Genomic DNA, 102,044 nt, shown 5'->3' with positions numbered 1-102,044 from the left:
ACGAACAGACAGAACAACTGGAGTCCAGGGGTTCTGAGGTCCCTAAATTCCTGTCCTGAAAGAAGGCCTTGAAAATCCAGTTCTCTGAACTTCACAGCTTCAGTACCTCAAAGATCCAGAGTCCTAACCTTGAGATGAAGAGGTCAGTTCAGGTACTTCATAGGGCTTGAGTAAAAATAAATACACAAAAATGTAGCAGGGACAGAATCCCAATTCAGTAACCAAACTTAGAAAGCTAAATAAATCAAAGAATTAAAGTGATTAATTCTAGTCATTAGTAATTAAAATTATTGGGGTGGAGTCAAGATGTTAGAGATTAGACAGAACATTGCCTGAACATTCCACAGCTTTCCCCAGAGTCAAACTAGGTCAACCCTCTGAATGGATTTTGGGATGATAGATCTCACAAGCATTCAGAGCATAATAATTTTCCAGCTTAAGATATCTTGGAAGGACTTCAGGAAAGTTCACTCTCAAGTGTGGGGAGAGACTCAGCACAGTGCAGGTGTGGCATGGGAAGGGTAGGTACAGTGGGGTATCTAGCAGGAAGCTCTTAGACAAAATTTAGCAATGTTGGTTACTTTGTCCTGGTTCAGAAGACTAAATCAGCAGATCAACTAACTGTGAGATATCCAACACAATCACAGAAGGCAAATTTTGAGCCTCTGAATCCCAGAATAATGGGCAGGACTTGGCCAGGCCACTCATCCAGGGGAAAATGAGAAAGGGGTCTGCTAACAAAAACAGCATAGATGCAAGCAACCAAGCACACAGTGCCCCCAAATAACCATATCTATATTTGATAGATAGATATAGATATACATACACACATATAGCCTACAAGGTTCGGTGGTCTCAGGAAGCAAAAGGAGGAGGTTACTCCTAGTTAGTGGAGAAGTCTGTAGCACCAGCATCAAGAGAGTCAATGAGAAACCCTTGTCATCTTGCAGAGGAAGCTTGGAACAATCTCCCCTGTACTCTAAGAGCAGACCTCAACCTTTACAAATAAGCAAAAAAAAAAAAAAAAAAAAAAGGCAAAAAAGAGCTTTGATGACAGAGAAATTACTATGAAGACAGAAAAGATCAGAACACACACCTAGAAAAGTACAAAAAAGGCAAAATGTCTTCAGGTAAAGCCTTAAATGGGATATGAACTGGTTTCCAGTTAAGGGTTCCTTAGAAGAGTTCCCAGAAGAGCTAAGATCTTAAAAGAAAGGTAGAAAAAAATAGGGGAAAATAAATTAAAGTGTTGCAGGAGAGTTATGAAAGTTTGGGAGGGAAAGCCAAAAAGCCAACAGATTGGAAAAGGAAGCACAGAAATTAACACTCCTTAAAAAATAAATTTGGTTAAATGGGGGAAAATATACTGAAGAAAACAACTTAAATAGAATTGATCAAATGGGGGGGAAAATCCATTAAACAAAACAAATTCTTTAAAAGTATAATTGGCCAAAGGCAAAGAAAGTAAAAAAACTAACTGAAGAAAATAATTCACTAAAAATTAGAATTGGACAAAGGAAATAAATAACAATGAGAAATCAAGAATCAGTCAAACAAAATTTTAAAAAATGAAAAATAGAAGAAAATGTAAAATATCTCTTTGGAAAAACAATTGATCTGGAAAACAGATCTAAAAATTATTGGACTACCTGAAAGCTACAATGAAAAAAAATGGCCTAACCAACATCTTTCAAGAAATCATCAAAGAAAATCACTTTGATATCCTAGAGCCAGAGGGTAAAATACTCATCGAAAGAATCTCCCGAATAACCTTCTAAAAGAGACCCCAACATGAAATCTCCAAGGAATATTATAGCAAAATTCCAGAATCATCAGATGAAGGAGAAAGTATTACTGCAAGCAGTCAGAAAGAAACAATTTAAATATCAAGGAACCACAATCAGGATTACCCAAGATTTAGCAGCTTCCACATTAAAGGAGCAGAAGACCTGGATTATACCTAGAAAGCAAAGGAGCTTGGACTACAACCAAGAATCAACTACCCAGCAAAATTAAGCATTATCTTTCCAGGGAAAAGATGGACATTCAATGCAATAGGGGATTTTCAATAATTTCTAATGAAAAGACCAGAGCTGAATAGAAAATCTGATCTCCAACTACAAAACTTAAGAGAAGCATAAAAAGATAAATGGAAGGAAAAAAATATTTTTAAAGGTTAAACTGTTTACATCCCTATATGGGAAGAAGATATATGTAATTCTTGAGAACTGTATCTTTGTCAGAGCAGTTGGAAGGGGTATACTTAGAGGATGTAGTTGTAATTTGACTTTAATGTGATGATATAAAAAAGAAATTGGAGTAGAAAAGGGATTGTACTGGGAGAAGAGGAAAGAAGAGGTAAAATGAGGTAAATTATGCCACATGAAGAAGCACAAAAGACCTATTAGAGTTGAGGGAAAGAAGGGAAGAAGATAAGCATTGAAAATTAAAATTATTGCCAGTATTAAAAATTTATATCTGAATATTCTATAAATGAAAATTCCCACATCTATTGGAAGCCAGAGAAAAAAATCAAAGACAGAATCTACTGATAATATAAAAAAGACACAATAGGAAATGTTCCAGGGAAAAAATCAAAGCCAAAATTTAGAGCTCCTACATCAAAGAAAAAATACTGCAAATATTCAGTTCAGCGACCATAGTTAGCATCACAAACACCCCAGCTTAATTTCTTTGAAGCTTATTAAAGAATTTAAATTAAAAAACAGAGTCTGAAGCAAACTGGTTATACTCTGAGACTTCTAAAAAGAGAGAAGATAAGATAAAAGTAATAACTACTATAGAAAGGAGAAAGAAGATAGAACTTGATAGTTCTCATGATTGGGGTGAGTAAAGAAAAGAATATACAAACATCAAATGAGTATCAGGGAGTAGGCATTATATAAACCTTCCTTTATCTAAACTGAAAAAAAAAAAGTGAAGTGAATATACACAATTTGGTGTACATCAATCTTAATAGGGAGGCAAATGGGGATGAAAAAAGGAGTTAAGAGGGAGGATGATACCAGGAATGGAATAGAAGCAAAATGGAATACAAGAAAAACAAACGTCTTAATCCTGGAAAGAGTGTTCAAAGAAAAAAAAAACATAAAAGAATTAGAATATCATAAGGAGTAGCATGAGATTCCTATCATTTAGGGAATCCCAAACAAATGGTGGTATATGAATGCAAAATAATATTATTTCACTATAAGAAATTATGAAAGAGGAGGAAGATTCTGGGAAGATGGCAGAGTAAATTGGTAAATTTCAAGCTTTCCCTACTTCCCCCACAAATAGAACAAATTTGCCCTTCAGGGCAAATACAGATTCGTGAAAAATCAAGAAGATCTTTGATAAACGGGGGACCTCCTGATATAGGAGAAGATCTGAAGAAAGACCCAGGGCTAGGATTAACCCATTTGAAGAACAAATATCTCTGGGGTAGTTCTACCTTAATATCTAGTGGAGAGCCCTGGAACTAGCTGGGTGTGGCTGGAGTCTCAGCAGGAACCAGAGGCACTTCACCTCAGGGACTGCTTATGAAAAATGGGTCTGGGTCTGAAAAGACTCAGGGAACCTCGGCTGATTAGGAACACCAGACTCAGCTTTGCTGCAGGATTCACCCTGTTCCATGAGAAGGAACTAGCAGCACGCCTGTGAGTGCAAAGGCAGTGAAGTAAGGACTGCTGTCTGTAAGCACTTGCTGGAGGCGGCAGCTATTGGTTTGGAGTTCCTGGTCAGAAGGGAAAGCTGAAGTGAAGCTAGAAACACTATCTCCCACACCCCAGGATTAAAGGTACTTACAAATACCTCTTATTTTTTTAAAAATCAGTGGGCAAAGAAGAAAGAGCCCTACCAGAGAAACAAACTATGGGAATAGGGAAGTTCATCTTCAGAGAAGGATACTAAAATTTAAAAAAAACAAAAAAACAAAAAAAAACAAAAACCTTCTACCCCAAAGAATAACATGAAATGGCTCCCTGCCCAGAGAGAATTTATAGAAGAACTCAAAAAAGAATTTAAAAATCACTTGAGAGACTTTGAGAGACATTATTAAACTAAATAAATAAAAGCCATCCAAGAAAAACAAGAAAATTATGAAAAAAAAAAAGTTAACCAACTACAAAGGAGATACAAAGTGTCAAAGATGAAAATAACTCTGAAAACTAGAATTGGGCAAGGGGAAGCCAATGAAGCTATGAGAGACCATGAAATAACAAAACAGATTATAAAGAATGAAAAAAATAGAACAGTATGTGAAACATCTTATAAGAAAAACAACATATCTGGAGAATAGATCAAGAGGAGAAAATATAAGAATAATTGGACTGCCTCAAAGTTGTTTCCCCAAAAAAAAGGACCTTGACACAATAATGCAAAACATAATCCAAGAAAATTGTTCTCTAGTGATAGAACATGAGGGGAAAGTAGAAAGAGAAAAAATTCACTGATCACCACCTCAACAAGATCTTTTGTGGGAAATACATAGGAACATTATTGCCAAGTTTTGAAGCCCTTAGATAAAATAGAACATTTTTTAAATAACAAGAAAAAAAACAATTCAAATATGCTGAAGTTTCAATTAGAATTGTTCAGAACTTATCAGCAGTCACAATAAAAAACTGCAGGTTCTGGAATCATATCTACCAACAATCAAAACAACTAGGCCTATAGCCAAATATATCATATCCAGCAAAATTATCTATAATATTGAATTAGAAAAAATGTACATTCAACAAACATGCATATTTTTAGGACTTTTTATCAATCAAACTAAACTTAATAGAAAATTTAACATATAAGAGTTTCAATATCAAAGATCAATTTCAAGGAACTCAACACAGATAAATTATGCTTTTTAACATGGAAAATTTATAGCATATGTTTAAGACTAACATCAACAATACAACAACTCAAAAGAAAGACTGGGGCAGAGTTAAAGTCAAAATAGTAATTATGTCATATAAATGAGGTGCAGAGAAAGAATAGATACAGAGACATTAAAGGAGGAAGGAAAGCTTGTAGTTCTGAAAACCTACTCACATGGGGAATGGGTTAAATAGGCCACACGAAGTATATACTCATATATACTATGAAGGATATAGTATATATATCCTCCAAAATCTATAGATATAAGGGAAAAGGAATGAAGAGACAGAGAAGCAAAATGTGAGGGAAGAAGACAAAGGAGGGATCCATGGGTGGGAAGCAAGTTAGGAACAGAATTAAAGCAAAGGGTCAGCAGGGATAGGAAAGATATGTGTGTGTTTTATGTATGGGAGTATGTGGATGTGTGTATGTGAATGTCTATGTCTACATATGTATATATAAATATATCCTTTCTCAACTATAGTCTGCTTGGGGAGTGAGGAGGGAGAGATGAAAGAAGGAAAAAGGAATAAAGTAAAAAGGGTGAGCAGCAGAGAACAAAAGAATAAACTATAAGGAAGTAAAGAAAAGATGGACATGCGTGAATACTATTTCTTCTACTGATATATACTATATATATATATATATATATATATATATATATATATATATATATATATATATTCTTGAACTAGCATTTGTTATATATTTTGAATCCTCCTTGATGTTCTGCTGGGCACATGACAATGTTCTCTTTTGTTTCATTTTATTTTGTATGCCTTTTCTGTTTTTTTTTTCTTCTCATCTGTTTCTTTAAATAAAATAAATTTGGAAAAAATAAACAAATAAAATTATGAAAAAAGATACAAGAGAACTGTGAACTGATGCAGAGTAAAGTGAACACAATCCTGAGAACAATTTATAGAAAAATGGTACAAAAATTGGAAATAATTAAAAACTCATCAATGCAATGACCATCATATCTTCAGAGGACATAAAACATACTACCCACCTCGCAGGAGGGATTATAGATACAAACATACAGAATGGCAGCTATGTTTTGCTTCACTAGGTTATTTAATTTTTTTAAGTTTTCTCTTAATAGTATATTATTTTTCCAATTACATGCTAGAATGGATTTCAACATTCAGTTTTGTAAGATTTTGAGCTTCAAATTTTTGTTTCTCCCTCCCTTACCTCACTTCCTCCCCATACTAACAAGCAATCTGATAGATTATGCTTATATATTACAAGGTTTTATTCTGTTTTTAATTGAGGGCTGGAGAAGGAAAGAAAGGTTAGCAATAAGGATGACTAAAAAGGAAGATCATTGAAACATTTCCAAAAATAGAAGATACAAAAAATAAGCAGAATAGTTTTAAAAGGTATGAAATTTGAAAAAAAAAAAAAAAAAGGTATGAAATGTGTTCTCTCTGGGTGTGTGTGAGTGTATGTATTTAAATAAGTAATATGAAATGGAGATTCATAGTTTCATTTATAATCTCCTTTTTCCATTTTGCTGTTTATATGGAAATGCTTATATATATATTTGGTGTTCAGAATTTTTTTTAAATTAATTTTAAAGAGAATGGGATCGGGGTCATAAGAATGGAATAAGGCAAATATCCTAATTTTTATATAAAGAGCATAAAGTAGGACCTACTCAATCTAGTATGCCTTGACTTCAATTTCAGGCAAATTTTATGTAATATGTAAATATTACATAAATGAATATGTAAATGATGGTTAATAATCAGCTAGAAAGGTGGTGATCTCTAAAAACCAGTATTATTTAATCTAGAACAAACCATACTAAATACACTAACCTTATTTTCTCTTTGATAGACTTACTAGACTGCAGGTTCAGGTGAAAACTATAGATAATAACTTACCAAATTTTTATTTTGAAAAAGTATCATCTGATATTCTATGAACAAAATGGAAAGCTGTGTTTGCTAGATCAGTGATGTCCAACTTTTTTCGCCTTTACCTAGAAGATGTGTTCCTCCCAGTCTGTGGTAGATCACTATCATCCTACTTCCTAACCATGGATGTCCTTCCCCACAGCTCTGTTTTGAGGCTTTTAATTTTCTATCTTTCAGTGATTTCATCTGCTCCTATGAATTCAATTATTGCCTGTGCAAATGAATTCCAGATGTATGTATCTAGGTCTAATTTCCCTTCTGAGCTCAAGTCTTAAATAACCAGCTATCTATTAAACAACTTTATCTGAATGATGCCTATGAAAATAGGGATCACAAATTCAACATGTCCAAAGAGGAATTCATTGTCCTGCTCCCAAACCCATCAATTCTTGAAAATTCTCAATTTCTGTTGAGAGTACCACCAGCCATTTAAATAGATTAGTTTAGATAGAAAATTGGCCCTGGAGTCAGAAGGACCTGAGTTCAAATCCAGCCTCAGACACCTATTAGCCTATATGACCCTGAGCAACTCACTTAACCCCAATTGTCTTCAAAAAAAATTTTTTTAAGCTTTTTTATTTTCTTGACCTTTTGTTTTTCCATATGAACTTTGTTGTTATTTTTTCTACATCATTAAAATTTCCCTTGGCAGATAGATTCCTAAATATTTTATACTGTCAGTAGTTACCTTAAATGGAATTTCTCTTTGTAACTCTAACTGTTGGATTTTGTTAGTGATATATAAGAATGCTGATGACTTATGTGGGTTTATTTTGTATCCTGCAACTTTGCTAAAGGTGTGGATTATTTCTAATAGCTTTTTAGTAGAATCTCTGGAGTTCTCTAAGTATACCATTATCTCATCAGCAAAGAGTGATAATTTGGTTTCCTCATTACCTACTCTAATTCCTTTAATTTCTTTCTCAGCTCTTATTGCCAAAGCTAGCATTTCTAATATAATATTGAATAGTAATTGTGATAGAGGACAACCTTGTTTCATTCCTGATCTCATTGGGAATGGTTCCAGTTTATACATATGATACTTACTGATGGTTTTAAATAGATGCTACTGATTATTTTAAGGAAAAGACCACTTATTCCTATACTCTCAAGTGTTTTTAATAGGAATGGATATTGGATTTTATCAAATCCTTTTTCTGCATCTATTGAGATGATCATATGGTTTTTGTTAATTTGGTTACTAATATGGTCAATTATACTGATAGTTTTCCTAATATTGAACCAACCCTGCATGCCTGGTATAAATCCTACTTGATCATGGTGTGTTATCCTAGGAATGATTTTCTGTAGTCTTTTTGCTAATATCTTGTTTGAGATTTTAGCATCAATATTCAGTAGGGAGATTAGTCTATAATTTTCTTGCTCTGTTTTCAATCTACCTGGTTTAGGTATCAGTACCATATCTGTGTCATAAAAGGAATTTGGTAGGACTCCTTCATTCCCTATTTTTTCAAATAGTTTATATAGCACTGGGGCTAATTGTTCTTTAAATGTTTGATAGAATTCACATGTAAATTCATCTGGTCCTGGGGATTTTTTCTTAGGGAGTTGATTAATAGCTTGTTCTATTTCTTTTTCTGAGATGGGACTATTTAAGCAATTTACTTCCTCCTCTGTTAATCTGGGAAGCCTATATTTTTGGAGGTAGTCATCCATTTCACTTAAGTTATCAAATTTATTGGCATAAATTTGGGCAAAGTAACTCCTTATTATTGCTCTAATTTCCTCTTCATTGGTGGAAAGTTCCCCCTTTTCATTTTTAAGACTAACAATTTGATTTTCCTCTTTCCTTTTTCTAATCAGATTTACCAAAGGTTTATCTATTTTATTGGTTTTTTCATAAAACCAACTCTTAGTTTTATTTATTAATTCAATAGGTTTTTTTTTTTGGTTACTTTCGATATTATTAATTTCTCCTTTTAATTTTAGAATTTCAAGTTTAGTATTTGATGGGGGGTTTTAATTTGGTCTTTTTCTAGCTTTTTAAGTTGCAAGCCCAATTCATTGATCTTCTCTTTCTCTATTCAAGTAAGCCTCTAAAGATATAAAATTTCCCCTTATTACTGCTTTGGCTGCATTCCACAAATTTTGGTATGATGTCTCATCATTGTCATTATCTTGAATGAAATTATTGATTGTGTCTATAATGTGCTGTTCCACCCAACCATTCTTTAAGATGAGATTTAGTTTCCAATTACTTTTTGGTCTATTTACCCCTAACTTTTTGTTGAATGTAGTTTTTATTACATTGTGATCTGAAAAGAAAGCATTTACTATTTCTGCCTTCTTGCATTTAATTTTGAGGTCTTTATGTTCTAATATATGGTCAATTTTTGTGTAAGTTCCATGAACTGCTGAGAAGAAAGTATACTCCTTTCTGTCACCATTCAGTTTTCTTCAAAGATCTATCATATCTAATTTTTCTAATATTCTATTTACCTCTTTAATTTCTTTCTTATTTGTTTTGTGGTTTGATTTATCTAATTCTGAGAGTGCAAGATTGAGATCTCCCACTATTACATTTTGCTGTCTATTTCTTCTTGCAACTCTCTTAACTTCTCCTTTAGGAAGTTAGATGCTATACCACTTGGTGCATATATATTTAGTATTGATATTGCTTCATTGTCTATAGTACCCTTTAGCAAGATATAATTTCCTTCTTTTTCTCTTTTAATTAGATCAATTTTTGCTTTTGCTTGATCTGAAATAAGGATGACTACCCCTGCTTTTTTTACTTCACCTGAAGCATAATATATTCTGCTCCAGCCTTTTACCTTTACTCAGTATGTATCTTCCTGCTTTAAATGTGTTTCCTGTAAACAACATATTGTAGGGTTCTGACTTTTGATGCAGTCTGCTATCCATCTCCGCTTTATGGGAGAATTCATATCATTCACATTTATAGTTAAAATTACTAATTCTGTATTTCCTGCCATCATAATATCCCCAGATCATGCTTTTCTTTTTCTTGCCTCCCCTTGTCCCCTTCCCTAGTATTAAACTTATGGGCCCCACTTGCATCCCGCAGCTCTCCCTCTTTAGGATCTCTCCCTCCTCCCTTTGAATCCCTTCCCCTTTCTTATACCCTTCCCTTATTACTCTTTTTCCTTTTCCCTTTTCCTCTCCCACTTTTTAATGAGGTGAGAAAAGATTCTCTATAAAATAAATATGTCAATTATTTTCTCTTTGAGCCAACTCTGATGAGAGTAAGATTCACACAATGTTCCTCCCCCTCTCTAAGTTCCCCTCAGATATGATAGGTTTCCTTTGCCTCATTGTGGGATATAGTTTCCCTCTTTCTATCTTCCCTTTTCCCTTTTTTTTTTGACAGTAAGATCAAATTATACATGTGGTTTTTAATGTATATCCACAACAGAAATACAGTTCTCAAGAATTCCTTTTACCTTTTTCTGCTTCTCTTGAGTCCTATGGTTGAAGATCAAAATTTTTGTTTAGATGTGGTTTTTTTCCTTAGAAACAAATGGAATTCCTCTGTTTCATTAAATATCTATCTTCTTCCATGAAAGAAAATGCTCAGCTTAGCTGGGTAGTTTATTCTTGGCTGCATTCCAAGTGCTTTTGCCTTTTGGAATATCAGATTCCCAGCCCTTCAATCCTTTAATGTTGAAGCAGCCAGATCTTGAGTGACCCTTATTGTGGCACCTCAGTATTTGAATTGTTTTTTCCTGGCTGCTTGTAATATTTTTTCTTTAGTTTTATAGTTCTGAAATTTGGCCACAATATTCCTTGGAGTTTTTATTTTAGGGTCTTTTTCAGAAGGTGTTCGATGAATCCTTTCAATGCCTATTTTACTTGCTGATTCTATTACTTTTGGGCAGTTCTCTTTGATGATTTCCTGTAAAATAGTATTCTAGGCTCTTTTTCTCATGATAATTTTTGGGAAGTCCAATGATCCTCAGGTTATCTCTCCTAGATCTATTTTCCAGGTCTGTTGTTTTTCCAGGTAAATATTTGATGTTTTTTTTCTAATCTTTCATTTTTTTGGTTTTGCTTGACTGATTCTTGATGTCTCAATGAATCAGTCATTTCTATTTGTTCAGTTCTGATTTTTAGTGAGTTATTTTCTTCATTAGCTTTTTTTAACTTCTTTTTGTATATGTCCAATTGAGTTTTTAAATAAGTTGTTTTGCTCTATGGAATTTCTTTCCATTTCACTAATTTTTTTTAGTGAGTTATTTTCTTTTGCCAATTCACAAATCCTACTTTCTTGGGAGTTCTTTACCTTTTCCAATTCATAAATTCTGTTTCCCTGCATTTCTTAGGAGTTTTTTTATCTTTTCCAATTCACATTTCAGGAAGTTGTTGCTCTCTTGCATAGCTTCTCTTTCCTTTCCCCAATTTTCTTCTAGTTCTCGTTTAAGGTTTTTAATAGTCTCTTCTAGGAGAGCCTTTTGTGTTGGGGACCAACAACTGTCTGGATTTTGTCTGCTATTAGTCTCCTTGGAGTTGAAAACCTGCTCTCTTTCTGTATAGAAGCTATCAATAACCTTTTTGATTTTTTTACTCATTTTGTTAAAGCCTATAGGGTCTGCCTTCAGGGCCAGAAGGTTACCAGTTTCCTCTGCAGAGCAAGAGTAGGTGTATGGATGGGTAGCTGTCCTTGTAACTGGCTACAAAGAGCAGCGAGGTACAGGAATGCTCTGGGAAAGAGTTCCCCCCTGGAAGTAACTCAGGCCCTGCAAAGAACCCCACTGTGTGAGTTAAGGACTGCCTTGGGGCTAGAATCTGGGCAGTGAAAGTGTCACTACCCCAGGCCAAAGAGTAACATAGGTATTAGTGGCTGACCAGTGAATAGTCCCGCACAAACCGGAAGTGTCCCTGCCCAGAGAAGCACAGTCAGCTGTGGAAGTTCTATTGCCCCAAGCCGAGTCCTCAGCTGTGCAGATTAGAGGCTGCCCCAGCTGTGCATCCCTGCAGTGCAGATTTGTAACTGCCCCCACAAAAGCCCCGTACTGTAGAATGTGGCTGCAGGGCTGTGTTACAGTCTACGCTGAGTCACTTCCAGTTTTGGGTGATTATAGCCAGATCTTGTTAGGTTCTAGCGTTTTTTTAGAGAGTACCCTCTGTCTTTGACTTTAATTTCTCTACCGGTTTACTGCTTTATAATTAAGGCAGAGCAGTTAGTCTATGACAGAGTTGTCTCGAGCCACAGAGGTCAGTCACCCCCACCCCTGGTCTGCTCCAGATGCAAGTCTCTCCTTGCCTGCACTGGTCTGTTCCTGGCTCCTCAGGACAAACCTTTCCTGGTGATCTTCCAGATTATCTTCAGCTGGTAAGTTGTTGTGCTTCTAAAACTAGTGGGTTTTATCAATCAAGCACTATTTTTGAGGCTGAATTTAATAGTTGGTCGTGAAGGCATAAGAGGAAATTAGAACGTCACATGTGCCTTCTCTGCCACCTTCAAGCTTTTTTATTTTCAAAACATATGCACAGATAATTTTTCAACATTGACTCTTGTATAGCCAAAAAAAATTTTTTAAAGAAGCCTCAAATTCATACTTAATTCTTGACCCATCCTTTTCCTTTCCACCATATCTAATTACTTCTTAAGTCTAAGTCAATTCTATATGTACAACATCTCTTATACTCTTTCAATGGCAGAGAGAATATCTACCAGAATATCCTACCAGACGCTTAATTGGCACAGAGGTTAAAAATTTTGATCACTGATATTACGTAGTGGGAACTTGAGTGAAAAAAGCAAAAAGGATATATAGTTTGGATCTATTGCTTGACTGAACTACCAATGAAGGACCACTGAAGAAGGAAAGCTGTTCTCAGTAGTGTCCTCACTTAATATCTTTATTGAATGTTTTTCATACTAAGTATATTGTTTACCTGTTTAATGACCTATTAGGTGTCTTATTTCATTTTAATATCAGATCTAAAATTGATATAGCACAGTCATTGTCAGGAATGATGTGAATTCTGACCAAGTCCATCCTGTTTCCATTGTCAGGAAAGATATGAATCCTAACCATTGTCAACTTTATCATACACAAAGGGGAAGCCAAATTTCTGGAACTGTCTTGTCAGTATGCCTAAGGCATACTCAATTCACTAAATCAGATAAGGAATCTTTCTTCCCTGAGCACACACTAGGCACATTCTCACTGTACAAATAACCTCATTTTCCTGTATTAGCATACTCTATTTCTGCCTATCCCATCATACAGTTGTATGAGTTTGTTCTTCACAAGAATCCTTGTATTTTTTTTTCTTTAAAATATAATAATGGTTCTTTCTGTGAGCAGGTTTCTTGGGGAGGTTTTCTGGAGGCAGCCTTACTTTCAGTTAAAAGTAATAATTACCCAAATACAGCTAGGTGTTAAAAGTTCAGATCTTTTATTGCTTCCTCCAAAATAGCCCAGTTAGTTTTTCTTATAGGTGTCTCTCTCTCCTTGGTTCTAAGAGCTCTTACAGCTTTGTCCTTTGCTTCTGCCTCTGCTTTCTTCAGCCTCTAGCCAGCACAAAGGTGAATCTGTCTTGCCTCTGATAGAGGGCTTCTGGCTCTCAGTCTCCCAGAGTGCTCCTCTCCAACCCCTGAGAATGTTCTGAAGTAAAACTCTTCATATATGATCTCCCAAAGGTTGACTCCTCCTTCTGGAGGCAGGGATTAAGGGAGGTGTGAATTCGGATATCTCATACTAAATCCTGAAATCTCCCAAATGTGTGAACTCCAATGAGTAAAGGTGTGAACACAACCATTGTTTCTCAGTTACACTTAGTACCTTGTTTCTTTTGGCCCATAACATCTCCTTATTGGATCAGATCAATGATAGTGAACCATGCTAAATTTAGATAATTATTGTCTGTATCAACTCTAATGACTTAACAGTTTGTAAAGGTTCCAACAAATCCTCCCTAACTCTCTAGATCCCACCCTTACTTCCCCTCTCCTTCTTTCCTTTGACTTTTAACAGCCTCCTACATTCATAGTACAATATTTCATCATTTTGATAAGCCAGTGAGCTTCTCATAACAATAAAGGGCCCTTGTAAGTAAGATAACATCTTTTTTTTTTTTTTTGAGTTTTTCATATTCTGAACCTCTCTCCCAGAATCTGGTACTTCATCATAAAATACCAAAGAACTGGCCTGAATCAGGACAACTTTCCATTTTCTATATTCCCATATCCTAGTTCAAACACTTTTTATTTGGAACATTTCAATTAGTTTATCTAATGGGTGTGAGGAATTAGCTCAGAGTTGTTTTAATTTGCATTTCTGCCAGTCTTCTAATTAGTGTCCAAACTCTCCCTCTACAAACCACACATCTAGTTATATCACTTCCTCAAGAACCACTGCTCTAGAAGTTTCAATAACTTCCTACCATACTATTCTAACCAACTTGCTGTCTCCATGTAGGATGTTCTATCTCCCATCTTGAAATCATATCCTTTAGCCTTAGAATTCCTAGGTCTCCAACAGTCAATTACTATAGTAATTTGGTGTTTGATAAACCCAAAGACTCCAGTTTCTCCAGAAATCATTACCTGGAAAAAAATTGTTGGGAAAATTGGAAAATAGTAACAACACAAACTAGGCACTGACCAACATCTAACATCTCATGATTTAAACATAAAGAGTAATACTATAAGCAAATTGGGAAAGCAAGAGATGTCTACCTGTCAAATCTGTAGAAAAGGGAGGAATTTATGGACAAAGGAAAACTAGAGAACATTATGCAATGTGAAATGGTTAATTTTGGTAACATAAAATTAAAATATTTATTTATTTTTAATACACATTACTTTATGAATCATGTTGGGAGAGAAAAATCAGAATAAAAGGGAAAAACCACGAGAGAAATTTAAAAAACAGAAAAAGAAAGATGAAAAGACAGCATGTGTTGATTTATATATTCAGTCTCCTTAGATCTTTTTCTGGGTGCAGATGGCAGTTTCTGCCCAAAGTCTATTAGGATTGCTTTGAATCACTGAACTGCTGAGAAGAACCAAATCTTTCATAATTGATCATCACGTATCCTTGCTGTTATTGTATACAATGAATTCCTGGATCTGCTTGTTTCGCTTAGCATCAGCTCGTGTAAATCTTTCCACGTCTTTCTATAATCAGCTTGTTCATCATTTTTATAGAACAATAATATTTCATTACCTTCATGTACCACAGCTTGTTCAGCCATTCCCCAATTTATGGCAATTCTTTTCCAATTCTTTGCTACCACAAAAAGAATTTTTACATTTTTTCACATATAGATCCTTTTATTTCCTTTATGATTTCTTTGGGATACAGACTGGCACTGCTGGGTCACAGAGTATGCACAGTTTTATAGCCCTTTGGGTATAGTTCCAGATGTTTATACAGAATGGTTGAACCATTTCACAACTCCACCAACAATGCATTAGTGTTCCAGTTTTCCTATATCCCTTCCAACATTTGTCATTATCTTAGCCAAATTGAGAGATGTGAGGTAGTATCTCAAAGATGTTTTAATTTTTATTTCTCTAATCAATAATGATTTAGAGTATTTTTTCATATATATAAAATGGCTTTAATTTCATCATCTGAAAATGTCTTCATATTCTTGGATCATTTATCAATTGGGGAATGACTTGTATTTTTATAAATTTGACACAGTTCTTTATCTATTTTAGAAATAAAACTATTTATAAGACTGTCTTATAAAATAATTATCAGAAATACTGACCATAAAGATTTTTTCCTAGCTTTGTACTTCCCTTTTAAACTTGTTTCTGTTGGTTTTGTTTGCACAAAAACTTTTTAATTTAATGTAATCAAAGTTGTCCATTTTGCCTTTTATTATGTTTTTCTTTGGTCACAAATTCCTCCCTTATCCAAAGATCTGATAGTTAACTTTCCCTTGTTCTTCTAATTTGTTTATAGAATCATGTTTATGCCCAAGTCATGTATCTATTTTGACCTTATTTTGGTATGGGATATGAGATGTAGGCTATGCCGATGTTTTGACATATTATTTTCCAGTTTTCCCAGCAATTTTTGTCAAATAGTAAGTTCTTATTCCAGAAGCTGGTGTTTGGGAATTCATCAAATAGTAGATTACTATAGGCTTTGATCATTGTGTCGTGTGTATCTAATCTATTCCACTGATACATCACTCTATTTCTTAGCCAGTACCAAATAGTTTTGATGAATGCAGACTTATAATATAGGTTTAAGTTTGGTACTGCTAAGCTACCATACTTTGTATTTTTTTTTCATTAATTCCCTTGATATTCTTGACCTTTTGCTTTTCCAGGTGAATTTTATTATTATTATTTTTTTTAGTTCTATAAAATAATGTTTTGACAGTTTGATTGGCATGGCACTGAACAAGTAGAATTGTAATTTTTATTATATTAACTCAGTCTATCCATGAACAATTGATATTTTTCCAATTGTTTACATCTGATTTTATTTGTGTAAGAAATGTTTTGTTCATATAGTTCTTGGGTTTGTCTTGGCAGGTAGACCTCCCAAATATTTTATTTTGTCTATAGTAATTTTAAATGGAATTTCTCTTTTTATATCTTTTTATATCTTTCTCAGTAATATATAGAAATGCTGATGATTTGTGTGGGTTTATTTTATATTATGCAACTTTGCTAAAGCTGTGAATTGTTTCCAATAGGTTTTTGGGTGGTTTTCTAGAATTCTCTAAGTATATCATCTTACCATCTGCAGAGAGTGATAGTTTTATTTCCTCACTGCCTCTTCTATTTCCTTTAATTTCTTTTTCTTTACTTATTGCTAAAGCCAACATTTCTTTTTTTTTTTTTTCTGCTGAGGCAATTGGGGTTAAGTGAACTTGCCCAGGGCCACACAGCTAGAAAGTGTTAAGAGACTAAATTTGAACTCAGATCCTCCTGACTTCAGGGCTTATGCTCTATCCACTGCATCAACTAGCTGCCTGCAACATTTCTAATATAATGTTGAATAATAGTGATGATAATGAGCATCCTTATTTCACCATTGATCTTATTGGGAATGTGTCCAGCTTCTCTCCATTACAAATAAAGGTTGCTGTAGGTTTAGATAGATACTGCTTATTTATTTAAGAAAAGCTCCCTTTTTCCCTATGTTCTCTAGTGTTTTTTAATAGGAATGGGTGCTGTATTTTGTCAAAAGTTTTTTCTGCATCTATTAAGATTATCATATGATTTCTGTTGGTTTAGTTATTGATATGGTCAATTCTGATAAGTTTTCTTGATATGGAACCAGTCCTGCATTCCTGATATAAATCCTACTTGGTCATTGTATATAATCCTGCTGATAAATTGCTGTAATCTCTTTGCTAATATTTTATTTAAATTTTTTGCTTCAACATTTATTAGGGAGATTAGTCTGTAATTCTCTTTCTCTGTTTTGGCCCTTCCTAGTTTAGCTATCTGTGCCATATTTGTGTTATAGAAAGAATTTGGCAGTATTCCTTCTTTATTTTTACGTAGTACTGGAATTAATTGTTCTTTAAATGTTTGATAGAATTCACTTGTGAATACATCTGACCCTGAAGGTTTTTTTTTTAAGGAGTTCATTAATGACTTGTTTAATTTCTTTTTCTAAAATGGGACTATCTAAATATTTTATTTCCTCTTCTGTTAACCTGAGCAATTTATATTTTGTAAATAATCATCCATTTTGGTTAGATTGTCAGACTTGCTGCTATAGAGTTAGGCAAAATAGGAATAAGCATCTTTCAATTTCATGGCTACAGTCACCATCTGCTATGACCTGTGAGCCTAAGACTAAAAAATTTGAAATTGCTTCCATTTCTATTTCCTCTGTTTGCCAAGAAATAATGGGACCAGTTGCTATGCTCTCTAGTCTATTTTTCTGGTGTGTTTTTTTTTTTTTTTTTAATGTTAAGCTTCAAGCCAGCTTTTATACTTTCCTCTTTCACTATCATCAAGAGGCTTCTTTTTCTTTTGGTGGGGGAGGGGAGCAATTGGTTAATTGGAATTTGGTGACTTGCCCAGGGTCAATTACATATATCTGAGAATTAGGTTGTGTTCTTAAATGCAAACAGAGACAGCCAGATCCAGATTTTAACAATTCTCATTTTTGAGTGATATTTCATTTCTTTTCCCCACAGTCAAATTTTGATTTGGTTAAGTACAAGCAGCCCAAGCTGTGTGAACTTTATCAGTTAGTAGGCTAAGAAACTGGTTGAGCAGTGAAGATGGGGACCTTTGAGGAGGTCAGCCTATGTCTATAGAATATGCTCTAATTTTTTTTTAGAGGCTTGAGAGTGGTGCCATATGATGGCTGAATTATATATTACTTTCTACATGGCTGATTAACTAAAAGCTTGCTTTAATGCAAAGAAATAAGCCTTGTGTGGACAGCTTTTAACACAGCAACACCCATCAAATATTACTGAATGTGATATAACCAAATATAAATGTAACCCATGCCACTTGTCACATATATTTAAATACCTGTTATTATCTGGTTTCATTGGGTTGTTTTCAGGGAACTCTTGTTTCCTTCCACAATTTCTTGCTATTTTCCAGGATAATACTGTTCATAATTCAGAGTTGTAACTGAAGCAACTAGGTGGCAAATTGGACCCAGGGAAAGGAAGAACTGATTTCATATCTGTGATAAGCTACGTGATCTAGATTCTAGACAAGGGAGAAGAGAAGGAAATAAGCAATTTATATGGTTACTAACTACTATGGCCTAATGCAGGAGTCTTCAAACTACGGCCTGCGGGCCAGATGCAGCAGCTGAGGACATTTATCCCCCTCACCCAGTGCTATGAAGTTTCTTTATTTAAAGGCCCACAAAACAAAGTTTTTGTTTTTACTATAGTCCAGCCCTCCAACAGTCTGAGGGACTGTTATTATCTGGCCCCCTATTTTAATAACTGGCCCCCTATTTTAAAAGTTTGAGGACCCCTGGCCTAATAATTAACACTAAGAAAACAGATACCCCAAAAGCTAGCACCACATCATCCATATGTGTAGCCATCAATTACAAAAAATGGTGAAGTTTTGAATACTGTGGACAAATTCACTTCACTTGGTAGTATACTCTCCAGGATGTCCACATTGACAATAAGGTGGACACATGCATTGCCAAAACTAGCTCTGGGAGCTCCAAAGCAAAGCATGGGAGAGAAGAGACATTAGACTGCCTCTGCAGTCTACAGAACCACTGTGCTGACCTCATTGTTGTATGCTAGTGAAACCTGGACAATATACCAGTACCATGTCAGGAAACTGAATCACTTCCATTTGAATTGTCTTAGGAAGATTCTAAAGATTATCTGGCAAGATAAGACACCAAATACTGAAGTTCTCTCTAGAATTAAACTGCCAAGCATTCCAATTCTACTGCAGAGAGCATAATTCCACTGGGCTGGCCACATTGATGGAAAGCCAAATGTACATTTGCCAAAAAGATTATTTTGTGCAGATTCATCCAAGGCAAGTGCTCCTTAAGTAATAATAAAAGGTAATACAAGGACACTTTCAAGGTCTTTTTTAAGAACTTTAGAATTCACCAAACACCAAGATAAGATCGAAATGGGTTCATGATCTAGACATAAAGAATGAGATTATAAATAAATTAGAAGAACATAGGATAGTTATCTCTCAGATCTATGGAGGAGGAAGGAATTTGTGACCAAAGAAGATCATTACTGATCACAAAATAGAATATTTTGGTTATATCAAGTTTAAAAGTTTTTGTACAAACAAAACTAATGCAGACAAGAGAAGCAATAAACTGGGAAAACATTTTTACAATCAAAGATTCTGATCAAAGGCCTCATTTCCAAAATATATAGAGAACTGACTCAAATTCATAAGAAATCAAGTCATTCTTCAATTGAGAAATGGTCAAAGGATATGAACAATTTTCAGATGAAGAAATTGTATGAAAAGGTGCTCCAAATCATTATTGATCACAGAAATACAAATTAAGACAACTCTGAGATACCACTACACACCTCTTAGATTGGCTAAGATGATAGGAAAAGATAATGACGAATGTTGGAGGGATGTGGGACAACTGGAACACTGATAAATTGTTGGTGGATTTGTGAACAAATCCAACCATTCTGGAGAGCAATTTGGAACTATCCTCAAAAACTGTCATACCCTTTGATCTAGCAGTGTTACTGCGGGGCTTATATCCCAAAGAGATTTAAAGGGAAAGGGACACACATGTGCCAAAATGTTTGTGGCAGCCCTTTTTTAGTGGCTAGAAACTGGATGCTCATCAATTAGAGAATGACTGAATAAATAGTGGTATATGAATGTTATGGAATATTATTGTTCTGTAAGAAATGACCAGCAAGAAGATTTCAGAAAGGCCTGGAGAGACTTACATGAACTGATGCTAAGTGAAATGAGCAGAACCAAGAGATCATTATACACTTCAACAATACTATATGATGATCAATTCTGATGGATGTGGTTCTCTTTAACAATGAGATGATTCAAAACAGTTCCAATTGTTCAGTAATGAAGAGAATCAGCTACACTCAGAGAGAGAACTGTGGGGAATGAGTGTGGACCACAACATAGCATTTCCACTCTTTCTGTTATTGTTTGCTTGCATTTTTATTTTCCTTCTCAAGTTTTTTTACTTTCTTTCTAGATCCAATTTTTCTTTTTTTTTTTAATAAGTTTTTATTGGTAGAACCCATGCCAGGGTAATTTTTACAACATTATCCCTTGCACTCACTTCTGTTCCGATTTTTCCCCTCCCTCCCTCTACCCCCTCCCCCAGATGGCAAGCAGTCCTTTACATGTTGAATATGTTACAATATATCCTAGATACAATATATGTGTGCAGAACCGAACAGTTTTCTTGTTGCACAGGGAGAATTGGATTCAGAAGATATAAATAACCCGGGAAGAAAAACAAAAATGCAAGCAGTTTATATTCATTTCCCAGTGTTCTTTCTTTGGGTGTAGCTGCTTCTGCCCATCTTTGATCAATTGAAACTGAATTAGCTCTCTTTCTTGAAGAGATCCACTTCCATCAGAATACATCCTCAAACAGTATCATTATTGAGATATATAATGATCTCCTGGTTCTGCTCCTGGAATTGCATCAGTTCGTGTAAGTCTCCAGTCCTCTCTGTATTCATCCTGCTGATCATTCCTTACAGAACAATAATATTCCATAACGTTCATATACCACAATTTACTCAACCATTCTCCAATTGATGTTCATCCATTCATTTTCCAGCTTCTAGACACTACAAACAGGGCTGCCACAAACATTTTGGCACATACAGGTCCTTTTCCCTTCTTTAGTATCTCTTTGGGGTATAAGCCCAGTAGAAACACTGCTGGATCAAAGGGTATGCACAGTTTGATAACTTTTTGAGCATAGTTCCAAATTGCTCTCCAGAATGGCTGGATGAGTTCACAATTCCACAACAATGTATCAGTGTCCCTGTTTTCCTACATCCCCTCCAACATTCCACATTATCTTTCCCTGTCACTCTAGCCAATCCGACAGGTGTGTAGTGGTATCTCAGAGTTGTCTTAATAGATCCAATTTTTCTTGTGCAGCAAGATAACTGCATAAATATGTATACATATATTGTATTTAACATATACTTTAACATATTTAACATGTATTGGACTACCTGCCATCTAGGGGAGGGGGCGAGGGGAAGAAGGGGAAAAGTTGGAACAGACGGTTTTGCAAGGGTCAGTGTTGAAAAATTACCCATGCAATATGTTTTGTAAATAAAAAGCCATAATAATAATAATTAATAAAATTTAAAAGAAACAGAAGCCATAAAAAAAAACTTTAGAATTGATTGTATAACATAAGAGACATTGGCACAAGACCACCCAGCATGGCATGCCCTCATCAGAGAAGGTACTGTGCTCTATGAACAAAGAATAATTGAATTTAGCTCAGAAGAAACACGAGATACACAAAAGTTGGAGCATCCATCCCAAATGTTCAAATGGACTCTTTGTGTCCAACCTGTGGTAGAGTATTCTGAGCTTGTATTGGTCTGATTGGCCACAGTCAGACACACTGTAACTCGACTTTAACCAATCAACATTTCAGGGCAGTTAGGTGGTACAGTGGATAGAGTGCTGGGCAGACTCATATTCTAGAATTCAAATTTGACTTCAGATATTTACTAGCTATGTGACTCTAGGAAAGTCACTTCCCTGCCTCCGTTCTGTAAAATCTATAAAATAAGTTGGAGAAAGAAATGGCACATCACTCCAAGAAAACCCCAAATGAGGTCATGAAGAATGGAACCACTGAACAACAACAATATATCAGGCACTGGGCTAATCAGCACTTTACAAATACCTCATTTTATTCTTACAACCATTCTGGGAAGTAGGCATTATTATCTCCATTTTACAGTTGAGGAAATTAAGGCAAACAGTGATTAAGTGACTTGCCCAGGGTCACACAGCTAGTGTCTAAAACCAAATAATAAGTCTCATCTTCCTAACGCTAGACCCTGATATACTGTGCCACCAAACTTCCCAAGGACAAGTCTCTTAACCTGTATGTTGTATTCTTTCTGAAGAAAATAATTGCACCAACCTCCCAGGGTTTTGAGGATAAAATAAGATATCTGTAAAGACCTTAAAGCACTGGTTATTATTACTTTCTATTGACATCCTTTATAAGGTTTTGCAAATGAATTTATATTTAAAATTAGTGTTCCTTTTGGTTGCCATATATTTCTGCTTGGCAAATGAAATTAAAGCTTCCCACTACACCATGAATTCACTCCCTTCTCACCTCTGCCTCTTAGATTCATCTCTATACAATTCAGCAGTGAAATCTGGAAGACCTGATTTCAGATATCATTTCTAAAACTATTGGAATTGATTGATTTAGAAGGGTAATTCCTAGTTCCAAATAATGTGTCTGGGGTTTAGCACCAAATGATGACTTTGTAGACTCCAAAAGCTGGGATTCATTTATGTGAAGAATTCACAATTACCTTTCTCTTTGGCAAAAAGGTAGATTTATTTAGAAGATGTTACAGAAAAATTAAGAGACAATAGACACCAGGAGTGGTAAATATAAAATAGAGTTGGGAGAGCATATAGTTAGCAAGGAAAGGGGTTTTAACAATTAATGATGGAAAGGACAAGCTTCCTAATGGAAATCACAATTAAACAGGAAAAAGGGAACATCCCATGAGGTAGGAGTATGTCCTTAACTGAAAGGATAAATCTATAAAGGTCTTCAGCATTCTCCCAAAATTAGTTAGCTAGAAGGAGAAAGAATAAAGGTATGGTAGCAGATGAGAAGAGAGTTACCACATGGCATGGGGGAGGGGAGAAAGGGAGGGGAAAGCCACTATGAGGCAGTGTATTGGCAGACTGATCCAAAAGGGTTCAGCAAAGATAGTGTGAGCCATAGACATATTTATAAGGGAAATTTAACCTCAGGAGTTTGATATAACTGATTTCTGATGACCTTCATAGAGAGTGGGATAACTCATGCCCATCAGTGCTCCTCGCTGTCTGCCTCAGGGAGCAATTCCATCAATATTTCCATCTTTTTCTGCCAATCACTCCTAGTTACTCAGGACTTCATCTTTCCACATCTGCAAAAGGAGAATAATTATAGTACTTACCCTATAGATGGGGCTATTTCGAAATTCAAATAAATTATATATGTAAAAATGCTATTTAAGTGTTAATGAATCCCTAGTTTCCTTCTATCTTTCCATTCTGGACAAATGGATATACTCTGCCTTTTCCCCAACCTTTTCTCACCTGACATTGCTCCCCCAACTTCTTCCTCAATTACCAAGCTGTCTTGGGAAAATGGAGAGAAATACGTTCACTGGGGCAAAGAAGTCCTGATTAATGAATTGAAATTCATCTATTATATCTAGCTGTTCCCAAACCATATTTCATATTGACATTGGCTCTCAAGTTTCCATTTTAAAACACATTATTTGTTATATGGGGGGAAAGGAGGGATATAGGTAATGTAACCATTTAGGTAATGAAGAAACAATAAAATTTATTTCTAAAAAAAAAGAAATCTAGAAACCCCCTCATTTTCCAAATTGAGGTTCAGTATACTAAAGTGACTTATCCAAGATTCCACACGAATCAAGAGAGCCAAGGTTTAAACTCAAATTCTTTAAATTCAAATTCATGGGGTTTTTTTATGTGTTGTTTAATTTTACTGAACTATTCTTTTTTTGTTTAAAAAAAGTCTCTCTGGGAGGGATATGATATATAGTTGATGTAAAAACAAAATATGTCAATAAAATTTTATTTGAAAAAAAATAAGGTAGTATAGCCTCACTTCTGCTGACTTTGGGCAAGTCACTTCATTTCCTTGGGCTTTCAGTTTTGGGATCAGTCTAGTTCAACTTCAGTCCTAGGTGATTAGTCCACCCTAAAATACTACGTTATGCTTGGGCAACCTGCACTCCCTAATTGTTTATAAATTTACAAAATTTCCAAAGGCACGGAGAAGAATAAGCAAATCAATGCTACAGAGGATTCTGGGAAGGGTGCCCAATAAGCAGTGTGACTCACTAGATTAAAATTCCTTTCTTTGGCCGCTCCAGATTTCTTACCCCGTTAGAAAATAAGCTCCTTGAGGGCAGTGACCGCGTCTTTTGCATTTGTAGCTTTTATACTTTACTGTACCAGGCCCCAGAAAATAGGCATATAATCAAATATTTTTGCTATTGTTCAGTCGTGTCTGCATCTTTGCAACTCCAATTGGGGGTTTTTCTGACAAAGATACTAGAGTGGTTTACCATCTTCCTTCTCCAGTAAATCTACTTTGGCAGCCTTCAGAAGTTAGCTGACTTGCCCAGGATCACACGGCTAGTATGTCTAAGGCTGGATTAGAACTCTGGTCTTCTTGACTCCAGACTCAGGGGTCTATCTACTGAGCCACGAGATGCCTCTTACATTTAACCCTTTTTTATCCACACAAGTCTTCAAGACTCAGCTTAGACACCAACTCCCCAAAATAATATTTCCTGATTGTCTCAATATAAGTTCTGTCCTTTTTAAATAGCTTGAGTTATCAGTATAGATGCGCCCGGGTGTATCGCCACCCTGTCCCGTATCTATGTTAATTGCAGTGCCCTAATGGTCTAGGTGAGAACGAAACAACATTTGCTTGAAGGATGTATCTGCTCCCACGTAGCCCACTGGGGGCAAATTTTATGAATTCGGTTCCCTTTTGTGTTTGTTCAGTTCCTAGCACACTGCCTCGCACAAGGACTTTTGACACTTTTTTTTTTTTTTTTACTGCAGTTGAACACCACTCTCCCAACTCCATGGGACTGGATCCCGAGATGGCTGCTTTCTCCGGAGAGCGCAGGCATCAGAAGATGCGAAACCCCACTTTCCAGTACAAGCTCTCAACTACCCAGAACGCGAATCGAGCACGCATGCGAAGATCAATTCCAGAGGGCGGGGAGGCGACCGGAGAGAGCCGAAGAGAAGTGCAGGCGTAAGAGAGCCAAGGGGAGGGAGGAGGAAGGATGGACGTATTTCCGCTCCGGCGGACAATTACTGGCCAAAGGGGAGAAGACTAGTACTCCTGGCCCCTTTAACTGAGTGGGGAATAGAAGGAAAAAAGTGCGGAGGAAAGGGTAGTATCTTACCCCTTTAATTTTACACAACACACACGCTTTTTTCCCTCTAGCTACCTCCCGGAGCAGCTGCCGCCGGGCTGGGGGGGGAAGGGAGGAGGGGAGCAAAGCTGCGCGCTCTGGGTCCAGACAGCCCAGCGCGACCCTCCCTAGCTCGCCCACGCGGAGCCGGAGTCGCGCTGCAAACCGCGCGCACGGGCGCGCACGTTCCTGCGCCTGCGCGTCAGTCAGACCTGCCAGTGCGTGGTGGCTGCCGCCGGCCCCCAAGGGGGGGTGGGAGAATTAAAGAAAAAAAACTGCGCGTGGAACAGATCTAGGTGAGAGGCGCGCGTGCCGATGAGGTCAAGGGATTCAGGGGGACTAGTTCCGCGGAGCAATTGGGCCCCGAGGCTTGGGGGACAAGGGTGTGAGGTGTTAGGTTGGGAGGGGGCGTGTGCGGCGCGTACGGGAGGGGGGAAACCAGGAACGGCGCGTGTAAACGTGCCTGGGGGGGCGGGGAAAGACGCGAGCGCGCCCCAGACTAGGGAACCCTGAACCCCAGCCTCTCCCCACACACCCACACCACGCGGGCACATTTACGCCCCTCCCCTTGCTCTGGCCCCCTACTTCGTGGGCGGGATGGTTTGGGAAGAAAGTATGGGACCCCGCCCCTCGTGGGTTCTTGCCTTCCCTCCCCTCTCCCTGCGATGGGAAGTAGTAAAAACTATGTGTACGGGATGGAGAGGGTCCTGGAGACTGAAAGACTTTGCCCTGGGGGAGAGATGGAGGAGGGGAAAGGAAATGGCTGGGGCTGGGGGAAGAGATGAAGGACTGTCATCCAAATTCATCCTCCACCAAACACAGGGAATTCTCCCAGCACATCCAGTACCATGGCATCTGGAGTAGAAGTCTTGCGATTCCAGCTCCCAGGGCACGAGGCTGCCACCCTTCGAAACATGAACCAACTCCGGGCAGAAGAGCGCTTTTGCGATGTCACCATCGTGGCCGACAGCCTCAAGTTCCGTGGCCACAAGGTAATCTTGGCGGCCTGCTCCCCATTTCTTCGTGACCAGTTTCTTCTCAATCCCAGTTCAGAGCTACAGGTCTCGCTAATGCACAGTGCCAGAATAGTGGCAGACCTCCTCCTCTCCTGCTATACTGGGGCTCTGGAGTTTGCCGTCCGTGACATTGTCAACTATCTGACTGCTGCCTCCTATCTGCAAATGGAGCATGTAGTAGAAAAATGTAGAAATGCCCTGAGCCAATTCATTGAACCCAAGATTGGCCTAAAAGAGGATGGAGTAAGTGGAGGGATTGGATTGACTGGGCTCAGCTCCACCAAGTCACTCCTTCCACCCGCTCGAACCCCAAAGCCAGCTCCCAAACCTCCACCGCCACCTCCTCCACCGTCTCTTCTCCGACCAGTGAAGCTAGAATTCCCCCTAGATGAGGACCTTGAGCTAAAAGCAGAGGAAGAGGAAGAAGATGAAGAAGAGGATGTGTCAGATATCTGTATTGTCAAGGTGGAATCAGCATTGGAAGTGGCACAGAGGCTTAAACCCCCGGGAGGCATTGGAGGGAGCCTTGGTCTTGGAGGGAGCCTTGGTCTTGGGGGGAACCTTAGCCTTGGAGGGGGTCTTGGTCTTGGAGGGAGTAGTGGACTTCTTATCAATGAAGTTGGAGAAACAATTGATGCCCCTGATGAAAGCACAGCCCCCCAGGGGGTGGTGAAGGCCTGCTACAGCCTCACAGAAGACACAGAAGGGGAAGGTCTGTTGCTGTTTCCTGGAGGTCAAGTAGGGGAGGGCATTACTCTTGGACTGGGAGATGAAGCCCTAGCAGCAGCCACTATGTCCCGGAGCAGTGGAGTTAGTGGGAGTTATGGGGGCATGAGGAGCCCCATACCAGGGGCCTCCCCAGTGGGAAACCCACTGAAGAACATCAAGTGTACCAAATGCCCAGAAGTGTTTCAAGGTGTGGAAAAACTTGTGTTCCACATGAGAGCCCAGCACTTCATCTTTATGTGCCCTCGATGTGGGAAGCAGTTCAACCATAGCAGCAACCTCAACCGTCACATGAATGTCCACCGAGGTGTCAAATCACACTCCTGTGGTATTTGTGGCAAATGCTTCACTCAGAAGTCTACCCTACACGACCATCTCAATCTTCATTCTGGGGCTAGGCCCTACCGTTGTTCTTACTGTGATGTGCGATTTGCCCATAAACCCGCCATTCGACGCCACCTTAAGGAGCAGCATGGAAAGACCACAGCAGAGAATGTCCTTGATGCTAGTGTGTCAGAGCTCAATGCTCTACTTCACTAGCTGAAGGAGGGACAACTAGGGAAGGGTATCAGGTGAAGTCAGGAGATTGCTGATAAAAAGGGGTGGTGAAAGAGCCTCTCTCCCTAAGGGGTGGAAGTATGAAGGAGGAAAAGGGCTTTTCTGTTTCCAGGAGAAACCTGGGGTTGAAGGCTGAGACATTACAAAAAAAACAACTACTTAGGTCTTCCTAAGGGAATAAGAAGAGGTTAGACATTGCTAGGGGGATTAACAAACCTTTCCTTGGGATGATGAGGAAAGAAAAGATTCCTGTATTCTATAATAAAAGGGCCCAGGAAAGAGGGAAGACTCTTTTCTGGAAGAAGTAAATTACCAGCTTGAGGATATTGTTCATAATGTAAGTAGTAAAAGAGGGAATATAGAAGATGGTTTTATTATAGACTAAGAAAGCTATAGAGAAGACAATTCAGTTGGGGTAGGGCGGGTGGGAATTGGGAGGGAATCTTACCAAAGCTACACCTGTCCTGGGTGGGAATAGAGCAGGGGAAACCTCTTAAATTCTTGGGAGAGCAACTGTTAAGACAATTCAGTTGGGGTAAAACGGGTGGGAATTGGGAGGGAATCTTACCAAAGCTACACCTTTCCTTGGTTGAGAATAGAGCAGGGGAAACCTCTTAAATTCTTGGGAGAGCAACTGTTATGAGGAGAAGGTTATCAAATCCCAAGGAGAAAGGGTAGAGGTGGGGGTTTTTTGTTTGTTTTTTGCATACTGGGGAGGGGGATGGAAAAGGGACAGGATGGGCTTTTGTTTCAAGAGGCAAAAAGTGACAAATGTGTCAAAAAATGAAAAGGGAAGATGAATAGAAGAAAGGAGGAAAATGAAGTTAGTAAGGATTGGGTAGAGGATGTGGGGGAAAGAGGAATATACCTAGTAAAGGGCTCTTGGGTTGGGAAGAGGGAGGGAGGGAAGCAAAAGGGGAGGGAAAAGGAGGGTGTGATAGAGATGGGTATTATTTTTTAAGGAAACATTTTTCAAGAGTTTTCTGGAATCTGAGGTCTGTTTCTGCTTTTATTTCCCACAAAATAAAAAAAAGGGTTTTTTCTTTATATTTTGTTATCAATGAGTCTGAGCCTTTCCTTTCCTTCCTTAGTATTTTCAGCCAACACTTCATCTCTGAGAGTACATTGGCCCTCCAGCTTCTGTTTCATACACATACACACAATTTAGCATAGAGTTAAGTAAAAGAAGTAGAGGTAGAATAGAAAAATTGGGAAGAGAAATTAGGGTAATGCAAGAAAAACATGAAAAACAACAACTTGGTAAAGGAGACACAGAAAAATAACTGAAAAAAATAATCCCTTGAAGAACAGACTAGATCAAAAGGTAAAGGAGGCCACAAGAATCCAATGAAAAGAATGCCTTGAAAAGTTGAATTCTCCAAACTGGGAGGAGTTAGGGGGAGGGGCTAGAAGGAGCTCCAAAAGTTCACTAAAGAAAGCAATTCTTTAGAAATAGATTTAGGGAGGACACAAAATGGTGGGGAGGGGAGTATCGACTTGCCTGAGCTTTCCCCAAAATTCTTGTGAGCATCTTTAAATAATGTCAAAAAATAGGTCATGGAGAGGGGGAATCCACACAAAGACAGGGTGAAATAATTTTCCAGCAAAGACAATTGTGCCTCTACAGTGTTCTGGTCTCCCTCTCACCATGAGAACAAAGACCATGTAAACTTGTGTCAACAAATTATAAGTACTTTTCATATCTGGGGTTTTTGTCACTAGCTCTGGCAAATCATATCTGAGTCTGGTGCTAGATTAGGGATGATCTTGAATAGGGGAAAAAAATTTTTTTCCACTAAAGCTCAAACTGTTTTTCCTTCAATTATGAAATTTCAAAATTTTTCTGAGAAAGGATCCATAAGCCTAACCCGACTGCCAAAGAAGGATTGTCCATAACACCCCCCAAAAAAGATTGATAACACCTCAGACTAAAATGGTCTCTGATAACTACTTTGAGTTTGTGGATTGGAAGAAAACTTTATAGAGGCCGTTCTCAGCCAGTACAAACTACATCTCCCAGGAGGCCTTGGAGAAGGCCCCAGCTGCCTAATCCCAACCCACAGGACCCGGAGCCGTAGAGTCCTCCGGGTTCGAGAGCTGCAGTGCAGACGAATGGACGGGGCCATCCGAGCTGAGAAATCGGCGTCTGCGTTTCTTCTGGTCGTGATGTCATTAGCGAAGTTGTGATTCTATTAAGTTCTTGGAGGGACCAGTGGCCGCCTGGGCGTGATTGAAGTGGTCTTTAAGTTCTAGTAATCACAATAAGAGACGGGAGTAAAAGCCCTAGTTAAAGGGGAGGAGCGTCTGGGAGCACTCCTATCCCCATCTCCAGGGGCAAAGGCTTCTCTCCTGCTCCAGCCAGGACCGAAACCAGAAGCAAGGCACTGTCCTGTCCCTTCCCGGGACGCCCGGATTTGAGGAACCGCGGCTTCGGGGTTATCGGGCAATAAATTCACACCTGAGCGGCTGCCCCTGCCCTTAATCCGGGCCGGAGCGCCCGCGGTTGCCCCTCCCCATGGTGAAGGCCAGGGAAGCCTGCTCGAAGTGGTCTCCGAGGCGTTCTCGCCAATCCCTGCTCCGGGAGCCTGCGCACCACTCTGGGATCCTAACCCGGGAAAATGGCAGTAGAATAGGCCATGGCTCCTTTAAGGGTTCTCTTTCTCCTCCCTCCTTCCACTACTCCCCCATCCCCCCCGACCCACGTGACCCGAGCGGCCGCGCGCCTCCTGGGCCCCCCGCGCGAGCGGCTATGGCGGCGGCGGCGGGAGCTGCAGCAGCAGCGGCGGCGGCCGCCGAGGTGCGGAAGGGGAGGGGGGGGAGGCGGGTGCATGCCCGCCCGCGCGCGCGCCCGGGGGAAGCGCGCACTCGTGCAATGCTCCGGGGGTGCAACGGGGCCGGGGGGCCCGAGCCGGGCTTGCAAGAAGCCAAGGGGCCAGCGCCGGGGGCCGGGGAGGGGACCAGGGGATGGGAGGCGGGGGAAGCGAACACAGAGGTGCGCGTGCAGCCGCTGGCCACCCCCGAATGGGCGGCTGGGGCCGGAGTTCCAGGGGCGCGCGCACGGGGTGCGCGGGGCAGGCCGCCAAGCTGGGGGGGAATCAGCATTGGGGGGGGTGTCGCACGGGGCCCCCGCGGCTCCGGGGACAAAGGGGGAGCGTCTCGTGCACCCGGGAGGAGGAGGCGGGGCCGGGGCTCATTGGCCACGCCCCCTCCCCTCCTTTCTGCTCCCGGGATGCGGGGGCTACCGAGGGGAAGAGGGTCCCTTCGGGCCCGGGGTAGAGGTCGAGGGCCACTTCCTGGGAATCGAGGGAGAGGGCGAGGAACAACCCATCGGGGCCGGGGGAGGGGGCGAAGCCTGCTCTCTTCCGCCCGGACCCAGGCGTGCTGGGCTTCTTTGCCCCCAGTCAGGTTGACTAGTTCCCCTACCCCTTGTCTCCCCTCGCAGGGGGAGGCCCCTGGTGAGATGGGGGGGGCGCTGCTGCTGGAGAAAGAACCCCGGGGAACTGCAGAAAGAGGTAAGTCTGCAATGTATACAAGAATATCTGCTTCCCCAGCCCCCTGTTCTTTATTGAGAAAGTAGTCTTGTTTCCAGTAGTCTCTTTTTCCTATCTGGAAGGGATTCTTTCCATTTACTTAGCAGAAAGGTGAGTTATCCTTGCCCTCAGATTCCTTTCCTCTTTACTTCCTGGAGGGAATGGGGGGGAGGGAAGAAAAGGGGGAGATTTTGGTATTAATCATGATTCCCCTCCTTACTCCCCTGCCTTTCTTTTTTCCTAGGTCTTAGCTCCTCAGGAGATAAGTGTCCTGGAGAGGAGACCCCATCCCAGGATCATCCAGAGTCTGTGGAACCCACTGGTCCCTCATCTCCTGCCTCAGTCACAGTGACTGTAGGAGATGAGGGGGCTGACACTCCAGTGGGGTCCACACCCCTCATTGGTGATGAGCCAGAGAGTCCAGAGGGAGATGAGGGCATCCACAGTAATAGGATATTATTAGGTAAGAAGGTTGAGAGGGCTTGAGACTGGAGAATTAAAGGAGCAGGGAGAACTGGGCTCTCAGGTCATACTGTTTTCCCTTCTCTTCTCTTCCAACCATGTTGTCCAGGCCATGCCACTAAGTCCTTTCCCTCATCCCCCAGCAAAGGGGGCAGCGCCTGTCCAAGCCGGGCAAAGATTACCATGACAGGAGCTGGGAAATCACCTCCCTCAGTCCAGAGTTTAGCCATGCGGCTTTTAAGCATGCCTGGGGCACAAGGGGCTGGAGCTGGGCCTGAGCCTGTACCTACCTCCACCCCTATCCCCACCAGCCCTGAAGGGAAGCCCAAGGTCCACCGAGCTCGAAAAACCATGTCCAAACCAGGGAATGGACAGGTAAAGGGTTTATGCAGAGAAGGGAAGAAATATCTTTTGTAATAAGGAAAGGGAGCTGGGGGGAAAGGGGAATCTTATCTTCCTTTCTATATGTTCCCCAGCCTCCAGTCCCTGAGAAACGCCCCCCTGAAGTTCAGCATTTTCGAATGAGTGATGATCTTCACTCAATGGGGGATATGGGAACAGGTATATCCTTCAACCATAGAGTCTTAGCTTTGTTACTCACACCATTAGAACAACTAACATTGGGTTAACTTTGAAAAATTTTAAGTAAAGATGGATACTCACAGATATAATTTTCCCTACATGAACTGGCAATTTATTATTATATATTTTGAATCCTCCCTGATATTCTGCTGGGCACATGACAATGCTTTGTTTTATTTTAGTTTTTTTTTCTTTTTTAACTTAAAAAAAAAGAAAGAAAACAAAAAAGCTTGCTCTCTTTACTTCCAGACATTGCCAAAAGGAGGAAAATGGACTTGGGAAGTGGAGGCCCCCACAAGAGAGGACCCCATGGCTTGGTAAGACTGCAGTAGAAAAAGGACCAAGGGGGAAATAAGGGAACTGAGAACTGAATGACAGTTTCTTTGAGAGGAAAACATTCTGGAAAAGGAGAGAGGTCTGGATATAGACTATTTTAGTTTCTTAGAGAAGGGATTTGCTGACGAGACAATTGAGAGACCTACTTCAAGGAGCTTATAATCTAATGAGGGAGACAACATTCATATAGATATATACAAAGCGAGGTATGTACAGCACAAAAAGGAAATAATTAACGGGAGAGGGCATTTGAATTAAGAGGGGTTGGGAAATACTTCCAATAAAAGTAGGAATTTTAGTTGGTACTTAAAGAAAACTTAAGGAGGTCATTAGATCAGAGAAGGAAAAGAATTGTTGGCCTCAGGGATAGCCAGAGAAAATGCCCAGAAATAAGAGTATATTGTTCATCGAATAGAGCTGAAGTCAGTGTCACTAGATCAAAGGCTATGTGTTTCAGAGTAGGGTATAAGATTTATACTTTAAGGTATGAAGGGCTTTGGATGTCAAACAAAACATTTTGTATTTGAACCTGGAGGCATAAGAAACCACTAGAGTTGATTAAGGGGATGACATGATCAGATCTACACATTAGGAAAATCACTTTAGTGACTAGGGGATTGATTGGTGTGGGAAGAGATTTAAGGCTTTTGTGTAATCATTTAGACATGAAATTTTCATGTCATCATGATGACAGTATCAGAGAAGGGATATGTGTGTGTGTGTGTGTGTGTGTGTGTGTGTGTGTATATGTTGTCGCAAAGATGAAATTGACAGGCTTTAGCAACAGATTGAATATGGTGAGCAGTCCTAGATGGCTTGTAGGTTATGAGCTTGAGGGACTGGAAGGATGATATTGCTTTCTACACTAACAGGAAAAGGGAATAGTGGGGAGGTGTGGTTTTGGGAAGATGTAATGAGTTCCATTTTGGACATATTGAATTTAAGATATTTACTTAACATCCAGTTAAATCTGAAAGACAGTTGGAAATGTGAGATTGGAGGTCGGGAGAGAGATTGAGGCAAGATTGGTAGATTTGAAAATGAGGTTGTCATAGAGATGATAATGAAATCCTTGGGAGCTAATTAGATCATCAAGTGAAATAGTATAGAGAGAGAAGGGGGCCAGGACAAAACCATGAAGGACACCTGAGAGAGTGATATGGAAGAGGATCTTGATAGTAGGATGAGAATCAGGAAAATCGGGTGTCCTGAAAACTGAAAAGAATAGAGTATTGAGGAGAGAATGGTCAGCAATGTCAGAAGCTGCAGAGAGATCAAGAAGAATGAGGATGGAGACAAGGCCATTCACTAAGAAATCATAAGTAACTTTAGTTTCTGTAGAATGATAAGATTATATGCTGGAATTTGAGTGATTAAGAAGACAGAGAGGAGAGAAAGAGGAAGAACCTATTATAGGTGACCTTTTTAAGGAATTTAGCCATAGAGGAAAATGATGGGGATAGAAAGATCAAATGAGGGATAGGAGAGACAAGGATATGTTTCTTAGTAGGGAAAGACCCAGTAGTCAGGCAAAGATTGAAGTGAAAGAATACAGGTGATAGAAAGAACAATCTGTTGGATGAGACAGAATGGAATAGAATCACTTGAGCAAGAAGAGTTAACTTGTTTTCATCCAGTGAGACAGGAGTGAAGAAGAGAGTAGTAAAAGGGCTATGAAGGATGTCACTCCCCTACTCAATAAACTCTTAGGGTTCCCTATTGCCTCTAGGATAAAATACTCTTTTTAGCTTTTAAAGTTCTTCATAACCTAGCCCTAAGCTGCCTTCAGTAATGTGCAATGACATTCCTTTTCTGCATTCTATGATACAAACAGGCCTCTTCTTTGTTCTTCACACTTGGCACTCCACTCTCCTTGTTTGCTTTGTAATTAATTTCCTTGATTCTACCCTGTAGAACTTCAAGATGTAACTTAATCACCATCTTTACCTTTTCTGCTTTTCCCAAATGCTGGTTCCCTCCCTCTCACACTGCTGGGGGGAGGGGAGGAGAGGGGAGGGAAGAGAGAGAGTGAGAGAGAGTGTGTGTGTGTGTGTGTGTGTGTGTGTGTGTGTGTGTGTGTGTGTGTTTGCCAACTAATTAACAAGCATTTACTATATTCCAGGCACTATGCTAGATTCTGAGAATACAAAAAATTAAAATTCCTACATTAAAGGAATTTATATTCTATTTGGAGGAGACATGTACATGTGTATACACACACACACACACCCATATCTATATCCATATCCATAAGATAAGAGTTGATAAGAGAACGTTATCTCAACAAAGTTTAATTCTCAGATTGTGAAATGAGGGAAAGAACACTTAACTAATGGGATCAGAACATCTTTATGAAAGGGAAACTTTTTATTTTCCAGTTGGAAGAGCTGGATTCTGCTGGGGGAACTGAGGACATGACCCTAGAGAAGGAAAACCAAGAGGCCATGGAGGACTGGGATACAGATGTAGGAGAAGGCTTCAGTTTATACTATGATTCATACTCTGTGGATGAGCGAATTGACTCAGACAGTAAGGTAAGGAGCAACTAGGTCTGGGGTGAGATAACTTCCCTACCACTAGCTTCTTATCAGCTTTTATGATGCCTCTCTAGCTTTAAAGCCTTTAGAGAGACTATGTCCCACTTCTCAGTAGTCTCCTGACACATTGTGCCTAATCTTTTCTCTGTTGACCTTCTTTTGTTCACTTCATACTTTCCTATCAGGAATATTTTCATGATTTTACTGTACAAAACTGCCATGAAGGTTTACACACACATCCTTAAAACCTATAGACAAGACTTGTGTTCTGAGGATTACTCTTCCATAACCCCTACTTCTTTTCCCTTTCTAGTCTGAGGCAGAGGTCTTAGCAGAGCAATTGAGTGAAGAAGAGGAAGAGGAAGAAGAAGAAGAGGAGGAGGAGGAGGAAGAGGAGGAAGAAGAGGAAGAAGATGATGAGTCTGGCAATCAGTCTGATCGAGTAAGGGTCTCATATCTGGATCTATAAAAGAAGTCTAGGCTTGGGAACAGAAAAGATAAGCCTACATATATACCCACGTTCTGATTCTTTCTCCCTCATCAGAGTGGTTCTAGTGGTCGACGAAAAGCCAAAAAGAAATGGCGGAAAGACAGTCCTTGGGTAAAACCTAACAGAAAACGTCGAAAGCGGGAAACACCACGTGCCAAGGAACAACGGGGTAATAATCCAGATTAAGTTCCTGTCCCTTAGGGTAACAGATGTCCAGATCCTTGCGCTCCTTACATCCCAGCCTCAGTTTCCCCCCAACTTTTCATCTCTTGCTCTTTATTAGGGGTGAATGGTGTTGGTCCCTCTGGCCCCAGTGAGTATATAGAAGTGCCTCTAGGGTCTCTGGAGCTACCCAACGAGGGAAACCTTTCTCCCAATCATGCTGGTAATTGGGAAAATGAGGAAACTGACTCAGGGAGCCTTGGGTGGGATGAGCTAAAGATAAGAATAACAACTCACTTATGGGAGGAGATTAGTAATCCCAGCATAACTAGTGGTGGCAGAAGGGGGTTTGTTATTAGAAGGGATGGGGAGAAAAAGGAAAGGGTCATTGGTCCTAATTTGAAAGACCAAGACTTGGTGGGAAGAAGTAGTGTTTGAGTTTCCCTATGACTTTCCTCTTTCTGCATCCCCTGGCCCCAAGGGGTGTCAAATGACACATCATCCCTGGAAACAGAGCGGGGGTTTGAGGAGTTACCCCTATGCAGCTGCCGCATGGAAGCTCCAAAAATTGATCGGATCAGCGAAAGGGCTGGTCACAAATGCATGGCCACAGAGAGCATGGATGGAGAGGTAGGATCTGGATTCAGAGAATACAGGAGAACTGGGGTGGAGGAGGGGAGAATGACATCAGATATCTAGTATGAGTTGGACCCTTGAGGTTTCTTCTGACCATAAGGTTTGGTGGATGTCAAGGATTAAAGGGTATAGAGTATGGGTGGGCTTGGAAGGGGGGGACAGGGAACAGGGAAAGAGTAACAAACAGGGAGATGATGGGATCCTCACCCTGTCTTACCCACTTCTCTGCCTTACCATTCCCTGTTTTCCTTTCTTCTGTGGCTCCTCTACTAATACCCTAATACCCTGTCCTCCCAGCTGTCGGGCTGCAGTGCAGGAATTCAAAAGCGGGAAACAATGAGGCCTTCGAGCAGAGTAGCTCTGATGGTCCTCTGTGAGACACATCGAGCCCGGATGGTCAAGCATCACTGCTGCCCAGGCTGTGGCTATTTTTGCACAGCGGTGAGGAGGGATATTGGTAGGGCTATGCAAATCCCCAGGATCGGGTAGGGGAGAAAGGTTGCTGGGCCAACAACCAGACCTTCATGGGGAGGGAGGAGTTGGAGGGAACCATGAAGCTGGGTCATATACTTGGGTCCTAATACCATTGCCCCCAATCCCCCCCCCAACAAGGGCACATTCTTGGAGTGTCACCCTGATTTCCGAGTGGCCCATCGCTTCCACAAAGCCTGCGTGTCCCAGCTGAATGGGATGGTTTTCTGCCCCCACTGTGGGGAAGACGCTTCTGAGGCCCAGGAGGTGACAATTGCCTGGAGTGATGGGGTGGCCCCACCTCCTGGCACTGCTGCTCCTGTCCCCCCACCCCCTGCCCAGGATGCCCCTGGACGGGCCGACACTTCCCAGCCCAGGTACCCCTCCCCTCCAGAAAAAAAAAGAGTACTTTCCCTTTGTAGGCTCTTCACCTATTATCTTTCACTTTCATTTCTACTTATCTCTTAACTCACAGTCTCTTATTCTTTCCAAATTCCCTTCCTTTGACCTTTCGTATCTTCCTTTACCTTTCTGTGCTCTCTCCCCTTCTGTGTCATTTCTTCTGTCCATCTTGCCCTCTTTCCCCTTTCCATTCTTACTTTCTTTTCTCTCTACCTTTCTTTTCATCCTTCCTTCCTTTTTATCCTTTTCCTGGAATATGAGAGTCTTTTCCCTTTCCCTAGTCTTTTTTCTCTTCCCAAGATACAAGAGCTCTTCTCCCCACACCTCTTTTGTTTCCCCAGTGCTAGGATGCGGGGTCATGGAGAACCAAGGCGCCCCCTCTGCGACCCACTGGCTGATACCATCGACAGCTCAGGCCCTTCCTTGGCATTGCCCAATGGCAATATCCTCTCAGCTGTAGGTCTAGGGGCTGGGCCAGGCCGAGAAGCCCTGGAAAAGGCACTGGTCATCCAGGAATCTGAGCGGTGAGAGAGATTAATGGCTGGAGGGCACACAGATAGCTGGATCTCTGAAAGAAAATGGATCTTTTTTCAATAGACTCATACATAAGTATAAGAAAAGGCATGGTCTGTGAAGGAGGAGGTATCTGATGAGGCATCAGGGTGTTGAGTCCATCTTCTTTCTCCCTCCTTCACTCCCTGACAGAAGGAAGAAACTTCGCTTCCATCCGCGTCAATTGTACCTGTCTGTAAAGCAGGGGGAATTGCAGAAGGTCGTTCTGATGCTCTGTGAGTGTTCACTCCATCCCAGGGTTCTCTTTTCTGTCCATCTATCCCTGTCCTATAGCCTCTTCCTCAGTCTCTCTGTAAATGACATTCCTTCCCCCACCCTTATAGTGGACAACCTGGACCCCAACTTCCAAAGTGACCAACAGAGCAAGCGTACACCCCTGCATGCAGCTGCACAAAAAGGCTCTGTTGAGATCTGCCATGTGCTCCTCCAGGTAAGAGTAGGCCAGGCCTTCAGAGTCTGGTGGTCCCTTCTCCTTGACCCCAGAATTTAGGTTCCGGGGCCTGTTTTTCCACTTTCTGCCCTTCATTGTAGTCACTGAGGAAGGTCCACACCCTTATTTGACAATCTCAATTCTCATCCTTCATTTTCCTGCCCCCTTCCCTATTCTGGTCCTCACTCTCTCAGATACTCCTACACACAGACACACAGAAACATAAATTTCTACATTATCATTTTGACCTAAACAATATCTCTTATGTACATCCCCTTCTCACCACTCACACAACCACCATCTCAGTTCAGGCCTTCACTACCTCTTACCTGGACTATTGCAATAGTCTTCTTCTTGATCTTCCTGTCTCAAATCTCTCCTCACTACGATCTATTCTCCATTAAGCTTCCAAAGTGATCTTTCTGAGCCTATGTCATTATAAGGTCCTCTCTTTCACTTTAAAGTCATTTCCCAGTCCTGTCTCTTTTCTTTCTTACACTGTACTCCATCCCACCTGCTATATGATCTAGCTACACTATTTTATGTGCTAATCTTTACATGCTCCAACTCATTCCATAACTTTGCACTGACTGCAGAGTACTCTGCCTCCTCATTTCCACCTCTTAGTTTCCCTGGCTTCCTTTAAGACTCAGCTCAACTCCCTTTTATGGGATTCCTTTCCTGGTCTCTCCAGATGTTAATTCCTTCTCCCTGAGATATTTTTTCACTTACCTTATGCATGTCATCTTGACCCATTAGAATAGAAGCTCCTTCAAGAAGGAACAGTATTTTCGTCATTATTAATTATGTGCCAGGGCCTAGTATATAACTATTGCTCATTAGAGGATTGTTGACTGACTGACTAACCCTTTTCCCTACCTGCCAGGCTGGAGCAAATATTAATGCTGTGGATAAGCTGCAGCGGACCCCTCTGATGGAGGCTGTGGCCAACAACCACGTAGAGGCCGCCCGATACATGGTGCAGCGAGGAGGTTGTGTTTATAGCAAGGTGGGGGCAGCAGTCTTGGAGTCTGTGTGGAGAAATGAGGAGGGGTGGCAAACTGATAAGTTAAGGTGAAAGACAAAGGGCAGGAGGTAACTATGGTATGCCCCTTGAGGACGAGAACCATGTAAACTTAGATGAGAAAAAAAATTTGCATTTTTATTTTTAGTAGCCCCTAACTGAAATTTAACATTTCCTTCAAATAGCTAAAAACATTATTCTGAGCAGTTCATAGATTTCACTGGACTGCTAAAGGGGATTCATGTCTCCCCTTCCTCCTGTTTGCCCTCCCCCCCCCAAAAAAAAAAAAAAAACAGTTAAACACCATTGCTTGGGGTATTAAAGGTTGTTTGCACCTTGTTTGCTCAGGAGGAAGATGGCTCTACTTGTCTTCATCATGCAGCTAAGATTGGCAACCTGGAGATGGTGAGCCTGCTGCTCAGTACTGGCCAAGTGGATGTAAATGCTCAGGTCAGTGGCCAATGGTTCTCCCCCTTGCCTCTGTTGCCCAAACCCCATTTACACCACCACACCCCCACTACCATTCATCTTTTGTCTTTTAGTTGTTCTGTGTCTTCAGTCTCTACCTCTCCCCTTGACTTTTTTTGTGTATGCTTTTTTTTTTCCCACTGATTTTTACTTCTCTTCTTTGTTTCTTCCTGTACCTTCTTCCTGCATGGTGGTGACTTGTTCTCTACCTCTGCCTATCACCATCTCTCCTTTGGTGCCATTTATTGCCTAAGCCCCACCTCCAAACCATATATTTTTCTTTCTTACATTGCTTTTTGTATTTGCTATTCTCCTATAGTCTTTCTTTCCCCTTCTATATTACTCCCTTTCCAACTGCCATCTCCTATATATCTTTCTTGCTCTTCTCTCCATATTTTTCCCTCCTTATTTGTATTTTTTGGTTTCTCCTTCAATATCTATCTCTAAGGTGGAGGGAAGAGGAAACTCATGCTTCACATCTTAACTAGATCTAGCTACAGGAGAAGACCTGACTGTGGGCTCCAACACTCAACCACTTCCTTTTACTCCTTTCAGGATAACGGGGGATGGACACCCATCATTTGGGCAGCTGAACATAAACACATTGAAGTCATTCGAATGCTACTGACCCGAGGAGCAGATGTCACCCTTACTGACAATGTAAGAGACAACATGTGGGTACCCAGGGATGGAAGAAGGTAGAGTGATACTTTAGAATCCTTGAATACCTCACGTTTCTTCATTTTGTTACCTCTCTGATGTGTTAATATGCTGTTACATATCATTTTTTACTCTTATCCATATCATAGCTCTGTACTACAGCATAAACCCCACAAACATGATAGTGGGAACCATGTCATTTAAATTTTTGCAATTTCCCTAGTGTGTAGTATGTGATTGGTCTTTTTTTTTTTTTTTTTAACTTTAACTGAGACTTGGAGACCATATATCCTGACCCAGCTTCTGTTTCTTTCTCTTTCCCTTAGGAAGAGAATATTTGTTTGCACTGGGCGTCCTTCACAGGCAGTGCTGCCATTGCCGAGGTCCTGCTAAATGCCCGTTGTGACCTCCATGCCGTCAACTATCATGGAGACACACCCTTGCATATTGCTGCTCGAGAGAGCTACCACGACTGTGTGCTGTGAGCAACTCCCACACCCCAAAGTCTGCAGTTCTTTCATTTCTCTAATCTTCTGTCCATCCTTCTTTTATAAAATCTTTGGATCAGTATCTTTCTTCTGCTTCTGTCAATGGCTCCTCCAGCACATTTTCTTTATTGCTTTCCTTGTTCTACCCTTTCAGGCTTTTCTTGTCCAGAGGTGCTGATCCAGAGTTACGGAACAAAGAAGGAGATACAGCATGGGACCTGACCCCTGAACGCTCAGATGTCTGGGTGGCCCTGCAGCTAAACCGAAAGCTTCGCCTTGGTGTGGGTAACCGAGTACTGCGGACAGAAAAGATCATTTGCAGGTGAAGACTCCCAGAATCCCTTCTACATTAAATTGCCCCCACAAAGAGTCTGGGGATCTCATCCCTTCAGCCATATTTTTCTTCCCCCTAGAGATGTAGCTCGGGGTTATGAGAATGTGCCAATCCCCTGTGTCAATGGAGTGGATGGGGAACCTTGTCCAGAAGACTACAAATACATCTCTGAGAACTGCGAAACATCAACTATGAATATTGACCGAAACATCACACACTTGCAGGTAAATGGAGTGGAAAAATTGGCCATTGATATCTTAATTCAACCACTTCAGAAATCCTTAGCTAGTTTCGTTATTTGTCTCCCATAATGTCAGAGCACATCCTCTTAGCCCATTGCCAACTCCACCCTAATAGCTCTGCTCAAAGTATTGTTCCCATCCCATGTAGAAAAAAAATCCTAATGATATCTGATGGAATGAGGGTTCTGAGTCATGGAGGGGAACCATTCTGGAGGTTGGGAGGGCAGGATACAAGGATATTGGTCTTAAAGGATAAGACCCCAATGTCCTCACCCCTAGCACTGCACCTGCGTGGATGACTGCTCAAGCTCCAACTGTCTCTGTGGCCAACTGAGTATAAGGTGCTGGTATGACAAGGTGAGTGAGCCTCCCAAGCCCCTCATTTTCCCCTAAACAAACCCTCATGTCACAGGAAAGATTGGAAACATCCATGATGTTTTTCTCTCCTCTGTCCTCTGATCCCAAACCAAGGGCAACAGAGAACATATGTTGGGAAAGTGCCAAGAAAGTGACTATCATTTGTGTTAGTATGTGCAAATAACCTTCAAATGGCCCAGTATTTGTCCTCCTTCCAGTATGCACATACTCTCCTTCTCTCTCAACTAGCCTCTTTTCATAAGATAAGATGAAAGAAGGGGGGATTTGGGAAGTAGTCTCTCACAGTACCATTGTCTCTTCCCACTTCTCCCTTTTTCTTCTGGAGCCAGGATGGACGTCTTCTTCAGGAATTTAATAAGATTGAGCCCCCACTGATCTTTGAATGTAACCAGGCTTGTGCTTGCTGGAGAAACTGCAAGAATCGAGTAGTACAGAGTGGTATCAAGTAAGAACGCTTTGCCTTCCACTTTTTCCAGACTCTTGGGGACCCAAGCATCCTTAATTCCATAGAACAATTTTAGCCCATTTTCTTCGGGGAAGTGTGGGTAGAGGGGGGCACCTTTTGCCTGATTCTTCCCCTTCCCTAGTTGATACTGACATGTCTATATTTTTCTTCCTGGGAGGTACCTTTGAGAGACATACTTGAAACAATACTAGATTTGGGTAATTCAGAGGATCTAGAATCAAGTCTCACTTCCAAGTGGGATTTGTTTCTGAATAACTTTGAACAAGATACTTTATTTTTCTGGACCCTTTGTTTTCCTCATCTTGAAAGAAGGTACTCTGAGATCCATTGTAGTTCTAAATCTTTCTGTCTTTTTCCTGGATATCATTCCGTCCACCCCTGTAAGAATACTCCCATCTCTTCTCCCTTTTTCTAATCCTCCAGGGTTCGGCTACAGCTTTATCGTACTGCCAAGATGGGCTGGGGTGTCCGTGCATTACAGACCATTCCCCAGGGAACTTTCATCTGCGAGTGAGTCTGCTGTTGTTTGCCTACAGGGGAGCATTGGAAGGGTTTGCAGAGGGCAAGGACTGGGACTTTTTGTTGCAGTAAAAAGGAGAGGCAATCGGATGTGTTGGTACAAGGCCAGAATTGGATCAGGATGGCCTGGGTTCAAGTTCTACTCCTGGACACATACTAACTTTGTGACCTGAATGAATCACTTAAACTTCTCAGCATCCTCAGGCATCATTTAGAAGACTAAATTACCAAGTAGTTGTTGACCTGCATTGGTGGACAAAATTTTCACAAAAATCTTTCCCATACCAGTTAAATCACATGCTTAGACAAAAGTAAGCTTGGATCATAGTTTTGGATAGAGGTAAAAGTGGCCTTTAAGGGTCATCTAATACAACCCCCTCCTTGCACAGATATAGAAACTAGCTCAGAGTGACTTGGTCACAGTAACAAAAATAATAAAGAAGGAAAGGAGTAGAATTTGAACTAGAGGCTCTGCTCCTGAATGTTTATGTCTTCTTGTAAACATCTCACCTACTTTTAATTTCTTAGTATGCTTTGTGCTGTTTTTACAAGTCTTTTCCCATGTGTTCTTTCAAACTCCAGCCCCCTCTTTCTCTGAACAGACAATTTCACCAAGTGCTTTAATAAGAAAATCAAAATCATCCAGCGCCTCATCTTCCTAACTTTAGAGTATCTCATCACTTACCCTTGTTCAGCTCAAAAGAAGTTGTCTTAGGGGCAGCAAGATGGAGCACCTGCACTGGAGTCAGAAAGAACCAAGTTCAAATATGACTTCAGACATTTAATGCTTAGCTGTGTGACCCTGGGCAAGTCATTTAACTCCAATTGCCTTGCCAAAAAAAAGAGGTTTTTTTCCTCCTTTCCAAGTTTTGTCTATCTAAACTCATGATCCTATCCTATTATCCCCAATCTTATCTAATGTTCCCTTATCTTTAACTGATCCTTTCTGGACCTTGACACTTCAGTCATGCTCTTTCTTTAGTGTCTACTATGTCTGTTTTGATTCTTCCCCTCCCCTTCCCTTTTTCAAAATATTTGAATAGCACTTTCAAGTTACTGCCCTGTTTTTCTATTTTAAAAAAAATTATTTTAGCCAGCTAAGATCCACCTTCTTACTTCCCCACCTCAACTTCCCTTCTCCCCATTGAGAACATGAGAAAAACAAAATGTTACATAATTACTCAAAATAATCTTAGACATTGTGGCCGTGGCCAAAAAAAAAATATTACTCTCTGCATTCTGAGTAATTCAGCTCTGTATCAAGAGATAGAAAGCATGTTTCCTCATTAGTCCTATAGCATCCTGGTTGGTTATAATGCTAAAGAATTCACACAATAGTTTAGCTTCACATTTATACATCAGATTGGTTCAGCTATTCCTTAATTTGTGGGCATTCCCTAATATTCCCATTCTTTCCCACCTCAAAAAGAATTATAAATATCCTTATGGACTGTTGTGCTTAGGATTCATCCCCACTTTAATCTACATTCCTCCTAATTGCCCCATCCCTCCTATTTTCCTGTTGAACAAAATGGAATTTTTCTCTTCAGCTTTCAGTTCTGATGACAGTAAAAGTCAAGTGACAACCATCTCCTCCTTCCCTCCTCCCTCCCTCCCCTTGTATGTATAGATATCTGTGTACTCCGATTATGTGAGATAATTTTCCCTAATCATTCCTAAGCCTTGTCTGGTTGTACTCTCTGATAAGATTCAGAGAGGATACATGTATGTCTCCTTATATTTGAATGTGAGCAGTTTATCTTTGTTTAGTCCTTTATCATTGTTCATTCCTGTATACATTTTTTATGCTTCTCTTTACTCTTTTATGTTTGAACTAATGAGTTTCTCTGCAGCTCTAGTATTTTTTCATCAGGAATGCTTGGAAATCTATTTCATTAAAAGTCCTATTTTTCTTTCTCCTGTAGGATTTCCTCATTTTTCTGGGTAAGTTACTCTTGGCTATAAATCCCTATCTTTACCCTTTCTTTCTGGAATATTATATTCCAAGTTTGCTATGGTAGAGTAGAGGCTTCTAAATCATGTGTGATTCTGACTATGGCTCCTCAGCGTTTTGAATTCTTTTCTTCTGACTGCTTCCAGTATTTTTTCTTTGACTCGGAATGTTCCCAACAGTTTTCATTTTGGGCATTCTTTTCACAGATGACTGATGGATTCTTCCTATTTCCATTTTGTCCTTTGGTTCTAAAAAATATACACAGTTTTAAGATAGAGGATATTTAGGCCCTTTTTTTGGTCATAGTGTTCAAAAATAGTCTAGGGATTCTTCAGTGTTTTTTTTTTATCTATTTTCTAGATTCAGTTGTTTTTATTTGCTATAAAATACTTTGCATTTTCTTCCTTTTAAAAAAAAATAATCTTTTGACTGTTTTAATATTTCTCATTGCCTCATGAAGTCATTGGCTTCTGTTTGGCCAGTTAAAATTTTGAGGGAGTTTGATGTTTGGGAGATGTTTTATACTTATTTCAAACTATGATCATTTTTTTTCTAATTCTTTTTTCCATAGCTATTGCTTCTTTTTCTAATGTTTTCCTCAGCATTTTCATCCAATTTATAAAAATATTTTTAATTTAAAAAAAATTTTTGCTTCATCTCTTCCACCATAATAGCTCTTTGTGGTGGAATTATTTTTTTGTTTTTGTTCATTCTTCCAGCCCACTTCCTGATTTTGGATTTAATGTGAGGGTTGGGCTCTGCCACACCTCTAGAAGATCTGGGCTGATCCAACAAAGCTGTCTGTTGGTAATTCTCCTTGTTACAGGATCTTTTGTGGCAGTGTGCAGCCTGTCCCTGGGCACTGGAGTTTTCTATGGGTAGCAGATACCCCTGCAGTGACCCAATTCCTAGTATCTGCAAATTTCTCTTTCTCCCTATGCCAACCTGAGCCAAACAGTGGACTCCCTCTGACTTTTTCTAGATTTCTCCATCAGGATTTGAGTTGGTGAATTTTAATAGATTTGTTGGAGTTGTAATAGGAGCTCAGTTAATTTACTTCCTTCTATTCCATCATCTTGGCTTTATTCCCTCTTTACTCTCCCCGCCCCCATTCACCAAAACCATTCTCACAAGATCACTGATAATCTTATCACCACATCAACTGACCTTTTAATAAGTCTTCATCCCTCTTCATCTTTTTTGTCCCCAAGGCAATCAGGGTTAACTGACTTGCCCACTGTAATATATGTAGTACATGTAAGAAGCTTGATTTGAACTCATATCTTGACTCTAAATCCAGTGCTCTATCCACTGCAACTTTTCCCCTTTAATCTTTGCCCTCTCCCAAGCACTTGACACTATTGTACACTCATTCTATTCAATATTTTCTTCCATTGGCTGTCATGACATCATCTCCTAATCCTTCCGATACCACTCTTCATCATCTTCCTTATCCTAACCCTGAAATGTGGTTATTTCCTCAGAGCTTAGTCCTTAGGCTTCATGTCTTACCCTTCTAACTATATATATTTATATCTTTTTTCCCCTTTTCTTCTACCCTTCAGACCTTGAGACCTCATCAGCTCTCATAGCCTCTATTGTCATCTCCCAAATCTATATTTTCAGTACATCTTCAGTTTTCTGCTGGAAGTTTTCACCTTGATGTTCCAACAGCACTTCATATTCATCAATACCAAACTCTTCATCTTTCTCTCTAAAAACGACCTTTTAGTTGCCAAGACCCCAAGACCCACTCATCTTTGCCTTCTTTCTTGCCTATCATTCACCAGTCTCTCTGCCCTGCAAATTGTTATATCTCTTACATCCATATTTTTTCTATTTCTGCTGCCATCAGCTATCTCCAGCTTTTACATAGCTCAATCATAGACTATTACCCCACCTTCCTGATTTCTCTTCCTTCAGTTTCTTTTCCATTCAAATCCATTCTAAATATTCAACTGGTCTAATTCCATTAATCTATTCAGCCAACAACCTCTTCAAACATCACTGTTAACATTTATTATATTCTTGCTCAAAAGTATTCAGAAACTATTCGACTAATTTGGCATTCAGGGCTACTTTAGTCTATACTTAATGTATTTAAACTCCTACCCCAATAATTGCTTGTTATTTTTCTGCTCAGTTAAATAACAAATTCAGTTAACATCAGTTACACACCTCCTGTGTCCAAGCACTATGCTAGGTAAGCATTGAGGGAGATAGGATACATGAATCCTAAGTCTAGCAGGGAGATAGAGCATAAACACAGAATTCTAATTCACAGTGTTATAGAGGAAGTGCATTATAAGTGTTGTGTAGAGTTACTGACTAGGAAAAGCAAGGAAGATTTCATGGAGGAGGTTAGCATTTAAGTTGAAAGGATACATAAATAACAGGTAATAATAGACTCAAGATGCAAAATGAAAACAGTTTTGAATATGACTAGTTTGAGAATTTATTTTGTTTGAGTATAACTATTTGTTTACAGAGCTTTTGCTTTTATGTCTTTTGGTCCCCCTAATGAAAGGGAGAATGTAAACTGAGAAAATAAAATTTCAAATAAAGAATGAAAGACTTAAAGCTCATCCATATCATTTGGTCAAAAGAGCTGGCCAGGATTCAAATGTCACCTTTGACACATCCTTGTCTTATAACTTCAAGGAACTCACTGAAGCTCTCGGTGCCTCTAGGCAGCTCTATTAAGACCATAATAAGAAGCAGAGGAGATGCTGAAAAGGTTTCCTACTCCCATGAAATCATAGGTCCAGTCAAAAAAAAATTTAAGTAGGCAGTCTTTTGGTGGAAGGAGAACATTCCTTTTTGATTGGAACATGGAAGAATGGGGGAGGGGCTAATATAAGATAAGGGATAAGGTAGAGGGGTTGTAGGGGGCGATACCAAATTGTGAAGGACTTTGATCAGTCATGCAATTCATTAACCTATGAGATTCTAGGGATACATCTATGAAGAAGAAAGCAAACCTTATTCCTACAGCGAGCTTTACATTCTAAAGTAAATAAACATTTATTTATACTCATCGAATGCCAAACAAGAAATTTAAACTTCACTAGTTTCAAGGCAGTGAGGGGCCTTGAAAGCTTTTGATCAGATCTGCTTGTAATAAATATTTTGGCAGGAATATGAAAGATAGACTGGAAGACAGAATAGAGGCTTTAATAAGCTAGGCTGTATGTAGTAAGTCTAGTCTGGTTAGTTTATTTTTTTACCTTTCTTCATATACCCAGCACAATACTTGGCACATAGGAGGCATTTAATAAATGCTTACTGACTGACTGGTAAGTAGGGGGATGGTAATGGGAATGAATGGAAAGAAGATGGATATAAGATAAGTCTGCTTGTGCTATAAGTATGCCATAGCTTATGACATTTACCCTACCTGAAATTCTCTCCTTCACTTGTACCTATCCAATATTAACCAAAAAGCTTAACTTAATTATCCCCTATTGTAACATCCCATAATGATCTCTTCTAGACTCCCAATAGTACTTAATATCTGCACTGTTACAAGGAAGGAAGATGGGGTGGTAGAGAGGGGTGACAGATTTGGAGTAGAGGCAGAAATAGAAAGGGATAGGGGAAGAATAGGTCACAAAAGCTTAGGTAGTGAGGATTAGAGAGTGTAGTATATGGGGACCCCCTAGACTCCTCTGTATCCCTCTCAGAACTCCTCTCTTCTCCCTGCTGGATTAGGTATGTTGGGGAACTGATCTCAGATGCTGAGGCAGATGTCCGGGAAGATGACTCTTACCTCTTTGACTTGGATAATAAAGTGAGTATGTTGGGATGAGGCGGAGGACTTAACCTATTTCTTCTTCAGTAACTCCCTTAAATCTTGAGTTGAATCAGCAAGAATTGATAAAGCATTATAACTATGTTGAGATTGGGACTTAGTCCAGTAAGGTGGCGAGGTAGGGGAGGTAACCGATTCATATTTTCTCCAGGATGGAGAGGTGTACTGCATTGATGCTCGGTATTATGGCAACATCAGCCGTTTTATCAATCATTTGTGTGACCCTAACATCATCCCTGTTCGAGTCTTCATGCTTCACCAAGACCTCAGGTTTCCCCGAATCGCCTTCTTCAGTTCTCGAGACATCCGAACGGGCGAGGAACTAGGGTGAGGGGGCTGCAAGGGGTTCCTTATGTTTTCTGGAAGGGGGTCATCTGGAGCTTTAATAAGGCATCCAGGTGGAGTCCTTAGAGTAGTAATGAGGGAGGGAAAACAAAAGGCCTGGGTTTCAAGGGTAGCATCTGAATCTAAAAATAAACTGTCACCAGTCTACTTGTGTGACTTTGGAAAAGTTGTCACACCCAGCTTTAAAATGAGAAATTGGGGCTAGATCAGGATTTTTAAACCAGTGGGGTCTATGGACAGATGAACTTGAATGGTGGGGGGGAGAATTATATCTTTATTTTCACTTACCCTATAACTGAAATTTAGCATCTCTTTCAATTATGAACGTAGGCAACAACAGTAATAATATGCTTCTATTGGCCAAAGTTGCCCATGACACAAAACAATTTAAGAAGCCCTGGAACTAAATTATTTCTAAGGTCTTTTTGAACTCTAAATTGTGGGATCCTATGATCCTAGTGTCCTCTTTCCTGGTCCTTGGAGAATTCCCCCAGGTACTCTGGCAAAAAGTAAGCTTTTATACCCCACTCCTTGTCCCCTAAAGGTTTGTTTATTTCTCTCTCCAATCTTGGTAGGGTTTAACATGAGTCTTGGGAGTAATTGGCCAGAGATTGAGTCCCTAAAAAGTGATTGAAGAGAATGAAAGCTGAGGTGAAAGTTTCTGGGGTTGGTAGGTGGGCAGACCAAAAGCCTGGGAAGGTTTTTGAGGTCTGGATCCCAAGTTCCCCTGACTTTACTGGCAGGTTTGACTATGGTGACCGGTTCTGGGACATTAAAAGCAAGTATTTCACCTGTCAATGTGGCTCTGAAAAATGCAAGCACTCAGCTGAAGCCATCGCCTTGGAGCAGAGCCGCCTGGCCCGCCTGGACCCCCACCCAGAACTGATTGCTGACCTTGGGTCCTTACCCTCCCTCAGTTCCTGATCCCAGATCCAGTGACTTCTGGGGGGCTTCCCCATAAAGTTTCTTCTGGAAATTGTTCTCATCCCTCAGAGCTAGCTGCCTTTTTCCTGCCCACACTGTCCCAAGCCATTCCTTTTAATACATGTCACCTGATTTAAAACTGGTATGCTTTTATCACCAAGAGTTGGATTGGAAGAGATGGTGTTCTCTTCTGCCATAATGATTGATTCCCATACTCAATTCCCCACTTTGGGACAAAGATGACCACCTTTGTATTATTACCCACTCCCAATCAGAGAGAGACACACTCATCAGATATCCATCTCACACATGTACCTGAATTTGGAATTGGAGTAAAGAAAAGGCGTCTTTGGGGATCTGAACAAGCAGCAGCTTGACCCCACTCCAGAAAGTACAGGGCAATCTGCTTTCCCACTGTAAACATTGCTTCCTCCCCCATATCACTTGACCACCACCCCATGCCCTGGCTTTTTTCCCCTCAATAAATATTTTGGTTTGGTTGTAAGCTGTCTTAGTCTTAGTGGGGGTGGGGTGGGGTGCAAGGGAATATTAGGGAATAGGAGTCCAAGTAGCATTGTCTTGAAAAAGGAGGAGAAATCACAGGTATCAGCTATGGCAGAAACTTAGAAATTGGAGAATAAAAAGAAATAGCTAGTGAGCCCGAGAAAAATGAGTTGGGTATACCAAGATATTAGACTTAGACTCCTTTGGGAAAGAAAGTGACCTTTATTCTGTGAGATAAAATTATCCAAACCTCTTACTGGAAAAGAATTGTATAAATTTACATACATTTTTAAAGAGGCTTTGATAAGATTGCCCTGAGCCTAGCCCCACTTTCAGCCACCTTCCTAATCTTCACTCCAGTTCCTTATTATGTTCAAGGTCCTGGAAAGGAAAAGAGTAAGTTGGATATTAGTGGGCCGGTGCTTTAGAACCACAGGTGAGTGGGAGGGGTAGGAATGATGACATCAACAGTGAAGGAGGTGGGGCTCAGAGGTTAGTAGGTAAAACGCTAGTTCCTTAGAGAAGGCAACAATTCCTCTGGAGCCTTCCTGTAGTCATGGGAAAGAAACAAGATGAGATTTATGGTAAGGCTTGGGGCTAGATACCTAGGAACCTGGGAATTGAAGGGTCTGATTAAGGGAGAACAGGGGTTTATGGAATCAAGGGAGGAGCTAGATCTCTGTAACTTCAAGGGGATTAGTGAGGGGTTGGATCCCTAGAAAACAGGAGGAAAAGAAGCTACTTATGTTTGGAGGGGCAAAGAGAAGGATTTAACTGGGTTCTTTGAGATAGGAGGAAGCATGAGAGTTAAAAGGATACATGCTGGAGGCTGGAAGAACTATGTGCTTGGGTTGTTGGAAAATGGATGGAGAATTGGGTATATGGATTCCTCTGATAGCTAAAGGGAAGAAAAAACCCTGAGAGCTTTCTGAAGCTTAGGGGAAGAATCCCCTCTGGAGATATAATATCTAGGTTTCTGATGGCTAACCCTCTTGTATTCTATAGAAAAAGGACTAGGAAATTGAACCCCTGAGTTACTAACGTGAGAGGGACTGGAGGAAAGGAGCCATTTAGAGTGCCAAATAACTATATCCCTGTAGGGAATCAGGAAGGGGAGGGTGCGTCCCTATGGACTTCCTGGAGACAGGTACAGGTCAGTGATTGACCTTTAGTCTAAGGAAAAGCAACAGTCCGGGGCAATTGTGGAAAACAGATACCTCCTGCTCTTTTTCTTTGCTTCTGGCCCTTTCCAACACTTTTTTACCTCATCCTACTCCTTCAAGACTCTGGAATTCTTATTATAACCATCTCATCCCCTCTCACAGCGTATGCTATAGATGTGTATGTCCACAGAGTTTGTGTCCACAATCTGAGCAATACAGTTCCAGCTAAACTCAGGTGTTAATCCCAGCCTTCTCCACTAGAACCTGGAGAATGAACCCAGAAAGCTGAGCAGAAACGATATATAAATCCCTGAAAGAGATGAGGATCGAAGGGCATTCTAAGGGTTAATTCTTTGTTTATACAATCTGGAATCCCCTGATGAAAATGATGCCAGCCTCCAGGTCTCCTTACCAGCTGTTGCTTCTCATATCCTGCAAGCAGGAGTGAGGATTCTGTACAGGAAATTCTTGCCCAGAGGGCTAATAAATTTAAAACTGCAGAGTGGTGAGTTGAGAGTTACAGAGAAATTGATGAAGATTGGAGAGAAGATGGATAGACACAGAATGACAAAAGATCCAAATTAGACTGGAAAGGGAGAGTCCTGACTAGAGAGAGGGAGTTAAGGTTATGGTTATTTCCTGGGCTCAAGGCCACTGAGGTGTGAACCGGAAAAGGTCTGATAAGCATATAGATCTAAGGTGGGGTTGGGGAGGAGTCTCCACAGCCTGTTAACCTGACTTTCCCAGTTCTCTTCTTCCAGTCTCCTTACCCCTCACCCCCACCATCTCTACCTCTTTTTGTCTCTTCTTTATCTCCCTTTCTGTCCCCATCTCCCTCCCTCTCTCTGTCTTTTCCTTCTCTCTGCCAGTGAAGTATGGGGTTAATGAAAAAGGGTACTTGGCAGCAGAGGGTAAGGGCAAAAGGGTTTGGTCTAGCTAATCTTAAGGAGGAAAGGAAGGAATTTGTCTGGAAAAGACAAGGCTGCCCCACAAAGTGACGTTATTCAATGTTAATCTGTGTGGTTCTGAGCTGCCTTACTTCACTCTCCCCCTTAGGGAAAGCTGTCAAATATGATCCTACTTTCAAAGGCCCCATCAAGAACAGGTAACATTTCAAAACTTCAAAACCCCTATTCCCGGATATATTTCAAAAAAAACTTCTAGCCAATGATCTCTCCAAGTCTCCAACAACATAAACCCTTTCTCACTGCCTTGCAAAAAATTTTTTTTTCTTTCATCCCTCATTCTTCTTAGGAGTTGCACTGATGTCATCTGTTGTGTCCTCTTCCTGGTGTTCATTGCAGGCTACATTGTTGTGGGGATTGTGGGTAAGCTTTTCCCTTCCAAGAATCGAAAGATGGAGAGAGGAGGATGGTTGACAAAGCGACTAAATCCCTAAAACTACTGTATCCTCTATTTCTCTTTTTTGTCCCTCAGCCTGGTTATATGGAGATCCTCGTCAACTTCTTTATCCCAGGAACTCTACAGGAGCCTATTGTGGGATTGGAGAAAACAGGTGAGGCTGCCCTAAATGCTTCGGTTCTTGAAGGAGGAGCTGAGGATGGATGATATTCTACTTGAAATTAGCTCCTCTTCCTCCTACTTGAAGATTCCTCCCCCATTCTTTTAAGACCCATGTTGAGTGCCACCTTCTCCATCAAGCTCTTCTAACTTCTCTAGCTCACAGAAAGCTCTTCCTGTTCAATGCCCACATTTTAAAGGCAGCATTATATCATTTAGCACCCTGTTGTTGCCAGTTGTGTGTTAATCTTTGTCTTGTTACTCCCTGGATTATAAACTCCCTGAGGGCAAAGACAATATATTTACTCTCCAACAACTCAGGACTTGGTACTATTATGATTATGGGATCTCTTTTTTTCCTCTCTGTAAAATGACAAGGTTTATACTAAATCTTTAAGTCCCCTAGCCCCCCAAATCCTGTGAGGTCTAGTCAATTAACATTTCTTACATGGCCAAAATATAGGCAATACAAAAAAAAAATTTTAAACGGCACACTTGCTCTCAAAGAGCTTACAATCTAGAAATCCATACTATAATCTGTTAGAAAATATTTCAGGATAGAGGAGAGTTTAAACTTGATTACCTGAGAGATTCAAGGAAGGAATATATGGAATCTTGGAGGAAACACTGATTCCAGGCTCAAAGGGCCTGGGCTCATATTCTGCCTCCAAAGTTTTCTGCCAGTATGCCTTCATCAAGGAACCTGAATTCCCTAGGTCTCAATTTGGTCATCTATAAAACAAAGAAATTGAAGTAGATTTTTATTGTTGTTCAGGTGTGTCCAACTTTTCGTGTCCCATTTGGAGTTTTCTTAGCAGATATTGGAGTGGTTTGTCATTCCCTTCTCCATCTCATTTTATGGATAAGGAGACTGAGGTAAACAGGATTAAATGACTTGCCCAGGTCCCAAACTAGTAGAGGCCAGATTTGAACTCTGGAAGATGAGGCTTCCTGATTCCAGGCCCTGAACTCTTATCTACTCCACCACCTTCTAGCTCTAGATCTATGAGCTGTCTACAACTAACTGACCAGAGTTTGTGGTCCTTCTCTCCTTACAGAAAGAAGCCATACCTCTATTACTTCAATATCCTCAGTTGTATCACGGCTACTAGTATTGTTACAGCCACTATGGATGGACTTCAGTGCCCTACTACCCAGGTCCAAGCCTGAAAATGAAGAGCCCCTTAAGGAATCCCATATTCTCTCTGCCCCCTAGAAACCCAAATTGGACCTGGATTTGAAGTCAAGACCCAGATTCAAATCCTAGCTCTGTTTACTTATCCCATGTGACTTTCGAAAAATCACAACCTCAGCTATAACATGAGGAGGTTGGACTAAATTATCTATTTTCCAATTCTAACTTGTCATTCTTTAACTCCAATGCCTCTTCCCTCTCAATGAGTTTCTTGGAGATCTTGGCATTCTTTCTCTTACCCCCTAAAAATGTCTTACAAGATTAGCAAATAGCTCCCCATCATATCCTACCTATATACCCTACACAGATCTGTGTTTCTTCCTGCCCTGATTCATATTGGATGGTGAATCCTGTTCAGATGTCTCAGTCTGTGAAGGATGTCTTCAATTCATCCATGGTCTTCTGCCAGCCCAGTGTCAATCCAGAAATGGTAAGTCAATGCATGCATATGCGTGCATATGCATGCACGCGCACACACACACACACACACACACACACACACACACACACACAGATTCCAAGTCCTAAAGGTAAATGGCCATGTGAATCAATCAGATGGTGAATCTTCCCCTTCTTCTCCACGAGATCTACATCACCTCTCCTCTAGTGGGGTATGTGTGTATGTATTTGTGTTATGTATGTGACAGGTACATGTGTGACTAATGAGAGTGTGTGAGACTGTATGCACAAAACTCTGTGTGTGATATTGCATCTTTATCCCTTTCTCCAGGAAGTGATTTCAAGTCTGCAACAGGAGCTCTGCCCTACTTTCCTCCTACCCTCTACTCCAGGTTCGTAAATGATTTGTCCTTTCACAAAACCACACAGGTGGAAGGGACTTTAAAAGACTCTCTAGGTCATCTGCTTCAGAGGAGGAAATTGGAAGCCCAGAGAGAAAGGACTCATCCAAGATTACTCAGCAAGTTAGTGGCATTCATAGCCCAGGGGTTCTGTTGCTCCCTGTCCAGGGTGTGTTTTTCCCTGCACTAGACTTCATTTAACACATTTATTTGCTATACATAAATTCTGTATTTTGAACAGCATGCCAGTATCTCCTATTGCCCATTTGATCTCTCCAGTGGAAGGTCCTCCTAGGCACGCCAACATAGATCTAAAACAGTTTTCATTGCCTCTTCCCCTTAAAATCTCCATTTCTCCTAACTTCCCTCTTTCCAATGACAGGCAACTACGTTCAATATCTTAGTCATCTTTAAGTCTTCACTATCAGTTCATCCACTTCCTGCCCCATCCACTCCACCCACTCTATCCCCTTTATATCAAATCAGTTGCCAAGACTTGTCCACTTTACTTTCTCAACATCTTTTTACTAATGAGACAACCATCCTAGTCTAGGCCCTTAGCATCTTTTACCTGGATCATTATTATAATCTCATAATTAGTCTCTCCAAGTCCAGTCATTTATAGATTCCTCTATTTGGTATTTAACAAAAGAATCTCTTATGTTACAGTATGATTTGTTTCCTTACACATTAGCATTTTATATTCTAATTAAGGTCCCTCTTCACCCTTTCTCCTCACCTCCACCTCTTAGAAAACCTAACTTCCTTTGAGATTTAATGAAAGCTTTTCTTTAAGAGATTTTTTCTGATTTCCCTAGTTATGACATGGTTAGATCATCAGGAATGACTATTTAGCATTCATGTGAAAAACAGATTGATGAAGGGAGAGACTGGATGCAGAGAAACCAATCAGAGGATTAAGATGGTGATTCAGGTCCAGAATAAGGGACTGAACAGTTGGTTGGAATGTGAATAGAGAATTCTTTTCGTGAAATTCATTGGATGTAAAGAAGTGAAAATAAAGAATCAAGGATGGGATTCTTGGATCAGAAAACTTAAGTGATTAAAAGGATGGTTTGGGAAATTTGGAGTAGGGATGAATAACAGGAGATTTAGGCACTTACCTTAGTTAGGGTTTCAAGTTTCAAGAGAGATCATTGTCAGGAGAGATAAGGCCCAGGAAAGTAGATTTGGGAATCATCTGAATAGAAATGATTATTTGAATCTATAAGAGATGATAAGATCACCAAGAGTGAGTATAGCAAGATAAGAGGGTCCAGAACAAAGCAGTAAGTGAGGGGCAAGTTGTATGAACTTCAAGGACACTAAGATCTCTGAAGCAAGTCTCTGGAATAAGTCAAGCCATACTTTAAAAAGATTTGTTTGCTTCCCAAAGGGAGCAGGATGACCATTCTTACATCCAACAAGTATTTATTGGCTAGAAGTTTGGAAGTCAAGAAGTTTGCAGATGAGTCTAATCTTCACTGAATTGTCCCTCTGCAGCTCTGGGCCGATGTATGCCTTCTATCAAATCTGAGATTCCTCCTGACTCTCCATTCAACATGACCAATATCACTCAAGGCATCAAGTGAGATACCCCTCCTCTCTTTATTCTTTATCCCTATTCTTTCTCCATCTGCCCTTTGGCCTTGATATCTACTTTGACCTTTTTCCTTTACCTCAGTGGTCTCTTGGACACCCTTAATGCCCGAGAAATCAGCACCAAGATTTTTGAAGATATTGCTCAGTCCTGGTACTGGATCCTAATGTGAGTTGCCAGATTTTTCCAGAATCTCTTCTTTCCTCAGTCCCTTTATTCTATGAAACCCTAGCCCTAGGGAACATGGGGATATTGATTTAGAAGTAGAGGAGAGGAAAATAGAGGAAGTAAGGACCACTGAAGGTCACAAACTTAATAGGCTTGGAAAGAAAATCTGCTTTAGGAAAGACAATACATCGTTGCCTTAGATGAGGGACAAGGGACATAGCTCTGAACATTTAGGAGCTTCCAGAGCAGTATGAAAAACACAAGAACTTCAGGAACATGTGTCCCTCATTCCATCCCTTTCTATTCTCAGTACCCTGGCTATATCTCTGGTCTTGAGCTTATTGTTTTTGCTGTTACTTCGCCTTATTGCGGGACCCCTGGTGTTGGTGCTGATTTTGGGAGTGCTAGGAGTTCTTGCATATGGGATCTACCACTGTTGGAGGGAATACAAGATACTTCGGGATAGAGGAGCTAAGATTTCCCAGCTGGGCTTTACCATCAACCTTGCTGCCTACCAAGATGTGCAAGAGACCTGGCTAGCTGCTTGTGAGTCATACCCTCCTCCCTTAACACCCTAAATCCCCAACCTCTCTAAAATCCACCAAAGCCTATCCATACAGGTTGAGTCCTAACCCACAAAATCACTTGTTTCCCCCATACCCTTTGCCAGATACTAATTATATCACCGACCTTTCCCAACTCCACCATATTTCCCTTCAGGGCTAGTGACTGTACACCCCAGTGTCCTAACTCTATATTCCTTATCTCCTCTTCACCATTCCTATGATTTCCTATTACCCCATTTCTCCCATAGTGATTATGATTTCCATCCTGGAGGGGATTCTTCTGCTGCTTTTGATCTTCCTCAGACAAAGGATCCGGATAGCCATTGCTCTCCTTGAGGAAGCCAGCAAGTTAGTAGGGAAGAGAGTGGGAAGAAATTTGAGATGTGAGAGTATAAAAGTAAGAAAAGAGTAGGGGACAGAAAGGAGTGAATGGCAAATCAGAGAGAGAACAAAGATATGTGGAGAATCAGGAAAAGGGAGATATAGACAGAGGAAAAGGATGGGAGGGATAGGAAAGTTGAACAGTAGGGCAGGTTATTATCCCATTTTGACTCAGGAAAGCAGCTAGGGTTGGGGAGAGAAGGAAAAGGATTCCTCACTTCCCCTCAAAGGTCGCCATTGTTTACAAACTATGCAGTCCCAAAAGTCTTGGTTCAATTTAAGCTGCTGCTCTTGCTTCTTTCAAAAAGGGAACGTGGAATTTTTAAGCTTTTTAAATCTATGATATTTTATGCATTTTAAAGTTTAAAATTTCAACAAGACTTTTAGACATAAATTTTAGTTACTTAGATGTTTAATTGATTTCACTATTGTGCGTGCTATATTCTCCAATAGACAGCAAACCTTACCATATTTTGCTATGCTATGTATCTTCATTCATGTCTTCATAAAACCTGCACAGAAAGCTTTATACTCCACCTACTGTGCCAGAGGCCTTTCTCTGTTTCCTTTACAATCACAAAGGTACCAGTGTGCCCCTCAGATTTTCCATTTGTTGTCTCTCAGTCTCCCCTGGAAAGGCTGGCCCACTTCCTCTTCTAATCATATACATTAAATCATTATGTTTTAGAATTAGAAGGAATCCTAAAGATTGTCAAGGTCAAACCCCTCATTTTACAAGTGAGGAAACTGTTCTCAGTGTCTTTTACTTCACTTCTGGCATGAGTTCATGTTACTAATAATGACTTTTATGGAATCTACATTCATTAATCCCTAAGGCAACTAGATGGCTTGATAGGCCACAAAGCATTGGGCCTGGAATCAGGATAAGTTCAAATGTGGCATCAAACATCTCTTAGCTCCTTGACGCTGGGCAAGTCACTTAACCCTGTTTGCCTCAGTTTCCTCATCTACAAGATGAGCTAGGAAAGGAAATGGAAAACTGCTCCAGGACTTTTGCCAAGAAAACTCCAAATAGGGTCACAAAGAGTTGGACATGACCAAAAACGACTGAACAATATATTCTAACTCTATAAAAATGTGAAGGTGGGAGAGTGATTAGGAGGAAGAATAAAATAATGGGAGTGGTAGGATAAAAATGTTGCAGAGAAACCTAAGACAGTAACTGGGAGATTAAAGGGATGCAGTTTGGTCTATGAGTGAGTGAGAATGTTTCTTCTGCTTCTGCAGGGCTGTGAAGCAGATGACATCCACCTTGTTTTTCCCAATCCTGACTTTTGTCTTCCTGCTCATATGTGTGGCCTATTGGGTTATGACAACTCTGTATCCTGACTGAGGTTTCAGCAACCCTATGAACTAATATCCCAGTCTTTGTGGCCCATAAGGAGCCCTAAGATGTAGTGAAAAGCCATGTGTCCCTTTGAATTGAGAGGCCCTCGTTACTAATGGGGGATGCTGTTATTGATTATATGGCCTTGAGAATCATTCCTCCCTATCCCTAACATGTACCCTGTTATCATCACATTACAGGATTTAGAGCCAGAAATGATTAGTCATTTTACAGATAAGGAAAAAGGTCCTGACATGATTAAATGAATTGTACAGTGGTTGGCACATTGTAGGCCCTTAATAAAACCTCAGTTGATTTATTTGTCCAAAGTCACACAGGTACTAAGTAATAAGAAATAGAGCCAGGATTCCAACCGAAATCCTCTAACCTCAAATCCAGACCTCCTTCCTCTATCTTGTGCTTCTTTGACTTCTTCCCTGGGTATCTGGCCACATCTGGACAACCTCAGTATGGATGGTGGGTTTCCAATGACAGTGATGCAGACTGTCAAGATATCATCAATAAAACATGTAATCCCCTGGTAAGGAAGCTTGGGAATAATACTGATATTTGAGGGGAAGGACCATAGAGGGTAGGTTGGGAATTCTATTATGTTCTGTAGGATGGGTGATTTTACAATGAATTGGGAAATAAAAAGGAGAAGGGGTTATAGTACAGATCTTAAATCTGGAGGCAGAAGAGAGAGAATGAGATTATTGTCTTACCATTTCCTACTGTCTAATATAGTGCCTGAGCTAGCAGAAAGAGTGATTAATGGTTCTTCTTTATGCTTTCTTCTCCTTTTCAGGTCAATTTCTCCAGCCAACTCAATTTCTCCATTGCCAAGTGTCCAGGTCTAAATTGCCAGTTCCTAGGTTACTCCTCTTCTGGGCTAGTCCAGCGTTCACTATTTAATCTGCAGATCTATGGGATCCTAGGATTGCTTTGGACACTGAATTGGGTTTTGGCCTTAGGGCAGTGTGTCCTGGCTGGAGCCTTTGCTTCCTTTTATTGGGCCTTCAACAAGCCCCAAGATATCCCTTCCTATCCTCTCAGTGCTGCTTTCTTCAGGACTCTCCGGTCAGTGTAATTTGGGGAAATGAATGCTTGGAAACATTCCCCTCCCTATGAAGCTTGACTTCAGTAAAGTCAAGAGACTGAAACCTGGACTTCTAAGGGGAAAGAACTGGGGACTAGAGGAAGGGGGGGATGCCTTAATATCTGAGGAGAGGTCTAGATTTTCAAGGAAAGCTAGTCCTTAATGGTGGTCTCATCTCCTCAGTTACCACACAGGGTCCCTGGCCTTTGGAGCCTTAATCTTGACTGTGGTCCAGTTAGTGAGGATTATCTTGGAGTACTTGGACCACAAACTAAGAGGTAGGACCAGAGGGGTCAGGTACCGGAGTTTTGGTAGGGAAGAACAAGAAGCTGGGTCTCCCACTTCAGTTCTGTGGGGAGGTAAAGGTTGGTCAGTGATTAGAGAGATTATGACCAGACACTTCTTTTCTCTCCACTCTACCCCACACCCATCTCCAGGAGCCCAGAACTCCCTGACCCGATGTCTTATGTGTTGTCTCAAATGCTGCTTTTGGTGTCTAGAGAAATTCCTCAAATTCTTAAACCGAAATGCATACATCATGGTGAGACCTTTTGGACTGACAAAAAAATATACCCTCCCTCCTAACTTCCAGTAAACCACCCCCTAAAACCCTCAGTGTCTCTCTTTTTTCTTATCCCTATCCCCATCCCTATTAGCAGACAGAATAACTACTGGGAAGGAGAAGAAAATGTATTAGGAATCTTTCTGGTTTTTCTTCTCCCAGATTGCTATTTATGGGAAGAATTTCTGTATTTCTGCTAAAAATGCCTTCATGCTGCTCATGAGAAACATTATTAGGTCAGTGTTAAAATCCTTCACCTCACTCTTTCAAATCTCTCAAGATCCATTCCCTGTCTCACTATCTTAAGGAAACTCCTACCTATAAAAGTCCACTATTCTGCTTTCTTCCAAAATTCCTAATTATTCATCTTAACCCCCAATCCATGTCTGTAACTGTTCTGTTTTTAAACTTCCCCTACCCCAGAGATAACTCCCCAAATTCTGTCAACAGGGTAGTTGTCCTAGATAAAGTGACAGATTTGCTGCTCTTCTTTGGAAAACTGCTGGTGGTTTCAGGAGTTGGTGAGTAAGCACATAGACTTTAGGGACAGAAAATAATAGAGCTATCACCTAATCCAACTCCCTCCTTCCCTCTCATTTTACAGAGAATGAAACCAAGGCCCAGAGATGGAATATAACTTCATAAGATCCACAATTTAGAGCTAAAGGGGAACTTAGAAATTTAGTTTAACACCTTACTTTGCAGATTAAGAAATTAAGGCCCAGCAAAGTTAATTGCCTTATCCAAGGTTACACAGATAAAAGTAAAGGCAGCAGGAAAAATCAGATCCTTATTCCAAAGCTAATCATTTTGTCACAGGGCCCAGGGAGATGTGATTTGAAGGGAGAAAAGCCCTTTGGCTCTTAGAAGAGATGAACATAATTTTGGGGGAGGATGAGAGATCTGCTTTACCACTACTTGACGCCTTCTTGTCCCCAGGCATCCTCTCTTTCTTTTTCTTCACTGGCCGAATCCCAGCCCTGAAGGAGGAATTTCGTTCTCCCAACCTCAATTATTTTTGGCTCCCAATCATGGTGAGTGACTTGCCTCCATCCTTACTTCTTAGAACCTAAGTATTCCCTTCACCTGCATTCTCTCTCCTCCAAGAGTCTTCACTCTTCTGAGTTTATATCAGCATCCTCTATATTCCAGATATCCATCCTTGGTGCTTATGTCATTGCTTCTGGCTTCTTCAGTGTCTTCAGTATGTGTGTGGACACTCTTTTCCTCTGTTTCTGTGAGTATTACCCCTCCTCCTGGAACATGCCCCTTCCTATGAAGCTTCCCACACACTCACCTGTGCCTTCAACAAACTGGCATATTAACTCTTGCTGTATCCTCCAAGAAGAGATCTGGGAATAGGATCTTGACAAAAATTATGGCTGCAAGCCAAAAGACATAATGGGTTAAGGGATAGGGGATCCTGGCCTGAATCTCATACCAATTCAACAAATATTCATAAAGTACTGACCATGTGGAAGATACTGCAAAAAGTGAGAAAGACAAAAGTGAAAAAGTCTCTGACCTCCAAGAACTTATGTTCTCCTGGAGAATGCAACACATTAGATATAAATAAGCTAAGGAGCGCTAAAAATTGGGATAGGAATAACATAAGAACATGGAAGCTTTTCTCAGAAAGATAGCATCTAAGATCTGAAGAAAGAAAAGGATTCTGAAAGAAAGAGATGAGGAAGGAGTTCATTTCAAGCATGAAGATAGCTTCTGCAGATGTAAGGAAATGGGAAATGGACTGCTAAGGTCTGGGAAAAACTAGTAATCCATTTTAAATGGAACAGAGAGTGATCAAGGGGAAAAGGGGGAAAGGGATGAGACTTCAGTAGACAGTTGGAATAAGTCTATAGAGGGTTTCAATCTGACAGAGAAATTTGTACTCTATCCTGGAGGCAAGAGAGTAATGTTTCTGAGCAAGAGAAAGACTTGGCCAGACATGCCCTAAGAAAATTATTTTGACAGTTGTATGAAAGATGGTTTGGAAAGGAAAAAGACAAACCAAGGACAGCAATTAAGAAGCTGTTACAATAATTTACATGGGAGATGAGATGGCATCATTGCCAATATTATTGTTAGTCAGAATTTAGCAACTGAGCAGATGTGGAAGGGGGAAAAAAATTCAAGGATAATCCTGAGGTGACAGGAAACATGGTGGGGTCATCAACAGAAATAGGGAAGTGGGGAGGTTTGGGGCTTGGTAAGATAATGAATTCCATTTTGGACATGTTCAATCTAAGACTGATGAGACATTTGGAGATGTCTAGCGGGACATTGACAGTGTAGAAATGGAGTTCAATAGAAGTTAGGAATGGTTACATACATTTTTGCCAGTGGATGAGATTACTAAGGAAGGCATGGTAGAAGAGAAAAGAAAAGAATCCCTGAGCAGGGATTCAAAGACACACAGGGGAAGGGGATGATAGATTAGGGGAAAGATTAATTCAGCAAAGGAGACAAAGAATCCTATATTTAAAGGCAATTCTCAGGAGAAAGGCGCTGAAAAAAACAGGCTTTAAATTCCATTCTACAAATAATTATTAAGTTAGTGTTGTGGACAGGACACTAGAAAAGATGCTGAGAGAACTACAAAGATTAGACAGAACATTTTCTGATAGTACCTCTTTTTCTAAGAAGAGTATAGAAATACAGTATATAGATCATGCAAAATCCAAGAAAGTAAACATTATATATAAAATAAACACACAGAACTCAACTTTAGAAGAGATACCGTAATAGCTCATAGTTTATGGTAATTGATAGTTTAGAACTCTTTCCTCAACAGTGCAAGCATTATTAATCAACATTTTACAGAAAAATAATAATTACTGTTCACATTTATAAAGCATTTTAAGCTTTGCAAAGTGCTTTACAAATATGATCTCATTTTATCTTCACAACAACTTAAGGTGAGCTTTGTTATCCCATTTTATACTTGAAGAATTGGAGGCATACAAAGATAGGTGACCTGATCAGCACCACACAGTTAAGTGTGTATGGTCACATTAGAACTCAAGTCATAAGTCTAAATCTGGAGCTCTACCCTTTGTACCATCTAGCGACCCAGTTTTCCCTAAAAGGAAACCTACTCAGAGAGTTTTGGTCACAGTAAGCTATAAAAGATCGGAGCTAGAATGAGCAAGGCCTGGGCAATACCCAGACAAAGGGTATACATCTGATAGGGAACCAAGGAGGCTTTCATGCAGGAGACATTTGAACTAGACTTTAAAGGAGAGACAGGCTTTCAAAGGGTGAGGAATAGGATGGAAAGAAATATAGTTAAATGTGAATGGGATGAATTCACCCATAGGATGGTATAGGATAGTAGAATGGACTAGAAACCAAGGTGAGCCAGGGAACAGCAGCCCCAACACATTTCCTCCTGACTGAGGAGATGGAGAAGTGGGAGGGACCGGGAGAGGAAAGAATTCACGCGGGTCTTTCTGGTTGCCGGCTCAGTGGAAGACTTGGAGCGGAATGACGGCTCCCTGACCAAGCCCTACTATATGCCCAAGAACCTCATGAAGATTCTGGGGAAGAAGAACGACAACACCTCCAAGGGAAAGAAGAAAAAGGCGAAATAACCAAACCTTGCCTCAGAAGATTCTCACTCCGGCTTCGGTCCCCAGTCCTCGCCTCTCCCCCCTTCCCAGTTCCCTAAGCTTCCAGATACAGATTTTGTAATCTGCAGAGTTTAATAAAAGCATTTCCCTCCCACAAACTGCACGCGTCTCATTCTCTTAATAGCCCTCTGAGGCTTTAAATTTTTCCCCAGGTTCCAGAGACCAGACTCTGCCACCAATCGGAGGGCTCGGGGCGTTTTGGTTTTTTTTTTCCCTCATTTACTTCAGCCAATGAATTCTCCTTTGTCCTGTACCTCCCATGGGGATTGATAGGCTAATCGGAAATGTTTCCTAAAAGCTAACCAGTGAATCACTAGGAGGGAGGGAGGAAGCGGGAGGTGGGATTCGCTGTCCAATCAGAGGCGCCGCGGGGTCGCCCGTCACAGGGGAAGGGAAGCGGCTGTGTATGCGCCTAAGCGGGCGGGTTTTTTTTTTTAAAGGGCTCGGGCTCGGGCTCGGCTTCTAGTTCTCTGAGCTCTGCTCTCCTCCGTTGCTCTCGGTGTCTGCCCACAGAGTAGATACCATGCGAGAGAAGGGACAAGCGTCCTGGAAGACTCGGACGCCGGGGTCGTGCCGAGTCCGCGGGCTCTGGGTTCCCCTGGTGAGTCTTCTGCTGCTGCCGCAGCTGATAAAGTCGCTGGTGCCCGATGACTTCGACCTGGTGAGTGCCCTGTCGGCCCCGCATCTCCCCCCACCCAGGGAGCCAGGCTTGCTAGCCCTCCCTCCTGTATCGCAGCCTTCCATCCTGACGTCCCTCCGGGACAGCGCTTCTGACCCAGACTTCCCAGCCTCCTCCTTTGTCTCCCTGAGAGATGGCGAGCACCTCACCCGTCTCCTGCCGACCCCGTTCCCAGGCTTCCTCCTGCCCCATCTCGTCTACTCCTCCACTACCTCTTCGCTCCCCTCCTCACCCGAGACACCTTCCAAACTTCTTAGCCCTCCCTCCCTCTTGGGGACCCAGAAATCCGAGATGCTCACTTTATTAGTGCCCTCTCCAACGTGAATTCCCCCCAACACACACACACACACACACACACACACACACATTAGGGACCCAGCAGCAAACACCTCTCCTCCAAACTGTACATACATCCATACAAAGGCACACTAAGGCATCTAAATAAGTCCTTGCATGCCCCACCTCCGCCCCCCTGGGACCCAGGTGTCCGAGCCCCAATCTTCACCTGTCTCTAGAAATCTAGGCAACTACGGCTTCTCATCTCTCTTTTAAGGACCTAGCACAGAAACTCCCTGACAGTGTGGGTCTTAGGTACCCCGTCTTCTCTGAGTCCCCATCCCACCTCTCCCCACTCCCCCTGGGAACCCAAGCACTGAAAGTTTTTCCTTTCTGTCCTGCCCCCAGAGTGAACACATTCTGCTGCTTCGTCTTTAGGAATCTGAGCACCCAGATCGCTATCTTCCTGCAGTTTTCTAGCCCCCAGGCTATCAAAGCTAATCTCCAAGGATTGGGAATTTAGGTTTCTGAACTCCTCATTTCCCTAGAACCTACCTCAGCGCTCCTAGTCCCAGATATCAGAGCCTCCGCGCCACAGATTCCCCTGGGGAAATTCAGGCATTTTTGAATTTTTATCCTTAACCCTATAACCTCTATCATCCCTAGAACACAGTCTTCTCTCCTCAGCTTCTCCCAGGAATCTCTTCCCCTGCTGTCTAGTCCTCAAAGAGATATCCACTGCCTTTGGGGGTTTCATAGGAGACTGGAATTGCAGTCAGGAAGATTTGTAATCAAATATGACCTTAGATATTTACTAACTGTAACCCTGACGAAGTCATTGTGCCTTAGTTTCTCATGAGTTTCTTAATTTCTTTGGTCACATCCCTAAAATTCTGAGGGATAGGATTCTAGCTCTAAATCTATGATCTAAAGGACCTTTCAGGAATTGGGTATTAGAGACCCCCAGCTCCAGCTGTTACTTTGACTTCCTTCCCATCCTATTATTGCAGGTACATCCATTGGTGACTCTAGAGCAGCTCCTTTGGGTGAGTGGCAAACAAATTGGGAGTGTAGATACTTTCAGAATACCGTTGATCTCAGCCACTCCTCGAGGGACCCTTCTTGCCTTTGCAGAGGCCCGGAAGACATCATCCTCAGATAAAGGCGCTAAATTCATTGCCATGCGGAGGTCCACAGATGGAGGTACCTGGATTCTGAGGGAAGGATAAGCGGGTAAAGGAGTACAGTTTGCTTTGAAGGTTCAAATGACTGAGCCATTTATTTGACAAACATTTATTAAGTGCCTAATATGTACAAAGCATTACATAGACATTAGAGATAGAAAAATACAGATGTATAGCAAAGCTTTTACTGAGAAGATTACAGTCTGTTGGTGGGAGGTGGAAAATTGAGGCAAGGAAGGTACAAAATGTGTATTCATATATCTAGGAGATAAGAAAGAATAAAAAGTCTAGACAAAGTGTTATGCTAAATTTAAAATGAAATGAGATTCTAAGCAGTGGAGAAGGTGAGTAGGATGGGATCTGAAAATCTGACTCCTATATCTTGATCCTGTATTTTTATCAGGTGCCACATGGTCTCCCACATCATTTATAGTGGATGATGGGGATGTTGCTGATGGACTGAACCTGGGGGCCATAGTTGGGGATGTTGAAACGGGCACAATGTTCCTTTTTTATTCTCTGTGTGCACATTATGATGGGTGTTCTGTGGCTTCAACCATGATGGTGTGGAGCAAGGATGATGGCATCACTTGGAGCCCACCCAGAAACCTCTCCTTGGATATTGGAACTGAAATGTTTGCTCCAGGACCAGGCTCTGGCATTCAGGTCATTGGGTTGGGATAGGGTGGGAAGGGGAGCTTTTTGAAATGAACATTTATTATATAAATGTGAACTATTATGGCCCTCTTTATCAGGTATTAAATTCTCTTTCTTCCATTGGACATCTTCAAATAGTCTGGATGACTACTTGTCAGGAATTAGCTGCAGAGAAGATTCCTGCAGTAGAGTGCATTACTCTTGAGTTCTCTTCCAATGCAACAATTCTATCATTATTATCATAACAGGAGTTTGGGACTTTCTGGTGGAAGGAAAATTCCCTTAAAAGGCAAGATTAATGTACCCAAAGATGACCTAGAAGAGCAAAGTTGTGGTAGAGTTGGATTCTCTCACCATTCTGAGTGAGATTTTCTAGAAGGATTTTTTTTTTTTTTGGCCAAGAATCTGATTTAGTGTTATAGATTTGCTGATTTTAAAAGTCATCTAGTCTTCCTAGAAAGATTTTTTTTTTTGTCAGAAAGAATGGAATTTTTTTAATGAACTTCCTTCCCATTTGAAAGATGGACAAAATTTCATGTCACAGAATTTTGTTCGAAAGAAAAGCTACTTATTTAGGAAAAAAGAGATTTGGAGATTTTACTTCCTTAAGGACATAACTTCCTTAACAGGAGGCTGTTGAGGTTAGAGGCTGGGACTTTCCAATATTGGTTAAAAACAGTAATTAGAAGAAAACTAGAAGGAGCTTCAGAGAGTATGAGATTTCTTAGATTGGTTTTGTAGAACCAAGGAAGCCTGTTTCCTGCCTTAGAATCCCTGAGTTGAAAAAGTTAACCTGCATCTCACATCATGACATTTTCTTTTTCCAGTAGAAGCGGCATGAGCCATATAAGGGTCGGCTCATTGTCTGTGGCCATGGAACTCTGGAACGTGATGGGGTCTCCTGCCTTATTAGTGATGACAGAGGAGCATCCTGGCGCTATGGCGGTAGTATCAGTGGGATTCCTTTTGGGGAACTCAAGAAGCCAAATGACTTCAGTCCTGATGAGTGCCAGGTAAGAAATTAAAAGTACAGAATTCCTTATTTCCCCACTCATTCCCTTAGCATCATCCCCTTTATAAGATGCAAGTGCCTGTTCTTCCATCATCCCAACCCACTAACTCTTTCCGCTCCCAGGCTCTGCTTCCTCCAGAGTTCTATGTGTTTGATACCCTAACTTTCTTCAGTTTCATTCCCACATTTCACTTTCTCCATTGAATGAGTCTTCTCCCCTGAAGCCTCTGACTTGCTGCTTCCTCAGCCCTACGAACTCCCTGATGGTACCATCGTAATTAATACCCGAAATCAGAATAACTATCACTGTCACTGCCGAATCATTCTCCGAAGCTATGATGCGTGTGAAACCCTTAAGCTCCAAGATGTGACCTTTGACAAAGAGCTCATCGACCCTGCTGTAGCTGCAGGTGCTGTGACCACCAGCTCTGGTCTGGTCTTCTTCTCGAATCCAGCTCATCCAGAATATCGTAAGTCCCTGGGATGGGCAAGGGAAGTCTTTCCTTGCCTTCAGAATCCCATTTGACCCTTTTCTCTTTCTCCTTCTCCTCTGCCACATGCAATTACATCTCCAGAATGTCTTGTTCCTATTTTTTACTCTCTAGTCACACTGCTATCAACAACATAAATCAAGCCTTTATCTACTCTTACTACTCTCATAGCAAAGACTTCCTTGCTTCTACTTTTCCTGCAATCTTTTACACAGTTGTTAAAATAATTTTAATAATACATAGTTTTAATGAAAGGTAGTCTGGTATGGTAGATGGAACCAATCTGGATTCAAGTCCTACCTCTAACACACACTGAGTGGACAAATAATTTGTATTGATAACTTTATAAGGCTTCTTGAAATAGCAGGAGAGTTGCTGATTTGCATTGGCAGAGGGAATTTGCTCTCAATTACCGCATTGAAAAATACAGATCCAAACCAAAAATAAAGAACATGTACCTACATTATTAGAAACAGCCAGGTGGCATTGTAGATTGACTGCTAGACTTTATAGTCAGAAAGTCCTGAGTTCAAATTGACTCTTAAAACATTTATTGGCTATATGACTCTGTGCAAATTATTTAATTTCTATCTGCTCAGTTTCCCCATCTATGAAATGAGAATAATAATAGCATATAACCAGAGTTGTTGTAAGAATAAAATGAGTTAATCTTTGTAAAGCACTTTGCAAACTTTAAACTGCTATATTGCATTATCCTGCTTCTTGAGTGGTTTTCCATTGTTTACTAAACAAAATACATACTCTTTATTCAAGGCTTTTTTCAGTCTAGTAACAATTTGCCTTTATAGCTTTTTCTCCCACAGATTCCTTCAAGATCCAAAAAGACACTATTGCATCCTGCCCTTTCCTCGATCTTTGTATTCAAACCAGCCTAGAACAAATTCATCAGACATCTCTACCTGTTTACATTCTTCTCTTCCTTAACATTTATTTCAAATACTCACCCATTCCATGGTCTGTCTTTATTTCCCCGCCCACTTTAGTCACCCAGATGAAAGTAATCTTTCCTTCACCATTTTCGTGTTTCTTGACTTCTTTCTCCCTTTACAATCTATCTTTTCATTGTGCTTATTTGTTTAGACATATTATATCCCCAATTAGAATGTATGCTTCCTGAGATAAGGGACTGTCATTTTTCGTTTTTGTATCCCTCCCCACCCTCAATGTTTTCCTGTTCAACAGACATTTATTAAGTCTCTACTGTGTGCAATACTGCCTCATTTCATCTTTCTCTCTAGGGGTAAATCTGACTATACGCTGGAGTTTCAGCAATGGTACTTCATGGTGGAAAGACACGATTCAGCTGTGGCCAGGTCCCAGTGGTTACTCATCCTTGACAGTTCTGGAGGGAGCTCAGATTTGGGGGGATGGGACCCCCCAGATCTACGTCCTATATGAAAAGGGTCGGAATGATTACTTCGAGAGTATCTCTTTAGCCAAGATCAGTGTCTATGGCACCCTCTGAACCTTACCTCACAGCAAGGATAAGAAGATATGAGAGGTGCCAGGAGCACTTCAGACTTTTCATTTTAAGACTGATAACCTATCGCTGGAGATTTTAATGGATCTTTCCCAAGAAGTCATGACTTTTGGACTGTTCATCTTTGATACATCCTTTAAGACTTTTTGTCTTATCTCCTCTGACAAACACTAGGCCTCCTTTCCCTCTGAGCCTTTTCTTTCTTCCTTTTGATGCCTTTGTTTAGGAGATGGAGTCTACTTCTCTGTTTCTTCCTCTAGAGCCTAATAATCTCTCTCAGACTGCTCTTGCTCCTAACTACTCATTCCCCATCCCCACCTCCATTCCTCTTCATGATGAGGGATAAATTTGCACAACCCTGAACTCAGGGACTTCTGATTGAAAAGGGTGCTTGAACTGAGAGTAGAAATACAGTGGAGAATGATAAGAAATTTTGGATGGGGAAAGGACATCTTGGACTGTTTATAAATCATTAAGTTAACTGTTAAATTAGTAGTTTTAATGAAGGAAAATAAGAATTTGCCAATGCTTATTTATTAAAGCTGTGGTCTCAATCTTTATATGTCTTTGGGTTTCCTAAATACAACCACAAAACAGACAACCATTCTTTGATCATTTCATTGGGGTCTCTTGTCAATTCACTGTCCTAATTCAAGGGAAGAATCTCTTCTGAGCTGAAGAAAGAAAGGAGCATGACATTGTTTCAGAATTGATAGTTTTTCTTTAAATTAAGATAATTTTTAAATGCTATCTTAATGTTTCTAAAAGAGGAAACTGGCTTTGTCTGTTTTCATACAGGGTATTGATGATTTGCAATTCTTGGAGAACTGTTTGTTCTTATCCTTTGATCAATAATTTAGCCTTTGCCTATCTAGCTTTTTGTTTTCTATATTTGTGTTTTCTCTTTATCTTTGATATCAGAGATATTTAACGCAAAAATTTTTCCCCTAAAGGCTTTCTTCTTAACCTAGTTAATATGATTTTTCTTTGCATGTTAAAGATTTTTAATTGCTTACAATCACAATTATCTTTTGTGATTGCTTTGTTTGGTAAAGAACTTTCCCTTAGCCATAGCTGTGAATGGTATTTGCTCCCTTTCTCTTCTTAGATTTGTTGTTGTTCTTCTTGTTTTTAATGGTACGACCTTTACTATTTGGGTTATGTATCCATTTTGACGCTATTGTGGCATATATGATGTAAAGATGTTAATCTAAGTCTAACTTCTGCCACCTAGTTTTCCAATTTTCTTAGACTCTTTGTCAGATCTTAAGTTCTTCCTCAATGAATTTATTTTTTCAACATTGAGGGTTTCTGAGTTCTATTATTTCTGATTCTTCCTTATCTGGTATCTTTCACTCATCTATTTTTCTTTTTCTTTCTTTTTTTTTTTTAGCTGAATACCAAATAGTTTTGATGATTATTGCAGAAGTTTTCACTGAAATTTACTTATCTGCAACTTCTACCTATAGCTTCTTAACCCTTTGGGGTCAAACAGAATAAATCTAATAGCTCATCCACATGACAGCTCTTCAGAGACTGGAAAATAGCTACCATATCAGAAGGAGTTTCCCCAGTCCATTCAACAGATCTTTATTTAATATCTAGTCCTCTTGACCATCCTGATCATCTTCTTCTGAACAAACTCCATTTTATTAGTGCCTCCCCCCCAAAAAAAAGTATCCCCTAAATGGGACATAATAATTCAGATGTGGTCCCCAAGGCAGAGGAGTACAGTGAAACTACCAGTTTTCTCAAGCAATCTATCATGTCCATCTAAACTATGAACAAATTATTGGGGGGGGGGGCTTAATAGCATTTATAGAGCACTTTAAAGTTTGCAAAACATTTTATATATGTTTGTCATTGGTTCCTCACAAGAACTCTGTTACTCTTATCCCCTTTATACAAATGAGGAAACTGAGGCACAGAGAGGTTAAGTAGTTTGCCCCATCACAACTGAGAAGTATGAGGTAGGATTCAAATACAGGTCTTTCCAATTCCAATGAATAGAAATTTATACTACTTGGTTGCTTTTTTATTAGTCATGACACAATTTTGACATAGTAAGCTCACAGTTCATAAAAGCCATCTAATATTTTTTCAGGATTAGTTTGACCCAAGTGAAAGACTTTATCCTTCTTAAATTTAATCTTATTAGATTTCATCCTATTGAGATCATTGTTTGGGATCTCAATTTTATTGTTTATCATATTAGCCATTTCTCCTGGTTTTGTTTAAACCACAAATAACCAAAGGCATATTTAAGTTGGCCTTTGCTCAAGTTGTTAAAACAATCAGGTCAGTAGCAAAGTCTTATGTCATTTTACAAAAGAATTGCTTCAAAACTGATATCTTGTCATTCAACCAACTCAAATCCATATGAAGCCACATTTCTCCATCTTGTCCATGAAAATATAGGAAAAAAATTCTTTTTTAATTCTTTGCTGAAATTCAGGTATAGCTTGCAAAAGTATAGTCAGGAAACCTGACTTTGAATAGCTTTAATGCTAGTGCCTTCCTTCTGTTGATTATCTCTAATTTATGCTATATACATACATATATGTATTTGTATGTATATATACACATGTATGTATATTTGTCTTTGTTTCTTCATAAATGTTACTTGTTGTAACCCCTATAATACTAGGAGCCAAAAGAAATTTTTGGCTTTCTTTGTCTTCCCAGTACTTGGCACTTTGTCTAGCACATAGTAGGTGAAAGACCTATGAGAGAAAATGCTATCCACCTCCAGAGGAAAAAAAAAAAACTGATAAATAGAAGTATACATAGTAATGGCTTTATATAGATTTACAAATCTGTGTCAAGTGTAGTCTTTTCTAATGTAGAGGAAGGAGGGAGGGAAGAAAACAGTAAAAATTATATTTAAAGTTATAGAGGTGAAATCAACAGGTCTTGGTTATTGCTACAGATCAGATATAAGAAGTAAGAGAGAATGAAGAATCCAAAATGATTCTGAACCTGAAGAACTGGGAGGATTATAGAGAAAGTGGAGGAAGATGACGTTCACAGGGATAGATGAGTTCTGTTTTGGACACGGTGAGTTTAAGATATCTACTGAACATCCAGTTTAAGATATTTGAAAGGCAATTGGAAATAGGAGATGAAGTCTGAGACAGGTTAATGCTAGAGAATCATCAGCATATTAATTAAATCCATAGAAGTTTGTGAGACATATATTATATCTAGGATATATGTAACCTATTTAACATGTAAAGCACTGCTTGCCATCTGGGGGAGGGGAAAAATCGGAACAGAAGTGAGTGCAAGGGATAATGCTGTAAAAAATTACCCAGGCATGGGTTCTGTCAATAAAAAGTTATTTAAAAAAAAAAAAAGGTTTGTGAGATCACCAAGTAAAGCAGAGAAGAGGAAAATCCCAAATAGAAACCTCACTCAAGCATTTGCTCACAAGCAAATAAACCAACATAAAGGTTCATAAAGACAATCAAGAATAAGTAAAGATTCAAAGAGAAGTCAAAATACTATAAATAAGTATTATGCCAAGGATGAAAATGAACCAGGATTCCTTGATCAAAAAGAGAATTTTGCCCATAAAAAACATTAACGAGCAACTACAAAATGGTAAGAATTAAATCTGATAATATCTCTAAACACAGAATAGGGGGAAAAAGTCAAATACAAAACCTAAATGACATGATGGACACATTCTCCAAGAAATAGAGACTTTGAAAGAGAAAAGAACAAATGTGAAATTTTTATTCAGAAGTGGAAGAAAATTTGCCAGGAGAAAAGAAAAAGGCAGTAACATTAAAAGAACAGATTACAAGAGCTATTCCTGAGTTATGGGACCCTGTTGAGAGGGAGTATCAAGGCCACCTCGACCTTTGGTGCACAATAAGTTATCTGCCATGTTGCAGAAACGCCTTTGTAGAGCAAGGAGCAATAATTTGTGATCATGGGAACAGGTGTCCAAGGGTCACAGTTAGTTGCTCATGATCAGAGATGCCTTGACAGGGCCTCTTGCCTGTGAGCAAGCTGCTAAATTGCTGGATTGGCTCTCCTCCCATTGGCAGATACCTGAAGCATACATACACGAAGCCCATGAGTTGCTTCTCTGAATGGTGATTGGGGATTGTCTACTGTTCACACATTTATCACCCTTGCAAAAATGTATATCAACAAGGCTGTATGGCATAATAAACTGGAGTTCTTTTCACACTCTATGAGTCTCCTGCCTCATTCATCTCACCTCTGAGATCAAAGGGGTCATAGGCTATGAGTTCTTAAAAGACGGCTGCAATAAACTATAGAAACCAAAGCAACTGACTTTAAAGACAAGTATACAAAGACAACTTAAAGATCATAGGTTTCTGTGAAGAGCATTAAATACATATAAATATGTAGGTTCAATCATTTCAGCCCAATTTTTTGTTACCTCATTTAGGATGGTCTTGTCAAAGATTCTGGAATAATTTTCTGTTTCTCTTCTTCAGCTCATTTTATAGCTGAGGAAACTGACATAAATAGGATTAAGTGATTTACCCAGGTTAACACAACTAGTAAGTGCCTGAGGCCAGATTTGAATTTTGGTATTTCTGACACTAGGCATGGAGCTCTAAGCACTGACCTACTTAGCTATCCTTACAGCTCAAATATGTGTGTGTGTATGAATATATACATATGCATGTATATATACACACATAGACCTATAGTATATTTATATAAAATATATAACTAGATATTACTATTTATAAACTTGAATACTATACTGAAGGAAATAATGGTAGAAAACTAACTAGAACTTTTGAATAAAGAAAGTACTAATCAGTCAAATTCACAGACTGCACCAGAAAGCAAATCCATATTTGAAAGTTCAAGGCATTGGAAGTTAAATAATATAATTAATCACAATTGCAATAATAAGCAATATATTTTGCATTCAAGAAAAAGTTTAAAATATACAGGAATGCCAATATGAATGACACAGGATCACAAATCAATCAAAAGAAATAAAGGGACTGGCATAAGATATTGCACAAAAAAATAGCTCAGATTACAATCCCATTAAAATATCCTACAAAGCTGAGAAAAGTAATGAATAAAAAAAAGTTTTTTACATAAAAGAGGCATTTGATGCTAAGTTAAATGTATAGAACCAAGAGAATATTGTGCACAAAAACAAGACTATGTGATGATCACTGATGGATATGGCTCTTTTTAACAATGAGGTGATTCAGGCCAATTCCAATAGACTTGTCAGAGTTATCTGCACCCAGATAGAGGATTATGGGGACTGAATATGGATCACAACATAGTATTTTCACTTTTTTTTTTGTTTGCATGCTTTTTTTCTTATTTTTTTTCCTCTTTGGTCTGATTTTTCTTGGGCAACATGATAAATGTGGAAATCTGTATAGATTTGCACATGTTTAACCTATATTAGATTGATTGCTGTTTAGGGGAAAGGGGTGGGGAGAAAGGAAGGAGAAAAATTTGGACACAAGGTTTTACAAGGTTGAATGTTGAAAACTATCTTTGCATGTATTTTAAAAATAAAGCATTATTAAATTAAAATAAAATGAGGTAAAAAAGGAAACTGAGATAAACAAGATGAAGTGACTTGTCCAAGGTCACAAACAGTAAAGAAACCATATTTGAATTTAGGAATATGAGTCTTCATGACTCTAGGGCTGGTATTCTATCTATTTACCATCTAGGTGACCATATAATAAGCATTTAATAAATGTTTGTCTCTTTTTCCTGACCACCTCAAGTAATTATTCAATCGATCTTCATATTTATCTATTCAATCTATCACATAGTTGCACAAGTGATTCTCCTAAAGTATAATCTCATTGTGTTACTCCTCTATTCAATAAATCCAATACTCCTTTGGTTATCTTTTACCATTAAAATAAACACAAACTCTTCTTATTTGGAATTTAAAGCCTTTGGCAATGTGATTCCAATCTGTCTTTCCAATCTTGCATTCATTGGAATAATGCCTGAAGTGTCATTTCTGGTGGCACTAGAGACATTCATAATCTGCTTGATATACTCTATGGTACCCTTGAGGTAGAGACTTTTTTCATTTTTGTCTTTGTATCCTCAATATCTACTCAGTATCTGGGATATAAAAAGAAGCAGTGTGGCATAATGGATAATATATTGGACTTGGAGTCAGGTAGGCCTGAATTTGGATCTTGCTATCCAACTATCTGTAATTCTAGGCAAGTCACTTAACCTTTAACAGATTTCCTCATCTATAAAACAGGTTCAGGTATTGTATCTACAAGGTTGTTGTTAGGATCAAATAAAAATAATGTATGCAAATCTTCAAGTAGCATATAAATAACAATTAGTAGTAGTAGTACACTGGAGCATTTTATATCTATGTATTCTTTACACCCTTAGGGAAAGAATCCCAAGATTTTTCCTTCTGTATGTTCCTCTTGTTTACTCATGGTACATGATGCCAGCTGAGATTTTGTAAGCACTTGAGTGGAAATTGATGGGATGGAACATTATTCTGTCACTTTTCCAGATCTTTCAATTGAGCATATGTTCTGGGACTGATTATACCACACTTGTTTAATCTACCCAGGAGGTTCACTGTGATGACCGTGTTAGCACTCTGGATACTTTAAAATCAGCCGGAGTCAGGATAAGCAAAAATCCTTGATTTTTATTCTTTATCAAAGGGAGAGGCAAGCTCGCAGACACAGGAATCTCCTCTTTTTTCTCTCGCTCTGAGCCACCTCACTCTTCTCACTCCACCCTCTAAATCCTGCCTCAATCTCTCTATACTCTAAACAGATCAAACTTGCACAAAGTAGTGGGCAGAGCCATTCTTTCTCCAAGCATATGCTAATAGAGTATTGTCCAATTGGTAATTAGCCTTAACTGCTCAGACCTCAGTGCATCAACCCAGTTTCAGCTCATTACATCTCCCCCTTTCTTTTGTTTTAGAACACAGGTTGTCATGCCATCCCTGACCTCTCAGGGAGGTGATCACCCCCTCCCCGCCCCAACTTCTAAGGAAAGGAGATGAAAAGCACCAAAGGGAAGTGGGGTTTGCTAGTGGGTTTCTGGGCTGAAGGGTCTTATTATGCACAAACCCATCAGCATGGAAGGTATTACACAAGCACATAGCAATAACACACAGATTATTAGTGATGACTCTCCCCACAGCCGGTGCAGATTCAATGTGGTGTAATAAACATGAATTGTACATGCAAATAGTGATATAACAAACAATATGAATTAACATGGTATTGAAAAAGATTTCCAGAAGTCCTAGAAAGAGGGTATGTAAACAATAGTCACACATACACCTTCTTCAGCAGCCAAGAGATAGTCCAAAACCATTCTATTGTCCATTGTTTCACGTGCCAGGGAATCCAATGATCCCCACAAGTTTTTGAAGTCCTGCAACAGTCTTTTTATGTGTTAGGGAATCCAATGATTCCAGCAGATTTTGAAGTCCTGCAACAGTCTTATCATTTTTCAGAAAATCCAGTGATTCCTGAGGGCTTTCAAGTCCTACAAAAATCTTATGTCTCAGAGAATCCAATGATTCCTGAGAGTTTTGAAGTCCAGCAATTTTTGATGTCCATGAGTCAAACGCCATAATTGCCAGACTCTTTCAATGGTAGGCAGAGTCAGCAAGAGAACCACCCGATGTTTCTTGGGTCTTCTTTGTTTCAAGGGTCTGCTCTGTCTCCCTCTGATGGACAAGGCGAATACGGTTCATTGGCACTCATCTGATCTCTTCTCCACCTGTAGAGATACAAGCAAACCCTCTCCCCCAAGCAGTTAACCTATCTGGTCCCTTCCATTCACCACATTCTGGGTCTTTCCACATTATCTGGCGATTATCTAAAGATAGTGGAGCTGCTCGCATTGGACACTGCCCTGTCTATAAAACCTGTCTGCCGGAGCCAGTGCATCTTTGTCAAAAATCAATAAGTTAATAGTATAAAGGACTAGATTTAGAAGTTCTCTAGGGTTACCTGTGGCTCCCCCTTTCTTTTATTTTTGGAGGAGCGTCTTAATATCTCTGTTTCTCCTTTCTACTATTGTCTGTCCTTGAGGATTAAAAGATATGCCAGTGGGGTGTAAAATCTGATACTGTACACAAGTGTGCAAAATGTTTAGAAGTATATGCAGACAAGAGAACTGTTCGGTTCTCTTATATTGTGTATATTGTATTGTATCTAGGATATGCTGTGACACATTTAACATGTATAGGACTGCTTGCCATCTGGGGGGGGGAGGGGGGAGGGGAAAAGTCGGAACAGAAGTGAGTGCAAGGGAAAATGTTGTAAAATTACCCAGGCATGGGTTCTGTTAATAAAAAGTTATAATTATGGGGAAAAAAGGAAGTATATGCAGATCCATTATCTGTTTTTATGGCTTGTGGTGCAACCATAATTGCAAATTCTTGCATAAGGAATTCAGTAACCACTCGGGCTGTCTCTTTTGCTGCTGGTATTGCAAAAGTGAATCCTGAAAAACTGTGTGTCTACAACATGGATAAAAGACTGACAACCAAAAGATTTATAATGGGTCACATCATTTGCCAAATTTCATTGGGTCTCAAACCACGAGGGTTGTTTCCTGGACGCAGTGTAGGAGCGTGGAAAGGAAGGCAAGCCACACAGGCTTTTACTCTGCTCCTAGCTTCCTCTCTTGTTATTCCAAATTGTAAACATAAAGCTCGAGTAGCCTGATGTTATTTAGAATGAGATTCCTGGGCTTCTTGAAATAAAGGAGTATTGACCAACATAGTTAGAAATATAAATCTTACCTGGATGGTTTCTCACTTGCTCTTGAAGTTTCTTAAAGAGCTGATATATATTAGAGGCTACAAATTTTATTTGGGCTGTGGCAATTCTTTGTACCACACCTACTGAATAGGCTGAATCAAATATTATATTTATATCTCCTGGATAATAAGTAAAAGCTAGAATGATTGCATACAATTCATTCTGCTGAGTAGACTGAAAAGGAGTTCTGACTACTCTCTATACAATTAATGCGCAAATATTATGTTTGGATGCATCTGTAAAGATAGTTGGTCCTTTAAGAGGAACTTTAGAAACCTTTTCTTCAAGAATCCATCACCAATTATGTAATAGTCTGGTTATCTTTAATGGAGACCCGTGTGTAAAATTTGGAGCCATGGCTAATAAAATTTGCCACTCTGGGATGGTTTCACAGCACATATAAATTTGTGTATTAGTATAAAAGGTGTATATCTTGTCAGGTCTTATCCCAGATAATTGTACTGCTTACTTACTGGCCTTTAATAACATTCTAGCCACAAGCACTGGGTAAGGAATAAGGCTTTGTTCTGGTTGTGCTGGGAGGTTCACCCACTCTATCACAGTCTCCTTGATGAAGGACTGCTGTGGGTGCCTCTTGTATAGCAAAACCTAATATTTCCAAGGGTTTTTGAGTGACTCTTTCAACCACATTGGATAAAGCCAGTTCAACTTCTCTCAAAGCCTTTTGAGCTTCTTTTGTAAGCTGACGTGGTGAGTTCAAAGCACTATCTCCCCTTAAAATGTCATATAACGGTTGCAATTGATTGATTTTTTTTCTGGAGCTATGTACAATTTGTAGTTTCTTGTGTTTCTATGGTCTTTTGTAGACATGCTTTTTTTTTTTTTTTTCCATAATGATAACTTTTTATTGACAGAACCCATGACTGGGTAATTTTTTACAACATTATCCATTGCACTCACTTCTGTTCTGACTTTTCCCCTTCCTCCCTCCACCCCCTCCCCTTGTCCTATACATGTTAAATATGTCACAGTATATCCTAGATACAATATATGTGTGCAGAGCCGAACAGTTCTCTTATTGCACAGGAAGAATTGGATTCAGAAGGTAAAAATAACCTGGGAAGAAAAACAAAAATGCAAACAGTTTACATTCATTTCCCAGTGTTGTTTCTTTGGGTGTAGCTGCTTCTGTCCATTATTGATCAATTGAAACTGAGTTAGATCTCTTTGTTGAAGAAATCTACTTCCATCAGAATACATCCTCATACAGTATTGTTGTTGAAGTACATAATGATCTCCTGGTTCTGCTCATTTCACTTAGCATCAGTACATGTAAGTGTAGACATGCTTCTAACATTTGTCCCTCAGGTGCACATCCCAATATATCATCCATGTAATGTAATAACATTACTTTTGGAAATGCTTTTCTTATTGGAGTAAGAGCAGCAGCAACATACATTTGACACATAGTAGGGCTGTTTTTCATTCCCTGTGGCCAAACTGTCAATTCATATCTTTTATAAGGCTCAGCTAAGTTAACACTGGGCACTGAAAAGGCAATCTTTTCATATCCTCCTTATCTAGAGGGATAGAATAGAAACAATCCTTAATATCTATAACCCCAAAAGGCCATTCTCTAGGCAATTGAGTAGGAGATGGAAGTCCAGGCTGAAGAGTTCCCATAATTTCCATCTGTTCATTTACTTTTCTTAAATCAGTCAACATACTCCATTTTCCAGATTTCTTTCTTACAACAAATACAGGGGAATTCCAAGGGCTTAGAGAAGGTTATAAGTGTCCTTGGTCAAGTTGCTCCTGTACTATAGCCAATAAGGCCTGAATTTTATCTTTGGCTAAGGGCCACTGTTCTATCCACGCTGGTGTATCAGTTTTCCATTGGATAGGAACAGGTGAAAGTGTTGGCAGGCCTTCAGCAGCACCCCTACTTTAAAAATCAAAGTACTCATTTGTAATTTTAACTGTTGTAAAATATCTCTTCTCCACAGATTGATGGGGATTTTTTCAACTATAAAAGGAGTAAAAACTCCTGTTTTGCCTTCAAAAGTCCATCTCAAAGAGGTAGCACTAACTTCAGCTGCTATTGATCCTCCTACGCCAGACATGTAGGTGTCTGCCTTAATCTTTGGCCAATGACTGGGCCAGTTGGCACCTCTAATGATTGTACTATCTGCACCAGTGTCTACCAATCCTTTTAATGGTATGATATAGATAGTGAGCATAGGTCGGTCAGCTGTTACAGCTGCTGTCCAGAATTTTGTTTCTTGGAGACAGAATCTGGGTTTCTATCACCAGATTGCTTATTAGGTGTCTGTATCAGTAAACCTGATGCTACTACTTCTCCTAGGTGATAAGTCACACATTGTCTACCTGTATTAGTGACTGGGATATTATCTACACATTCCCCAGTTTTCCACATCAGTGTATGGATGGACACTGTTTTGTAAGTACTCTCAGGAGGTGAAATGGTCAAGCCTACTGTGCCTGGAGGCAAGGGATCCATAGGCTGGAGAGGAACAGATTTCACTTCTCCAGGGGATATCTCAGTTGTCCCAGCTGCATTCAACTCTATTCTCCCCAATTGTAATCCCCTTCTCCCATCAGATAGCTTCCTGGCTGATTGGTCATGTCCAGGCACTAGACTTCTAGGTATTCTCTGGGTATAGCATTGGCTGCCATCATGCCCCAAGTGTTTTTTGCTTGGGGCCTGGGATTGGGCCCCTCATCCTATTTCCCTGAATCAGTCTACATACTGATGCCCAATGGAAGCCTCGGTTGCATTTTGGACATGGGGTTTGGGTCTTATTCTCCCATCCTGTTTTCTCATTCTGTCTCTATGCCAACACTGAGCTTTCAGATGCCCTACTTTACCACATTGAAAGCATTGGCGAGTCTCTCTGGAAGCCCCTTGCCAGAAGGGACCCTGTCTTCCCATGTTAGGATCTTGGGAAGTCTGCATCATAGCCTGGCTATAAAAAGTATTTGTGCCCACTGTGGCACAGCGTCTTATGATCTCATCTAAAGGAGCATCCTTGCATAGTTCTAATATAATTCTTCTCCAAACTTCATTAGCATTTTCTTTAGCAAGTTGCCTTATCAAAATGTCTGTTACTTTATTTTCGCTATTAGTTCATATGACAGCTGTCTGCAAACATCCCCCAAAATCAGCAAAGGGTTTATTTGGCCCTTGTGTTATTTTTGTGAAGGCTTCACCCTTGTCGTTTTTATTGTGGAGGGAAGCCCATGCTTTGATAGCAGCAGCAGCAATTTGCTCATATGCTGCTATGGAGTAATTAATCTGTACTGAGATGTCTGCATAAGAACCTATTAGTTGGTCACAGGTAATTGAAGTATTAACTGCACTATGCCTATTTTGTTGGGCTTGTATCCTACAGAGCTCACTATATTCAGAAAGCCACAAGTTTTGTCCAGGTTCTAAGCATACCTTTGCTATAGAGTTCCAGTCACTAGGAATTAAGACTTCATAAGCCAAATTCTGTAATAACATCTTAACATAAGCTGATGTAGCCCCATAAAGAGTGTAAGCCTTTTTCAGGTCTTTGAGGATTTCTATATCTATATCTATATCTTCTACTTTCTTGACCTGAGGAGTTAAACTGTTGAATCACCAGATACATACCCAGTTTCAGATCACCTATATCCTTCCCTTCCTCAGTGGCCTTAAGTACTTCCTTTTGCAATCTACTCATAGGAGGGAGTGATTACTAGAGGGGAGGTGTTGGTGGCATCACTGCCCCTCCCACTCCTCCTCCTCCCTCCATCCTGGAAGGTGGAGTTGATGGGGTTGTGTCAATTATCTGCTGCATAGGCAGGGTTGACGCTTCCTCTTGAGAGGAAAAGTCACCACACCCTTGAACCTCACTTAAATCTCCATGCCCTGTGGGGTATGGTCATTAAACTATTCTTTGTCTTCCTCTTTTTCCTCATACTTCCTCATCTGGCTGTTCCTAGAACTTTTCTTTTTTCTATAACTTGCAGGATTCTTTAAGGCCAACTGTATTATGTTGTATATATAATGTGTATACATAGAATGCTTCGATGGAAATTGAATGAGGACCTTTATCATTGTAATATTCACAGAGTTGTTGTTCCACCAATTTCCAATTATCTGGCTTAATTTCTTCTTCCTCTAAGAACCAAGGGGACATGCGTTCTAATGTACCCAAGAGTCTAGGAATTTGTTCCCAAGTTATAATTAAGCCTTGTCCCTTGATCAAGTTAAGCATGCTTTCTATAGCGCCACTTCGGGGTGGGGCTGGGGCTGGGGATGGAGGAAAATCTTTTTTTCCTAACATCTGCCCCATTTTAGCCAGAAAAGGTTACTAGTTTAGCCATTAACAAAGTAAGTTCCCTGTTTGTCTATTAAAATACTCACCTAATTTCCTGGTCACTGGAGACTTTCAGTGAAAGTAGGGCCCTTGGTTCCACAATGGGCACCAAATGTGATGACTGCGTTAGCACCCTGGATACTTTAAAATCAGCCGGAGTCAAGATAAGTGTAAGTCCTTGATTTTTATTCTTTATTGAAGGGAGAAGAGAGCTCACAGACACAGGAATCTCTTTTTTCTCTCTCACTCCGAGCCACCTCGATCTTCTCACTCCACCCTCTAAATCCTTCCTCAATCTCTACACCAAATAGATCAAAACCTGCACAGAGTAGTAGGCAGGGCCATTCTTTCTCCAAGCATATGCTAATAGAGTATTGTCCAATTGGTTATTAACAGAGTGAAAGGCTTTTCTAAATTAGAACCAGGGCAGAAGTGGAGGACAGTTTGGCTTTCAAGGTCTTAGAAGCCTTGGGCTGATCCGGGCCTTGAATGGTTATGGCCCAAATTTTTGACAGACTGGCAGGCAATGTGGGCTTTGGATAAGGGGATCATGTATCCTCTAAAGGCCATAAAATTAAGAGTTTTTATGACTTCCTCTAAGGAAGCCTTTATGGTGGGGTTGCAGATCAAGATTACACTTAAGCAGGTCCAAATCTCTTAAATCTTTAGCCAGTGCTAAAAGTTTGTGCTTAAAAAATTTCTCAGTCTCTACAACTACACACCTGTCAGATTGGCTAAGGTGACAGGAAAAGATAATGCTGAATGTTGGAAGGGATATGGGAAAACAGGGACACTGATGCATTGTTCGTGGAATTGTGAACAGATCCAACCGTTCTGGAGAGCAATTTGGAACTATGCTCAAAAAGTTATCAAATTGTGCATACTCTTTGATGCAGCAGTGCTACTACTGGGCTTATACCCCAAAGAGATACTAAAGAAGGGAAAGGGGCCTGTATGTGCCAAAATGTTTGTGGCAGCCCTTTTCGTAGTGGCTAAAAACTGGAAACTGAGTGTCCACCAATTGGAGAATGGCTGAATAAATTGTGGTACGTGAATGTTATGGAATATTATTGTTCTATAAGAAACGACCAGCAGGATGAATACAGAGAGGCTTGGAGAGACCTACATAAACTGATGCTAAGTGAAATGAGCAGAACCATTATATACTTCAATAACAATACTATATGAGGATCAATTCTGATGTATGTGGCTCTCTTCAACAATGAGAGAATCCAAATCAGTTCCAATTCATCTGTAAGGAACAGAATCAGCTACACCCAGAGAAAGAACACTGGAAAATGAGTATGAACCACCACATAGCATTTGCACTCTTTCTGTTACATTTGCTTACATTTTTGTTTTTTCTTCTCAGATTATTTTTACCTTCTTTCTAAATCCAATCTTTCTTGTACAGCAAGATAACTGTATAAATATGTATACATATATTGTATTTAACATATACTTTAACACATTTAAGATGTATGGGACTACCTGCCATCTAGAGGAGGGGATGGAGGAAAGGAGAGGAAAAGCTGAAACAGAAGTTTTTGCAAGGGTCAGTGTTGAAAAATTACCCATGCATATGTTTTGTATATAAAAAGCTATAATTAAAAAAAAGAAAGAAAGAAAGAAATTTGTCAATTTTAAGGCTGGAATGGCTTGCCCAAGGATTCCTTGGTCCCAGACAAAGGAATCTATTTTCTCCCAGATTTCAGAGGGAATATGGGAGGGCTTTGAAAGCAAGACAAAAAGATCACCTGGAGGTCTGAGAAGAGAAAATTGGGATCCCAGTTTCACCATTAAATCACACCTAATAAGGGAGCAGGATAGGAGGGAATAATAAGAAACGAGTGTTTAAATAACAAACAGGTCACCAAACTGGCAAGGCAGAGGGCAAGCCTCAAAACAATTCTTGAATTTCCCTTCTAAAACCATTATCCTATGAGGAAAGGGGTAACTAAGACCAGAGTGCCAAAGCAAGTCCCTGTATCAAAAAAAAATTCAGTGGTCTTACTGGCCATATCTGGGTGTTGGGCTGTCATGGAGTGAGGAGGAACCTGACTAAGCCCCAAAATCCTGTTGGAGAGCAAGGCATTGGGGGAGCAGCTTGTCCCTTGTGAGCAGTCTCTCTTACAGTGCCCCTCCTGGTTGCACTTAGGGCAAGGACTAGAAAGTTTCCATGATTGGATGCCCATCAACTGGAGAATGTTTGGGTAAATTGTGGTATATGAATGTTATGGAATATTATTGTTCTGTAAGAAATGACCAGCAGGATGAATACAGAGAGGCTTGGAGAGACTTATATAAACTGATGCTGAAATGAGCAGAACCAGGAAATCATTATACATTTCAACAACAATACTGTATGAGGATGTATTCTGATGGAAGCGGCTATCTTTGACAAAGAGAAGATCTAACTCAGTTCCAATTGATCAATGATGGACGGAATCAGCTACACCCAGAGAAGGAACACTGGGAAATGAGTGTGAATGGTTTGCACTTTTGTTTTTCTTCCCAGGTTATTTTTACCTTCTGAATCCAATTCTTCCTGTGCATCAAGAGAACTGTTCAGTTCTGCACACATACATTGTATCTAAGATATACTATAACATATTTAACATGTATAAGATTATCTGCCATTTAGGGGAGGGGGTGAAAGGAGGGGAAAAATCAGAACAGAAGTGAGTGCAAGGGATAATGTTGTAAAAAATCACCCAGGCATATTTAATATCAATAAAAAGTTATTAAAAAAATAAAAAAGGACTAGGGAGTCTCCTCCAAGGACAATTTCTAGCCTGATGGCCCTGTCCATGATACCTGAAGAACCAACTCCTATGGTTCCCAGATATGGCAGCAGCTAAAATTTGGGACTGTTCTCCATTTCTTACTTTAACTCTGTGGTCTTACTCTTCTGCTATAACTCAGTCCCTATTATTAAAGACTCTAAAAGCTGTTTCTAATAGCTCAGTGATAGAAGTTTGAGGCCCCAAACTGGCTTCTGCAGCTTCCTCCTTATATCTGGGACAAATTGTTTAATATTAACATCTTCCCAGGAAAGATCAAATTGGAGGGCAATTCCTTAGACCTTTTCAATAAGCTTGGTGGGGCCCTCAGAATAATGGCCAGGTTTTTTTTTAGTCTGGGAGAGATCTGGCATTGAAAAAGGTACCTCTACCCTGAGTATTCCTCCCTGAGAGTCTGCTGCTTCTCTCAGGGGGCAGAGGTTAGAGGGTGTACCTGAATCAGGATTCTAAGGAGGAAAAGGTATCCCACTCTTTGAATTAGAGGGATTGAGGAGTGGGGGCTGGGAAGCCTCAGGATCTGGTTCAGGAGGTCAGAGGGATCAGAGTTAAGTCAACAATTAGACTATACAATGATCAATTCTGATGGACGTGGCTCTCTTCAACAATGAGATGATTCAAACCAGTTTCACTTGTTCAATGATGAAAAGAGCCATCTACACCCAGAAAGAGGACTATGGGAACTGAGTGTGGAACACAACATAGCATTTTCACTCTCTATTGTTGTTTGTATTTTATCTTTCTCACTTTTTCTTTTTCTTCTTGTACAGCAAGATAACTGTATAAATATGTATATATTTATTTTTACATTTATACATGTATTTCAACATATTTAATATGTATTAGACTATCTGCCAACTAGGGAAGGGGGTGGGGGGAAGGAGGGAAAAAAATTGGAACAAAAGGTTTTGCAAGAGTCAATATTAGAAAAATTACTCATGCATATGCTTTTTAAATAAAAAATTTTAATTAAAAAAAAGAAATACCACCATGTCTTTGGTAAGGAGGTGGTTCTGAAAGGGATTCAGAGGCCTCCTGATAAGGACTGCAGAGGGGTGCAGAGGAGGGATCCTGTAAACCTAGAGGAGCAGGAAGAAAGGAATTATCTAATTTTGATTTCCCTCCAGCAAATTTTAGCAGCATCCTGCAGTGCTGTTTTAAGTTTTTTAGTTTTGAGCTCTTTTAAGCCAAATTTGTCTCTGTTTAAGAGACAGCCTAAAGGAGAATCCTTAGGAGTAGAAATGGAGGTAGATTGTGGCTTTTTTTTTTTTTTTGGCACAAGTCTTAGATTTCCTGGATTCTGTAGTGCCGCATCCTCTCAGATGTCCCTAGAGAGGGAGACAGATAACAGAAGTTTCCCTTATGCAGAGAATTCCTAAATCCAGGCATCCCTAGTCAAGGAAGTTTGCTTGAGCTCAGAAGCTCCCGACAACTCCAATCTTCCCGGGAATTTATTTGGGTGTCCCAGTTATAGAATAGACAACAGCAAGAGGCGGCTTACCTCGGCCAGAATTTCGGGGATCCCCGTAAGGGGCCACCAAATGTTGAGGTGTGAGAAATGAGGGTAAGTGGTCAGAGTTGCAGATTCTTACAAAAGAATTCGCAATCCCAAATTCAGGCAAGGTTTATGGTAAAAAATTACTGAGAAGAAATAACTTCCCAGTGGATCAAATCCTGTTAGGATTTTTAACAAAGGTTTGAGGTTCAACCTTTGATTACATTGGATTTTTATGGCTTGAAGCTAGGAAGCAATCTCCAAATGAATTTGAGGGACTACTTTTCAATTCAATAAAGAGTAGTGATTATGCCCCAGGCCAAGATCTCCAATTGAATTATAGATGGAGATCAACATCTGGGTGTTTCCCCTAAGAATAGGAGGGTAGGGCCCCTCACAGAGCCAGGAGAGGTTGAGATTTCAGGGTTTCTCTACCACAGGTCCACCCCCCCCCCCAAAGATCAGGGGGACACAGTTTACAAGAGTTCTGCCTTATCAGATTCAGGAATGATTAGGTGGGAAACAAACAAAACTCTCTTGTCCAGATACAGGATCACATTTTTCTGAGTAGCTTATGATCAGGCAATCAAATTCAAAACTCAAAAAAATAACAGTTACAGTCTCAAGAGATTTTATCTCTAATAGTAAATTCTACTTAAGCTGCAATTAGTAGAATTTACTATTAGAGATAAAATCTCTTGAGACTGTCACTGTTATTTTAGGGCTAAATAAATTATTTTTTTAAAGTTTACCAAAACTTAGAACAAGAGGCTGAGTGGCTTTTTCACTTCAGGCTGCTATGCTGGGTGCTACCAGGGGCACCCAGATTCTTCTGAAGCAGATGCTAGACAGAACCTGTTGAAAACTGGGGTGACTGGTGCCAGGATAGTAGTTTCAGGGGCCAGAACTCAGGGAAAGCTGACCATGGAACTCACTAACTCCCACTCTATCCCATTCCCCCAAGCTAGGTTGAGGAGGTGTTTGGGGTCCCCATGGGCTGTTTCCCCATTTCTATAGGTAAGGCAGAATTTGAATTTTAATCTGATCTAAAAGAGAGATTAGCAAATAGAGATATTTGGCTATTATCAATCTTGTTAGCAGTCCTTATGAAGGTTTACCCTTAATCCCAATGGAATAAAAGGTGACTCCAGACAAGACAGAAGTCAGGGAAAGGTTAGCAAAAGATTTGCTATTTGACCTGGTTTGTTTTTCCTTCTCTTTTCTTTCAGAATGGAGTAAATTCCTGGAATTATCCCCAGTGTTTCAGGAATTTTTCTTGCAATCTTAAAATAATGGCTAAACTTTTTAATCATTGTTTTCAAAAATTTACGAATTTACTAAAATGTTTTGCTCTCAAAACTTGAGAATCTATAAAGATGTTATTTTAATTTTAAATTAGCTACTTTTTGTATAGCCCCCAGCTTAGCCAGAGCTGAAGTCCACAGAAAAAAGTTAGACTTTTTAAGAAATTTGTTCCACATTCCAACTACAACATAGAGGTTTTTTTTTTTTTTGCTGGTTGCCTTTTAATTCTTTCCACATAACAAAATCTAGTTCACAGAACAAACATGACATAGACATTCTGCACAAAACACAGACACAGACAAAAATGACATGGAAGACTTTCTAGCTTTGCCAAAAGCCATACACTTTAAAAATAAAAATAGCTACTTAGTTATTAACATTATGGAAACATAAACCATTTTTTTACACAAAAGAAATAATTACTATTAAAGGAATCTCATTTTAAATAGCAGGATGTCCAGGGCTGGGGCTGTTTCATAAATAGCAAATTTGCTATGTGAAAAAATATTAAAAGGTTCTTGAGCAGTATACAATGCATTAATAATTGCATATAACTCATTCTGTTGTGTATATTCAAACAGGATGTTAAAAACATATTTAGTAGTAGGTGGAATATAGAGAGAGGCTGACTGTTGGTAGCATCTGAAAATACCATCTACTGCTTGCAGCTGATCCTGACTTTTTTTTTGAATTAGGGTTAGAATCTCCTCTTACAATTTTGAATAATTTTGTAAATTTATGTTTTTCTAATTTCAAATTACAAAATTTCAAATACTATCCCTAATCAATTTTTGATAATCATTTAGAGTCACTAAATTATCTTTTCTATTTTAAAAACTGGCCTAGAAGCAATGATAGATTGCATCCAGATATATTTATGCTTTTCCTATTTTTGGTAAAAAAAATATCGTGGTGAGGAATGGCATAGCAAAGAATACTTATTTCCCCCCAAAATCAGAATCTACTAATTCAGGCATAACCTTAAAACCCTAGCAGTGCATGTGAACTACATCCTAAAATGAGGTCGAACATACCAGAAGGAAGTGGACTGGAGTGGTCTCTATTGGGGAGAGAATATATTCTATATTATCTAATTCAGTGTGACAGCAAGGGGAACAAATCAAAGGCTAGCATTTCTCCGGGTATTCTATACCTCATATATTTATATCATTCCTTGTGTCAGCCTGGTGATAAATTACTTTTGGTGATCATCTCTTCCTTACTTTATCTTACTTCTCCCGTAATTTACTTTTCCCCACTTACCTTATTGTGAGCTCCAAGAGGGCACTCTCCTGCCAGGACACCTACAGATAGATCCGTCTGTTGGGGCGCCATCTGTTGGAGTCTAGCTCCACTGAATACCGAAAGTGTGGAATGAACACCAAGGCCAGGTAGAAGATATGCCCTGCAGTCTGCATTTATTAATTTGAGGGCCAGGCTTAATATAACTGTTAGGGCGCCTTACAACATTAGCTAGCTTCAGCTGACGTGATATTCCTCCAGTACATTCCATACTGACATTTTAGTATCCACCTTAACTATCAGTACCAAAATACTTATCAACACAGAATTGTATGCTCAACAACATCAACAGAATTGTAAATAGTTGTGATGTTTTATCAGTACCAAGGGACTTTGGATTCTCTTAAATTTTCCCCAGAGTATGTCTTTCAAAGATAGAAGAGATGGTGAGCCAATATGGACATCCACCTGCTGCCCTTCTACATTGACTCATATACAAAAACAAATGATTAGTAAATGTAATATTAAAAAAAGAAAAAGGCAAATCAATAAAATTATCAATGATAAAAGATCACAACAAATAAAAGAAATTAGTACAATAAAAGAATGCTATGTAACCACTCCTGTCTCTTTTACAGGATACTCCAGGGTTCTGTCCTAGGCCCCTAATCTTTGGTTCTCCCTTAACACTTCTTTGGTGATTTTATGGCTCTCATATTTAATTAACATCTCTATGCAGATAATTCTCAAATCTACTTTCCTGCCCATCTTTCTGCTGACCTCCAAATCATTTCTTCAACTTTCTTTCAAACATCTCAAATTAGATATCCAATAGACATTTTAAATTCAACATGTCTGAAACAGATTTTATTATCTATTTTATTACCCCAACCATATCTTCCCTATTCCTGTAGGTGTGAAGTCTTAAGCTCTTTTCAGAGTTGTTCAACTACCTTTGGTATCTACCTGATTCACTTACCACTCATTTATGGGTTCAAGAAGCCATAACATACATAGTGGTAACATCCTGGTAAACCATTAGGGCAGAAGAGCTAAACCAGGTTGTAGATAACTGACAGGCCTCAAATTCTTGAGTGCAGGGTGTCTACCTCAAGCATGTGAAGACTTCCCCTGTAGAATGGGAAGATGTGAATAATTTGTTCCAAGGGCAATGAGGGCAGCTGAAGCATATAGAGCTTTGTCAAGGATCAAAAATGCCAAGATTATTCACTACATTCAGGCCATCACCAGTTTTCTTTTTTCCTGCCACTGAACTTTGATGACTCTGAAAGAATGAGGCTGATGACTTTGTGCAACTATTCAGTTCATCAACTCAAGATGTCACTTATAGCATTGGCCCTCTTTAAAAATAGTAAAACAACAACAGAGGGCAACACCATTCTCCCAGTCCCTGCGTTCACAATCTAAGAGTCATCCTAAATTCCTCATTCCCTCAACTACCATATCCAATCTTGTTACCAAGGCCTGTCTACTTAATCTCCTTAGTAGCTTCCTTGGCTCCTCTGACACACTCTGGTTATCTCATTCCTTATTGGCCTGCTGATGGGCCTGCTAGTCTCAAGTATTTCCCTACCATCTTTCAGTCACTAAAAATCCAATTATCTCAACCAAAAACTTAACTAATAAAATAACTGAATTAAGCACTACACTAAAATAATTCTCTTTCTTCTTTTTTTTGTCCAACCAATCTTTAAATTTATACATTATAGTTTTTGTCAATAATTTGTTTCAAATATTTTTCAATTACATTTTAATCTGGTTCAGGTAATACTTAGGAGTGTTGCAATCAGTGTTGAGGGTTTTCTATATCTTCACTCTACAGTCATGAAATCATAGATCCAGATGGCCCCCCCCCAAAAAAAATGAAATACTATAAATGCAATTAAAGTAGACAAGTATGACAGACATGAAGAGATATATAAATAACTTTATAAAATAATACAAAGCACAAAAAAAGAACTAAAAGAATGTATGTATACACTATAACCAAATAAAAAGTTAGCAAGAATGAACATACACAAAATCCTGATAAATATTTAAATAAATAGGTCATTTTGTATATTGGAATTTAAGTAAATCTAAATAAATTTGAGAAAAAGTAGCACAAAATATATCAAAAGATATCATAAAAGAAATCCATGTGATTAGAAAAGGACTTTGGCATATTATGAATTTAAGGTGATGAATGATAGGATGAATTTAGTGATAATAAAGTGGATAGAGTGCCAGACCTGGAATCAGAAGGACTTCAGTTCAAATCCAGTCTCTGGGCAAGTCACTTAACCCTCTTTGCCTCAGTTTTCTCATTTGTAAAATGAGCTGGAAAAGGAAAGGACAAACTACTCCAGGATCTTTGTCAAGAAAACCCCAAATGAGATCATGAAGAATCAAACAGGACTAAAATGACTCAACAAAAGTAAATGTAAAAAAAGTAAAAACAACCTGTGAAATATTAAAAGACCTGTCAGAAAGCCGCAAGTTTCCAGGTGGATTTTCTTTGTAAAATGTGGACCAGTGAAGGGAATGCCCACAGCTATTTTATGAGATTTGAGATCCATCCAATTAATAAACTATTGATAACTTTCACTAAAACCAGAGGAGGAAGACCAACATGCTGAGAGGATCAAAGAGTATACATGTAATCAAAGTATTCATTAAGGAAAGTGGCAGTCTCTAGAAAGGAATAAAGGAAACATGATCATTGTCTTCAAATATTTTAAGTACATTTTGTGTCATGGGGAGGAAGCACTAAACTTGTTTGGCTTGACTCCAGAAGACAAAATGAGGATCAAGGAATGGAGAGTGCAATGTGTAGATTTTAGTCAAAATAAAGAACATGGTGATTAAGGCTTCTCAAAGGTGGAATAGGGCTGGCAAGAAGTTTTCTATTACTGAAGTTGTCAAGAAAAAGTTGAATCATCTCCTGCTGGGATTTTTTAGTGGATGAGATTATAATGTTCTCTGCTTCAGTTTTCTGGGTTCTTTAGAAGCCTTGGGAAGTAGCCTTCTTTGCAGTCCCATAATCACAAGAGTAGCCAGGGGTTAAAGTCCAAATCTTTTATTATCTCTTTCAAAGTCTTGTCTCCTTTCCTGGGGCCTGGTTAGCTATCTTTTTCTTTCTTTCTTTCTTTTTTTAAATAGCTTTTTATTTACAAGTTATATGCATGGGTAATTTTATAACATTGACAATTGTCAAATCTTTTGTTCCAAATTTTCCCCTCCTTCCCCCCACCTCCTCCCCTACATGGCAGGATGACCAATACATGTTAAAGTATAAATTAAATACAATATAAGTATATATTTCCAAACAGTTATTTTGCTGTACAAAAAGAATCAGACTTTGAAATAGTGTACTATTAGCCTGTGAAGGAAATCAAAAATGCAGGCGGACAAAAATAGAGGGATTGGAAATTCAATGTAGTGGTTCATATTCATCTCCCAGAGTTCTTTTGCTGGGTGTAGCTGGCTCAATTCATTACTGCTCTATTGGAAATGATTCGGTTCATCTCATTGTTGAAGATGGCCAGGCCCATCAGAATTGATTATCATATTGTATTGCTGTTGAAGTATATAATGATCTCCTGGCCCTGCTCGTTTCACTCAGCATCAGTTCATGTAAGTCTCTCTAGGCCTTTCTGAAATCATCCTGTTGGTCATTTCTTACAGAACAATAATATCCCATAATATTCATATACCACAATTTATTCAGCCATTCTCCAATTGATGGGCATCTGCTCAGTTTCCAGTTTCTGGCCACTACAAATAGGACTGCCTCAAACATTCTTGCACATACAGGTCCCTTTCCCTTCTTTAAGATCTCTTTGGGATATAAACCCAGTAGTAACACTGCTGGATCAAAGGGTATGCACAGTTTTGTTTTTTGTTTTTTGTTTTTTTTTTTGGTTTGTTTTTTTAAATAACTTTTTATTGATAGAACCCATGCCAGGGTAATTTTTTACAGCATTATCCCTTGCATTCACTTCTGTTCCAATTTTTCCCCTCCCTCCCTCAACCCCCTCCCCCAGATGGCAAACAGTCCTTTACATGTTGAATAGGTTACAGTATATCCTAGATACAATATATGTGTGCAGAACTGAACAGTTTTCTTGTTGCACAAGGAGAATTGAATTCAGAAGGTATAAATAACCCGGGAAGAAAAACAAAAATGCAAGCAGTTTATATTCATTTCCCAGTGTTCTTTCTTTGGATGTAGCTGCTTCTGTCGATCTTTGATCAATTAAAGCTCTCTTTATCGAAGAGATCCACTTCCATCAGAATACATCCTCAAACAGTATCGTTGTTGAGGTATATAATGATCTCCTGGTTCTGCTCATTTCACTTAGCATCAGTTCATGTAAGTCTCTCCAAGCCTCTCTGTATTCATCCCGCTGATCATTCCTTACAGAACAATAATATTCCATAACGTTTATATACCACAATTTACTCAACCATTCTCCAATTGATGGGCATCCATTCATTTTCCAGCTTCTAGCCACTACAAACAGGGCTGCCACAAACATTTTGGCACATACAGGTCCCTTTCCCTTCTTTAGTATCTCTTTGGGGTATAAGCCCAGTAGAAACACTGCTGGATCAAAGGGTATGTACAGTTTGATAACTTTTTGAGCATAGTTCCAAATTGCTCTCCAGAATGGCTGGATGTGTTCACAATTCCACCAACAATGTATCAGTGTCCCTGTTTTCCCACATCCCCTCCAACATTCCGCATTATCTTTCCCTGTCATTCTAGCCAATCTGACAGGTGTGTAGTGGTATCTCAGAGTTGTCTTAATTTGCATTTCTCTGATTAATAATGACTTGGAGCATCTTTTCATATGGCTATAAATAGTTTCAATTTCTTCATCTGAGAATTGTCTGTTCGTATCATTTGACCATTTATCAATTGGAGAATGGCTAGATTTCTTATAGAGTCAATTCTCTATATATTTTGGAAATGAGGCCTTTATCAGAACCTTTGACTGTAAAAATGTTTTCCCAGTTTATTGCTTCCCTTCTAATCTTGTATTAGTTTTGTTTGTACAAAAGCTTTTCAATTTGATATAATCAAAATTTTCTATTTTGTGATTAATAATGATCTCTAGTTCTTCTTTGGTCATAAATTCCTTTCTTTTCCACAGATCTGAGAGGTAAACTATCCTGTATTCCTCAAATTTAATCTCATTCTTTATGCCTAGATCATGAACTCATTTTGTCCTTATCTTGGTGTACGGTGTTAAGTGTGGGTCAGTGCCTAATTTCTGCCATACTAATTTCCAAATTTCCCAGCAATTTTTGTCAAACAGTGAGTTCTTATCCCAAAAACTGGGGTCTTTAAGTTTGTCAAACACTAGAGTATTAAAGTTAATGACTTTTGTCCTTTGAACCTCTGGTTAGCTTTTTTTTTTATTTTATTTTTTTTTATTATAACTTTTTATTTACAAGTTATATACATGGGTAATTTTACAGCATTGACAATTGCCAAACCTTTTGTTCCAATTTTCCCCCTCCTTCTCCCCATCCCCTCCCCCAGATGGCAAGTTGACTAATACATGTTAAATATGTTAAAGTATAAATTAAATACAATATAAGTATACATGTCCAAATAGTTATTTTGCTGTACAAAAAGGATCGGACTTTGAAATAGTGTACTATTAGCCTGTGAAGGAAATCAAAAAGGATGCAGACAAAAATATAGGGGTTGGGAATTCTTTGTAGTGGTTCTCCCAGAGTTCTTTCACTGGGTGTAGCTGGTTCAATTCATTACTGCTCTACTGGAACTGATTTGGTTCATCTCATTGCTGGAGATGGTCACAATCATCAGAATTGATCATCATATAGTATTTGTTGTTGAAGTATATAATGGTCCTGGTCCTGCTCATTTCACTCAGCATCAGTTCATGTAAGTCTCTCCAGGCCTTTCTGAAATCATCCTGTTGGTCATTTCTTACCAAACAATAATATTCCATAATATTCATATATCGCAATTTATTCAGCCATTCTCCAAATTGATGGGCATCCACTCAGTTTCTAGTTTCTGGCCATTCTGGTTAGCTTTCTTAAAGGCCTTCCGGAGTCTTGGCTTCAGTGGGGGAAGCAGGAGGCCAGCCACCAGGAGCCTGACTGAAGATGGAATGAATTTCTGTTTCCTTGGCTCTGAGAGCTTCTAGTGCACTTGTCCTCTGTGGCTCTCAGTCCCTGCTTATGTGCTCCACACTGAATATAAACCAATCATTATATCACTAGGAAACCATTATTTGTTGTAAGATTAAATCAATCATACTGAACCATGCTAAACTATATAACCATTGTCTCATCAATTTCATTTAGTTAATACCTTGTAAGAATTCTGGCCCATAACATGAGATTTCTGAATCAGATGGAATTATATAACCTCTGAAGTTCTCCTATTTCTGTCTATAAAGCCAATTAATATGGATGTGCTCTCTATAGCCCATACAAGTTAAGTGTTTAAACTCTGACTAAGAAAGGGAGGATTGCACATCTGGGAACATTGGGTTTACATCATAGGGGAATCTAGCAATCATAGCAAAGGGATCAGGTTCTTCTCAGATTCTCAGGCTTATTATTCCTTTACTCCAGAGAAGAACTACTGGGGGAAAATCTCAGAATCAACATTTGGCCCGGGTTATTTATACCTTCTGAATTCAATTCTCCCTGTGCAACAAGAAAACTGTTTGGTTCTGCACACATATATTGTATCTAGGATATACTGCAACCCATTCAACATGTAAAGGATTCTTGCCATCTCGGGGAAAGGGGTGGAGGGAGGGAGGGGAAAAATCGGAACAGAAATGAATGCAAGGGATAATGCTGTAAAAAATTACCCTGGCATGCGTTCTATCAATAAAAAATTATTAAAAAAAAAAAAAAAAAAAAGAATCAACATTTGGGAATGGCTGATGTAGCTATTCTTCCCAATAGGAATATAGTGTATCTTCTAGAAAGTATACTCAAATCATTATATGCTTCAACAACAATACTATATGATGATCAATTCTGATGGACTTGGCCATCTTCAGCAATGAGATGAACCAAATCAGTTCCAATAGAGCAATAATGAATTGAACCAGCTACACCCAGCGAAAAAACTCTGGGAAATGACTAAGAACCATTACATTGAATTCCCAATCCCCATATTTTTGCCTGCCTGCATTTTGGATTTCCTTCACAGGCTAATTGTTCAATATTTCAGAATCCAATTCTTTTTGTACTGCAAAATAACAGTTTGGTCATGTATACTTATTTTGATTTTAATTTATACTTTAATATATTTAACATGTATTGGTCATTCTGCCATCTAGGGGACGGAGTGGGGGAAAGGAGGGGGAAAATTGGAACAAAAGGTTTGGCAATTTTCAATGCTGAAAATTACCCATGCACATAACTTGTAAATAAAAAGCTATTAAAAAAAAAAGAAAGAAAGAAAGAAAGAAAGTATACTCAATGTAGAGTACAAAGTAAATATAAAGTATAGGTCAACTATTTTCTTCACCATAAAAAAATATGCTTAATAAAACAAACAGAAACTCAAGTGAAAGTCACATGATACAGTAAGTAACCTATCACTCTTATTACATTCTCCTAATCAAACAATAAATAAATATTATTAAAGGTCTATTATGTACCAGACCCTGTGCTGCAGATACTAAAAGAGGCAGAAGGTTTTTCCTGCCCTCAAGGAGCTTACAATCTAATGGAGACAACATGCAAACAAAATATATACACAGCAAGCTTTTGTTGCAGAGTAGGACAACTGTCTAATTTCATTGCTTATGATGGAGAAATTTCTAGAAAAGTCACACAAAGCCAGAGTGATCAATCCAAACTTTGTTAGATTTACTTATTTAGGGGAGTCCCAACAACAGTACCCTGTGATGTACAACAAGCAGCCAGAGTTACTTCTGTACAGGAGAATGGTTCTTAAACTATTAATTTATTTTCTACTATATCTGCTGAGGGGGAGTGAGGAATTTCTGAAACATTCAGAATGTGGCTATAGTAGCAGTAATGAATGCAGAGTAACCTGCCAATATTATTCTTGACCTGCTTAATTGATTTATGAATTTCTTGTCTGTAGAAAACTCCCAGGAAGCTAGAAACTTCAGTAACTAGGATGTTCCCTTCTTCCTAAGATTAATCAAGAATGCCTTTAAGCTTGAAATCATGAGAAAACATGAGAAAGATTCTGGCACAAATACTGAGGCATTGTGAACTTTAAATAAGATTGAGTCCTTGGAAACTAACAACATGCTTCAGAGAGTTTGATCATAGAAAACAGAAACCAGGGTTTTAAGCTATATAAACAACATGATTTCCCTCATTAACCGGCTCTGTTGAATTATCAGAAACCCTTCTCATTTTCAAGTGCCACTAGCCCATTTGTGTTGTGGTAGTCACATTTGTCTTAATTGTAACTAAAATGCACTTGACTCATAATATTTCTAACTACAACCATGATCCATTTAACCCACAGCTAAGTATAAGATAAGAACTAGAATACAAAAAAGCTTCCAGTAAAATTTGGGATTTAAAGGAAGCCAGTGAAATCAGGAGGAGCTGAGGAAGGAAAGCATTCCAAGTATGGGAAAAAAAGACAGGAGGAGAAATATCTTGCTCATGGAATAGCTAAGAGGTCATTATTACTAAATAGAATACATTTTTGGGAGTAAGGGATAAGAAAACTGAAGGGAGCCACTGTAGTTTACTGAGGAGAAGGGAGGAAAGTGACATAATCAGATTTTCATTTTTGGAAAATTACTTTAATGACTGAATGGAGGATAGATTGGAATGAGGTGAGATTTGAAATAGGCAAACCTACCAGCAGACTATTGTAAAAATCCAGGCATGAATGGACTAGACTAGAAGCAATGTCAGAGAATGGATTCTCTGTGAAATCAACTTTGGCATCAGAATGGATATGGGAATGAGAGAATGAAAAATCCAGGATATCTCCTATGTTGGAGATACGAAATTGTAGGTTATCAAAGAGTATGGGGCAAGAAAGAAAGACTTGAAAATCATCTTTCTAAAAACGGTAATTAAATCCATGGAAGCCATTTACCTCTGAGGAGGTAAATACTTCTATGAGTTGTGGACTGCTGAATAAATTATTCTACTGTAACCTCTAACCTGTGGTGTCTCTGCAATTCACAAATCGAACTCTCCAGGCAAGCTAGGACATATTTTACATTCTTTTAATCTCTTGGCAGCACTCTCATGGTTGTCATTTTCTCCTATGAGAAGTTTTTGCAAAGATCATCTCTTGTACATCAGAATCTCCTGAAGTATGGAACTCATGTTGTCGTGGTAAAATACAGAAATAGACATTTCACGATTGATGATTCACTCAGAGAAATAAATAAAGTAGAAAAGACATCCAGAGACTTAATGTCCATTTTCAGATCCAAATGCCACATGTTCATATTCAATTGCTGCTGGTTGGGATAGAAATGGGAGGCCTGGGGAGTGGAAGATTTCCCTTGTCCATTTCTCAGGAACTCCAAAGGAAAGGCTGCTCAAGTCCTAAAAAATCTACTGAGTGGGTGATTACTCCTGAATGGCCTTTGTGGCCATTCCTATTTGGCCTGGGCAAAGCACTTATCACATGCTAAGCACTGAAAATACAAATAAAAACAAAACAAAAAAAAAGAATTCCTGCCCTCGTGGAGCTTACTTTCTAATAGAAGATCCATATAATAGAGAAACTAAAGGAATTAGGAAGATCTCCCATGTATAGAAATCCATAAAATCAGAAGCAGAGATAGAAGAGAAATGAAGTGGGGGTATCCTGGGCCAACGTCTCCCCCAAATGGATTTTTCTACAGGAATTTATCAATGACAAAAGGCCAGAATGATAGAGGAATGTTGTGGGATAAAAAGGTTATAGGGATGTGGTGTGGAAGCCAACATCAGAAGTGGAGCCATAAAGAATGGCAAGAAAGATAGTCCTCCTCCCCAATCCCTTAGAGAAATCAAGGGGGCAATTGGAATGGGGTGAGATTTGAAATAGGCAAACCTACCAGCAGACTAATAATCACAACACAAATGGGCTAGTGGGAATTGAAAATGAGGAGAAGGGTTTCTGATAATTCAACAGAGCCATTTAATGAGAGAAATGATGTTGTTCGTATAGCTTAAAATCCTGGTTTCTGTTTTCTATGATCTAACTCTCTGAAGCATATTAGTTTCCAGGGACTCATGCTCACCTTCAACATAAGGCCAAAGCCTTTATGTTCCTAGAAGTGACCAGAGCACATGTTCAGCACTACCATATCATGGGGGAACAGGAGATCAGTAAGAAATTGTTCATCACCTCAACACATAAATCCTTTAGCATTAAGCCAAAGCCCATCTTAGGAAGTGGCCCAGGATATAAGCCTAAGTCCTGCAGATCAGAATCCTAAACATCCCATTTCATATATCTATAGTTGAGTGCTAGAGTACTACTTTCCACAAAATTCTCATTGTAAGGTGGTGATCCTAGGTTCCTGATACTCTGATAGTTGTCATGACTACTCAGTACAAGCTTTGGCGGATTTTGTTTTGGTTTTTTGCTGAGGCAATTGGAGTGAAGTGACTTGCCCAGGGTCTCACAGCTAGGAAGTATTAAGTGTCAGAGCCCAGATTTGAATTGATAGGTCCTCCTGAGTTCAGGGCCGGTGCTCTATCCATTGTGCCATCTAGCTGCCCCTTTGGCAGTTTTTACTGATGAGGTTATAAAAGGCTTCCTTATAATCTTGGGCAGTTAGGTAGTGTAGTGGATAAAGTGCTGGGTCTGGAGTCTAGATTTAATTTCCTAAGTTCAAATCTGGTCTCAAACACCTATGTGAGACTGAATAAGTCACTAAGCTCTGTTTCCTCATCTGTAAAATTAACTGGAGAAGGAAATGACAAACCACTTTATTATCCTCTCCAAGAAAATACAACTGAAAAATCACTCAAGGAACTTCCATTAGGATTCTTGGAGAGAGCACCTTCTACCTAAGGACCACCAACCTAGGGAAGTAGAGATACTCCTCAATGGAAAGCTACCCCAAAAGTGATGAATCTTTTGGATTTAACAACCAGTGAAATATAAAAAGCACAAATATGGATACTTTGTACTTTTATTTACTCTCAAGTCATACAATCCTGAAATGAACCTAACCAACCAGCTTTACCCTGTGAGAAATAGGCATTTCTTTTACTCTATAAGGAATAGCAGATGCTTAGAATGTTAGACAGTGTTTCCTGTAGAATGTCCTGTCTCCTCTCTAATTTTTTTTATTTTAATTCAATGAGGAATCAAGTGCAGGGGATGGATGTCCAGGAAAAAAAATCTTACTTTTGGTGACATTTCAACGACCAAAACATTTCCAGGAATTTTTTTTTCAGGAAATGTTCTAAATCCCTGCAAAATTATCTACCTGAATAATATGAAGTTCATACCAAATACATATATAAGTTTGGTATGTGAGTTTGGGATGATGATGGGTATAGGAGAATAGTGTAGAAGAGGGCTCTAGCCATGAGACTTGATAAAGGAGAGGCAGGTAAAAACAATCATTTGAACAGCAGCGAATAGGCTCTACAAACCTCATTTTGATTTGAATTGGAGATTTTTGTTGTTGTTCACTCATTTAGTTGTGGCTGACTCTCCATGACCCGATGGACACAGCACGATACATTCCACTTAATAGAGGGAGGAGACATTAATCACAAGAGCTGTGATGGGCAAAGATGCCTG

General features: G+C 39.7%; 4 protein-coding genes across 6 annotated transcripts; all 4 read left to right on the top strand.

The window, feature by feature from the left end:
* The first annotated feature begins 25,223 nt into the window (after window positions 1-25,223).
* On the top strand, window positions 25,224-28,780 carry ZBTB12 (zinc finger and BTB domain containing 12). Its single transcript, XM_051996251.1, has 2 exons — window positions 25,224-25,729; window positions 26,256-28,780. Exon 2 carries the CDS (start codon window positions 26,282-26,284, stop codon window positions 27,713-27,715), a length of 1,434 nt encoding a protein of 477 aa, XP_051852211.1. The 5' UTR covers window positions 25,224-25,729; window positions 26,256-26,281; the 3' UTR covers window positions 27,716-28,780.
* A 912-nt stretch (window positions 28,781-29,692) lies between these two features.
* Window positions 29,693-50,462, top strand: EHMT2 (euchromatic histone lysine methyltransferase 2). Of its 3 annotated transcripts, XM_051996240.1 has the most exons (28): window positions 29,693-30,530; window positions 31,176-31,245; window positions 31,508-31,726; window positions 31,835-32,100; window positions 32,202-32,286; window positions 32,557-32,624; window positions 35,022-35,177; window positions 35,494-35,622; window positions 35,725-35,839; window positions 35,954-36,055; window positions 36,314-36,462; window positions 36,766-36,909; window positions 37,081-37,316; window positions 37,683-37,865; window positions 38,047-38,129; window positions 38,238-38,344; window positions 39,231-39,353; window positions 39,717-39,818; window positions 40,392-40,496; window positions 40,823-40,977; window positions 41,139-41,306; window positions 41,398-41,542; window positions 41,840-41,917; window positions 42,268-42,383; window positions 42,828-42,914; window positions 48,589-48,667; window positions 48,840-49,015; window positions 49,777-50,462. In XM_051996240.1, the coding sequence occupies exons 1-28, from the start codon at window positions 30,249-30,251 to the stop codon at window positions 49,955-49,957; spliced, it is 3,909 nt and encodes a 1,302-aa protein (XP_051852200.1). In that variant the 5' UTR covers window positions 29,693-30,248; the 3' UTR covers window positions 49,958-50,462. The 3 variants fall into 3 exon arrangements, with proteins under 3 accessions (XP_051852200.1, XP_051852201.1, XP_051852202.1); XM_051996241.1 differs by lacking the exons at window positions 31,835-32,100; window positions 32,202-32,286 and having other exon boundaries at window positions 30,468-30,530; XM_051996242.1 differs by lacking the exons at window positions 29,693-30,530; window positions 37,081-37,316; window positions 37,683-37,865; window positions 38,047-38,129; window positions 38,238-38,344.
* A 432-nt stretch (window positions 50,463-50,894) lies between these two features.
* On the top strand, window positions 50,895-64,594 carry SLC44A4 (solute carrier family 44 member 4). Its single transcript, XM_051996246.1, has 21 exons — window positions 50,895-51,045; window positions 52,681-52,729; window positions 52,879-52,952; window positions 53,062-53,140; window positions 54,204-54,303; window positions 54,648-54,770; window positions 55,071-55,131; window positions 56,644-56,728; window positions 56,825-56,908; window positions 57,219-57,454; window positions 57,723-57,822; window positions 59,104-59,201; window positions 59,650-59,744; window positions 60,012-60,283; window positions 60,486-60,580; window positions 60,740-60,843; window positions 61,027-61,100; window positions 61,315-61,385; window positions 61,804-61,898; window positions 62,017-62,101; window positions 64,333-64,594. Exons 1-21 carry the CDS (start codon window positions 51,018-51,020, stop codon window positions 64,455-64,457), a joined length of 2,133 nt encoding a protein of 710 aa, XP_051852206.1. The 5' UTR covers window positions 50,895-51,017; the 3' UTR covers window positions 64,458-64,594.
* A 256-nt stretch (window positions 64,595-64,850) lies between these two features.
* Window positions 64,851-74,499, top strand: NEU1 (neuraminidase 1). Its single transcript, XM_051996238.1, has 6 exons — window positions 64,851-65,157; window positions 66,462-66,654; window positions 67,039-67,301; window positions 68,123-68,305; window positions 68,552-68,774; window positions 70,055-74,499. Exons 1-6 carry the CDS (start codon window positions 65,020-65,022, stop codon window positions 70,279-70,281), a joined length of 1,227 nt encoding a protein of 408 aa, XP_051852198.1. The 5' UTR covers window positions 64,851-65,019; the 3' UTR covers window positions 70,282-74,499.
* The last annotated feature ends 27,545 nt before the right edge of the window (window positions 74,500-102,044 follow it).

Source organism: Antechinus flavipes, chromosome 4 (assembly GCF_016432865.1).
Source record: "Antechinus flavipes isolate AdamAnt ecotype Samford, QLD, Australia chromosome 4, AdamAnt_v2, whole genome shotgun sequence".
NCBI lineage: Eukaryota > Metazoa > Chordata > Mammalia > Dasyuromorphia > Dasyuridae > Antechinus > Antechinus flavipes.
This window is presented reverse-complemented; position numbering and strand designations above follow the sequence as displayed.

What these genes read in the sequence shown, in the direction of transcription:
- SLC44A4 (XM_051996246.1), top strand. Translation starts at nt 51,018, where the DNA reads ATGGGAAAGAAACAAGATGAGATTTATG. An exon ending in CATTGTTGTGGGGATTGTGG is followed by an intron (nt 52,953 to 53,061) that starts GTAAGCTTTTCC and finishes TTTGTCCCTCAG; the next exon opens with CCTGGTTATATGGAGATCCT. An exon ending in ATAAAACATGTAATCCCCTG is followed by an intron (nt 59,745 to 60,011) that starts GTAAGGAAGCTT and finishes TCTCCTTTTCAG; the next exon opens with GTCAATTTCTCCAGCCAACT.
- EHMT2 (XM_051996240.1), top strand. Translation starts at nt 30,249, where the DNA reads ATGGTGAAGGCCAGGGAAGCCTGCTCGAAGTGGTCTCCGAGGCGTTCT. An exon ending in GTCATCCAGGAATCTGAGCG is followed by an intron (nt 37,866 to 38,046) that starts GTGAGAGAGATT and finishes ACTCCCTGACAG; the next exon opens with AAGGAAGAAACTTCGCTTCC. An exon ending in AAGTGGATGTAAATGCTCAG is followed by an intron (nt 39,819 to 40,391) that starts GTCAGTGGCCAA and finishes TACTCCTTTCAG; the next exon opens with GATAACGGGGGATGGACACC.
- NEU1 (XM_051996238.1), top strand. Translation starts at nt 65,020, where the DNA reads ATGCGAGAGAAGGGACAAGCGTCCTGGAAGACTCGGACGCCGGGGTCG. An exon ending in TGCCCGATGACTTCGACCTG is followed by an intron (nt 65,158 to 66,461) that starts GTGAGTGCCCTG and finishes CTATTATTGCAG; the next exon opens with GTACATCCATTGGTGACTCT. An exon ending in TCAGTCCTGATGAGTGCCAG is followed by an intron (nt 68,306 to 68,551) that starts GTAAGAAATTAA and finishes CTGCTTCCTCAG; the next exon opens with CCCTACGAACTCCCTGATGG.
- ZBTB12 (XM_051996251.1), top strand. Translation starts at nt 26,282, where the DNA reads ATGGCATCTGGAGTAGAAGTCTTGCGATTCCAGCTCCCAGGGCACGAG.